General features: G+C 41.8%; 7 protein-coding genes across 11 annotated transcripts; 5 read left to right on the top strand and 2 right to left on the bottom strand.

Annotated features, from left to right (window-relative positions):
- The first annotated feature begins 464 nt into the window (after positions 1-464).
- Positions 465-13,946, top strand: LOC112222639 (protein lin-28 homolog A-like). Its single transcript, XM_024385368.2, has 4 exons — positions 465-495; positions 1,342-1,514; positions 8,475-8,659; positions 12,774-13,946. The coding sequence occupies exons 1-4, from the start codon at positions 465-467 to the stop codon at positions 12,991-12,993; spliced, it is 609 nt and encodes a 202-aa protein (XP_024241136.1). The 3' UTR covers positions 12,994-13,946.
- A 16,863-nt stretch (positions 13,947-30,809) lies between these two features.
- On the top strand, positions 30,810-38,914 carry LOC112223100 (enoyl-[acyl-carrier-protein] reductase, mitochondrial). 4 transcript variants are annotated; one of them, XM_024386058.2, is made up of 10 exons: positions 30,810-31,038; positions 31,265-31,362; positions 31,516-31,647; positions 36,411-36,554; positions 36,886-36,988; positions 37,488-37,590; positions 37,678-37,751; positions 37,867-37,927; positions 38,112-38,184; positions 38,484-38,914. In XM_024386058.2, exons 1-10 carry the CDS (start codon positions 30,866-30,868, stop codon positions 38,648-38,650), a joined length of 1,128 nt encoding a protein of 375 aa, XP_024241826.1. In that variant the 5' UTR covers positions 30,810-30,865; the 3' UTR covers positions 38,651-38,914. The 4 variants fall into 4 exon arrangements, with proteins under 4 accessions (XP_024241826.1, XP_024241825.1, XP_024241827.1 ...); XM_024386057.2 differs by having other exon boundaries at positions 30,810-31,116; XM_024386060.2 differs by having other exon boundaries at positions 30,898-31,034.
- A 6,538-nt stretch (positions 38,915-45,452) lies between these two features.
- On the top strand, positions 45,453-56,914 carry LOC112223102 (replication protein A 32 kDa subunit). The gene is made up of 9 exons (XM_024386063.2): positions 45,453-45,617; positions 46,104-46,201; positions 46,384-46,485; positions 46,657-46,770; positions 46,961-47,035; positions 53,610-53,729; positions 54,851-54,982; positions 55,325-55,419; positions 55,750-56,914. Exons 1-9 carry the CDS (start codon positions 45,605-45,607, stop codon positions 55,835-55,837), a joined length of 837 nt encoding a protein of 278 aa, XP_024241831.1. The 5' UTR covers positions 45,453-45,604; the 3' UTR covers positions 55,838-56,914.
- On the bottom strand, positions 56,615-67,104 carry LOC112223101 (protein THEMIS2). Of its 2 annotated transcripts, none has more exons than XM_024386061.1 (6): positions 66,938-67,104; positions 61,431-61,571; positions 60,764-61,192; positions 59,207-60,471; positions 57,211-57,328; positions 56,615-56,986 (listed from the first exon to the last, which is right to left on the bottom strand). In XM_024386061.1, the coding sequence occupies exons 1-6, from the start codon at positions 67,041-67,043 to the stop codon at positions 56,883-56,885; spliced, it is 2,163 nt and encodes a 720-aa protein (XP_024241829.1). In that variant the 5' UTR covers positions 67,044-67,104; the 3' UTR covers positions 56,615-56,882. The 2 variants fall into 2 exon arrangements, with proteins under 2 accessions (XP_024241829.1, XP_024241830.1); XM_024386062.1 differs by having other exon boundaries at positions 56,615-56,983.
- Positions 67,105-67,910: 806 nt separating this feature from the next.
- LOC112246111 (nuclear inhibitor of protein phosphatase 1) lies at positions 67,911-75,516 on the top strand. Its single transcript, XM_024414382.2, has 7 exons — positions 67,911-68,068; positions 68,273-68,333; positions 69,095-69,248; positions 69,453-69,679; positions 69,939-70,083; positions 73,777-73,841; positions 74,020-75,516. The coding sequence occupies exons 1-7, from the start codon at positions 68,016-68,018 to the stop codon at positions 74,371-74,373; spliced, it is 1,059 nt and encodes a 352-aa protein (XP_024270150.1). The 5' UTR covers positions 67,911-68,015; the 3' UTR covers positions 74,374-75,516.
- A 2,718-nt stretch (positions 75,517-78,234) lies between these two features.
- Positions 78,235-85,622, bottom strand: LOC112223105 (cytochrome P450 4B1). Its single transcript, XM_042304493.1, has 12 exons — positions 85,344-85,622; positions 85,056-85,200; positions 84,882-84,926; positions 84,049-84,176; positions 83,637-83,773; positions 82,824-82,978; positions 82,444-82,550; positions 81,801-81,991; positions 80,778-80,911; positions 79,893-79,957; positions 79,333-79,415; positions 78,235-78,831 (listed from the first exon to the last, which is right to left on the bottom strand). The coding sequence occupies exons 1-12, from the start codon at positions 85,533-85,535 to the stop codon at positions 78,654-78,656; spliced, it is 1,560 nt and encodes a 519-aa protein (XP_042160427.1). The 5' UTR covers positions 85,536-85,622; the 3' UTR covers positions 78,235-78,653.
- Positions 85,623-90,308: 4,686 nt separating this feature from the next.
- Positions 90,309-93,843, top strand: LOC112223106 (mediator of RNA polymerase II transcription subunit 18). The gene is made up of 3 exons (XM_024386067.2): positions 90,309-90,690; positions 90,982-91,078; positions 92,859-93,843. Exons 2-3 carry the CDS (start codon positions 91,006-91,008, stop codon positions 93,410-93,412), a joined length of 627 nt encoding a protein of 208 aa, XP_024241835.1. The 5' UTR covers positions 90,309-90,690; positions 90,982-91,005; the 3' UTR covers positions 93,413-93,843.
- Positions 93,844-102,881: the final 9,038 nt, after the last annotated feature.

The following is a 102,881-nucleotide window of genomic DNA, read 5'->3' as shown; positions in this document are numbered from 1 at the left end:
ACGCGGAGCGGGGCCCGAGACGTCCAGGCAAAAACACAGGGGGGACAGGGACTGATATAGGCTAAAGACAAGCGGGACCGAACATGGCAGAAGGTAGGCCAATAATTTGGACTAAAACGCTTTGATTGGTTATTTGGATTGAGCTATAAAGCTAAGGAGTCTCTCTGATGGTCATAGATGTAGAGGTTTGGGGGGCTGGGTTACCTTGCATTGTCTTTTAGATCTCGGGTAATTCTTCTACAAATTCTTCCCTATGACCCCCACCCCTCATTGTTTGGGGCAATACGTTGCCAGACCCTTTTGTTTATTTCGCCCTCCCACTTTCCCCCCGAAGTTGAGCTTTTGCTTTACAGCGCATTTGGCATGAATGTGAGAAACCGTGGGCATTACGCTGCTCGGAAGGGGAAAAGGATATCCTACATTAACTTGGGTGCTTCCTTTGACTCAAGGCGTGAATTGGCAAGATGGGTTCTGTCTCTAACCAGGAATTCCCAGGTTGAGTACAAATCTAACGATATATTGTGTTTAGTGTAGTCTCTGTCTCTAAAGAGATATAGAATGAATTTCAGCTTACGAATGTACAATTGTGTACATTATGGAACTATTTTCCTTTTTAAATTGCCTAGTCAATACCAAAACATGCTTTATTTTGTTCGTCATGGACTAACCCGACTCAAGTCATCGTGTTGTTGATAAAGTAGGCACTTGATAAATGTAAATGTTTCTTTTTGTAGACGAATTTACAAATGTAGTCTTGTAAATTAAAATGAATTTGTTTTATTTTTACAAGTAACTTTTTTTCTGTCGCACAAACGCAGCTAACAAGAGGTCCATGAGATTCAGTTCAACATAGACTAGCCATTTAAGTGATATATTAGGTTTCGTAATTCGTTTCGTGTTGGCCTGTGTTGTTTCTTCACATACGAGTACACTTAATATATACTCACTATGAGTGTGAAATATATAGATCCTAAGTGTGAAAGATTGAAATATAAGATGGGGAGAATAACAAATCATTCTAGACAGAGTTAGACCTATAGATAATTGTCATTATGGCCCAATATTATAATATTATTATAATATACAATATTGTTGTTTATGTATTGAAACTATTTGTAGATAGGTCTATATTTAGGCCTATGGATATGATTGGTTACTGATCAAATGAAATCGTAACATAATCGATCGGTTTTGCAACGATTTCTCTCCGTTTTCTACCTAAGGGTTATGGATGCGCAAGGAAAGAACCAAGCTGAATGGCAATTTTACGCGCACACTCCTTTCTTGTGTTCTGGTAAATAGTCAAACGACATTTTTTAAACATATTGTTCGAAATTACAGGAGTCTGCAAGACCGAAGAGGATGAAGGACCAAGCACCGAGGAGGACTCGGAATCTTTCCACGGTGTCGGCGTATGTAAATGGTTCAACGTGCGCATGGGCTTTGGGTTTTTGTCCATGACCAACCGAGAGGGGGTCCCGCTCGAGTCTCCGGTCGATGTGTTCGTCCATCAGGTAAGAGGGGCGCCTTGGTTTTCAAATGAACTGATTTACCGTCTACTTCTCACACCCAATATGTGGTGAATGGTGGTCCACTATACCTTGACACAGAATAACATATTCAGGCAGTTTTCCTTCTCAAACGAGCATCCGTTGCTGGCTTACCATGTGACCTCGTGGTCATGTACAGTGGCGTCCAAAATCACGGACACCCTTGATAAAGATGAAGATGAGCGATAATGACTGCATAAAATAAATAATTGTATGCTAAAAAGTAAAACGGAAAGTATGTTATTTTATTCTAATACAATTGTTCAGAGAAATATATATTATTGGTTATTGACCAAATTGGTTTGGGTGATGGCAGGTAGCACAGTGGTTAGCTCATTGGGCCAGTAACCAAATGGTTGCTAGATCGAATCCCCGAGTTGCCAAGAACTTGTTCTTAACTGACTTGCCTAATAAAATATTGAAGGTTTTGCAACCATTTCTCCTGTTTTCTACCCAAGGGTTATTAATGTGTGAGGAAAAACAAGGAAAGAGCTAAGCTGAGTGGCACAGCAGTCTAAGACACTACAGACACCCTGGTACAAATCCAGGCTGTATTACAACTGGCTGTGATTGGGAGTCCATAGGCAGCACACAATTGGCCCAGCATCGTCTGGGTTTGGCAGGTTTAGGGCATCATTGTAAATAAGCATTTGGTCTTAACTGACTTGCCTAGTTAAATAAAGGTTTTTTAAAAGTTTACTTCAACAAGTCAAAATAATTGACACCCCTAAAGATTCTTATAAATAATGAAATAAATAAATAATAAAAGATTAGTATTTGGCCCCATATCCCTAGCACTCAATGACTACATCAAGCGTGTGACTCTACAAACTTGTTGGATGCATTTGCAGTTCGTTTTTGTTGTGTTTCAGAGGGTCAAAGATCATACCCCCAAGACATTCTAACCTCCCCTGTTATTGGTAATAGTGAGAGGTTATCATGTCTTGGGGTTTATGATCTTTGACCCTCTGTAACTTTCTCACTCATCATTATTCACAATTCATCATTTTGACCCCTACCTTTCTGAGATGCAGTGCCTTAGAACGCTGCGTCACTCGGGAGCCTATTGACTGATAAAGGCACTGTATTATGGGCTGTCTTGTTTGCTAAATGAACAAATGAAGAAGGCAGTAGCATAGTGCATATAGCCATAGAAGTACAGTGACATATGCCTCAATGCATTCATACTTGTGGCTTTCAGTTAGTTAATTTTGGCGACCAATCCCATGAGAGTGAATGTCATTCCAGTTCATCTGAATATCATTCTAGTGCACTGCTTGCTATGAATTATATCTGATGGTGTTTGCATGTTTAGGTAAAAAGACAAATAATGTCGGTTTGGCACACTGCCAAGTAGAGATATTTGCTCGATCTGATTGGGTGAGCCTGGCTCCCCATTGGGTCGGCCTGGACACACCTTTGCCTTACATGGCTGGGTTTAACATTTAACCTGACCAAATTCACGTAGAAGTGTGAGATAAAGATCTGTCATTCTCATTAAAAGCAAGTCTAAGAAGCAGTAGATCAGTTCTATGTGCACTATTTCTATTCTTCCCATGTTTTTGCGTCATTTACTTTCAGTTTTGTACACCAGCTTCAAACAGCTGAAAATACAATATTTTGGGTTATGGAAAATATATTTCACTGCGGTTTAGATGGTACAATGATTCTCTACACTATACAGTGCATTCGGAAAGTATTCACACCCCTTGACTTTTTCCACATTTTGTTATTTACAGCCTTATTCTAATATTGATTTAATAAAACATTTTCCTCATCAATCTACACACAATACCCAATAATGACAAAGCAAAGACAGGTTTTTAGAAATGTTTGCTAATTTATATTTATTAAAAATGTTTTTAAATACAAATGTATTAATGTTTTTAGATTTTTTTGTGTGCAAATATACTAAAATATATATATATTTAAACAGAAATACTATATTTACATAAGTATTCAGACCCTTTGCTATGAGACTCGAAATTGAGCTCAGGTGCATCCTGTTTCCGTTGATCATCCTTGAGATGTTTCCACAACTTGATTGGAGTCCACCTGTGGTAAATTCAATTGATTGGACATGATTTTAATAAGAACACACCTGTCTATATAAGGTCCCACAGTTGACAGTGCACGTTAGAGCAAAAACCAAGCCCTGAGGTTAAAGAAATTGTACATAGAGCTCTGAGACAGGATTGTGTTGAGACACAGATCTGGGGAAGGGTAACAAAAAAATTCATTATTCTTAAATGGAAGAAGTTTGGAACCACCAAGACTCTTCCTAGAGCTGGCTGCCCGGCCAAACTGAGCAATCAGTGGAGAAGGGCCTTGGTCAGGGAGATGACCAAGAACCTGATGGTCACTCTGACAGGGCTCCAGAGTTCCTCTGTGGAGATGGGAGAACCTTCCAGAAGGACAACCATCTCTGCAGCATTCCACCAATCAGGCCTTTATAGTATAGTGGCCAGACAGAAGCCACTCCTCAGTAAAAGGCACATGACAGCCCGCTTGGAATTTGCCAAAAGGCACCTAAAGACTCTCAGACCAGGAGAAACAAGATTCTGTGGTCTGATGAAACCAAGATTGTAATCTTTGGCCGGAATGCCAAGTGTCACGTCTCGAGGAAACCTGGCACCATCCCAAAAATATGAAAACCTGCTCCTGAGTGCTCAGGCCCTCAGGCTGGGCCGAAGGTTCACCTTCCAACAGGACAACGTCCCTAAGCACACAGCCATGACAATGCAGGAGTGGCTTCGGGACAAGTTTCTGAATGTCCTTGATTGGCCCATCCAGGGCCTGGACTTGAACCCGATCAAAAATCTCTGGAGAGACCTGAAAATAGCTGTGCAGCGACACTCCCCATCCAACCTGACAGAGCTTGAGAGGATCTGCAGAGAAGAATGGGAGAAACTCCCCAAATACAGGTGTGCCAAGCTTGTAGCGTCGTACCCAAGAATGCTTAAGGCTGTAATCACTGCCAAATGTGCTTCAACAAGGTACTGAGTAACATTTACAAACATTTCTAAAAACCTGTTTTCACTTTGTCATTATGGGGTACTGTGTGTAGATTAATGAGAGAAAAAAAGTATTACATCTGTTTTAGAATAAGGTTGTAATGTAACAAATGTCGTAAAAGTCAAGGGTTCTGAATACTTTCTGAATGCACTGTATATTCATTTGTGCGGACACATTTTTAGAAGGTGATGCAAACGGTTCTCCGCCAGTTCTGTTTGTTTAGACTGTCTAGAGCCCTTAAGGCTCGCACACATTGCGTCGAAGGTGGATCTAGCTTTTGTCTGCCGACAGCACGCAGTGTTTTAGGAACCGCCAGCTGTAGACTTCTGACTGACAATGTTTCTCCTCCGATTCTACATGTAAAATCCGTGCACGCTCGCTTCCCAAATTACATTCAGAAGTGCTAAGTACTCTTGGCCAGCAAACGCTATTTGTGTATCTGAGCCATTACATGTAATTATAACTCTTTCCTCCTTTTCAGAACCGCTGCTTTTTAGACCATTTATTTCAGCTTTTGAACTTTTGATCTGTTGAAATGGCCAGGACTACAATCACACTCCAAATGAATGATTTCTTCCTGAAAACCCTTCTTTAATATTAATCTATTTCTCAAAAAGTAATTTGTATGACTAAATACTTATTTCATTCTTCCCAGAATGCAGACATCCCTCTTCTAGTGCCGCCACTCTAGAGTCCAAGCCTTTTAAAGCATATGTTTGAACAAGTGAACAATATCTATTAACAATGTAACTGGGACAGTGTCCTCCTGAACCCTGTCCTTTGACATCTTACATAGTGACTTCTCCACTGATCTCCTCCCCTAGCCATCAGGGTTTGGGTCAATTCCATTTCATTTGAATTCAGGAAGCAAACTGAAATTCCAAATCCAATTTTCCTCGATGCTTTGAAAAATTCATAATTAGAATTACAGTTTACTTTTTGAATTGAAATGGAAGTGACCCCAACCCTGCTAGCCATTGTTAGGAAGGCGAGATCATGTGTGTTCAATGTTCATCCATGATGGACGGATGGACGTTATGGCTACGGTGCATTATTGCATTGGGGCTTTGGCCCCGAAATAAGTTGCTGCATGTCAGGAAGAGAACATGAACTCCCGGGGCCTTCTGGCCATTGTGTGCAGGTGAACAATAGGACCACGCATCCCAATGAAGCATGCTCCTCTCGGCCGTGACCGAGCCCCTCAGCCCCACTTTGTCCTAGCAGCAATCCCTTCCCATTGTCCTCTTTCTCTCTCCTCTTCGTATGTCTTCATTCATCTACCCCACTCTGTTTTCTTCAAGCTAGTATGGAAATAGCCTACAGTAGAGCTTCATATCGCCCTCCAATGCACTTCACCAGGTTGGTAGGGTTTAAGGCCATACTAGGAGTCTCCTTTCTCTTTCCACATGGTATGTTCTCTGTGTTGGGGGTGGGTATGGATGGACCTGGAGCGGGGGAGGTCACACGTGTGAGGGGAAGTGAGTTAACAGTCACTGGGGCCAATGTTCAATGGAGCAGCTTTTCAACTCTGCACTTTTGTCACCCAAATGGAGTTATGGATGACCCATCGTGTGTCCCAAATCTGCTTCACAGCCGATGCTCATCAGTGACCATTAGAGTATTAAGGAACGGTTCACTTTAATGTAATGCTAGATGCTATTGCATTGCTAGTTTTCATTACACAATATATGCAGTTCTTTGTAGGCCATGTGGCTTGTATCTGAATTAGTGTCCTGGTTAAAATACAATCTATGGCACATCATTTTTTATGCTTTTATTTTCAAGATAGCCTAATTGTAACTGTTTAAAGCTTCCCATCAATGCAACTGCACAGTTACACACACACAGTGTTGTTGATATTTGAAGCAATATGCAGAGAAGGCTGTCAAAGAAGGATAAATCAGATAGTGGCAGTTTCCCATTCACAGATGAATCCTAGTTCCTGGACTAAAAAGCATCTTCAATGATTGAGCTTGCTTTTTTTTAGTCCAGGACTAGGCTCATTCTGGGTCTGGGAATCCCACCCCCTGGTCTTTAAATATATCCTTAAGATTTCCTCAAATAATATAAGATCGTCCCAGTCTGACAATGGCAGTCATTGACATTTCAGGAGAGGAAACCCTCTGTGGTGAGCATGGCTGATGTCTTTCCGCTCCTAAATTGGGTCCAGGAACCGAGACAAATGGCACTTGGTGCCTAGGAAATACCAAAATGAGGAGGCATAGCCGTCAGTCCGGTCCTGACGCCGACCTGAGCACGAGAGAAATAATTGGGTTTTTGGCTCTACAATTGTGGAATTCTGTTTGCAGCACAATATTGATCACCCTATAATGGTGAAGTTCTCAAAGGTTAGTTGAAACTTCATTGCTAATCATATCAAAATCAACGATGTCTGCTGCCCGGTTGCAGATATACCATACCACCAATCCAAAAGCTATTTTGGAGAGTTCTTGTTTTACCCAGGCTGCCTCTGGAATGACCCCTTAATGCACAGCACGTTCCCCTTTTTTCATAGCCTCCCCTTTCCTCCCTCCATTTCTTCATCACTTCCTCCCTCATTTTCCCCTTCTCCAAGGCAGTTTTTATCTCATGGCTGAACGTCTCTCTGCGGAACAGAGCTGCCTGGGTCAACTGAGGTGAAGGCAGCAGAATGGGATCTGGAAAAAAATTGTAGGATACTGTAGCTAAAGTACTGGGTCGTATTAATTTGTCACCAATGAAACAGAATGGGACTTTTTCAGTTTTCCACTTCATAACGTTTAAAACATTCTCTGTTGTCTGCCCTTAGGTACACGAAACCTGGCTTGATGTTAGCATAGTCTTTAGCGTTAATCTTAGGATCATGGTGCTGATTGTGTCCCTACTCTTGAGCCGTGGAATGCTTTCAGGCTTTGAGTGTATTGATTCCATTCTAAATGTATCACATTTTAGTGAAACAATCGATCAATTATTGACTCAAAGCATGCAGGTACCTATCATTTGGAGTGAGAATGTGTTAATTCTCAACTTATCTGTGTATCTCTCTGCCAAACAACCATTCAAGGAATGTCTCCCTGACCCACCCCACCCCCAACCCTATCCCTCCCAGCAAGAATCCTGCAGTGGTGGTTAGTGTGTTAGTGGTCCTTTGTGATGTAGTTGGGAAGAGAGGTTGGGGGTAGGGGACGTAGTTGTGCGGAATGCAGGTCCTTTGGCAGAGGGGGATGGGTGAAGGTTATCACATCAGGTTTACCACTCGAACACAGGAGACTCACAGGCCACTGTGGCCAGTGTTGGGCAACAGACCAATGCAGACTAGTGTGGGGGGGGGACGACGACAAATAGTCTGTCTGACAATAAGAGGCTTTGTAGTTTATTTATGAGGTGAGACAGAATGATCAACAGTCAGGAGACGTGGGACAGATGCCAGATAGCTCCTATCTCTGTCCGAAAAGGTTGAAGATAGCATAGTGTTCACAGGGGGTCACTCCTCAGCATCTCCCTTGGCTGACTATTAGTTGATTTGTTAGCTGATGCTGTAAGGTTGTTGTGATTGCGTCACCGTTGATTTGGAACATATCACGCAGCAAGACTTCAGTTCTTAAGATCTGTTCGTAAGAAGGTGTAACGACTAAACAAATCCTTCAAGATATGTTTGAAATGCCCCTTGGAAAGTGTTCAAAATGTGATATTTGATATGGCCTCTAAAAGGTTACAGGGCCGTGTTCACAAGAGTCTCAAAGTAGGACTGCTAATAAAGGATAGTTTTTTCCTTTTAAATCATAATGAATAGAATTATATGGGCAGGGGGAGCTGATCCTAGATCAGCACTCCTACTCTGAGATTCATTTGGAAAGGGACACAGGAATGAAGGTGAAACTGCTAACACTATTCTGGCGGTTCTTTCTCCTGTCTTTCTCTCCCATCCAGAGTAAGCTGCACATGGAGGGCTTCCGCAGCCTGAAGGAGGGCGAGGCGGTCGAGTTCACTTTCAAGAAGTCAGCCAAAGGCCTGGAGTCCCAGAGAGTCACTGGGCCGGAGGGCACACACTGTGTGGGCAGCGAGAGGAGACCCAAAGGCAAGAGCATCCAGAAACGCCGCTCCAAAGGAGATAGGTGAGTGCCTGCCTTGTATGCACACTCTTTCTGTACATCGAATGGGGATAAGGTATACACTAAACTGTACACACTGAAACAGAAAAATATGATCAGATAAGCAACAATGTATATATTAATCTTACACACATACCACATCTATGTGTACCATAGTAGGGTTCTAACATACTCAAAAGATGGTGGCCCAAAGTATTTTCTTTATTGTGGTTGGATCTCACATCTGCAATGGTCCATCCATTTTGGATATGATTCAAAATGGTGTTTCAGTTTCATCCCGTTCTGGCCTCTTCTTCTTTTCCTTGACCCCTGGCTGTGGTTAGGGTCACACAGGCAGGCTTGACGTGTGACCTGGATCAATAGCTGTTTAATTCTGGACGTCCCTTGTGGAGTTAGACGCAGTGGTTCTCTCTTGGAAAACCTTTTCCCAACCTCTTCCACAGAATGTGTGTTTGTGGTGGTAACCTGAACTGGTAACATGAATGTTTCTGAATCACTGTAGATGTGGATTATAATTATCCTGTCATTACAGTTTAGAACTAGTAAAATATTGCACATTTAATTCAAGGTGTTTTTATTTATTTAAAAAAAGCTTTATTTAAGTTGGCAAGTGTTTGATGTTGAAATATTACTAATGTTATAAGACCAATTTACAAAAATACGAGTTGTTTGGGCTTGTCCCTGTAAAATAACCCTTAATGGTTCTAGGTAGAACAATCTCCATTCTCACCCTGACTATACTCTGGGCCTAATCACAACTGACAGGAGGCCACATTGATACCCCTCTCTAACCCATCACAATATCCAAATCGGACAAAGGATACACAATGTTGGCCCGCCTCTCACTTTTACTTTACGGTGAGAAAAAGTGAAGGGATTTGTGCAATTTAAATGGATGCATTATGAAAGTAGTGGGGAATGGGAGCTTTTGCATAAAAAAGTTTCCATACCCCACTACTTGCATAATGCATCCATTTAAAATGCACAAATCCCTTCACTTTTTCTCACCGTAAAGTAAAAGTTAGAGGCGGGCCAACATTGTGGATCCTTTGTCCGATGTGGATATTGTGATGGGTTAGAGAGGGGTATCAATGTGGCCTCCTGCCAGTTGTGATTAGGCCCAGAGTATAGTCCAGGGTGAGAATGGAGATTGTTACGGCCTCAAAGAGTCCTGGGAGGCCTGTGGCGCACGATTCACTCTCCCAAGACTATGCTTAGTCCTTATAAGAGGAATCATAATGGGGCCAACTCCAACATTTTCAATGGAGAATAAGAAAAACTGCTTTATGTCTTGAAGAGTAGTCAGTACATAGGTCTAAGATTCTAAATGATTTTCGTCAATTGCATATTTAATATTCTTTATTAGGTGGCGGTGTTTGCATGAGATTAGAAACAGAGGACCCTGGCACTCGTTTCACCAGTGTTATCTGGACTCTCCATATTTCTTAAAATATGGCCAAAATCAGCCACAATTTATTTTCTGATTCCATCTTAAGGCTTCCGAGTCGAAACAGTTCGGAAGAGTTCGTGCATTTATTATGACGACATTTCGTGACGTTTTTGTTCATTTTGGACTTCGGTAAGGGTTTTTTCGGGTTGTACGAAATGTTTTCTTGAGACAAGCTGAAGTCAGTAGCCGAAGTCTACGCCCCTTCATCGGTGATTGGTCAACAGTAAGGATTCCTCAGTAAAGCCTTTGTTGTCATTCAACAAGAGACGACTCGTTTTCATGCACATTTTTTTTATTATTGAGAAATACTATACCAAACATCTTAGTTGGATGTAAAATTGCACGACTAAGATCTCCTCTGCAAAAATGTCAAAATCAATGACAGATTTCTTGCGTTATCTTAGATTAATATGGACTATTTTGAAGAAGTGTACTGGCTACAGTGACTCAAAATGGACAAACAGTACTATTGCCATTACATTTTTTTTCAAGCGAAGGTATTTCAAGGTAGTATGCGAGCACACGTGTTCGGTTCGCCAAGCCGACTTCGGCTAGTTGCCAGCCGAACTGAAGCATGCTGACGCATTTAGTAGGTATATATGATGCAGGGAGGGAAGAAAAACCCTGTCCATTTAATTGATAACAGATGTAGGCCCCCGAGAGGGGGTTAGAGGTCACGGTAACCATGGCAGCCGCGTATGGCTAAAATATAGGGGGTTAGGGTTGCGGGAGTTAGAGAGGACTGCGGGGGTCAGAGTTGGGAGATCATTGCTGTGGCTTTTTAGACAAAGGACCACTTCCCCTTTCCGGCACGCGCTCCATAATCGATGTTGAGACAGTTGGGCCTTGACACCAACCCAACGGCCAGTGGTACAAAGAAGCAACTGACCTCCTTGAGCCTCCCCTGACCAAGCCTCATCTACATCATTGGAGGAAGGGGGTCCTTAATAGCTCCTCAGTGTCACAAGCAGCGGTGACAGCTCCAATGCCACTGCCCATCTGTCAGCCACCCCTGGACGCGTGGCTATTCTACAGGTCCTGTTTAAACCAGCTATCAAAGGACGGCTACTCTTTAGGCTACCATTGACCCTAACCCTTCTGCGTGGACTGTGATACTCTGTGTATGTTCTATGGCGAAGGAATATAATTGATGTAGCTAAAAAGACCTCATTGCCGCAAAGTACTGTGGACAAAGAATGAAAAGGGTGATTCGTTTTGTTCATTTGTAGATGAGACCATTCAAAGTAACAAATAGCCTACTGAAACATACAGACAGAACATGCTTTTATAAATAGCGTACGTCCTGTAGAAAAAAAGTTGCATGCTGTTATGATCATTTGCACTTTTTAACCCACTTTTAACCCTGTTCACATGAAAAGGATGGCCATAGGCAGTGCTAGAGGCGTCACTACAGACCCTGGTCCGATTCCAGGCTGTATCGTGATTGGGTGTCCCATAGAGTGGTGCACAATTGGCCCAGCGTCGTTAGGGTTTGGCCGGGGTAGGCCGTCATTGTAAATAAGAATTTGTTCTTAACTGACTTGCGTAGTTAAATAAAGGTTAAATAAATACAATAAATAAGCCACTGCATGGAACTGGCCAGAGTTCTTATTTGGCCGCTGCAGCACTAGTCTAACTGGCATATGCTGCCCTCTTGTGGATTGCAGGTGACAGCGCATTCCACTCAATACAAGATCAGGGGGCATATGTAGGGAAAGGAGGGATGCCTAGTCAGGTACAACTGAATGCATTCAACTGAAATGTGTCTTAACGCATTTAACTCAACCCCTCTGACTCAGAGAGGTGCGGGGGGGGCTGCCTTAATCGATATCCACGTCATTGGTGCCCGGGGAGCAATTGTTGTTGGGGGTTAACGTCCATGCTCAGGGGCAGAACGACAGATTTTTACCTTGATCCACTAACCCTTCGGTTACTGGCCCAACGCTCCTATCAAATGTAGGATCTTAATTTGAACCAGTGTGCTTATGCAGGAAGAGCAAGAGCTCCCGAGTGGCGCAGCGGTCAAAGGTGCTGCATCTCAGTACATGTGGTGTCGCTACAGTCCCTGGTTCAAATCCAGTCGGTATCACATTTGGCCATGATTGGGAGTGCCAAAGGGTGGCGCACAATTGTCCCAGTGTTGTCTGTGGTAGGCTGTCATTGTAAATAAGAATTTGTTCTCAACTGACTTGCCTAGTTAAAGTTTGATTACAATTACTGGACATTTTTGAAGGTGTTGATATACATTTTTCTTAAGGGAAAATCAAAGTCTGAAATTTCAAACTGGAAATGACAAACTTCAGAAGCCTTTTTAAACCTCAAATACACAATACAGTTTTTTACATTGCAGGAAAGTTCTCCTGTAACAGGGTGATCAAATGAAGATCCTACATCTGTAGGATCAGGTCCTCACTGTCCATACAATCCTATTCATTGTGATATAAATGCTAAACTGATCCTAAATCAGCACCCCTAATCTGCAACGCTTGATACATATGGCCCAGTCCTACATTTATCAGCTTGGTTGAGGGGATCAGTTTGAGCAAGGCGAGGTTCAGAATTGCTGACCATCACATAATGAGTAGTTATTTGAGATGCAAGGTGATTTGCAGATCAGTGATTCTGTGCAGTGTCTTCAATGTCAAACACGCCGTCTTTGTTTTTTAGGTGCTACAACTGTGGAGGCCTGGACCACCATGCCAAGGAGTGCAAGTTGCCACCCCAGCCTAAGAAGTGCCATTTCTGCCAGAGCATTGCCCACATGGTCGCCAACTGCCCAATCAAAGCACAGCAGTCCTCGCCACGTTCTCAGGGAAAGCCCTCCTCCTTGAAAGGAGACGAGGAGGAACACGGCCACTCGCCCCCGTCCCCCGTGAGCTCTGATTGAACGAGGAGACGCAGGATGGAAGCTGGGTGAAGCACAGAAGCCAATCAAACTGCTTTACTGGAAAGATGGCCGCTAAGTTTCCTTTCAACTATATAAGATGCTTTTGGAACTACCTCAGGTTTTTGTAAACAAAACGATCATGAAGAATGTACTGAAGTTAATCTTTTTTGGTGTAACACTCACAAATACAGCTGTATTATTATCGCACTCAGGAAATATTTGTAAAAATGTATGGAACCACTAATGAGGGGTTTAAACTTGAAATGGCACATCACATATTACTTTGATGTCTTTATAGAATAGAAAGTTGTTTCATTTTTACAGAGCAGATAATGAGAAACCATGCCAATCACACTGGCATGCTACTATACCAAACTCACCAGGAAGCTTAAAATCAGTGTCAAGTAGATAGCTAAACACTTTTGCTGCCTTACAACTTCTTGACTTTCCTGATTGTTACACCCCACTATATCCGACAAAGAAAGAGTTGTGACACTACACCTCTGCAAATGAATGTTAGTCTCATGGGTGGTAGTGGGTGGGTACATATGAACCGACAGGGTATTGGGTAATAGCTAGAGGCAATGTATTGTTGGCTGCCAATATTGTAAGTGACCATCCAGATGTCCTGGGGACAAATGAATGTCAAACCAAATAGTATGACTTCTATGGCCAGCTTCTGGTTGTTGTTGTTGCGTAATTTCTTTATGTTGGGCCGGCACAATGCTGTCTCTTAGGTACTCAGTCTCCCTCGTGGCACATGTCTGATCTGCTGTTGCTACATTACAACCAGAGACTTAGACCCTACAGATGTAGGATCTTAATTTGATCACTCTTTTGTTGCTGAGAATTTTCCAGCACAGCAGGAAATGCAGCTTGTAGTACATTCAAGGATTCTAAAGTTTGTAATTTCCACTTGAAAATGTCAGACTTCATTTGCTCTAAAGAAAAATGTATCAACCCTTATAAAAACATGTCCATTCATTTTTAATCCACATAATAAATCACATTTCCTGTTGCTGCAGGATTATTTTCCTGCAGTAGCAAACTACCTTAAATTAAGATCTTACATCTGTATAATCAACTTGATCATCCTCTGCTTACACTACATGCATCAGCATTTGGAATTGAGTCACTGACTCCAGTAATCACACCAATACCTATGAAATGTTTCTAACATAAGTAATTTACCATGTAGAAATCAGATGCAAGATTTGAATGGATTCTTGAGGTTGATTCAGGAATCTACATAATCATACTTGTCTCGTTTATACTTGACAGTCAAAGCAGCAGCATCCGGCGTTAAAGTAGGAGCAACACATTTTTTATTCGGTGTCGTCAATTACTAGGTACCTACCTATTTAAGACATTGTCTCCAAGCAGCTTGTGGGGACTATACAGGAACACCACAGTTGTAGTCACAAGGCACCAAAAAGGAAGAGAACGGACTGGATAAGGGAGGGACTACCAGAATTTGCCCAATAAGAAATGCTTGTTTTCGTTTGTTGCAAATCATTTCTGCTACCGTGCACTAATGAATGTCGACCCAGCCCTGCATGGAGGTGCATTTAGAGCTAGCTAAGCCATTCAGCCGTACTCCCGTTTTACAGGAGAAGCTGAAAGACAGACCTCCAACATCCAATTAATATATATTTAGAATTATTATGGAGCCTTTTTAAAATAGTCCTTGTTATTTATTTGTATCTAAATTGCGCTGCAGCTTCTCCTCATATTCAGGTTTAGGTCACTCTGTGATAGCCTGGTCCCAGCTCTGTTTGTGATGTCTTTCCAACTCCTATTGTCATTGTTACGCCAAACAAATACAGATCTAGGACCCGGTTAACTGTGATGGGTTTTCCATTACATACCAGACATCAGATATCTTAGCCACTCATGTCTGCCTTTATCTTGTTCAATGCTGTTTGAGTTTAAAGGGATGTAACACCCAAAATCTAAGTTTGTCAGATACCTCAAAGGGGTCTTCTGTTGAGGTAAGTCCATGTCCCAGGCAAGTTTTGTATCCAGCTATGCCATAATCCAAAATGGAATTGCAGTGCTTATCTTTTCCGTTAATTTGGGGTTGAGGCATATAGCTGGATCTATACCACCAATGGCAAAGGATGTGCATTCATCTTGATATAAGACAACTTTTGTGGTCTAAAAATATCGGGACAAATTTTATGACCTTTTTAATAATTATTTTGTTCTCTTTACTTTGCCCTGTATGATTTACCGCTACGCACAATTAGCTTTCCAGCGATGGGGGCGTGTTGTGAATCTTCTCTTTTTTATCTATGTCAAAACCAATGTCACTCTGCACTAATCATGTAGGAGATGCATTATTCTATTCTATTCAGTTTAATCTTATGAATATGTGTTCCATATTTTTACATTTTGATTTACACGATACTTTTGTGTGTAGGTGGTGAACGAAACGTGTATATATAACCTCCACTCAGGCTTGTCTCTCAGGAATCACAAATCTGAAAACTCAGGGAATACTTCAGATTTTTTTCAAAGGCTTGGAAGGGGCTATGGATGGGATTGGGGTGCAATGTTTCTCTATATTAGTTGTATGTGTGCAGTGAAAGACAAGGGAGTGTTCTGGTGCCAAATCAAAGTGCATGACAAGAAAACGGTAGAGGACCCCTGGGTCCAGTTTTGAATGTCTCGGCATAACAGTAAAACTCTCTTTTCTCTAATCCGCACAAAATGCTTTAAAATGCCAGTTAATCATGAAGAATAAAACAAAATCTTAGTGTCCTTAAAAGTAGTCTTAAAATGCTTTGACATGTGAGACTATATGAGTTGTTATTACACACAATATTATATACTCATACCGTGTCAACATATCTAATACCACACCTGCTGATGTTCTCTATTATTTTGCCCTACATAATAATACGCCATGATAGGCCTGTAATATTCCTCTACTATTGTATTTTTCCCTCTATACTTGTTGTTGATGGGGGAATTTAGGAGAATATTGTTACCATGTTAAGGGATTGAGTTAGTAGCATTATACACATTGGGGTTGTCGCGTCTCAGTACGTGGCTCAAGCATGGTATTTCAGACTATCAATGACTAATGTGACGATCCCAGATGGTTGTTATTCGGTGATGGGATATATTATTTTCAGAGTCACACTGTTTAAGTTAAGTGGTACATGTTTTAACTCAGGATTTTGTGGTGAAAGCACACGTCCATTGATTCAGTCATGTGGGACTATAGCGCACAGAACATCTGTGTATAATAAGAGTTGAGTTTTTTTAAATGAACATTTGTACTTGCCAGGTTTAGAAAATGTTGCAGTGCGAATGTCAATGAATGTTGATTGCCACGGATGAGCTACACGTATACCCTTCCCATTAAAAAAGAGGCACACACCCACGTGTATTTTTGCTCATCTCTGGTTAGTGAGCCCTTGGATGATTCAATTACATCAGAGTTGTTTCACAATGTATCACTCTCTACGACCTCTCAAATTCTCCACTGTGGACTGATGAAAAGTAATATTACTCATTTCTGCAGAGGACATTGCTTAGATCATAACACTGTTTCACTGTTCTGGACTAGTAGAAATAAGCAATGCGAGTGCCAAACTGAATGGATATAATGTAAACAAAACTATGTTGTACCTCAATAACTACATCAGCTAAATTGGTATCTTGTATGGCACAGCTAAAGTTTTTTTTAACCATGTGTGTTTGAGCAAAACGGTTTTACCTCAACCTATTTTGACTCCCCATTGATGTTTTGTCACATTGTGATTTGATTGTTGGTTGTTAGATGGGTTAGGTGTATCTTAAAAGGCAAAGTACTGAGTATATTATTATGTCCTCAGGGTTACATGGAAACCACAGAAAAACATATAGGCTACTGCATACACAAGTGACCCTTGTGTCATGTTTATGCTTTTTTTATTTTTTTAATGCTTTTTGTGCCATTACATAATTTGTGATCATAGGCCATTTGATGCAGTGGTGTGGTATCTATGGGGGATGTTGCCTGTCATTTCCAAAGAATGTACATTTATTATACTGAGGAATGTATCAAAGTTTACTGCCATAAACCTTTGGCTCTTGGACCATATAATCTTATGCTCAGGTATTTCAAGCACCTCAGGAAACTGGGGTGATTGGTTGGATTTGTTATTCACTTCCTCAATTCGTTAAATGGCGTGAAGCATGCATTCCAAAACAAACTGACTAACAGTTTACTGATTTGTGAAGATACAATTTCCTACTAGTTAATAATAAACATCTGCCACTATTCAGTGTGTATCCTATTGTAGTTTTTTCTCCCAATGTATATGTTGTTTACACATTCTTTAGAATAAAAGGTTTGTCTAGCCTCTGATTATTTGCATTAAATGGTCGAAAACTGTTCTGCATTCATCCGCCAGGGGCAGTCTACTCTTGTTTATACTCTGACCAGAGTATGTCAGCGGAGCGGAGCTGGAGCCATGCGACGAGCGGAGCGTGCCTAATTTTACGGTTTCCACCGCTTACAGCCAGACGACGTTCCGCTCCCATTCATTTTCAACGGGAGCACGCAGAGCAATGCGCATGGGATTGTGGGAAGGTGAGCAGTGCCAACCCTGCAAGCGGAGCGATAGAAAAAGGTCAGCTCTGCTCTACTTTATGCAAATTGTACTCAGCCACAGCCGCGGTTAACCAATTAGGTGAGGAGCAGATGTTTGCTTGACAATCGTACTTTCACAAAATATAGTTCAGCCTGTCATTAGTTCCGGGCAAACACAACCAAAAGAAGATGGAGGAAGCCAGTCATCTCTGTGTCTGGTTTTCCAATTATATATGATTTTGCTTTGCTAGAATACAGAGACAAAATCATAAGGAATGGAGGCATGGAGGAGGAGGATTGCAGAGATTGTTGGTGTTGATGGTGGGTGAAGAGAGATTTGCACAACAATGTTTGCTTGTGCTGCTATCTAGCTATGAACATCAAGCAACCTAAACCTCAAAACTGTGATCAAAGTCACCATTTGTGAATGTGATGAGCAAAGGAAATTGTGAAATGTGCCCACCAAAGGATAGAAATCAGCAGTAACATGCATTATAACATTGTAAATGATACACTAAGCATTCATTTCCCATGTAATATGCTACTAATTGGATTATGGTCTTAACATTATGATTGTCATATAAACTCAGCAGAAAAAGAAATGTCCCTTTTTCATGACCCTGTCTTTCAAATATAATTTGTAAAAATCCAAATAACTTCAAATTTTCATTGTAAAGGGTTTAAACACTGTTTCCCATGCTTGTTCAATGAACCATCAACAATTAATGAACATGCACCTGTGGAACGGTCGTTAAGACACTAACAGCTTACTGACGGTAGTTCAATTAAGGTCACAGTTATGAAAACTTAGGACACTAAAGAGGCCTTTCTACTGACTCTGAAAAACACCAGAGGAAAGGGGCCCAGGGTCCTTGCTCATCTGCGTGAATGTGTCTTAGGCATGCTACAAGGAGGCATGAGGACTGCAGATGTGGCCAGGGCAATAAATTGCAATGTCTGTACTGTGAGACGCCTAAGACAGCGCTACAGGGAGACAGGACGGACAGCTGATCGTCCTCGCAGTGGCAGACCACATGTAACAACACCTGCACAGGATCGGTACAGCTGAACATCACACCTACGGAACAGGTACAGAATGGCAACAACAACTGCCCGAGTTACACCAGGAACGCACAATCCCTCCATCAGTGCTCAGACTGTCCGCAATAGGCTGAGAGAGGCTGGACTGAGGGCTTGTAGTCCTGTTGTAAGGCAGGTCCTCACCAGACATCATTGGCAACAACGTCGCCTATGGGCACAAACCCACCATCGCTGGACCAGACGACTGGTAAAAAGTGCTCTTCACTGATCAGTCACAGTTTTGTCTCACCAGGGGTGATGGTCGGATTCGCGATTATCGTCGAAGAAATGAGCGTTACACTGAGGCCTGTACTCTGGAGCGGGATCAATTTGGAGGTGGAGGTCCGTCATGGTCTGCGGCGGTGTGTCACAGCATCATCGGACTGAGCTTGTTGTCATTGCAGGCAATCTCAACGCAGTGCGTTACAGGGAAGACATCCTCCTCCCTCATGTGGTACCCTTCCTGCAGGCTCATCCTGACATGACCCTCCAGCATGACAATGCCATCAGCCATACTGCTCGTTCTGTGAGTGATTTCCTGCAAGACAGGAATGTCAGTGTTCTGCCATGGCCAGCGAAGAGCCCGGATCTCAATCCCATTGAGGGCGTCTGGGACCTGTAGAATCGGAGGTTGAGGGCTAGGGCCATTCCCCCCAGAAATGTCCAGGAACCTGCAGGTGCCTTTGGTGGAAGAGTGGGGTAACATCTCACAGTAAGAACTGGCAAATCTGGTGCAGTCCATGAGGAGATGCACTGCAGTACTTAATGCAGCTGCTGGCCACACCAGATACTGACTGTTAACACCCCCCCCCCCGTTCAGGGACATATTATTCCATTTCTGTTAGTCACATGAACTTGTTCAGTTTATGTTCCATTTCTTTTAGTCACATGAACTTGTTCAGTTTATGTCTCAGTTGTTGACTCTTGTTATGTTCATACAAATATTTACACATGTTAAATTTGCTGACAATAAAGCAGTTGACAGTGAGATGACATTTCTCTTTTTTGCTGAGTTTATTGTAGCTTATTGCTCTTTCATTATGCTTGTGTCATCACTTATGGTTATAGCTCACTTCCTGTAAAATACACAGGCCTACTTGCACACGAATGGGTACTCTGGTTAAAGGAAATTGCAAATATATTTTTACCCACAATCAACATCTCTGCAATCCTCCTCCATGTCACTGACCTTCTGATTTTGTCTCTGTATTCTAAAATCATTCTCAGATAATAAACAAGGTAGAATTACAATGCTCCCCACGCCACATTATTTCGCTTTTTGATATTTTTAAGTAGCCTACAAATTGTCAGCTCCTTATTTGCAGGTACAGTGCTGTACCTAGAATTCAAGTGTTGGATTTGCACTAAACAATTTTATGTCAGAAAAATCATGTAAAATCAGGTTCATGGTTGACCACATATACATTATCTACTGGTATCATTTTAAATTGAGAACATACAGCTAGCTCATCAATATACAAATGATGTGTAAGTTTAGCTATTCTCTGCTTCAGATGTACAATGACAAGAGGCACATTGAATGCACAGTTATACATCATAATGTAGGCCTCTTGGCTTCATTGGTGATGCATGCCATTATGAAAAGCTGCAGAATGGTTTCACATGGCTGATATCCTGAGACAGAGTGACAATCAAATAAAACCGATTGGAAAGCTCACAACTGGATTAAAAGGTCATGTTCATTTGAGAAAGCAACACAGAAACACAGACAAATTAGAGACAGATCCCATTCACACCTTTTTATTGCAGAATTGTGATCTGTGATGAATTAACATTGACACATGTTCATTTTGAATAATGTTTTTAAGTTCACAATTAAAACGAGTTCAAACACTTCCCTTCAATGAATCAACACTGAATGAATCAAAATATAATAAAAAAATGTACAAATAATCTAACTCATTTGTAAATGTTACACATCTTCATAAGTAGCTATTATAATTAAAGCATGATTTTGGGTGAGAAAAAAGTCCATACCAGACATGGCCAACAGAGCTCCACTCCCTGATCTGAGCAGACTTCTATTCCAGCCTAGCAATAATACACATTATAGTCAACTCATTAGGTTTGATAAATTGAATCAGGTGTGTTAGTGCTGGGCTGGAAGAGAAGCCTGCACACCCAGCATACCTCCAGGAGAAGGACTGGCCTGCTACAGTTGTAATACGTTTGTAGCCTAAATTGTGTGTGACTTTTAACTCTGTTGTTGTATACAACATTTGCTAATTCATGTACACATACAACCCACGGCATACAAGGATGTGCCAACAGTCTCTTGGAACATTCACTGGGACCGCTACATCTGCAGACAGGCTTTCCATAACTGAGGACAGACATCAAATAAAACTGGCTTCCTTTTATTACAATTAGACAGCCCTGACGATTATCTCTCTGTCTGTCTTCTTAGTTTTCCTCTCTAGAGAGTAAAATTGGAGAATATTTTAAAGCCATCCCACAACCTACCCCATCAAACTACTACACCTACTCTGTTCTCTGACAGCTGGAGCAGAAAATACTTTCAGCCTCTTCCGTTGCTGTTATCTACCAATGCATTTGGAGCATGACTTTTTATTTTACAATGATCATATATGTTCTACTATATATTCTGTACAATAGGCCATGATTTATTTTTTTTTTTTACCTAAACAACTTGAGGTCTATCTATAGAAGAAAAAAAAATCTGCATCCCTGCCCAGCATGCCAAGCGTGACCAAAATGGTGTTTAGCATCCCCAGTGGCTCTGCAAGCGCGAGGGGATATCCTCCGCTGCTGGCCTGCTCTCCAGGCACCATCACCATAAGCGTGAAGCCACAGACTATGGCCAAACTGGTGTTTCTAAAAATGAATTCAAAGGCACTGTAGACTGAGCCTAATAAGGCATTTTCGCAAAATGTATATTTAATTCTAAGTAAGTCACAGCCTGTATGCGCAATTTAAATACTATTGTGATTTAATACAATGAAATGTTGTTTAAATGCTGAGCTCTCAATGTCCCTGACTCCCTACCAGCCTTGTGTCCCACTTGCAAATTCTTCACAATGTATTTCTTTGTACGCTATAGCCTTGAAAAATATGAAATAATATAGCCTAAATAATTAGGCTCCCTGTCTGGCTCTTGACCTATTTAGAGTGTTTATATGCAGTTTAATATGACATGAAGCCTATTTGAAATTATGACCTCTTCTTACATTCCCCTTTTCATGTTTATTCAAATACTTTTCATTCAACCCATATAGTTTGGTTTCAATACTTCAAAACCAAATGGTTGGTCCAGGTAGTCACAAAAATAGATGGCTGTTGATTAAATTGGGATTTTAATTATTATTTTTTGTCCTGTGAGTGGAGCTGTTTATAGCAGAGCGGTTGGAAAAGAATGTTGCGAGTCGTGCACAGGCACCACTCCATGTATGATAAGTGGAATTTCCGACCATTCAACTCTGCTCACATATACTGCTGTAGACTGAGCCTAATAATGCACTTTTAGTTTAATTTGTATTTCATTCTAAGTCACAGCCTATATGCCAATTTATAGACTACAGGCCTAATGATTTAAAACAATGAAATGTTGTTTAAATCGTTCAGCCGCGACTCAGTGAAACATAGGATATTACAGTTTTTAATGTTCCGTTGGTAGGATAGTCTTGATCGTATATCATCCATCTTGTTTTCCAATAATTGCACGTTGGCCAATAGAATGGATCGTAGTGGAGGTTTACTCACTCGCCTACAAATTCTCAGAAGGCAGCCTGACCTCTGCACCCTTTTTCTCCACACAAATGACAGGTTTGGGCCGTCGCTAAATGACGTCATCGCAATGGACCAAAAAGAGACAATAGAAACAACTGTCAATGGCAATGTGAGAAAATTATGATAACTAGTCTGGCCCTAATTCAGGTTAGTTGTTTTTTTTACAGACCCCCCTCCACACACACACAGGCTGTGCTGGCTCACAGAAAGAGTGGGTCATCGTCATTTTGGTCAAGGCTCTCTATGGCAGGTTCAGCAACTGAGGGAGCTGACTTAAATGAGTAAGCAGCTGATGTGCCGAAAAGCTGCAAAACATTATCAGGCAGCTGGTGCTCATAGCAAGACTCACCAGACAGCTTCAGTCCATATCGAATGTATAGGATGGAGTTAAGGGTCTGCAAGTACATCCGATTTCTAAGTTTGCTTTTTACCACACTCATCTGGCTGAATAATCTCTCGACTTCAGTATTCGAGTGTGGCAAGGACAACACAGACACAGCAGCCATGGCAAGTTATTGAAATGGGTTGATATCAGCTGCATCCCTGAACTTCCAAATCTCACTCCAGAAGCCCAGTGTGTTTTTTATCTCATTCCATTTACTAAGATGGGTGGCATGCTATTGCTGGACAATCTTGGCTATCTCTGCATGGGATTAGCCAAGGAGCTTGGCTATTTTTTCTATTTCCCCAGGGCTCTTATTGTGCTTTAGAGTTTCCTCCACATTGAAAACTGACATGTACTGCAATGCTTCGATGTTGTCCGGAGGTCTCACCCTCAACTCATTAGTGAGGGAGATGGTGAAGGCTACACACCGCTTTCGGACATTGTTTTCATCGTCAGGCGCAAGGTGGAGCTCAGCTGCCTTTGACTCAAAAAGGTAACCAAGGTTCAGTTTGGGACTGATGTATCCATCTATTGGCCCTTTGAGTACATCAACATTTGCCAGTGGATTCAGCACCCTGCTGCTTACAGACTTGATCAGGCTAACCAAGCTGTCAAGTAGCTTAAGAAGATCTTCTTGCTCTCCCTCAAAAGCCTTGATGGCTTTTGTACCTCACCCAGCACTGACTGTCACGCCCTGACCTTAGAGATCCTTTTTATGTCTCTATTTTGGTTTGGTCAGGGCATGAGTTGGGGTGGGCATTCTATGTTTTGTGTTCTATGTTTTCTATTTCTTTGTGTTTGGCCGGGTATGGTTCTCAATCAGGGACAGCTGTCTATCGTTGTCTCTGATTGGGAACCATACTTAGGTACCCTTTTTCCCACCTGTGTTTGTGGGAAGTTGTATTTGTTTGTGGGCACTATAGCCTTTAGCTTCACAGTCATTTTTGTATGGTTTATTGTTTTTGTTGGCGTCATTCTTTAATAAAGGAAAAATGTACGCTCACCAGGCTGCACCTTGGTCCTTTCATCAGTCGTGACAGAGACTTCAAAAACGTCAGATACAATATGTTTTGAGGATCACTGTACGTGGAGTATAAAACCTCAGCCATGTAGCAGTGTTCACTGGACTTGGTGACTGTGAAATGCAGCCTAAGCTCCTCCCACTGGTCAAAAATGTGTGAAACCGCGGGTTCAATGGAGAGCCAACGTATGGCACACACCTTGGTTATCTGTAAAGGTTTCTCCCCACAGTTGATGGTCTCATATATGGCCTTGTAGGCCTCCCTGCGCTTTGGAGACACTGAAAACCAGTTATAAGTCTCTCGTACCAAGTACTCCACACTATGGGGGATGGTGTCATTGGAAGCATGACTTACAACAAGCTGCAGAGAGTGGCACACAGCGAATAAGAACCAGATATTTGAAGCCATACTCCTCCTTCAGCACTTTATGGACCCCATTGTTAATCCCCATAATAACAGAGGCATTGTCAGTCCCTATCCCCAGGAGTTTCTCTTTTTTAAGACAACACTTGTCGAGGAAAGCCACAACAGCACGGGCTATACATTTGGCATCTCCTCCCTCCAACTCAACAAGCCCCAGAAATGTTTATACAATTGTCTGCTTGGTGTCACTAACATACCTTATCACAACTGCCAGGTACTTAGAAACACTTACATCCCATGGACTCATCGAGGAGGAGGCTGAAACGCTGGTCACCCACATCTGCAACCAACTTTTACAGAAAGTATGGTGCTAGAACACCATCAATCATTACTGTGCACTTTGAAGTGGGTAGCAGCTGTGGAGTCTGAGAACGCATATCTTTCTGCTTCTCCAATGTGATCACATGCCAGAATGAAACAGTGCTCAGGATAGCTAATGCCACGGTGGCCTCAGCCGTTTTTGCAGAGTACATTTTTTTAACCATAAATGGCAGCTTGTTTTGGGTGGAACTGTTATAAGGCTTTGCCTTTTGAGTATGTTTTTGAGTTATGTGTTTTTTTTACATCACTAAGTTTGGTGTAGAAATCAGCCTTACAATACAGGCAATATGTCCGTGTATCATCTCCAATAAACGGCTTCAACCAGTCTTTGAATTCAGGGTTTGATTCCCACTCCTTTCTGTATTTTTGAGTGTACAGTTTAGACTGACACATGAGCTAGCCAGCTAGATGTTTAGCTTATGTTACAGAGAGGCACACACACAGTGGACAAGGTGAGTAAGTGACTGAGGCTGTGTGTGATTCACTGTGCAGTGATTTATTTTTGTGCAGTGATTTATTTTACACAAAGAACATTTTACATTTATATCCCGCCCTGAATGTAAGCCAGTGCGGGATCAGCCAGCGGCGGCTTCCCGCATGCGCGATTCATTTGCAGTCTGGACGGGATGGGTGAACATCTCCTGCTCTGACTGCAGCTGGGAGGGACTGCTGTGCAAGGACTGGGCCACCGGTAAGTGCTTTGGGATGGTGGTGGGGCCCACGGCAGCACCCGCTGCTCGTTGAGAAGAGTAAGAACGGCACGCGCTTTCACGTCAGTCTCCAAAAGTCTCCATTAACACCAGAAAAAGTTGATAGATTAGTCGCTAGTCGATTTTTTTGAAAATGTGTCGCTAGAGGGTTCTTACTCGCTAAATATAGCGACAAAGTTGCTTAATTGGCAACACCTCAAACATGAAACTGAAACAATAACGCCTGGGGAAGGAACCAAAGGGAGTGACGTATACAGGGAAGGTAATCAGGCAGATGATGGAGTCCAGATGAGTGATGAGGCGCGCGTAACGATGGTTGAAGGTGTGCGTAATAATGAGTAAACTGGCGACAACAAGCGCCAGAGAGGGGGAGCGGGTGTAGATGTGACAGTAGCCCCTCCCTGACACACAGCTCCAGCCGCAGGACGCTGACCAGAGGAACTGTCCTGAGGACCAGGCCGGTCGCTTCTGCTGAGGCGCGGGAACCTGTAGAGCCGGCTGATGCGCGTGAACCAGTCGAACCGGCTGAGGCGCGTGAACCAGTCGAACCCGTCGAACTTCCCTTTGGCGAGACGTTATTCTGTAACGTGCGCTGGGAGTCAGGAAGCAAGTTCAGGGAGTGAATAATTTAATAAATGAACAAAACATATTACAGACCAAGAAACACGAACAACGCACAGACATGAAACTGAAACAATAACGCTTGGGGAAGGAACCAAAGGTTGACATATAAAGGTTGACATATATAGGGAAGGTTATCAGGCAGGTGATGGAGTCCAGGTGAGTCTGATGAGGCGCAGGTGCGCGTAACGATGGTGGAAGGTGTGAGTAATAATGAGTAAACTGCTGACAACGAGCGCCAGAGAGGGGGAGCGGGTGTCGACGTGACAATTGTAAATTAAAAACTCATGCTCCAAATGCATTTGTAGACAATAGTAATGGAAGAGGATTATTGGATTTTCTGCTACAGCTGTCAAAAAAGGGAGTAGGTGGAGTGGAGATTTTAGCATGTAAATCTTGGTGGGGCAAAAAAATTAAATGTTTTATTTGCATGTCAGCAAAGCCATTACACAGCACAACACTAAACAATACATTCACTGCATTATAACGGTGTCAAACGGTGCCCTCAAACTGATAGGTACTACATAAAGCTGTCTCAACAGCAGAACTTTCTTTTCAGTACCATGGAGTGAAGCCTTAACGCTGTTAAACCTGGCTATGAGCGCAGTTTTGTCTGGCAGTGAAACAATTAATTCAGCCCCATTTACTGCCTTCTAAAAAATATAGCTGATATGGCTGACTTGCTTAAATAAAAATGGTTTCTCCTGACAATTGAGACGTATTGAGACTATGGCATAAGGGGACAATGAGCGGATAAGAGGCAATCCGTAATTCCGATAAAGACATTAATGAACGAGCTAGGAAGGACGTAGTCATATTACTATTTGTTCAGCACTTTTGAAATATACAGTAGCAGAATTCAGAACATGGGCCGTTCTTACAGTATTCTTCCCGTAGGCCATAAGCAGACGATGAAAGTTGTTACAATATTTGATGATTACATTTCTCTAAAACAGGCTACATGTGCACCACCAAGTCAGAACAGTAGCCTATGAGGAGGAAAGGGTCCAAATTATTAGGATGAGGCACATGGGCTACAAACAGCTTACTACACAACATACACACAGTATTAATTTCTAAGCTACAGTATACATATCTCCCTGGCATATTACATAATTTATGCAGCAGCATACAATACATCACCTTGTTGTGCTGTGCTCATTGTAACAGGAAGGTGGCGCTGCGGTCGTTGTGGGAAAATTTTCTCATCAAAGTCTGGCATTCTCTGGGTTTATGGTGCTTTCAAGACAACTGGGAACTCGGAGAAAAAAACAAAGTCGAATCATGACATCAGTGATATTCAGGTCAGAGCTCTAGAAAGAGGCCCGAGTTCCTGACTTGGAATTCCGAGTTGGATGACCGTTCAAAACCTATTTTCACAGTCAGAGCTAGTTTTTTCAGAGTTCCCAGTTGTCTTGAATTCACTGAAGTCTGAGATTTCCCAGTTCCGAGTTTTCAGTTGTTTTGTCAAACTTTTCTGGCACATAGCATATGAATGTTTATCCTTTTAAGCTTGGAAAATAAACCCTAAAACTCAGACATGAACCACACACTCCCTCCACTGAATAGCAGGCTAGTGATTGCTTTGCAACGCTTGCAGTTAGCCACTGATTCCCTCCAAACCACTCATTGTTGAATTTGTGATTTCCAACTTGTTGTGTAATGTTTATGTCCAATGGCGTATGAACACCGATACTTTTTCTCTATAATTTCTGTTCATGTGTCAAGGATTGAAAAGGATTTGCCAGTAGATTGTTGATGTGATTCATGATGAAGTCTGCTTGTCTAGCTTGCTAGGTAAGATTTTGAAAGTATGATGTTGACATGATCAGTCCAATCAAAGCTACGGTAGATAAAACGTGATTTGACGTCATTTTATCTGTGGCCAATGACCTTGAGCCTTCTTGGATGGGTACTTCTAATGTAACTCTATGGAAAAAAGCCAAGGGGCTTGAATTTTTACCCCATTTGTTTTTGACGTGTAGTAGTGTCCCCATGACTGACAGAATGCTGAGCCTATCACGACGCAACTAGAGAACATTACCAACCCCTACGCTCCGCATTTTCCGCTAGCTGCCCCACCACCACAGAAAGCACTGAGCTAGGCTGAAACACCTGCATTTTGGACCTGCCTTACTCAAGAAAGCAAAAAAGAAACCATGTTTGTATGCGGCTTTATCAACTCAATGGTTTTCTATTTTTACATTGTTTGCAAACTGATATGTGACACGTATTAAGGGCAAAATAACATGCAAAACAGGCAACAAAAAAAACTAAAAACATTTTGGTCTCAAAACAGGTGGGTATTTGCCTCACCTGCCCTGAAGGATGGTTCGCCACTGAGTAGGTGTAGTGGTTAGATGGGCAGGTTGTGGGATGACATGAAAATATTCTCCAGTTTTAGTCTCTAGAGAGGAAAACTATGAAGACAGACAGAGAGATAATAGCCAGGGCTGTCTAATTGTAATAAACTGAAGCCTGTTTCTTTGATGTCTGTCCTCTAATATGGAGAGTTGCGAAAGCCTGTCTGAAGATGAAGAGGTCTCAGTGAAGGTCCCAAGAGACTGCTCGTACATCCTTGTATTGGGTTGTATGTGTATTTATGTATTGTATGTGTATTTATGGTAGCAAATGTTGTGTACTACAATACAGTTAAAAGTCAGAAACAATGTAGGCTACAAACTGATTATAACTGTAGCATGCCAATCCTTGTGTGCTGGCTTCTGAGTGTGCTGGCTTCTGTTCCAGCCCAGCACTAACAGACCTTATTCAACTTATCAAACCTAATGAGTTGATAATAATGTGTATTATTGCTGGGCTGGAATAGAAGTCTGCTCACCCAGGTAGACTATAGAGTGGAGCAAGTTTGGCCACCTCTGGTATGGCTGTTTCTGTCCCCAAAAAATTATGCTTTAGCAATAATAGCCCACTTACTACGATGTCTGACATTTACAAAGAAGTTCGATTATTTGTACATTTTGAAATTCTATTCTGGTTAATTCAATGTTGATTCATTGAAGTGTTTAAACTTCAATTGTTCACTTTTCAAGATTAACTAGTGTCAATGTTCATTCATCACAGATCACAATTTTGCAATTAAAAGGGGTGAAGGGTATCGGTCTCTAATTTGCCTGTGTTTCTGTGTTCCTTTATCAAATGAACATGACCTTTTTGTCCAGGTGAGAGATCTCCAATCAGTTGTATTTGATTGTCACTCTGTCTCAGTATATCAGTTATGTGAACCCATTTAGCAGCTTATCATAATGATAGAGGAAAGTCCATACATGTCAGAGACTCCAGTCACCCAAGTCATAGACTGTTCTCACTGCTACCGCATGGCAAGCGTTACCGGAGTGCTAAGTCTAGGACCAAAAGGCTCCTTAACAGCTTCTACCCCCAAGCCATAAGACTGCTGAACAATTAATCAAATACATTGACCCCCCCCTCCATGTGTTTTGTACACTGCCACTTCTCGTTGTTTATTATCTATGCATAGTCACTTCACCCCTACCTACATATACAAATTCCCTCAACTAATTTGTACCCACACACACTGACTCGGTACAGGTACCTCCTGTATATAGCATCGTTATTGTTATGTTATTATGTTACTTTTTATTTTTTTAAACTTTAGTTTATTTGGTAGATATTTTCTTAACTCTTCTTGAACTCCACTGTTGGTTAAGGGCTTGTAAGTAAGCATTTCAATGTAAGGTCAATACTTGTTGGCATTCGGCGCATGTGACAAATAAAGTTTGATTTGATATGCATCACCAATGCAGCCATAGGCCTACAGTATGATGGCATAACTGGCCTAATGGGCATGTGCAATCAATGTGCCCTTTGTCATTGTACATCTGAAGCAGAGAATAGCTAAACGCACACATAATTTGCATATTGATGAGCTAGCTATATGTTCTCCATTTAAAATGAAAGAAGTAAACATAAACCAGATTTTCTCCATGATTTTTCTGACATTAAATTGTTTATGCAAATCCAACTCTTATATTCTAGGTACGGTACTGTACCTGAAAATAAGGAGCTGGCAATTTATAGGTTAAGAAGGAAGAATATCAAAAAGGGAAATAATGTGGCGTGGGGAGTGTTGTAATTCTACCTTGTTTATTATCTGAGAATTATTTTAGAATACAGAGACAAAATCAGAAGGTCAGTAGCAATAGAGGAGATATTGGTGTTGATGGCCACAATTTCCTTTACCCAGAGTACCCATTCATGTGCATGTGATGTAGGCCTATGTATTTTACAGGAAGTGAGCTATAACCATCAGTCATGACACAAGTATAATGAAATAGCAATAAACTATAATATATGAGAATCATAATGTTAAGATACCATAATACAATTGATAGCATATTACATGGGAAATGGATGCTTACTGTATCATTTACAATGTGTGTTTTCTGATTTCTGTCCATTGGTGGGCACATTTCACAATTTAATTTACGCAACACACTCACAAATGGTAGCATTGATCACAGTTTTGAGGTTTAGGTTGCTTGATGTTCATAGCTAGCGAGCAGCACAAGCAAACATTGTGCAAATCTCTCTTCACCCAGCATCAACACCAACAATCTCTGCAATCCTCCTCCATGCCATTGACCTTCTAATATTGTGTCTGTATTCCAGCAAAGCAAAATCATATAGAATTGGAAAACCAGACATAGCGATGATTTGCTTTCATCCATCTTTCCTGGTTACGCTTGCCCATAACCAACGACAGGCGGAACTGTGTTTCCTGAGCAATCTTCTGCTACTCACCTGCTTGGTTAACCGCAGCCGTAGCAGCGTGACATTTGCATAACGTAGAGCAGAGCGCCGCTCCTGCGCATCGCGCTTCTTGCTCCTGTTGAAAATAAATGGGGGCGGTACTTTGTCTGGCGAATTCGGAAGTGGTGGGACCCCTGCTTGACTCTGGCATGCCAAGGGTTAATCCAAGATGGCCGGATTTACGGGTTCATGCTTTGTATCTTTTAAAATGAAGGTGTCACGTATCGCATGGTTATTATGTAAAAGAACCGAGGTGAGGAGGCATACGGTATGTAGAACATTCATCAGTGGATCCACCACCCGACAACAACAGCTATCAAGCGCGAGGGGTAGTATTTGTAGGTATTCAACTGAATCTTCAATCAATGGTTGTACGGCCCTGTTGTACAGAAACCACGGCGACCCGTCTCAAGTTGTTCAGTAAGAATGTTAGCTCAGGAAAATATTGAGTACTGTGTACCATTGAGTCTGGATGTAAGTGCAATGCTGCCGTGACGTGCTGTCATAGTTGCAGATTTATCTGAAGAGAGAATCCAGAGGCTTCAAATGTGTCTTGTGTGTTTTACAGGTTGGAGAGCATGGAGCTTCCCTCTGTTGGTGCTAAGAGTGTCCTTGTAAAATTGTTGGCAGCCCCCATCAACCCTTCTGACATAAACATGATCCAAGGTAAAAAGGAAAGAAAAACAACACTGGTGACATCCACACACACAATTACATTTATTGTTGAGTTCCTATCATGAATTAACTGGATCGAGATCAAATTGATCCTAACCATAGTTGTTTTATATCTAAAGCCAATGTCCCTATTTGGTCCTGCAGGTTCCTATGCCATCCTACCTGACCTTCCAGCAGTAGGAGGAAACGAGGGGGTGGGCCAGATCCTGGAAGTGGGCAGCCAGGTGAAAGCACTCAGACCAGGGGACTGGGTGATCCCAAGAGATGCTGGATTAGGTAAGTTAATACTTTATTGCTCACGAGATATCTATCTAGGTTTACATTCAAGCCCTTTCAATGGCCCTTCATGTTTTAGAATCCAGGGGCCTCATTTCTAAACCATGTGAATCTACTAAATAGACCAAAAAGCATGCATGTGCCAGCTTTCATGCTAAAGTTGCCATTTATAAAACCTGAACTAGATGTGAAAATGTGCTCACCTTCCTGCAAACTTTAGACCGTACCTACGCGCAGTTTCTAGTGGTTGAAGAATTGTTGCAAGTAGATTTGAATTTTGTGCACATGGGGGATATGAGGGACAGGCTTATTTATAGCAATCAACAGGTTAAGAAGAGAGAATCTATATTTTGTTTCTTTGCATTTTAAAATAATTAGAAATGGGTATCTATTTCCTAGGCCATTATTTAATTTCCATGATCATTGCATAATAAATTCTTCACCTTTTCTGTGATGGTTTTATACTTATGAGGTAACATAGGCCTACAACAAGGATACCATTCGTCCCATCTCATTTAATTGGACCCACTTCACAGTGGTAAAACAGAAAAGGTAATTTAAAATATTTTGCTGTATGTTATCCAATCCGCAGCACAGTTTATTAATGGTGGAACAGACAGTTGTAGGTTACTTCTGTAGCTTACGTCTGAATACTGAAATTTCGCATTTCTTAAGTAGACAATATCATGTGCATCTCTCATTTAATTGGGCCCACGAGATAGGCTATTTTTTTCAAGTATTTTGCTCAATGTATCAGAAAGGAAGCTGGTTTATAACATACAGTAGAATTGAATAGGTGAACAGAGCGTTGAGCTTTTGCATTGACGTATGCATGGCTACCGCTGTGAATAGACAATGTTTCAGATTTCGGGCAATGCAGCATAGGTTAGAGGAAAAAGTAAATCCCAAAACATTAGTCCATATTAAATTTAGACGGTCTGTTTACAGGTCCACAGCAATTTGTAATGGTTGTCTTTCATGAACCTTTTGTCTGTCAGATAGCCTAGGACAACAGTAAATGTCACTGCAAAAGATTAACGTTCTGCCATCACTTACAAAGACATTTAATCAAGTTTGCTATTGCTATTTCCTTTAGAGAAATGATTCGGCCTAATTCGAATACTTCCAAAGTAGACAGCAAATAAGGGAGTTGTTGTCTCCATAAAAGGTGAATGATGGGTGGTTTTCAGGCAGAGTTTTAATGGTTCATGCGCGCACAGTTTCAGGACGGGTCTGATATGTAACGGAAACATGCGTATGTAGGGAGTGCGGCAAGTTTATGAATCTCAATATTTTTGTATGTGTGCAGTCTTTTCAGAAATGGCGCACGCAGATATTTCTTGTGAAATATATGCAACGATTATAAATGACGCCATACATACGCATGTTTCTTGTTATGAATCAGACCTGTCGTAAAACTATGCACGTGTGAACGAGCATTATAACTTCTCCTGAAGAATTCCCATCGTTCACCTTTTATGGTCACAATTAATGCCCTTATTTGCTGTTTGGAAGTATTGGAATTAGGTCAAGACAGTATCTAACGGAAATAGTAATGGTGAAATTGATGAAATGTCTTTGGGGGTGTTGGCAGAATGTTTTCTTTTGCAGTGACATTTGCGGTATCTGACTGTTTCTGAAAGACAAAAACAATTGTAATTTGATCTAGACCTGCATTCACTTTTTCCCAAACCTAAATATGCTGCACTGCCTGTGAATTCTGAAACATTGTTTACTTTGGAAAAAAATGAAACTACAGTAGGCCTACTTAGTGGTAGCCTACACACTTCAATGCAAAATATCAACTGTCTGTTCACCTGTTAAATTCTACTGTACAGTTGAAGTCAAAAGTTTACATACACTTAGGTTGGAGTCATTAACTCTGTTTTCAACCACTCCACAAATTTCTTGTTAACATACTATAGTTTTGGCAAGTCGGTTAGGACATCTACTTTGTGCATGACACAAGTAATTTTTCCAACAATTGTTTACAGACAGATTATTTCACTTAATCACAATTCCAATGGGTCAGAAGTTTACATACACTAAGTTGACTGTGCCTTTTAAACAGCTTGGAACATTCCAGAAAATGACATGGCTTTAGAAGCTTCTGATAGGCTAATTGACATAATTTGAGTCAATTGGAGGTGTACATGTGGATGTATTTCAAGGCCTGCCTTCAAACTCAGTGCCTCTTTGCTTGACATCATGGGAAAATCAAAAGAAATCAGACAAGACCTCAGGAAAAAATTGTAGACCTCCACAAGTCTGGTTCATCCTTGGGGGCAATTTCCAAATGCCTGAAGGTACCACGTTCATCTGTAGAAGCAATAGTACGCAAGTATAGACATGGGCCCACGCAGCCGCCACACCGCTCAGGAAGACACGTTCTGTCTCCTAGAGATTAATGTACTTTGGTGCAAAAAGTGCAAATCAATCCCAGAACAACAGGTACAGGTACAAAAGTATCTATATCCAAGTGCGAAAAAAGTGCTAATCAATCCCAGAACAGCAAAGGACCTTGTGAAGATGCTGAAGGAAACCGGTACAAAAGTATCTATATCCACAGTAAAACAGGTCCTATATCGACAACCTGAAAGGTCGCTCAGCAAGGAAGAAGCTACTGCTCCAAAACCGGCATAAAAAAAGCCAGACTACGGTTTGCAACTGCACATGGGGACAAAGATCATACTTTTTAGAGAAATGTCCTCTGATGAAACAAAAATATAACTGTTTTCCCATAATGACCATCATTATGTTTGGAGGAAAAAGGGGGATGCTTGCAAGCCCAAGAACACCATCCCAACCGTGAAGCACGGGGGTGGCAGCATCATGTTGAGGGGGTGCTTTGCTGCAGGAGGGACTGGTGCACTTCCCAAAATAGATGGCATCATGAGGAGGAAAATTGTGGATATATTGAAGCAACGATATATTGAAACAACCCCAAGCATACTTCCAAAGTTGTGGCAAAATGGCTTTAAGGACAACAAAGTCAAGGTATTGGAGTGGCCATCACAAAGCCCTGACCTCAATCCTCTAGAACATTTGTGGGCAGATCTGAAAAAGTGTGTGCAAGCAAGGAGGCATACAAACCTGATTTGGTTACACCAGCTTTGTCAGGAGGAATACAACTTATTGTGGGAAGCTTGTGAAAGGCTAGCCAAACCGTTTGACCCAAGTTAAACAATTAAAAGGCAATGCTACCAAATACTAATTGAGTGTATGTAAACTTTTGACCCACTGGGAATGTGATGAAAGAAATTAAGCTGAAATAAATCATTCTCTCCTATCATTCTGACATTTCACATTCTTAAAATAAAGTGGTGATCCTAACTGACCTAAGACAGGGAATGTTTACTAGGATTAAATGTCAGGAATTGTGACACTCAGTTTAAATGCATTTGGCTTAGGTATATGTAAACTTCTGACTTCAACTGTATGTTATCAACCGTGCACCCTGTCGGATGCATAGAGCAAAAACATGAAATTATAATAGCCTAACTAATGGTCCCAATTAAATGAGAGATATGCATGGTCATTTGGTATATGGATACTATGGGAATGTGGACTCATCAAGGTGAGGAATTTATTCTGCGATGGTTATGATATGCATAACATGACCAAAAGTATGTGCCACCAGAGACTCTGGGTTCGTGCCCAGGCTCTATCGTAACCGACCGGGAGGTCCGTGGGGCGACGCACAATTGGCCTAGCGTCGGCCGGGTTTGGCCGGTGGGGATATCCTTGTCTCATCGCGCACCAGCGACTCCTGTGGCGGGCCGGGCGCAGTGCACGCTAACCAAGGTTGCCAGGTGCACGGTGTTTCCTCCGACACATTGGTGCGGCTGGCTTCCGGGTTGGATGCGCGCTGTGTTAAGAAGCAGTGCGGCTTGGTTGGGTTGTGTATCGGAGGATGCATGACTTACAACCTTCGTCTCTCCCGAGCCCGTACGGGAGTTGTAGCAATGAGACAAGATAGTGGCTATTAACAATTGGATACCACGTAATTGGGGAGAAAAAGGTGTAAAATTAATATTTAAAAAAATAAAACAAAAATAAAACGTGAGCCGTCTGTTCTACTGTTAAACTGCACTTCAGATTGTATCGCACACTATTTACTACTGTGAAGTGGGTCCAATTTAAATGATGGGGCAAATGGTTGCCTATCCTAACTTGTTCGCAAAATAGCCTACAGGCCTACAACAGTCTATGAAACCATCAGTCAGAAAAGGTGAGGAATTTATCTGTATTGATCATGGAAATGAAAAAAAAAATAGAATATGCAGTGTGCCTACTTGTAATTAGTTTAGCATGCAAAGATAAATTGGTTTACACTCTTCTCACTAACCGCAAATGATTGCATCATGTTACTATATTTCACTAGGCCTACCTGTTTTATTTTGTTGTGATGAATAAGAGTGTTTTCATATTACGCATTTGCACAAGGCTACTCATGCCTTCTTGCAATGCAATACTTTAATCACTAGAAACTGTGCATATGCATGGTCTAAGGTTTGCTGGAGGATAAGTACATTTTCATGTGACGTTCAGTTTTTATAAATGCCAACTTTTGCGTGAATTGGCGCACTTATGTTTTGGGACAGATTTTGTGCCCACGCAAATGTTTATAAATTAGGCCCCGGTGCCTTATTCATTAGGGTGGGGCACACATTATTAAAACGTCCCTCCCTGTTTCAGTCTGTTTTCGTCTATTTGGTTCCTAATGAATATACGACCCCGTTCTTTTCTCTCTCTCTGAGCAGGGACGTGGAGGACAGCAGCGGTTTTAGCTGAAAACGATGTGATCTCTCTGCCCAATGACATCCCCCTGTTCTCTGCAGCCACACTGGGCGTTAACCCCTGCACTGCCTTTAGGATGCTCTCTGACTTTGAGGAGCTGAAACCAGGTGTGCTAAGTTCACCATTTTAACAAGTTGATGTTAAGCTAGCTGTTACACCCCCCTTACCCTTATCCAATACCTTTTTCACGCTACTGCGCTAAGCCGAACAGTGCTATATGATTCTGGCCTTGTTATGCATCCACATAAGTCTCTGGAAAGGAACATGTGAAACTAAATTGTCAGAGCCAGCAAAGTAGGTTCGGGTTGGCCCAATAGTGTTAAAAGGATACAAGTGAGCTTCAGTCTTTTTTTTTTATACAGAACCTAACTTTCCTTCATCACACTACACTGTATAATATGTTTATTGCACTGCCCTTTGCATGTGAGTTCATTCCAGGTGACACAGTGATCCAGAATGCAGCCAACAGTGGTGTGGGTCAGGCTGTCATACAGATCGCTGCTGCAAGGGGGATCCAAACCATCAACGTGGTCAGAGACCGGTAAATCCAAACGGCCAGTTTCGTATTCATCAGCGCACATAACTCAATCTTTTGCAACAGAAAATGTGTTTCTTATGGGGTCCAGGTAGTCGCTCGACTCCCTCCCTGTTTCAGTCTGATTTCTTCGATTTGGTGCCATATGATTAGAACCAATGCATACTGCACTAAGCTACATTTCAAAAAGGGAACATCTGTGAATTAGTGACTGATTAAGAATTTGACCTTTCAGCAGCTGAAGTAAAACCATTTGAGGGGGTTCCAGTTCTAATGATAACACTGGGTTATCAGCTGGAAATAATGAAAAGAGTACTTGTACTAGACCAGGGTTGTTGTAAGTAGTTCACTGTCATAATATAGCCTACTGCCCTAATAAAGTGATGTATTTTGTGCGAGGGACTGATATAGAAAATTCCTTAGCAGTGATTATATTAAGCAAGGTTGCGTATTCAAGAAGGCCCGTGTTGAAGAACTGCATGTACTTGTGTGCCCCTTTTCACAGGCCAGACCTCACACAGCTTATTGACAGGCTGAAGGCTATGGGCGCCAGTCATGTGATCAAAGAGGAGACCCTGAGGCGGCATGAAATGAAGGAACTTTTCAAGGTCTGTGGATATCAACACTGCTCTGAGGACCAAATTCTGATAATGATCTTTCCTTGGATGTAAATTCACTATTTAACTTCCTTATAGACCTGTCCAAGGCCTAAGCTGGCACTGAACGGAGTTGGGGGAAAGAGTGCAACAGAACTTCTCCGTCACTTACAGTAAGTATTCAGGTGACTGAATTGAACCTTCTTTGTTGCCACAGCTTGATGTTCTGAGATTCAAGTGGATTTGATATCTGATCAAGTAAATGGTCTCCCCCACAAACTTTTTCAGAGTTGGAGGGTCGATGGTGACGTATGGAGGGATGGCCAAGCAGCCAGTCACTGTTCCTGTGGTAAGACTGCTACTTCCTATAATACTACCCTTTTTCTACCATGTTCCTCTAGGAACTATTTCAACAGACCGTTTTCTCTCTCCATCTCACAAACATGGCGATAGCTTTTAAATGCTAATACCTATGAAAACCACTTGTGTGTTGTACATACTTACAAACAAATCATTGTCTGTCCTCTCCCCAGAGTGCCCTGATTTTCAAAAATGTGAAAGTCAAAGGGTTCTGGGTCACCCAGTGGAAGAGAACCCACTCTCAGGGTGAGCCAGATACAATATACACACACACACACACACACAAAATATGTAGGAGTCTGGAGAGACAGATCTATGCTCTGCATTTCTCACATGCCATTATAGTGGGTCCAAGCTATGAGTGAGACACATGGTACCTTTTATTTTGTCCCTCTGAATGTCCAGGGTCAAAAGTTACTTTCAATAGCCTGCCGATATGATGCTTTATAACCTGTTATATGGATGCGTTTGCATGCATGAGCTTCTATAATGCCTTTATAATAAGGCTTATAATATGTTATGTCTGTATATTTCTGTCTCCCCAGATGATGAGGGGGCCTTACGGGGAATGCTGGATGAGCTCTGCTCTCTGATCCGCCAGGGAAAGCTGACCGCACCTGCCTGTTCTGAGGTAGGCCTCCAAGACTTCCGGAAAGCACTGGACACTGCCATGCAGCCGTTCACCTCAGCCAAACAGGTCCTGGTCTTGTGACCCCTCTTTTGACCAGCCCCAGCCTTTCTCAGGGTCATGTTCATTAGGTACCAAATGGAAGAAAACGGACAGAAACAGGAAGGAACTACCTGGACTTGTCCAATAAGAAACATTGTTTTGCACTGGGTGCCCAATTTGAATACGACCCTGCATACAAAACGAAGTCCCGGGCACGTTCAACGGGTGCAGCCCCAAGACTGCTGCTTCATCATTGTCGGAAATGCGTTGCTCAAGCACACGTTCAATAAATGTGTATTTTCCGTAGTGGCTCAAAGTCCACTATATATATTATCAGCACCACTTTAAGTCATATTTCCTGACAACAGTTAATGGAAATGATTTCAGAATGGTCATGGGTTCCTTGACAACTTATGTATTGTCGACATGTTTATTTCTCCTGAATGGTAACATTGTTATATCCTGGTCCCAGATCGGTTTGTGCTGTCTTGGCGACTCCTATGGTTATTACTATGCAAGACGGCACAAACAGATCTGGGACCAGGCTAACGTGATTATGCAACACATGGTGTTCTGGTAAAACACTAAACATTTGTCAAAGATGAAGCTATTTTTAAAGAGTTCAAATGACTTGTTGTATGGACACGAGCAAATACCATCATGATGCGTGTTAGACAGGTTTATTGCTTTAAAAACAATAGCGCAGGGTCCAACTAGAGCTGTTACACTAACCATGTTAAATTCCTTGTGAACATTAAGTTGTAGTAACTACTAGGCTTCTCTAAGCTCTGATGTTGCTGATGGTCATTAGTAGTCTACCAAACTTGCTAACTGCCTGGTACTCAGCATTCCATTGTCTCTTTAATCACTCTGACATCAATAACATTTATCGAATCAAACACTTCATAAGAGCTCATTTTGAGCAACATTTCTATAGGCTATGAAATGGTGTGAGAAAAGGGTTTTGATGGCCTCTAATAAAAAGAGGATCCCATCAGCTTTCTATAGGCTAGGCCTACTATATTTATCAACTTTCCTAATATTAAGCACATTGCTTCGGTTTACAACAGGAGTATAGCCTACCTGGCTGGCATGGAAAATGAACCTCAGGCAAAGCATCCTCCATTCGCTATTTAAATGCATAGATGACGTGTATTTTTTTCCCCCCATGCCGCCGTTGCGAGACAGGTGCATGGTAATGGTCCATTCTATACTGAACAAAATTATAAATGCAACAATTTCAATGAATTACGGCGTGACAGTTCATATAAGAAAGTCAGTCAATTTAAATAAATTAGGCCCCAGCTATGGATTTCACATGACTGGGCAGGGGTGCAGCCATGGGTGGGCATAGGCCCAACCAATCCGAATGAGTTTTTCCCCACAAAAGGGCTTTATTACAGACAGGGTGGCTGGTCTCCGATTATCCCGCAAGTGAAGAAGCCAGAAGTGGAGGTCCTGGGCTGGTGTTTTTACACGTGGTCTGCGGTTGTGAGGCCGGTTGGACGTACTGCCAAATTCTCTTAAATGACATTGGAGGTGGCTTATTGTAGAGAAATTAACATTACATTTTCAGGCAACAGCTCCGGTGGACATTCCTGCAGTCAGCATGCCAATTGCACGCTCAACTTAAGACCTCTTTGGCATTGTGTTGTGCAACATTTGAGAAATAAGCTTTTTGTGTGTGTGGAACATTGCTGGGAGCTTTCATTTCAGGTCATGATACATGTGTTTTATATTTTTGTTCAGTGTAAATCAAAACTAATTTAACACATTATTTAGTATATGTAAAGACAACATTAAGAATAGTCTGATGGGTGACAACATTAGCTTATCAATTGTGAATGATGCCCAGCATGTGCAGTAAAGCAAGAAACAGCACACGCCTTTTTTTGCAACTTTTTCAAATCATAGTCGCACACCTCATGTAGCCTAGCCCATAGGCCTATGTGTTTTGATCAGATTTGTATCACAACGAAAGTGGCCAAATAACATTAGTTTGCTTTACAACCAATGTAGAGCCTACCTGGCATACATGCTGTAAGTAGGTGGCGCGTGAGTTTCAAGTTTGGGGAAGATAATTTTCCCCATTAAAAATGCACCTATATAATAAAACATTACACATCGTATTTGCTTTCATTTTTGAGAACAGTGTTTTCCCGCTGATTGATTGCATTTAGGAACATTTGCACTTATAGCCTACTGCCGTTGCTGCACTTACAATGTGAAGAAATGGCCTAATAGTTTAGAACTTGTAGCTTAAAATGTTGGTAGTCTGTTGCATCAGCCTCATTGCTTTTAAAAGTTTTTTTGATGTGAGGGGTTGTATTAATTTGGGATCTATCGCATCCCACAACGGTCCCAGAGTAGGCTATGTTTGGAATATTTAATGCGGTGAAAGACAAGTGTACCAATAGAATAGGTCAACTTTTGTAGTATGGGGTATAGTAGATACCGTGCATTCGGAAAGTATTCAGAACCCTTTATTTTTTCTACATTTTGTTACATTAGACTTTTTTTCTCATCAATCTACACACCACCCCATAATGACTAAGCAAAATCAGGTTTTTAGAAAATGGAAATATGACATTTACATACACTTAGGTTTGAGTCATTAAAACTAATCACCACCATACTTCACCGTAGGGATGGTGCAAGGTTTCCTCCAGACGAGACGCTTGGCATTCAGCCCAAATAATTCAATCTTGGTTTCATCAGACTAGAGTATCTTGTTGCTCATGGTCTGAGAGTCCTTTAGGTGCCTTTTGGCAAACTCCAAGCGGGCTGTCGTGCCTTTTACTGAGGAGTGGCTTCCGTCTGGCCACTAGCATAAAGGTCTGATTGGTGGAGTGCTGTAGAGATGGTTGTCCTTCTGGAAGGTTGTCCCATCTCCACAGAGGAACTCTTTAGTTACCATCGGGTTCTATGTCACCTCCCCGACCAAGGTCCTTCTGCCCTGATTGCTCAGTTTGCCCCGGCAGCCAGCTCTAGGAATAGTCGTGGTGGTTCCAAACTTCTTCCATTTAAGAGTGATGGAGGCCGCTGTATTTTTGGGGACTTTCAATTGCTGCAGACATTTTTTGGTAACCTTCCCCAGATCTGTGCCTCGACACAATCCTGTCTCAGAGCTCTATGGACAATTCCTTCGACCTCATGGCTTGGTTTTAGCTCTGACATACACTGTCAACTGTGGGACCTTTATATAGACAGGTGTGTATCATATCAGAACAACAGTTCAATTCATTTTTGGCAAGTATTAACTATATGATAAATTATTACTTTTACCAATTCTTAATACCAATGTCTAAACATATGTCAAAGAGAATAACACTTTCTATTTTAACTATTTTTTTCAAATTGGCATATACTCTCCATCACACTGTCAACTTCATCGAAGAGCCACAGGAACAGGAAGTTAGACCTATAACCCATCGGGAAAAATCCTAACAATCCAGCAGACCTAATCGGGTGAGATTTGTATCAGAACAAACACCACAACAATACACTCCTTCACATATCAAGGCATGTAAACTTCAATCCAAAACTTCAACAAAATCCAAAACTTTTACCTCCCCCATTTTGACACAACTCCCCATGTGAGTAATGTGTAAAAAAAAAAACATTAAAAAAACACTACTACTGGTCAAAATAAAATAATTTAAAACAACAAAATCGAATTAGAATCACTACCCTTAACTTCATAAAGAAAAATAATTGTACCCATACGGTTATAGGAAAAAGGCAACTCCCTCTCCTTCACATTGTCCAAATCACAAATATGGCTAAGAACTATAAACGTCATCATAATTGTCAATATTACAAATGACCTTCAAATCAGTATTACAAATTACCTTAAATTCATTATCCAAATGGATTTCCAGTGAGGGTGATCAAACCACACTGGAAGGTCAGGACCGAGGTCAGACAAACCCGTAAAAGTGTTTCTTACTATATTATTGGGGCGGCAGGGTAGCCTAGTGGTTAGTGTGTTGGACTAGTAACCGAAAGGTTCAAATCCCCGAGCTGACCATCTGTCAGTTACTTCTACAGAGATTACCCACACAGGATTTCAAACCCTGTCAATATGAACAGGGAAACCTATACCATTATCAAAATATTGCCTAATTAGTGGTCCCAGAACTGGGTGTTGTATCCACACTGGGATATCACCTGTTGCGATTACTATGGTATAGATTATTTTACATCTAACCAGGTGTGCAAAACTACCTACAGAGTACCCTTGTTGCCTGTTTAACTTTAACACGGTCCCAAAATCCTATTTTACCTTGTATTTTCTAAGTACCAGGAATATCAAAAACAGGCACAATTACACCTAACAATAGTAACCCAGGGCATACCTGTTTATCTCAACAAAACATTTGATCAGTTACATACACTTTAAAATTTGAACTTCAAGTCAGATGCCCTCGCAAGCTGTCACCTGCACTATAGTCCCTCATTCAATGAGCTTTGCCAAGCCGAGTTTTCTCGCAAGATTACCAGCACTCTAGTCCTTCACTCTACATTAACCTCACCAATTCCTACTGTGATCAAGTCAGTACTACGGATTGGACTTTTGGTTGCCCCCAACTGGCTAATTAACCATTAATGCCCAAGGATACCTCACTTAAGAACACTCATCAACTCAACTCAGTCCTGCTAGTTACCCCAGCTGTGGCCCTCTTAAGGAAGACCTAACTCTGAGTACACCCTCAACAGGCGCATTTGTTATTAAAAAATATATATTATATTTTCATCACTTAAATGTTCAGTTAATGTCTAATATGTACTATTCATTCTGTGCACTTCAAGTTCAATTATTGAAAGAAACCAGTCTCACCCTTAATCCAATTCTGTTCAAAATGATGTATCCATTCAGCTGACGCTACCAGCCAGGTGGGGATCCGATCTGCTCCAAATAGGAGAGTAGCTTTCCTCTGGTTGCATCTAATGCAACTCCGTGTGCACGGTTAACCTGAGTTTCACTGGGAAAAAATCCGAAAAATTAAGTTTATCATCCCATCCTTGTCACCAAAATGGTGGTACAACTATTGTAATCAAAAGGAGAGACTTAGATTTCTTCAACAATTACTTTATTATTTAATTACTGCAGTAATGGAGCTGGTTGGTAATTACCCCTAGAGGTGATCACTGAGAACTCAAGCTGGTTTGAGCCACAGCATTTTATAACAAAGTCCATCCTCCTTCAGTCTACATGACAAACTACAGATGCATGGAATGGGTCACAAGGTTAAGATTTATATGAAAGACCGTATCTGCTGTAAAAACAGTTTTCATTGTGTAGAGACCAGTGTCTGGCACCCCAACTCTATACTGCAGCCATCTCCGCCTGGTACCCCAGTACAGAAACATTAACTCGTGCTCTGGAATGCGGTATCCCTGAAGACATCGTAAATCTCCTGTCAGTGTTATCTCCCAGAGGCATGTCCTCTGCAACAGGGGACACACCCTTTTCACGCCAATTCGATAAAAAGTGACTTTCGTAGCAGGTTAGGACAGCATAACCCGAAGATGCGTGTTGGCTTCAAGGAAGTGGAACATGTCATGTGACAGACAAGGGATAAGGAAGGCGGAGAGCACGCTTGTTTGAAATTGAAAAGTGTTGCGGTAGCTTTTGATAAATATTACCATCAAGACGAAGCAGCTGCGTTATAAGTGGGATGTACTGTTGAGCGCCACATCCCGACGGGTTCGTGCTGATTGTACGGAGATTGTGACAGCCAGTTAAATGGGTTCCCTTGAGGAAGCAAGAACAAGATATGTCAGGAGAATTGCAGCATTAGCATAAGGATAATACTTGAAATACGGAGGAGGAATGGAGGGGGAAAGAGAGGCAGATGAGGTCTAAGAGAGCCAGAGGGAGGAAGATGGTGAGCTTGAGTCAGTGAAAAATGGCTGGAAAAAGGGAGATGGTTTGCTACAGAAGAATGGTAGAATATGTAAGCAGAGTGAGCTGAAGACAGGAGGAGAAATGGAAGTGAATGAGGGCGAAGGATCGGAGGTAGTAGGTGTGGTGAAGTTCTTGGTGCCCTTGAGGCCTGCACTGAGGGTGAGGATAAATATGAGTCTGACAGTAGGAGTGAACTTTTTGGAAAAAGTGGACACTTGCCTTTTGGCTGATCCATTTGTGGTTTCGGGGTGAGTGAAAACAGAATTGGGTACTGTGGAATCGGTGAGGGTAACCAGAAGTGGTCTTGTGATAATTGTTTGTGTTTCTGCTGGTCAGAGGGAGAAGGCACTCGGTGTTAAATGAATGGGGGCAAGAAATGTGAATTTTTTTGCTCTCAATTAAAGGGTGGTTACTGGGGTAGCTGTAAATGTGATAGTTGACCAATTAAAAGGGAAAGATTTCCCCCCTCATTTTTCCTAACCTAAAACTCAGTATCCTAACCTGCTGCATAAGTTCTATCCTGCTTAAGGTGACATTTATTAAAATAGGTTTGATTTTGTGGAAATCGCCCCACCCAACACACACAGACAATGAAAGCGCTTACCATATTCGAAACTGACAGAACACTAAGCCAATCACAGCGCAACTAAAGAAGATTGCCTACGCTCTGTATATTCCTCGCTGCCCCTCCACCACAGAAAGCACTGAGCTAGGCTGAAACACCTGCATTTTGGAGCTGCCTTACTCAAGAGGCAGAATGACGGGTCGCCACTGTTAATGCCCATGATTTTGGAATGAGATGTCATGCGAGCAGGTGTCTACATACTCATGTAGTGTATCTCTGGGTAAACTAGTGCGTCTAGCAATCTCGCATGTTCATTGGTTTAGCTACCAAATCTAGTCAGAATCTCATTGGACAATGGATTTCGCGGCATTTCTGTAGGGCGCATGCGTTCTATACTGTCAACTTTCCAGCGCGCGGAATTGTTCAGGAAGGGGAATAGTTGTGAATACTTTTTACACGTTTTATTGTCTTGCTACCTGTTTAAACATTATTTTATCATATAACGTAAGGTAACGGCACCATGTGGAACCAAGGTGAGTTGTCTTTGTAGCAGTGGTTTATATGGCTGTCAAGAATAGCTCAAAAGTTGCCTAGTTGTAAATAACGTTAGCTTGCTATTGTAGCCAGCTCTCTTGAGGTCTGTTTTGTTGTGCAAAGTTTGTGCGCTGACTTTGTGCAAAGATAGCTAGTAGCTGACTTGACCTTATTTCTTCTGTAAACTAAAAGGCACCGAGCTTTTTGTCGTACAGTAACAGGAAACAACATTAGCAAACGTTAGCTAGGTAACTCCTTAGTTACTGTAGTTAACTTGTTACTATAATGCTTTTGTCAGCTAACGTTAGCTATTTGGCTCACTAGTGTGTAGTCTCCAATCAGCTACCTAACGTTAGCTAGTAATGCAAGCTTGTTTCCATGGTTTTAGTCAGACAGTGAATTATTGCTGCAGTTGTCTCATTGACACAACCGTCGGTGATTGGCCTAGTTAAATATATATTTTTAAAGACTGTCATTTCATGTAGGTGGATCATACGGTGAATCAAACATGGGTGGTGGATACACTCAGTCCCCGGGAGGATTCGCATCACCTGCTGCCTCCCAGGGAGGAGAGAAGAAAGGGGTCTGTATTTGTCATTCACCAACTCCATATATTACAAAGTTAGAGAACAGCAAGTGGAAAAGGTCTGTCATCGTAATATTAGTAGCATAACGCACTATTGTGTCTGCCATTGTGTAATTTTTTTTGTAGGTTAAAGTTGGCTCTATGAATTACTCAGGCTTTCTGTGTATGTATGTTTACAGAGACAACGTGCCCAACATATTGTCCCCTGCACAGTGTCCCAGCTCATGTCTGCTGCCCAAGCAGAGGATGTCTTCAGAGTGGGAGAGGTAGAGGTTGCCCAGGTAACCCAAAATACATCTTAAATATGAGGATGGTGGCCATTTTGTTGGGGTCTGTGGTGTGTTGCGATACGGTGACTCAAAGACTGATTAGGATTTTAATCTTCCATGTACAAATGGAAATGTGAGGTGTGCCTTGGTATACTATGACAGTATTCTCTTTTTGTGTGCTAGGTTACCATTGTGGGCATCATCAGAACAACTGACAAATCCATGACCAACATCCAGTACAAAGTTGATGACATGACAGGGGCCCCTATGGACGTGAAGCAGTGGGTAGATACGGAGGTGAGTCTCATCAGGGCTGCTAAGTACTAGGATCAGGAAGGATATACACTACAGTCAACACTTGCGGTATAATTTCCAAATAATGTTCAATAAACATATATTTTGTGACATCAGGCTACACTCAAATGAGAGTTCAACTGCTAACTCAACTCACCTATGGTTCTGTCCTGCTCTCTCTCCTCACTCATAGGATCCCAGTGTGGACAGCACTGTCATCCCCCCAGGCACTTACGTCAAGGTCTCTGGCAATTTGCGCTCCTTCCAGGTGAGGTCATCATCCCCACACAACATACCTTTATCTGTAGGTCATATCACAGCCATGACCACATCATTCTACACGTTTATTTTTGTTGTTGTTTTCAAACAATGTGTAACCTGCAAATGTTTATTTTGCATTTGAAGTCGGAAGTGTACATACACTTAGGTTGGAGTCATTAACTTCTCTAGGGTAGTGGGCAGCATTTGGAATTTTGGATGAAGAGCATGCCCAAATTAAACTGCCTTCTGCTCAGGCCCAGAAGATAGGATATGCATATAATTGGTAGATTTGGATAGAAAACACTCAAGTTTCCAAAACTGTTAAAATGGTGTCTGTGAGTATAACTGAACTGATTTGGCAGGTGAAAACCTGAGAAAAATCCATTCAAAAATCATTTTTTTTGTTGTAGTTTTCTTTTCAATGCCATTACAGAATCCATTGACTTAGGACTCAAATTGCAGTTCCTATGCCTTCCACTAGATGTCAACAGTATTTAGAAATTGTTTCAGGCTTGTATTCTGAAAAATTAGGGAGTAAGCTCATTTCATGTGCACGACCGAAAGAGTGCCTTTCTTGTTTACCTTTTATATTGACGACGTTATTGTCCGGTTGAAATATTATCGATTATTTAGGCTAAAAACAACCTGAGGATTGATTATGAACATCGTTTGAAATGTTTCTACGAACTTTACGGATACTATTTGGATTTCTTTCTGCCTGTTGTGACTGCATTTGAGGATGTGGATTGATGAAGAAAACGCACAAACAAAGAGGTTTTTGGATATAGAGAGACTGTCGAACAAAAGGAACATTTATTAAATAAATGAATGTCTTCTGAGTGCAACCATATGAAGATCATCAAAGGTAAGTGATTCACTTTATCTCCATTTCTGACTTGTGTAACTCTTCTTCTTGGCTGGTTACTGTTTGTAATGATTTGTCTGCTGGGCTATGTTCTCAAATAACGTACGGTATGCTTTCGCCGTAAAGCATTTTTTAAATCTTACACAGTGGTTGGATTCACAAGAAGTTCATCTTTAAACCTATGTTAAATAGTTGTATATTTTCTGAATTATTGTGAGTATTTCTGTATTTGAATTTGGCGCTCTGCAATCTCACTGGAAGTTGGCCAGGTGGGACACTAGCGTCCCACATACCATAGAGGTTAAAACTATTTTTTTTAAACACTCCACAAATTTGTTGTTAAAAACCTCTTGAGCTTACTTGAGACGCAGACGTCCCACCTAGAGCTCTGGAAATGCACATGCGCTACGCTACACGCTAATAGTATTAGTTAAAACGCAAACGTTCATTAAAATACACATGCTTGGTATTGAAATAAAGCTACAGTCATTGTGAATCTAGCCACCGAGTCAGATTTTTAAAATGCTTTTCGGCGAAAGCATGAGAAGCTATTATCTGATAGCATGCAACACCCCAAAAGACCCGTAGGGGATGTAAACAAAAGAATTAGCATAGTCGGCGCTACACAAACCGCACAATAAAATATAAAACATTAATTACCTTTGACCATCTTCTTTCTTTGCACACCTTGATGTCCCATAATCAATACTGGGTCTTTTTTGGATTAAATCGGTCCATATATAGCCTAGATATCGATCTATGAAGACTGTGTGATAAACGGAAAAAAATAGCGTTTCATAACGTAACGTCATTTTTTAAAAGTTAAAAATTCGACGATAAACTTTCACAAAACACTTCGAAATACCTTTCTAATGCAACTTTAGGTATAACTACACGTTAATAAGCTATAAAAATCATCAGGAGGCGATGTAAATTCGATAGCCTGCCGTGTGGAAAAATGTCCGGAAAAAAAGAAAGACAATGCCTCGGGTTGGTGGTCGGAGAGAATCGGTTCCCTTTGGTCGGATCTACCAAGAATCAAATCAGAATCAAATGAGGAGACTCTATACATCCTGTGGAAGCTGTAGGTACTGCAAGCTTGGCCTCATTTAATACGGTTCACCTTCAACAATTCATGGGAGTGGCGCATGGATATTTTTTCCCATCTCCAGTGATCAGATTTTCCTGCGCTTTTCGATGAAACAGACGTTCTGTTATAGTCACAGCCGTGATTTAAACAGTTTTGGAAACGTCTGAGTGTTTTCTATCCACACATACTAATCATATGCATATACTATATTCCTGGCCTGAGTAGCAGGACGCCAAAATGTTGCGCGATTTTTAACAGAATTTCCGAAAAGTAGGGGGAAGCTTAACAGGTTAACAAACTATAGTTTTGGAATGTCGGTTAGGACATCTACTTTGTGCATGACACAAGTAATTTTTCCAACAACTGTTTAGATGGATTATTTCACTTATAATTCACTGTATCACAATTACAGTGGGTCAGAAGTTTACATACACTAAGTTGACTGTGCTTTAACCTCTAGCGATGAGCAATCCTGTATCCGGGAGCGTAATCATAGCCTCAAGCGCATTACCATAACGCAACGTTTCCTATTCATTAAAATCGCAAATGAAATAAATATATTCAAACACAAGCTTAGCCTTTTGTAAACAACACTGTCATCTCAGATTTTCAAAATATGCTTTTCAACCAAAGCTACACAAGCATTTGTGTAAGAGTATTGATAGCCTAGCATAGCATTAAGCCTAGCATTCAGCAGGCAACATTTTCACAAAAACAAGAAAAGCATTCAAATAAAATCATTTACCTTTGAAGAACTTCGGATGAATTCAATGACGGGAATCTCAGATAGCAAATGTTAATTTTTTCCAAAAAGATTATTTCTGTTGGCGAAATAGCTCCGTTTTGTTCATCACATTTGGCTAAGAAAAAGACCAGAAAATTCAGTCACTACAACGCCAAATTTTTTTCCAAATTAGCTCCATAATATCGACAGAAACATGGCAAACGTTGTTTAGAATCAATCCTCAAGGTGTTTTTCACACATCTATTCGATAATATCAGTCGTGGCAGTTGGTTTCTCATCAGAAGGAAACTGAAAAATACTGCAGCTGGAGATTACGCAATAATTGCAACGGAGGACACCAAGCGACCACCTGGTATATGTAGTCTCTTATGGTCAATCTTCTAATGATATGCCTACAAATACGTCACAATGCTGTCGACACCTTGGGGAAGCGACAGAAAGCCTAAGCTCATTCGTGGCCCATTCACAGCCATATAAGGAGTCATTGGCATGAGGCGGTTTCAAAAAATGCGGCACTTCCTGATTGGATTTTTATCTGGGTTTCAGTTCTGTGGCACTCACAGACAATATCTTTGCAGTTTTGGAAACGTCAGTGTTTTCTTTCCAAAGCTGTCAATTATATGCATAGTCGAGCATCTTTTTGTGACAAAATATCTTGTTTAAAATGGGAACATTTTTCATCCAAAAATTAAAATAGCGCCCCCTATATCCAAGAAGCTAAACAGCTTGGAAAATTCCAGAAAATTATGTCATGGCTTTAGGAGCTTCTGATAGGCTATTGACATCATTTGAGTCAATTAGAGGTCTACCTTGTGGATGTATTTCAAGGCTTACCTTCAAACTCAGTGCCTTTTTGCTTGGCATCATGGGAAAATCAAAAGAAATCAGCCAAGACCTCAGAAAACAAATTGTAGACCTCCAAGTTTGGTTTGTCCTTAGGAGCAATTTCCAAACGCCTGAAGGTACCACGTTCATCTGTACAAACAATAGTACGTGAGTATAAACACTATGGGACCTCGCAGCCGTCATACCGCTCAGGAAGGAGACGCGTTCTGTCTCCTAGAGATGAAAGTACTTTGGTGTGAAAAGTGCATATCAATCTCAGAACAACCGTGTGAAGATTCTGGAGGAAATGGGTACAAAAGTATCTATATCCACAGTAAAACAAGTCCTTTATCGACATAAACTGAAAGGCCGCTCAGCAAGGAGGAAGCCACTGCTCCAAAACCGGCATAAAAAAGACTACGGTTTGCAACTGCACATGGGGACAAAGATCGTACTTTTTGGAGAAATGTCCTTTGGTCTGATGAAATAATAATAATAATATAAATGTTTGGCCATAATGACCATTGTTATGTTTGGAAGAAAAGGGGGAGGCTTGCAAGCCGAAGAACACCATCCCAACCGTGAAGCAGGCGGGTGGCAGCATCATGTTGTGGGGGTGCTTTGCTGCAGGAGGGACTGGTGCACTTCACAAAATAGATGGCTTCATGAGGCAGGAAAATTATGTGGATATATTGAAGCAACATCTCAAGACATCAGTCAGGAGGTTTAAGCTTGGTCGCAAATGGGTTTTCCAAATGGACATTGACCCCAAGCATACTTCCAAAGATGTGGCAAAATGGCTTAAGGACAACAAAGTCAAGGTATTCGAGTGGCCATCACAAAGCCCTGACCTCAATCCTATAGAAAAATATGTGGGCAGAACTGAAAGCGTGTGCAAGCAAGGAGGCCTGCAAACCTGACTCAGTTACACCAGCTGTGTCAGGATGCCAAAATTCACCCAACTTCAGCTTGTGGAAGGCTAATTTTTACTAGGATTAAATGTCAGGAATTGTGAAAAACTGAGTTTAATTGTATTTGGCTAAGGTATATGTTTACTTCCGACTTCAACTGTATATGCGTCTAGGGCAGGGAGTTGCCGCTGGCATTTTGATTCACAAATTTAAACTTCACCATGCCAGTGGCGGTCGGTGCTGTTTAACATTAGGGAGGACAATTCATTTTTTTATGAGCATGGCCTTATTTCTATTACAGAATATTGTTAACATTAGGGAGGACAATTCATTTTTTTATGAGCATGGCCTTATTTCTATTACAGAATATTGGATGAATGTAATTTGTATTCTATTCACCCAGCTCAATGTATCATCGATAGGTTTAGGCTATTACATGATACGCAAATTTGCCATATACCTATCATGAGATAGCTACAACAGCCTACAATTGAATGTTTATAGCCTTGGTACACAGGTCGAGAGACAAATTGGAGAAATCAAGGTGAGACCTTGACACTTTAAATATTGCCTTGCACACTCTTGCCTGCATCTAGCTGATCTGGTGTGTAATCATTTGTCCAAACAGTTACAAAACGTTCTGTTTTGCAACTTAAACAAGAGTTTCTATTGGACAAATTTGGGTAGGTCCATTCCCGTTTTAGTTCCGTTTGCTTCCATTTAAGAAACGTTTTGCAACAGAATTGGTGAAGTGAATACACCGTTGATCACAAGCACACATGGTTCACTTTCATAGCAGCCACATACAGCATCATCACTTTGATGACCAGGTGCAAAAATCTCCCCAAACCAAAACTGCGACAATGCCTAGATTGTTGTCACCATATGAGCTAACGTCATAATCAACCAAGTAGAACTAGTAAACCCACAATCAATCCCTGTGTACAATCACGCAGTACAGCAGTCAGTTTAGCAGTTACTCCGGCGAGCCCCTGTGGCAATAAATTTATAAAACAGAAAGCTCCCCTTGACTTGGAAGAGTTGCAGTGTTGAATGGCCTTAGCCAACAAATCGCATTCCTCTCTGTCAGGTTCTTGTGTCGGTTAAATCGGCTACATTAGCTAAGTATGTGAAAGCTAAACCAATAATTAAAAAATACACTGAGTGTATAAAACATTATGAACACCTGCTCTTTCTACGACAGACTGACAAGCTATGATCCCATATTGATGTCACTTGTTAAATCCACTTCGATCAGTGTAGATTAAGGGTAGGCGACAGGTTAAATAAGTATTTTTGAGACAGTTGACATGGATTGTGTATGTGTGCCATTCAAAGGGTGAATGTGCAAGATAATATTTAAGTACCTTTGAACGGGGTATGGTAGTAGGTGCCAGGAGCACCGGTTTGTGTCAAGAACTGAATTGGGGCTGTTCTGAAGGCAGAAGTGGTGGTGCAACTCAATATTAGGAAGGTGTTCTTAATGTTTTGTACACTCATCGTATAGCTAGCTCTCTCTCTTCTGCTGCTTAATTTAAGAATTTAATTTGTGCAAACTGATCAACTATTTTCTTTCTCGATCTTTGAGTCAACTATTCACCACAATTTATGCACTGCAGTGCTATCTAGTTCAGTACTAGATTCATTCTCTGCTCCTTTGATTGGTTGGACAGCATGTCAGTTTGTTGATAGCGCTTATAGGTTGGAGGATGTCCTCCGGGAAGTCTTCATAATTATTTTGTTAGTCTATGGAAGGGTGTGAGAACCATGACCCTCCTAGGTTTTGTATTGAAGTCAATGTACCCAGAGGAGGAGGGAAAATACCTTACCTCTGGCTACACCATGGTGCTACCCTAGAGGGTGCTGTTGCGTCTACTATAGCCCCTCATTGCAAAAGTTTTTTTTTTTAATCAGTTATTTGTTGACATTAATATATTTAGTATAGTTTTATCTAAAATGTTTCACTTAATTTTTTTAATGCAATTCACTGAGTGGGATGGTTCTTCATTCTCTGAGGATCCTTCACTGACCTGTGCAAATGCATTCATGTTAACTGAAAGTGTGCGTTGCACATTCAGTCCTGTGTGTCTCTCTGTGTCTGATGCACTGACTGGGTGTTTGTGTCTAACTTCCTGTCTTCGATAGAACCACAGGTCCATCGTAGCATTCAGCGTCCGGCCCCTTGACGACATGAACGAGATCACCTCTCACATGCTGGAGGTGGTGCAGGCACACATGCTGCTCAGCAAACCACAGACGATTATGGTGAGAACTTCCTTCACACATGACAAAGAGCACCAGGGCCTAAAATTAACACCCACCTCCTGCGGGTAGATTTTGGCATTGGTGGGTAAGATGCCTTCTTCACCAGCCATGTTGGCGGGTGGTCAGGGCTTCACACTTCACTCACGTTTGTTAATAAGAAGTCAAGTATGATCATATTTATAGCAAAATAAATGCTGCAGTAGCTGTTTTCATAGTATTTCTGCCATTTTGTTTCATAGTTGGTAAATTAATTGCACAAAGTCAAAACTACGTATCCTATAGCCTATCCCACCTCGAGCTGCCACACTGCCTGTCTAGGGGCTGTGCGTCCATGAAGAGCTGAGTGAAAGATTATTTTTTAGAAGAGCTGTGCACAGGCATAATGTTGGTCTAATTTACTTGACTCTGAAGTCTACTGATACTTTGTCCTTGTGTTTCTTGGCAATTTACATTTTGTTCGCAATCTAGGTATTTTTTTCTATATTTGAGTTTCAACTGCTAGGGAAGAGAAGACAATGCAGTTATTAGTCAGACTCTGAATCTCAGACACATGACTCTTGAGTAGTGTTACCACGGTAACCTCCTGCCCTTAACGGGGCATGTGAACATCTGATTATTTTCATTAACACTGGTCACAAAAATGGATATGAAATTAAACAATATACCACATTACTTCTTACTAGTAATACATTATTGTTTTAGAAACATTACAAAGCATGCTCATCTGTTTTTGTTTTGTTGATATAATTTTAGGGGTGAAGAAATATTTTGACTGGTAAAAAATGTAGTGGCTGGTAGATTTTTAAATCTACCTGACTGACACAGTGGCTGGTGGACCAAAAAGTAAATTTTAGGCCCTGAAGAGCACCAATATGCCAGATTTTTATTTATTTTTTACTTTCCCACCTGTAAAACAGTAGTCACAGAGCCGACGAGTTGGCCTTGGCCCATCTGCCACGTATTTAAATGGAGATAAATGAATCATTAAACTTAGCTTTGAATAAGGCCATTCAACCTCAGTAATGCCACAATCAGCTGCTTGTGCTTTTTATGAATAAAGTTTTGTTTTGATTCTCTTCCTGCTTGGCACCACTCACACACAGTTCTGGTTACCTTTTTAGATGGGCGGAGGAGGGGGAATGAACACTAGCATGGTGCCCTTGTCGCAGCCGGGAATGGGTGGCAACATGGGAGGTGGATACTCGGGTGCCAACGACATGTCTGCTAACGGCCTGAGCCCAAGCCAGAACCAGGTGAGTCTGCAATGGACTAAAGAAAATGGCTAGGCACATTAAACAGTTGGTAGAATAAACAATAGGTAGCCTAAACGCACCGACCATACCAATTGGAAAGTAAACCCGCACCTGTTACCAGGTGAAAGGAGAAAAAAGTGTACTTTATTTTAAAAATCTAGCACATTGGTCTAATGATTACAAAATGAATTGGGCCTCATCAGTTTTTATTAAAAATGCCTCACCATACTGCCATCTATAGGACTGGCATAACAATTGGGAAGTTTTCAAGAGTTGTTCTACATGTGATTGGCACAATATTCTATATGAATGGTTTTTGTTATGCTCTTGTCCTCTCATAAGGTGCTGAGCTTGATAAGGAGCTGTCCAGACGCGCAGGGTATCAGCACACAGGACTTGAAGCAGAGACTCAGCGGCATGAGCTTGGCTGTCATCAAGTAAGACATTCCCTTCCCTCCATCCTCAAATCAGTTTCTGAAGTTATTGATATGCTTGAATGTGTCCTGTTGGACCACAACAGTGGTCGTGTTCTGCAGGGCACAACTTTGGCTGGCTTTCAGATAAAAATATTTTATAGAAAAAAACATGTATTTCTGGGATGTAGAATAAGTCATATTGGCTTTATTCATTGTATTTCTATCTGCAACGTTCAACATTTGCCTACAGAACGTGGCCCAGTGCACTCTCATGTGCAAGGCACAAGAGTAGACTGCATAATTAAGCATGCTGCATTGGCACCTATCTTACTGTCCTTTGTCTAATCATAGGCATGCAGTGGAGTTCCTCAGCAACGAAGGACACATCTTCTCCACCATCGACGAGGATCACTTCAAGTCTACAGACAATGACGACTAAAGCATCTCTCCATTCCCTGTTAGCACCAAGAACATGATCATAGTCTTGGGTCCATTCTCAACACACTGTGCGCTATGAGCGGACGATTGTATTTAAGAATAACACCCAAAGTCCTCTTAGAATTTTAAGATCTCAACACTGAAAATAGAACCTGGAAGCATGGAAGCATGATTCATACTGAGGGTTTCTGAGGGTTTCTGCGAAATTAGGCCTTGGTTTGACTGACATGGTGGCCAGTGTTCACATATCCTGTTTCAACTTCCGTTAATGATATTACAGTAAGAGTGGGCGCATCATAGGCCAATGGTTTTTCTCACAATGAATGCAATCTGTGACTACCAGTTCCTCAATCATTGGTCTTGATAGTTGTTTAAAAATAGTGAACAGAATGCAAAACTTTGCCATTCAGATTCTTATGTCTCCATGTTTTGTTTTTGTCTCTAGTAAACATATATTTTCAGAAAAATGTGTAATTTGTTCTCAATATATTACTATTTTATATAGTCAATTGGAAAGTATCTCTTACAATGTAACCTTAGAATGCAGAAGTATAATATCATGCAGTATCGATACCCAAAGCAGTGATGCATATGCACCAGTAAAGCTTTGTGTTGCGCAAGAAGATCCCCACTGTTATCACTCCGGCTTTCTTATATTTACCTCCACTCTTAACAGTAAGGTCACTGACGCTGCCAGAATAGCATCATTGAGTTTTAAAATAAGGGGACATTTTAAGTTACAAAATACATGGCTAAATTATTAAATGTAACAACCATAAACACCAATAGGCTTTTATTATAAGCATTTGGGATAATCGGTTGGCAAGTGTGTCTTGTGACTGTAGCAATGTAGAAAATGAAAACCAAGAAACAAAATATGGGTACAATAAGACATGTATCCTGTTTTGCACAGTCCCATCTCAAATTATTCACGGTTACAGTGGCTGGCTATCAGTGCGTAGTTCTGACATTGTTTTGCACCCTATAGTCTAGTCTATTTTATGCAATGAGACTTTAGCCTTTTAATAGTTATTCCTCTGGCTGGTTCAGTAAAATAAAAAATTGTCCTGTGCTCTTCTCAAGTTGTCGTCCACTTGCTCATAATCATGGTCACTGTCCACATCTGCTTGAACTTCATATTTCGCCGCTGCTGAAAGACAAGTTAATTTTAGGCTTACCGAACAATTGAGGTTTTGTGTGAAGTGGTCACCCAGTGCAAAAACATTTACCTAACAGAGAACTACAGATAACAGTAAAATGTTGTATAAAAATATGCACCAAATTCAGAAACGATGAATGGGGTAATTTTTGCTGTTGACTTTTACTTCCCTGATGAAATAGCTCAAGTCATTTCCAATGTAAGACATACTGTACCTTTATTGTTGGGCTTGTGACTTATAGACTTGATGTAAGTGTTTGGCCGAGCCTTGCCTGACTTGACATCGGCCATAGGTTTTCTTGGATTCAGCGGAGGGGCATCATCCTTGAAATCCTTCACAACAGGAAAATGAAACTACCGTTATTCTAGGAAGTGTACATACTATGTTGAAAAAACAGGAACCACATATTTGCATGGTGCGAGGAGTCTGCATCAGCAAACATTTTCACATAACTGATGAGACTACTGTAACAAACACATGGGTGTTATGTGTGAATGTTCTAATATTTTTTCTTTAACTAGGCAAGTCAGTTAACAAATTCTTATTTACAATGACGGCCTGCCAAAAGGCAAAGGCCTCTTGCGGGGATGGGGGCCTGGGATTAAATCAAATATAAATATAGGACAAAACACACATCACAAGAGAGACTACATAAAGAGAAACCTAAGACAACATAGCAAGGCAGCAACACATAACACAGCATGGTAGCAACATAACATGGTATAAACATTATTGTGCAGAGTCAACAGCAACAAAGTGAAGAAGGTAGAGACAACAAAACATCACACAAAGCAGACACAACTATCAGTAAAAGTGCATGATTGAGTCTTTGAATGAAGAGATTCCAGTCGCAAGCTGCAGCGAACTGAAAAGAGGAGCGACCCAGGAATGTGTGTGATTTTGGGACCTTTAACAGAATGTGACTGGCAGAACTGGTGTTGTGTCTGGAGGATGAGGACTGCAGTAGATATCTCAGATAGGGGGGAGTAAGGCCTAAGAAGGTTTTATAAATAAGCATCAACCAGTGGGTCTTGCGACGGCTATACAGAGATGACCAGTTTACAGAGGGGTATAGAGTGCAGTGATGTGTCCTATAAGGAGCATTGGTGGAAAATCTGATGGCTGAATGGTAAAGAACATCTAGCCACTCGAGTGCACCCTTAACTGCCGATCAATAAATGATGTTTCCGTAATCTAGCATGGGTAGGATGGTCATCTGAATCAGGGTTTGTTTGGCAGCTGGGGTGAAAGAGGAGCGATTACGATAGAGGAAACTAAGTCAAGATTTAACTTTAGCCTGCAGCTTTGATATGTGCTGAGAGAAGGACAGTGCACCATCTAGCCATACTCCCAAGTACTTGTATGAGGTGGCTACCTCAAGCTCTAAACCCTCAGTGGTAGTAATCACACCTGTGGGGAGAGGGACATTCTTCTTAACAAACCACATGACCTTTGTTTTGGAGGTGTTCAGAACAAGGTTAAGGGTAAAGAAAGCTTGTTGGATAATAAGAAAGCTTTGTTGTAGAGCATTTAACACAAAATCCGGGGAGGGGCCAGCTGAGTATAAGACTATCATTTGCATATAAATGGATGAGAGAACTTCCTACTGCCTGAGCTATGTTGTTGATGTAAATTGAGAAGAGTGTGGGGCCTAGAATTGAGCCTTGGGGTACTCCCTTGGTGACAGGCAGTGGCTGAGACAGCATATTGTCTGACTTTATACACTGCGCTCTTTGAGAGAAGTAGTTAGCAAACCAGGCCAAAGACCCCTCAGAGACACCAATACTCCTTAGCCGGCCCACAAGAATGGAATGGTCTACCGTAATACAATACATTGATTGAGCAACCCAAGACCCTATTATATGAGACAGCATTTTAGTCCTAGTCAAATCAAGTCACAATTTATTCAAATTATTAAAAGTGTATTTCACAATATCTCAAAATCCTTTACAGAGAACATTTTTAAGTTAAAATAGAGAAACATCAGACATAGAAACAGTACAGTGCCACATTTTTGTTTGACAATTTCACAGCTAAGACAAGGGATGTGGGGCTGCAAGGCAGAGTACAAGGGCAATACATGGGATGCAAGACAATAGGCAGGACATGTAGGACAGTAAACAAGTCCAGCAAGACAGGAGCGACAACAGGAGATGAGCAGTGCTATATCCTGCCTAGAAAGTACATGAGGTCTGAAAGGAAGAGCTTACCGGAGGCAGAGGAGCAGGGGGCCTTTGAATCTTTTTGCTATCAAGACTTAGATCACTCAACAGGGTAAGGGTGCCGCTTTTGGGTGGAAGACAGGGGGCATCTGGGTGTGAGGGTGAAGGGGTTGCCTTGGAAGACTTTGAGCCTGACAATGGCTTTGAGCCTGACAATGGCTTTGAGCCTGACAATGGTTTTGAGCCTGACGGTGGATTTGATCTTGATGATGGCTTCGGCTTTGGTGGACGTGGTGGTGGGGGCTCATCTGATGCGGTGAGCTTTCGAAATTCGTAATAGAATGAGTCTGTCACCTCTGTAACTGTCTCCAGGTGATATTCTTGGGTCAAAGGCAAGGGGTCATTAGTAAAAGACAAAGACATGTTAAGCCAGTCTGTGGGTATCTCAAAGCACCTCTCTGGCTTTCCTGGAAGGCTGGCCTGGACCATGGGCTGTATAGTAGCCTCCTGCAGCCTCAGGGATGAGAACCCCACCAGAGGATCTTTCTCCAGCTCTGCGTCACCGCTCACCACCTTAACGTCCAGTGGCAGAGCAAAGGCCTTGCACAAGTCCTTCAGGCTGTACTTCTTATTGTCTGTGAGCTTCTCCACAAAGTGGCTCTGCATGTACAGGGGCAAATGGACCACCTCACTCTCCTCCTTCTCCTCTTCATCCTCCTCCTCGTCATCGTCCACTTCTTGGAGACGTCTACATACAAGGACCTCCACGGTCTGGTTATTATTCTCCTCCTGGCTGGTTCCTCCTCCGGGCAGCTTCACCTTCTCGCAGCGCAGCACCTCCAGCTGCTCGCCCACACTGAGTGCCAGAAGCCCCTCCTCCTCCATCTCCTCACTGTGCCGCGTCACCCTGACTGTGAGAAACGGCGCTTGGGTCGAGGCGGCGTACAGCTCGTACACCGACTCGAACTCCCGCGGCCTCCGTCGCAGCCGTCCCCCGTAGCTCTGCGACATTAGGAAGTACTGGCGGGCCTTGCGCCCCTTGAGACCCGAAGCCAGAACCATGGCTGAGGAACCACGCTTGTGAAGGACTAGAGGATGGCCCTTGTGTAGCTCAGCCAGCCAGGTACAACGGAACAGTGGCTGGCCCTCATGGTGCTCCAGTATTTCAGCCATTGTGGGGAAGGCCTCATCTGGCTGTGCAAAGACCTCGAGCAGAGTGAGCGGGGTCACAAATGTCAAGTCTTGGGATTCCATCGTCACGTCGACCACATCCACCTCCAGGCTGGAGGGGAACTTGACTATGTTCTTCCTCACTGTGAGAAAATTGGAGAAATTATGTTGAAAGGGTGAAGACCCATACAGTAAAGTACTAAACTTGATGTTGAGCAGAATTTTTTTTAAACTAAGCTGTATGTTCAAATTGCACAATCTTGTAGTGTAATGATTTGTGAAAAAGAAATGCAGGCTACAGTTTGCCAATAGCTTTGATGATGTGCTCCTCAGGCAACACTTCTCTCAGTTCTAGATTCTAACATGATATCTCAATGTTTTTTCATTGGCTAAGGAAGTATGCCGTTGGTTGACTCAGAACCAGGTTCTACTCACAGTGCATGATGGCCTGGACCTGGTATATGGGGCTGAAGACTAGCGATGCCCCGTGCTTGGTCTTCTTGCTGAAGCAAAAGTGCCGGCTGCAGAGGTGGGGCGAGGACATGATCTCCTGGAGGGTGTAGGTCTGGTCACTCTCACACTCATAGAACTCCCCACGGCAGGAGAAGGGGATTAGCACGTCAGCCGAAGCCCCCTGCTGGCCTCTGAGTTGACAGCGGACGCAGCTCTCCTCATCCCCGTCCTGCTGCTCGATGTGTAGCATGGTCACGGCCATCCCAGTGCCGAGGGTGAAATTCTGTAAGGTCAGCTCACATCGGCTGGTGAAGGTGAAGGGAAAGCAGGTGTCCAGGCCTACAGGCCTCAGACTCACCATCTCCTCCACTGTGCTGTATGGCATCTTCTCTGGAACCAGCTTGAACAGATCTGAGCGGGAGAGTCCACAATGAGGCCATTAATAACACAGCATTGATCAAGTGATTTTATTCAAATTAATTAAACATATTACCATGGTTAATAAAGAATAAGGGGGGCTCACATACATAGAATTACTAGAACTGCCATTCTTGGTCAAGTCAATCATCTGTGCTAGGTGGACCGGAGGCATTTCTTTTATTCTTTCTAGGCCTGGCTAAGCGCATTTGTTGAAAACCGTAAGCCTCACCTGCATGGTTGATGGGCAGCTCAAACTTATCATTGTTGCTGGTGTCCTCACAGCTGACAGACAGGAGCTCGATGTCGATGACCTTCACCAGGTCCCCCGTGGACAGGCACACCTCGCTTCCCGACAGCTCATAAACAGAGCCTATAAAGCATCACCACACCACAATTTCAGCTCTGATGACAGTGCAATATTTGCAGCAACATGCACATACTGTACTGGGTTGATTTTTTAAATGTTTTTATCGCAGTTTTTTACTCAATAATACTCTACCGTTACAAAGCATGCCTGAACTGATGGAAATAGATATACAGTACACAGTACTAACTTATCTGTTCCAGGAACATCACTCATGAGGCTTTGCTACTTTCATTTTCCCTCCATTTCCTTATTTGGAATTAAATAGTTTTTTCTTGTGGGTTGCAGGTCATTTATTTGATACATTGTCTCAATATCAACCTGGTTGTAGGTTGTCTACTGACTGACCACCCATCCATATAACCAAGCATATTATTATCTATAAACCTTTAAACATGTGATATTACATATAGTTCTCTACGTATTTATTTAGAAAGTGAAGCAAAAACATTTAATTTCGCTCTATACTCCAGCATTTTGGATTTGAGATCAAATGTTTCATGAGGCGACAGTACAGAATGTCACCTATTATTTGAGGGTATATATACACATCTGTTTACTGTTTCACTATTTAGAAATGAAAGCACTTTATATATCTTCTCCCATTTGAAGGTGTCATCCGTATTTGGACAAATTCACTTATGTGAGTATTAAAGTAGTCAAAAATGTGTATTTTGCTCCTATATTCCTAGCATGCAATGACTACATCAAGCTTGTGACTCTACAAACTTGTTGGATGCATTTACGTTTGTTTTGGTTGTGTTTCAGATTATGTTGTGCCCAATTAGAAATCAAATCCAAGTTTAAATTGCTCCCTACAGTTTTGCAGATGTTATTGCAGTGTCACGGATTCCCCCGGTACTGCTGCTCATTCAGTTCACCAGCTCCGTCTCATTGAACTGGATCATTACCACCAACCCCGGACTGTCTTGTCTCATTATGCACACCTGCTTCCCATTCCCTCTGATTAGTATGTGTATATGTGCCCTGTTCCTCATTGTCCTTGTTGATTATTGTTCCATGTCCGTTGGTCTTGTGAGTACATGTGCGCCGTTGTCTCGGCTTGCGCGTTACGGTGCATTTGTTAATACCGGTCTCGTCCCGTGTATTTGTATTACGGGTCTCGTCCAGTGTATTTATTAGAGGTTTACACCTCGCTCTTTGTGTATAGCCCTGTGTTGTGTGTGTTTGTTTTGGGCTTCGTCCGCGTCATGTTCATGAGGTACCCATTTTTGTGTAGAGAAAAAAAAAACTATTTCGGATTCCTGCGCCTGTCTCCTATCATTGTACAACGTGCCATTATGTTTCTAGCTCCAACAGTGCAGCAATATCTAGCAATACAATGACAATACGCACAATACCCAAAAGTCTTAATTCGTTTTTTTAAAAATACGTCAGAGTCCGGAATAGAAATATGTGAATGGGGGGATATAGACAGTATGGATATGAATAGAAAAGGTGTGAATGGAGGGATATAGACAGTATGGATATGAATAGAAAAGGTGTGACTGGTAAATAATGTATTGTCACTTTTTGTAATTAAGAACGTTTCTGAACACGTCTACATTCATGTGGATGCCAACATGATTACGGATAATCGTGAATGAGTGAGAAAGTTAGCGGCACAAAGATCATACGCTCAAGACATGGGTATCCTAACTGGTCTTGCCATACTGGGAGACTTCAATAGATGGGCTTACCCAAGTTGTGCAGGATAATATGATTAGATTTGTAGAGTGAATTTCATTTACAGATGTAAATCACAAAGTTCTTTACATTGAGAGCAACCATTAAAATAAAGCAGGCAACAAGGACAAAACCACAGAACTCAAACTAACGTATATGACCAAGACACCAACCAGACAGATCATATTTAGCGAAAGACCGTTTGAAGAAGTGATTCTTGAGCTCCGACTTAAAGGCAGTTGTGGTCTGGGGCATGCAGAGGTGGGGGCTTGTTCCAGAGCTGGGGGACAACAGAATGCTTAGTCAGCCATTGTTTTTGAGCGTGTCTTTGGGACTGCAATAATTCTTTGATCATTTGATCAACTGACTTGCCTAGTTAAATTAAGGTTAGATTTAAAATAATACAAAAATGTTTTGACCATGAAGAATGTTTCAGGCTGAGGAGTTCACTGAGGTATTGGGGACCAGAGGCATTGAAGGTACCAGAGGTGATGCAATACTGGACCTAAGCATTAGACATGAACCAGCTTGACTATAAACCATCCATCCTACCAGCCATTGGCCTCAGTGATCATCAGGCAGTCCTATGGTCTTGAAAAGCCCAACAAACCAGAAGTGAGAGCATCGCCCTATCCGACAATCTAACCTGGACAGTTTTGGAAAGTGGATCACAAACCACTCCTGGCAAGAAGTATACAATGCCCCTGATGCTACATCCAAGACTGCTGCCTTCTATAACATGGACTGCTGTGTGTAATGACCACTTCCTTGTCCAAACTGTGAAAATGCACCCTACTGACAGACCCTGGATGACAGCAGATGAGACTGGTAGGAGGAGGTATAGGAGGATAGGCTCAATGTAAAGGCTGAAACAGAATATATGGAGTCAAACACATATGGAAACCTTAGTCAAACACGTATAGAAACCATGTTTGACTCCGTTACGTTTATTCCAAACCATTACAATGAGCCCGTCCTCCTATAGCTCCTCCCACCAGCCTCATCTGGCTGAAATCAAGGCCCCTCTGAAAATGTATATTCCTGCCCATGATCAAAACAACAAAGTAGGAATAACAAATGAAACTAACAACTGGTTCTCTCAGGTCAGCCAATCACTAACTTCCCTGGACACAACAGCCATCCCAGCCTTCTTACGTTCCCTGCAGCCTCTCCCTGAAATCCAACCCTGGGAGGTGTATGGCAAGCTGCGTGTGATCAAAAACAACAAAGCCCCTGGCCCCTACGGTGTGCCACAGCAGATCCTATGAGAATTTGCCTGCGAGTTGAGTCAACTCATCATTTCAGTGAGGTGAATTCCCTTCCCAGTGGAAAGAAGCCACAGTTGTGCTCATCCCTAAGACCCCCCCCGACAACCAACCAGCTATGGCCTATATCCCTGACACCACAACTATCAAACAATTCCTGTGAGCTTCACTGCCAGCTGGATGTAGGAAGACCTAAAACCCAACATAGACCCCAGACAGTTTGGAAGCAGACCCGAAAGATCATCGACTTACGCTCTCGTTAGCCTTTTGGACTATACAAACAGTCATACATCCCATCCACCATAACCACCCTCATCACCACTTCTCCAAGGCCTTTGACAAAATCAGCTACACCATCGCCATTGAACGCCTGATCCAACTGGATGTCAGACCTGCCCTCACAGCATGGCTCTGCAGTTTTGTGACCAGATGTAAAACAACACTCAGACTGGCAGGAGCTGAAGGGAGGTGAGGCTCAAAGAACTCCTCTGGGTCCTCTCATCTCATGCAGTCATTGACGGTGCAGCCCGGGATGTTGACAGTAGGTGGAAGTACATTGATGATTTCAGTCTGGCCCACACAAGCACAATGGGACAAATCTGCACACCACAGCAGGCCCTTGACAGGTTAAAGAAGGATTTTTAAGCCTTGAGACAATTGAGACATGGATTGTGTATGTGTGCCATTCAGAGGTTGAATGGGCAAGACAAAATATTTAAATGCCTTTAAACGGGGTATGGTAGTAGGTGCCAGGCACACTGGTTTGTGTCAAGAACTGCAATGCTGCTGGGTTTTTCACGCTCAACAGTTTCCCATGTGTATCAAGAATGGTCTGAGGACAGACGCTACGCGCTTCAACACTGGGCGGTCCCGTTCTGTGAGCATGTATGGCCTTCCACTTCGCAGCTGAGGCAAAGTTGCTCCTACACGTTTCCACTTCACAATGGCAGCACTTACAGTTGACCGGGGAAGCTCTAGCAGAGCAGAAATTTGAGGAACTGACTTGTTAGAAAGGTGCCATCCTATGATGGTGCCACATTGAATGTCACGGAGCTCTTCAGTAAGGCCATTCTACTGCCAATGTTTGTCTATGGCGATTACATGGCTGTGTGCTCAATTTTATACACCTGAAAGCAACGGTGTGGTTGAAATAGCCGAATCCACTAATTTGAAGGTAACTAATTTGAAGATATAGTGTATCTTGCATTTTTTGCCATTGGATCAACTGGTTGTTAAAACAACTAAATTGAGAATATTTCATTATGTTGTATTTTGGTGATTAAACCAATATTTTCAGTCAACTTATATTTTAGATTAATGGTTGTGTGGTGAAAGATGTTTCCAAACTAAATGAATGCACAATGAAAGGTTTTGAATGTAAGACTGACTGTGTTAGAACTGTTAACACTTCTAAGAGTTTTGAAAATTCACCACAAAATACACCACATTTCCCAAGAGGAAAATAGCAAAACAAAGCGATTGAAAATAACTGTTAAACTCAATGTTTTATTTTAGCAAAGTTGGAAGATAACATTTTGGCCTACAATGGCCTTCTTACAAACATTATCTTTTAACTTAAATAAACATTGCATTTTTAATGGTTAGCTTTTCCTATCTAAGATTATCACATTTTTTGGTTGCACCTCAACAAGCGCTCTCCACTTCTTTTCACATCAGTCTAGACGTATGTCAGGCTTGGATTCACAATACCAAAAGGTGTTTCCACATGTACATGAACAACGAAGGCATTTACTGCAATGTAGATGAGAACCAATGGCCAAATGCTCAAGACAGGCTTGATGCAAATTAGTGCCTGCTAAACGTTATTTTTCTTTCATTCATTTAACTGATTTAATTTTAATAGAGTACACCTATGTGGTAATGATATCTGAACAATACATTTACTTTTTGCGCCAATGATTATTACTGTAAAATATGTCTTAAATTATCAACCTTTGATCACGCATGGTATAGAAATGATGAAAATAATGAAACCGGCGAGTCTCCATAATCATGGTAGCATCCGCATGAATATAGAAGTGTTCAGAAACGTATGGTACTCTTATTTACAATAAAAGTGACTCCAAAATGACACAAATGAGTTACCATTAATTTCTATTGGGCGCAATATAATCTGAAACACAACCAAAGCAAACTGCAAATGCATCCAACAAGTTTGTAGAGTCATGGGTGCTAGGACTATGTGACCGAACACTACACTTTGACTACTTTAATACACGTATAATTACATTTGTCCAAATAGATGACACCTTCAAATGTGGGGACTAGATTCTGTCATTTCTAAACTGCCACTGACTGTTAATCAGTAAGTTCTACTCTGCCTCTGTCTCATTTCTGGCTATGTAAAAACTGGTTTGCCCACACATGGAGTTTATGAAAGAAAGTATGAAAATGTCTTACCTTGAAAGTATACCCCAGAGCAAACCTGCAGAATCCGTGGCAGACATGTTTTATCCAAGGATGCAATTAATTCTTGCAGGGACATAACTGTTTCAGTGCCTGCCATCACTGCAGTGCTGCCTCGATGTTGTGCTGTCAAGGCTCAACTGTGGTTCCAAGAGAGGTGCCACTGATCTAACAATCAAAAGCAACAATTGTATGAGGAAGTAGGCAACCAGATATTTTCAAGTAAAGTTAACCCCTACCCAGTGACACTAGCTTGTGTTGCCAATAAAGATATGTGAACTGGACTTTTACTTATTTATTGTTTGCTTATTTTATGCAGCAATTCAAATGTTATTATTGGCCTACAATCAAAAAAGGAAGCGTACAACTCACCATGTTTCCTATTAAAAAATGATGGATCCTAGCAGTACAGTATTGCATTGTGGATTTTTAAAATTATATTCATGTTTGCTGTATTGTGAATATATATTTTATAGATGTCTCACTATCAGATGTAAAGCAGCCCCTCAGGAATAATAAACATTCTATACTCTACTCCATAACAGTTCAAAGGTATAATTAAAATACATTCTGCAAAATTGTATGTATGGTCTGTGATAAATGGGAAGCTACATCAACATGCACCAAAATTAAATGTGACACTGCAACTTCCTACAATTTGCAGTCTATAGATGTAATATGAAACAAGGAGTATGTTGCTATAGTAGTATGTTATTCTACCCAGTGGCTTTTCAATAAAAAAACCGTCTATACTATTGACTATTCTTGAAGCTATTCAATCTGATTCAAGTGAATGAGCGATAATGAAAGCTAAGCATAATAACTGTTAGCGTTAGTGCATGTGTGTTCACAGTTCATAGTTATGAACCATTGCCATTACATTTCAGTAGGCAACCTTTTTTTCTAGAGTCGAATCAAATCATTGTAGATAATGGAATGTATTACTTTCTTTTCATCCATTTGTGCAGAGACAGAGAGATTTGGCTGTCAAGGGTTTAACCCCACAAAACTACAATTCCCAAAGCAAGGGAGCATTTTACCCAGCGGGTTTGTGAATGGAGAATCCTGCAAGATGGCGACTAATGCAACTGCTACAAACTTACCATCTTTTGATTGTCCAACATGGTGAGAAAATGCATTTACCGGTATATTTACGTTGTACAAAGACATCAAGTGCATGCAAAATCACAAAACAGCATTACTTTTTAAAAATTTGTAGCTAGAAACGTATGTATTCCTTTTAGCCACGTCTTATTAGCTAACATATGCTAACTAGCTGATTCATTTCAATGAATGGTGTGCTTAGCTTTTGGTCATTGTTGTTTTCAGGGCAGGCAAGCCCCCTCCAGGACTCCATTTGGACGTGATGAAAGGTGACAAAATGGTCGAGGTAAGAGCTTAGGGCTTCTGTGGCGAACATTTGAACCGCCTATCTGTATTATCTGCACAAGGCTAGATATTCTGTATGGTTCCTTAGAATGTGGCTATTATCTTGCATAATACATCAGTCATTACGGAGCTGATGGGTTTACTTACTTTCTATACTAACCAACTGTACCAGCTCTATCAAAAGCTGTGATAGAGAACCATAGGATGTAGTCCTACGTGATGTAGTTTACCTATAAATGTCTATTAGTATAGACTGTCTACTTCAATATACAATATAGGCTACTTCAGTCTGTATACTTCAATATAGGTAGCTAGGTGTCATGGTGTACTTAACTAAATAAACAAATTGATCATACATGCATGCACCAGATACGGACACTACTGTCCTCAGCCCAGTGCATCCTGGTGCCTGAGTTCCGTGACTGTTGGGTTTTAAAAAAGGTGCCACAGAAACATCAGTCCTGATATTTAAGCTCAGGAGTGCACTCTTGATTTATGGCTCAGAGGCACAGGGCTTTAAACTGTCTTACAGCTGGCAAGGATTTCATTCAATGTTATCAGTGTTGTTAGCCTGAGTGTCTGTTTAGGGTCTTTTGCCAACTCCTTATGGAATTGTCATGCTAAAACAGCTTGGTGTGAGAATGAGTGACGAGGAGTTGTCAAGAAAGCAGAACTATATCTGGGACCACCAGGCTATGATGTTGTGACGTAAGAAAATACATGTATTGCCCAATCTGTTGTTATGATGATGAATCCTTGAAGAAACTGATCATTGACGAGAAGAAGTACTACTTATTCGGGAGGAACCCGGACATGTGTGATTTCACCATCGACCACCAGTCATGTTCACGCGTGCATGCTGCCCTGGTCTACCACAAGCACCTGAAGAGGGTGTTCCTTATCGATAACAACAGCAGTAAGTGAACTGTCGTGTACATCAGTCTGTAAAATAGTTTATCTTACCTCAGCTAGTAAAAAGTACTCAAAATGTAACAGTTGCATTGCCTTAGAGGAGTGCACTGTCGAATAAAGGCTGTGCAACTATTACTCTTCACTTACTTTTTCAAAATTACATCCGTACATGACATGTGGACTTGAAGTTTGTAAATTACGTTCTCAGCACATGGTACCTTTCTGGGACACATCCGCCTGGAGCCCAATAAGCCTCAGCAGGTCCCCATAGACTCCACCATGTCGTTTGGGGCGTCCACACGAGCCTACACCATCCGGGAGAAACCTCAGAGCCAGCAAGGAACCAACTCCGCCACGGGGGACAGCAAGGCCGGAGAGGACGAGGAGGGGTCTAAGGGTCTCTTAGGGTTACCAGAGGAGGAGACCGAGCTAGAGGTGTGTCTGTGTGTCTTCTGTAGTTGTCTACTTGGGCATTTGTCTGGACATGCTGGTAAGGAGGGAGTGTACTATTACCACAGTAGTTAAAGATAACTCAGGATGTCCTGCTTTACATAGTTTATCTTTTGTTCTGTCAGTGTCTTTAGTGTTTGTTTTTTTTAGCTCTCTCTGTTTCCAATTCTGTGTGTTTAGTGTTAACTTTGTTTCACTTCTCCTTTCCCAAACATTTATCCATCCCCTGTCTGGGCTGTGACAGAACCTGACGGAGTTCAACACGGCCCACAACAAGCGCATTTCCACCCTGACCATCGAGGAGGGCAACCTAGATATCCAGAGACCCAAGAGGAAGAGGCGGAACTCAAGAGTCACCTTCAACGAGGACGATGAGGTCATCAACCCGGGTAAGCTCTCTCTTCAACTCCATTGGCCTAGCACCAGTACCCCAGTGCTGTTGAAGTATTGGTTCTTTATTTGTAGTTGAGGAAAAGTGTTTCTGTGCCTGTCTTCAAATTTTACAGTGTCTAAGACTTTTTAAAATGTTATGATTTAAAAGAAAATACTGGTCCTAGATTAACACTCTTACTCTGAGAGTCTTTGTGAACATGGGCCCTGATTTACAGTACCAGTCAAAAGTTTGGACACCTACTCATTCAAGGGCATTCTCTCAACCAGCTTCACCTGGAATGCTTTTCCAACAGTCTTGAAGTAGTTCCCACATATGCTGAAAACTTGTTGGCTGCTTTTCCTTCACTCTGCGGTTCAACTCATCCCAATCCATCTCAATTAGGTTGAGGTTGGGTGATTGTGGAGGCCAGGTCATCTGATGCAGCACTCTATCACTCTCCTTCTTCGTCAAATATCCCTTACACAGCCTGGAGGTGTATTGGGTCATTGTCCCGTTGAATAACAAATGATAGTCCCACTAAGCGCAAACCAGATGAGAGGGGGTATCGCTGCAGAATTCTAAATAAATCACTGACAGTGTCACCAGGAAAGCACCCCCACGCCATCACACTACCACCTCCATGCTTCACGGTGGGAACCACACATGTGGAGATCGTCCGTTCACCTACTCTGCATCTCACAAAGACAGCGGTTGGAACCAAACATCTCCAATTTGGACTACAGACAAAAGGACAGATTTCCACCGGTCTAATGTCCATTGTTCGTGTTTCTTGGCCCAAGCAAGTCTCTTCTTATTATTATTGGTGTCCTTTAGTAGTGCGTTCTTAGCAGAAATTGGACCATGAAGGCCTGATTAATGCAGTCTCCTCTGAACAGTTGATGTTGAGATGTGTCGGTTACTTGAAAGCATTTATTTGGTCTGCAATTTCTGAGGCTGGTAACTCTGAAGAATTTATAATCTGCAGAAGAGGTAATTCTGGGTCTTCCTTTCCTGTGGCGGTCCTCATGAGAGCCAGTTGCATCATAGCGCTTGATGGTTTTTGTGTACTGCACTTGAAGACACTTTTAAAGTTCTTGACATTTTCTGAATTGACTGGCCCTCATGTCTTAGTAATGGACTGTCGTTTCTCTTTGCATATTGGAGCTGTTCTTGCCATAATATGGACTTGGTCTTTTACCAAATAGGGCTACCTTCTGTATACCACCCCTATCTTGCCATAACACAACTGATTGGCTCAAATGCATTAAGAATGAAAGAAATTCCACAAATGATCTTTTAACACCTGTTAATTGAAATGCATTCTAGGTGACTACCTCATGAAACTGGTTGAGAGGATGCCAAGAGTGTGCAAAACTGTCATCAAGGCAAAGGGTGGCAACTTTGAAGAATCTCAAATATAAAATATATTTTGATTTGTTTAACACTTTTTTGGTTACTACATAATTCCATTTGTTATTTCATAGTTTTGATTTATTCACTATTATTCTACAATACAGTATAAATAAAGAAAAACCCTTGAATGAGTAGGTGTGTCAACTTTTGACTGGTACTGTAAGTATTTACATAAACTGAGGCCATCAGACTGTTAAACAGCCATCACTAACTTAGAGAGGCTGCTACCAACATACAGACTTAAATCACTGGCCACTTAAATAAATGGATTTAATAAAGGTATCACTAGTCACTTTAAATAATGCCACTTTAATGTTTACATATCCTACATTACTCATCTCATATGTATATACTGTATTTTAAACCATCTATTGTATCTTGCCTATCCTGCACTGCCATCGCGCATCCATGTATTTATATGTACAGTTGAAGTCGGAGGTTTACATACACCTTAGCCAAATACATTTAATCTCAGTTTTTCACAATTCCTGACATTTAATCCTAGTAAAAATTCCCTGTTTTCGGTCAGTTAGGATCACCACTTTATTTTTAGAATGTGAAATGTAATAGAGAATAATAATAATAATAATAATAATAATAATAATAATAATAGAGTGATTTATTTCAGCTTTTATTTCTTTCATCACATTCCCAGTGGGTCAGAAGTTTACATACACTCAATTAGTATTTGGTAGCATAGCCTTTAAATTGTTTAAAGGCTAACGTTTCGGGTAGCCTTCCACAAGCCTTCCACAATAAGTTTGGTGAATTTTGGCCCATTCCTCCTGACAGAGCCGGTGTAACTGAGTCAGGTTTGTAGGCCTCCTTACTCGCACACGCTTTTTCAGTTCTGCCCACAAATTTTCTGTAGGATTGAGGTCAAGGCTTTGTGATGGCCACTCGAATACCTTGACTTTGTTGTCCTTAAGCCATTTTGCCACATCTTTGGAAGTATGCTTGGGGTCCATGCTTGTCCATTTGGAAAACCCATTTGCGACCAAGCTTAAACCTCCTGACTGATGTCTTGAGATGTTGCTTCAATATATCCACATAATTTTCCTGCCTCATGAAGCCATCTATTTTGTGAAGTGCACCAGTCCCTCCTGCCGCAAAGCACCCCCACAACATGATGCTGCCATCTCCGTGCTTCATGGTTGGGATGGTGTTCTTTGGCTTGGAAGCCTCCCCCCTTTTCTTCCAAACAGAACGATAGTCATTATGGCCAAACAGTTATTTTTGTTTCATCAGACCAGAGGACATTTCTCCAAAAAGTACAATCTTTGTCCCCATGTCTAGTTGCAAACCATAGTCTGGCATTTTTATGGCGGTTTTGGAGCAGTAGCTTCTTCCTTGCTGAGCGGCCTTTCAGGTTATGTCGATATAGGACTCGTTTTACTGTGGTCCTTTGCTGCTGTTCTGGGATTGATTTGCACTTTTCAAACCAAAGTACAATAATCACTAGGAGACAGAACGTGTCTTCTTCCTGAGCGGTATGAAGGCCGCGTGGTCCCATGATTTTTATACATGCATACTATTGTTTGTACAGATGAACGTGGTACCTTCAGGCATTTGGAAATTGCTCCCAAGGATGAACCAGACTTGTGGAGGACTGCAATTTTCTTTCTGAGGTCTTGGATGATTTCTTTAGATTTTTCCCATGTCAGAAAAGAGGCACTGAGTTTGAAGGTAGGCCTTGAAGTACATTCACAGGTACACCTTCAATTGACTCAAATGATGTCAATTAGCCTATAAGAAGCTTCTAAAGCCATGACATTTTCTGGAATATTCCAAGCTGTTTAAAGGAACAGTCAACTTAGTGTATGTAGACTTCTGACCCATTGGAATTGTGATTAAGTGATATAATATGTCTGTAAACAATTGTTGGAAAAAAGACTTGTGTCATGCACAAAGATGTCCTAACCGACTTGCCAAAACTATAGTTTGTTATCAAGACATTTGTGGAGTGTTTGGAAAACAAGTTTTAATAACTCCAACCTAAGTGTATGTAAACTTCCAACTTCAACTGTACATATTCTTATTCCATCCCCTTACATTGTGTGTGTGTGTGTAACGTAGTCGTTGTGAATTTGTTAGATTACTTGTTCAATATTACTGCACTGTCAGATCTAGAAGCACAAGCATTTCACTACCCTCGCATTACATCTGCTAAACATGTGTATGTGACCAATAAAATTTGATTTGGTTGGGTGAAAATAATGAAGTGTGTGTACCAATCTAAACCTGTTGCTTCACTCGTAATGCATGCGGTAACTCGGTGCTTCTTGAAACATTACAGAGGACATTGACCCCTCAGTGGGGCGCTTCAGGAACATGGTGCAGACTGCTGTCGTCCCTATAAAGGTAAGCCTGGGTTATATCCATAGTAAGCCGCTAAAGTGCATTGATTGCCTGAGGTGTCTATCTTTTTGTACAATCACGTTGCGATTTAAGGAAGCCTATGATTAAGAAAATTGCAATGTAATCCCAGAAACAGCCTACAGATGAGATGCTACTCAATATTTTGTCATTTCCACTCTAGAAACAGAAAATGGAGAGGCACGGCTCACTTAGTATGGATGACGTTGTGACGAGGCGCATCCACAACTACACCTTCGGCGGCGGCCTTTACGGGGACCTGCCACCCACTAGCCACGAGGGCCACCCTACCGGGCCCCCGAGCGGAGCCACTATTCTGGGCGGTCTCCCTCTGCCCTTCCCCAACCCGGCCCCAGAGGTGAACCTGGCCCCGGACGCCCCCCAGCCACCTGTCACCCTCAACCCTGTCCCCGTCACAGGCCCCTATCCCTCCGAGGTCCTCAACGAGCCCCGCAAGAAAAAGTATGCCAAAGAGGCATGGCCAGGCAAGAAGCCCACCCCCTCCCTACTAATCTAACCCTCTCCCTACACTACGGCTCTTTCTCAATTAGTCTTTCCTCTATTCCTTGTGTCCTCTCTCATGCATTGGAGAAGATCCAAGGTGTTTCCTCTTGGATCTTTTCCAATGTATTTTGAGTCTGAGGCGAGAGGACACGAAGAATCCAGGAAAGACAAATTGGGAAAGAGCCTATGTGGTGGAGACAGGGCTGACTCTCAGGGTATGGGCGGAGACATCAGGGACCATGACCCGTTGGAGGCGGATCGATTTTACTTATAAAACTGTTTTCTGGATTTTATAGTTTTGTCAATGTTTTCTACGTTACTTCCTCGTTCTCCTAAAGATTATCCCAAAGACTTGAGTAGTACATTCCATGAAGACAGAAACACCACTCCTTTGGGAGCTGAATGTTTGATGCGTTTTACAAATTAAGTCCTATATATATAAAAAAATAAAAGGCAGTTCTTGGCAGACCAAGTCAGTTGGTCAAGTAAGAGTAACTTGTGGCATAAATCGGTGGCCCATGGCCGTGGTATATTATCTCTAATTGATAGCCGGGCATCGTGCAGGGAAACAAACACGAAGCGGATGTAACTTAGGAAAACAGCCCTTATGTTGGAAACAAACATTATGTTCTCATCCAGATTCACATGTATTTATTTTCCAAGCTACAGCGCAAGTATTTACAGGAGGTTTTTAAAGGACCTGCTCCATGTTATCATTTTTGCCATGGAAAGAAACGTTGCGATACTGGTATCATCACAGCCTAATCGTTATATGGTTGGTCACTGTGAGTTCCATATTACTATCTCCACTTCCTTCTATACGGTCTCAGTATTGGTTTGAAGTTGTGCGTAGTATTTTTGCTCACTGTAAACATGAGCATTCGGAAAGTATTCAGGCCCCTTGACTTTCCACATTTTGATATGTTAGTCTTATTCTAAAATGGGTGATTTTTTTTTTTCTTATCAATCTAAACAAAAAACCCATGACAAAGCAAAAACGGGTTTTTAGAAATTTTAGCAGAGTTAAAAATAAAAGGCTGAAATCACATTTTCATAAGTATTCAGACCCTTTGAAGCACATTTGGCAGTGATTACAGCCTCAACTTCTTGGGTATGACGCTACAAGCTTGGCAGACCTGTATTTGGGGAGTTTCTCCCATTCTTTTCGGCAGATCCTCTCAAGGTCTGTCAGGTTAGATGGGGAGCTTCGACGCACAGCTATTTTCAGGTCTCCAGAGACGTTAGATCGGGTTCAAGTCTGGGCTCTTGCTGGGCTCTTGTCCCGAAGCCTCTCCTGCGTTGTCTTGGCTGTTTGCTTAGGGTCATTGTCCTGTTGGAAGGTGAACCTTTGCCCCAGTCAGAGGTCCTGGGTGCTTTGGAGCAGGTTTTCATCAAGGATCTCTCTGTACTTTGCTGCGTTCATCTTTCCCTCAATCCTGACTAGTCTTCCAGTCCCTGCTGCTGAATAACATCCCCACAGCATGATGCTGCCACAACTATTCTTCGCCGTAGGGATGGTGCCAGGTTTCTTCCAGACGTGACGCTTGACATTCAGGCCAAAGAGTTCAATCTTGGCTTCATCAGACAAGAGAATCTTATTTCTCATGGTCTGAGAGTCGTGCCTTTTACTGAGGAGTGGCTTCCGCCTGCTGAGATGGTTTTCCTTCTGGGAGATTCTCCCATCTCTAAAGAGGAACTCCCATTGGGTTCTTGGCCAGCTCTAGGAAAAGTCTTGGCGGTTCCTAACTTCACTGTGTTCTTGGGGACCTTCAGTCCTGCAGACATTTTTTGGTGTTCCTCAACACAATCCTGTCTCGGTACTCTACGGACAATTTCTTCGACCTCATGGCTTGGTTTTTACTCTGAAATGCAATGTCAACTGTGGGACCTTTTTATATAGACATGTGTTTTTGTGCCTTTCCAAGTCATGTCCAATCAGTTGAATTTACCACAGGTGGACTCCAATCAAGTTGTAGAAACATCTCAAAGATGATCAATGGAAACAGGCTGCACTTGTGCTCAATTTAGAGTCTCATAGCAAAGGGTCTGAATACTTACGTAAATAAGGTCAAACTGTTTTTGCCTTGTCATTATGGGGTATTGTGTGTAGATTTTAAGGAATGTTTTAAATTGAATCCTTTCTAGAATATTGCTTTAACATAACACTGGAAAAAGTCGAGGAGTCTGAATACTTTCCAAATGCACTGTACATTAATTTTTTAAATATCTATTTGTAAAATAGATACAAGATGGATTATTATTTTTAAATGCTGTCAGCCCGTTATCAAAAAGATACCGTTGTGACCTGTGAGTTGCAACTCTGCCTGAATGTTAGTCGGTCCTCTAGATGGCGATATGTACATTGTTAATTTGCCTGATCTGAGCCACCGGTCACATGAAATAAAAGGTGGTAAGGTTCTAAGTTGGTGCTATTTGTTGTTGATTATTGTTTTGCAGGCCTTTGAAAGGATTCATTTTTAAATATGGTACACATGGTCATAAAAGGGCTCTCAAAATTGAGCTTCTTGATGTTCAAAGAACTGCGTTAGTTTTCACACCAGCCAAATAAATTCTTAGATTGCCCCCTTTACTGGTTAAGTAAACATTGTTATATTTGAACTATCTTGCAAAAGCCATGCTATTTGTATCAACTTTGTACAGATGGACAGACACGTGTGCCCAGACCTTTTGTCCCTCTTTCGGCTGATGATGGCTTTTTTATTCACATAATACACTGTAAATAAAAACTGAATTTTGTCACAAACATGTCTTTATGTAGTGTCATTTGTACGCGGTAGTAGGCCTATATCTTCAAACGCCACGATTTAAATGGGGATTTTGTCTTATTTTTTTGCATTCCAAGGATAGTAGCCATCTCAGTATCTACCAGCAGATTGCAGCAGACTTCTTTACATACTCATGGCGACACCATAGCAGGGTTGGGGTCAATTCCATTTCAAATCCAGTCAATTCAGAAAGTAAACCAAATTCCTCATTGAAGAGAATTGGAATTTCAGTGCACATCCTGAATTGACTGGAATTGACCCCAACCCATAGCATTTTGGGTGTATTTAGGGATTGGAAAACACTTTATTATTGCAGAATGAATAGGAGCTGACACGATTCCCTATCAGACAAATGTGTTGTGTGGAACAGAAATTGTCTATCTGAACGTTCGGCAACATTACATCCTCCTGCACAGGCCCCTGATGTGGCACCATGCATTGTTCATGTTCAGGATGGCTGCTTTCTCTAGTCATTATGAATACCAGTCCAACAAGCCAAGCTTAGAATCATTTAACAACAATATAGTTAAGGTCAGTGACCTGTCCAACACAAACTCACTAGTATTAAAGCCCTGGTTTTGTGGATGTGTGTGGACATTGAATCATTTTCCATTTCTTCTGCTTTCTCAGTGGGTTTCTGACCATCTATTTTTCCGTTTAGTTCACCAAATCACCACAACGAGGAAGGAACACATTCACGTCACCACATGGTAGGATTTACCATCCAAAATTATAAGCATTGTAAAAGAGCGAGTTTACTCAATTTAAAAAATGACACATTGGTTTTCTTACCCTGTAAGCAGTCTATGGACAAGGTATGACAGCAATTCATGCTTTGGTTGAATTTCCCTGGCACCGTTTTAGCATTTGTGGCACAAATCCCATTCAAGTCATTGGACTGATATTAGCATTTTTCGTGTGTCATGTCTAAAGTCGTCCAACAGTACTTAAATTGATTGTTTTATGTATTTAAATAAAGGTCAAATAAAACACAAATAATTTCAAGTGCTATGTAGAGTCAAGTGGCAGTGAGGGAAGAAGTGTTAAGTTACGTGAGGTAGCGTGCTGGAAACACCATGCAAAATACAAACTTTTCCTGAGTGGTTTGCACCACACGTTTATTTGAAATAGTGAGAATAACATTAACTCAATCCTATGTCTATTCCTTTTCAAACTGTCACATCACTGACAAGGGACATTGACTTACCATAGGCTATATGTCAAAAGGAAAAACAAACAACATTTAGGCAGTTAGTTACTAGCAAAATATTAGTAACATAAATCAGTGTTAAATTCATCTTTGTATATAAGACAATATTCTCCTTACATGGATATTTCAATTTAAATTCTGAATATAGCTTTGAGAAGTTAATATTTAAAAAATATTCCTTATATGTAAGTTTTATTTCCCATTTCCTGGTGAATTAGCATGTTAAAAACAAATTCATATGAACATTCCACAAACAGTAGCCTATGCCTGATAACAAAAGTGCAACTATAACATTCCTTATGGTTCAAGATCGACAGGTTTGATTTTCACATGGATCCCATTGAGTGAGCGGAGCACCAGTCTTGGAATCATTTTTGGTTTCTTCATTGGGTCCTCGGTCAGCTGATATCGCTTGAGTGTCTGTGCCACCACCACCTTCATCTCATTCATGGCAAAGTTCTGCCCAATGCAGTTTCTACAGACAGAGACAATGAAATAATTATGTTGTAGAACTCCTGTACATTCACCCTGTGTAATAAAGAAGTTATGCAGTAAGATTACCAATGGTTTATAGCTCTTTTATATAATAAAACATTACCATATCATCAGACAGACCCTACAGCTCTATGAAGTGAGTTCAGCCTGTGCCAACTCTACAGACCTATAATAACTACTGTTGTGTCAGAGGGATCCCAGATCCGTTTGTGCTATTTTGACAACTCCTACTTTCATTGTCATGCCAAACAAGACAGATCTGGGACCGTGCTAGGTCCCATCCCCTTTTATAGTTAGGTTGGAGGTTGGATCTAGGTCACAGGCATCAAGGGACCGAAGGGCTCCAAAATCCAGTCAGGTAAATGAGTAGGTCTATGGTTCCATCCTAGTCCCAGCCTACTAATGTGAGAACCAAACCCTGCTGCCAATGCTGCTCTCTTAAATAGGGACTGAGTCACATGGCACTAGTGTGGTAACGAACCTCGGGCCGGCAGAGAAAGGGACAAAGGCATGGGGTGACCTTTTTGCAGAGTTCTTGGGCAGAAATCGTAGTGGGTCGAATGCCTACGAGAATACAAAATAGAAGAGAGACAAATAGTAAATAGAAACAGTGGAAAAGACTATATAAGTAGACAGCTGGTCGCAAATATGTTTGTGTTGTCTTGTTCATTGTCACTGCAAACATGACCATATGAGTTGGCAAGACAGCACAAACAAACCAGGCTGGTGAGACAAACTGCCACCAGGCTTGTATAAACAGGTTTCAGTTCCCTATTGTGTATACCCTGAATCTTATAGCGATAGATTAGTCAAAATCAAACCCATGGGGTTACTGCTAGGTCATATGGATTTCATTACAAACTAACTCAGCAACAGCCCCTTCCTCTGTCAATACTCTAAACCTTGTCCTCTGTGACCAGAAACGCATGATTTTATGAAGCGTGTTCAGCTGTTCAAACTAGCATTTCTTCTACTACTAATCACAAATGATTTTAACCCTGTTAAATGAGAAAATTGTGTTCAGCAAGATGGTGTGCTCACGTTAGGGTTCTCCCAAACGGTGGCGTTCCTATGAATGCCAAAAATGCTGGTTCCAACAAGACAACCTAGAGGGAGAAAAGAGAGACGAATTATACTTCCACAGTGTTAACGCTTGACATCTGTTTAGTTTCCTATGGACACAGTGATAATATTGTCCATGCTGCAAAAGGATCCATCTGCTGAGGCAGAAAGAGAGACTATCTGGGACAGATTTTTGTTGGTCATTGGCAGTAATAAACACGATGAGAAGGACATGGTGAGAATGCTCCAACAGCACCAATTCATTTGATATAAAAAAAAAAATGGACACAGTTTAAGCCTAGTCCTGGACTAAAATCACTTTAAACGGAGGACCTCCAATTAATATTTGACTTAGTCCATCACTAGGCTTAATGTGTGTCCAAGAAACTGGCACTAGAAAATATATCACTGCTTATGAAAAAGATGAATAAACACACTGATTGTAGAGACACAGTCTCTACATACAAACTAGTTGGTGACAATCCCAATGCAATAAGGAGAACTAGCCCTGGAGACAAACAAACATGAGTTAATATTTAATTTGTTATAGCCGATGACTGAGGCAAAGGTTAGGGAGGACTCCATTGCAACCCCTTATGGCCTCATGTTAAGGCACAGAGCCATTATGCCTTTAAAACTATAATTTTAAAAAGTCCCTTGCATGGCCTGGAGTGGTCGGTGTAGTGGTTAGTTCCACTGCCTACAGTAAAATATACCCACCAGTGTCGGCGTGGATTTGATTACAACCCACTGCCTGTGTGACCCACTCTCCTACCACTGTCTCGTCTCAGTCCAGTAAAATGTACAAAAAAGTCCCCTTCAGTACATCACAATGCAACATGTTTTTTAAATGTACACATTTACCTTCAGGCACAGTCCTCCCATCGAAGAACGTCATAGGTTTGGTTATCTTCCTGGACATCCCAGGTACAGGAGGGTAGAGGCGGAGGGATTCCTTTATACACATGGTTGTGTATGGTATTTTACTGAGATCTTCCCTTAAGAATGCAGAACATTATCTTTATATCAATTCTCTTTTAGTAAACATGTTGCCATGTATTGTGTGGCTCCAATCTAAGAGCAAATACAGGCTGATTTCCCTTCCTTTACTCTATATCTAAAATAAAGGAACGGCTTTGGTAACTAGTTCCAAACATGGAGCCTATTGGTGATTGTGTAGCCCTGGTGATTGTGAAGCCCTCAATGACCAAAAGCGCCCTCTTTGGCCTCATGGGTGGAATGTTATTAATATTTTGCATAATTTCATAATGAATCAATATTTTTTGTAAATATAGGAAGAAAATCTGGTGTTTCTATGTCAAACTATTGTGTTATATTTCAGTCTTCTGTGATGTAAGGAAAGTGTAATATTGGGATGCAAACTCAAAATGTAATACATTTTAACTCTATATCTGACATGGTACAGGTGACATGGTACAGCCCATAACCATTTGTGTGAGGTCTAGACTTTTGTTTCAAAGTAGATTTGTTTAAGACTACCAAGAATCACTCTGAGTGACCCTGATTTAGCCCACTGCAGTAAAAGGTTAAATGATCCCCAAAGTAACAAAAGAGTAATTTATATATACTGTAGCTGCGGACTGTAAAATAACCAAATAAAACCTTGAAACTGAAATACACCCCACAGCATGATCTCTGAAAAATAAATCTGGACAGTAAAGCCTTCCACTTCATGTCACTCTCCTCCAGCCAAATGAATGCATATCTAACATGCAACAGGATCAGGACAGTAAATCAGGGCCCGTATTCATAAAGCATCTCAGAGTAGGAGTGCTGATCTAGGATCAGTTTTGTCTTTTAAATCATCATGATCAGCATTCCTACTGAGGCGCTTTATGAATACGGGCCCTGGACAGTGGAACCTACCATTCCATGGTGTCCCTCCCCTCCAGGGCGCTGATGACCTCGTCCCTGCAGATCTGCTGGTGCTCCGGGTTGCAGGCCAGGCTGTACAGGGTCCAGGAGATCCCACTGGCTGTGGTGTCGTGCCCCTCAAACATGAAGGTGTCCACCTCCGCTCGTATAGCCTCATCTGACAGACCCTGCTGGTCCTCGTCCTGGATTGAAAACCATTAAGGAACAATGAGATCCTTGCATGTTATTCCTTGTTTGGCTTCATTTTATGGAAAAGGTATAACTCGCAGAACTATAATGGTGCTAGCCTGGTCTCCGATCTGTTTGTTCTCTTGCCAACGCCATTGCTCATTTTCAAGCCACGCCATGTGTTTGGCATGACAATGACTGACAAGGAGTTGGATAGCAAAAACAAACTGGCACTCAGGCTATCGTGTTACCAGTTGCACGGAGAGAGAATATAACGAATAGAAAAGAAACTCTAGCACACTGGCGATCTTGAGGCTACGATGAGTTTCTATTCGAATTGACTTCATTCAGTGACATACTATGTCATCGCCGATGTAGCCGTTTTAACTAATGACCCGGTTAGATGAGTGCATAAATGGCATAATGGTGGATAATAGTGTAGTAGAGTAATAGAGGTGTGACGTACTCGCGCGCAGAGCAGGATATCCAGAAAGTCCAGGTTTCTCTTAGACTGTATCCTGCCCAGTTCCTTTTCGTCCTTTAAGGCCTCTTTTCGCTTTCGTATTATTTCCTCTACAAGCAGAGGGAATCAATAAAATGTTCGATTAAATGTACTTATAAAGCCCTATTTACATCATAGATGTCACAAAGTTGTATACAGAAACCTAGCCTAAAACCCCAAACAGCAAGCAATGCAGATGTAGAAGCACAGAGGCTAGGGGAAAATGCTGCTTTTTCAGCATATATTTGCTTTGTCAAATTCATAAATATAAATGTTTTCAGGGCTGAGACCTGCTGGTGCAGGGGATTAAAATAATAATTTCAACCTTCAGTCACAGAACGCACCTGTATGACTGTGTGCAACATTGCATGCCTTCCTGTATTTGTACCCATGTGGGCTAAGTTGGAAGATCCACTCGCTGTGGTAGGGAAAGGTCCGGAAACGGACATTCACCAGATCACTGAGCTCGTACACAGCCTTGATGTACGAGTTGGTTCCACTGAAATGAGAGTAAAACAACAGAAAAGTACAAGTTACTTCCTCTCAATCATTGCTTATAGACAGGGCCCTGAGTTTCCTGATCATGTGATCTGGCCTGAAAACCTCTGGGCCCGTACTTACAAAGAGTCTCTGAGTAGGAGTGCTGATCTAGGATCAGGTCCCCTCTGTCTATATAATCATATGAATTATGATCTAAGAAAAAATCTGATCCTATATCAGCTTTCAATTCTTATAACATTAACACTGACAAGACAAGATTTTCAACATGGGCAGATTGTCACGACTTCCACTGAAGTCGGTCCCTCTCCTTGTTCGGGTGGCGTTCGGCAGTCGACGTCACCGGCCTTCTAGCCATCGCCGATCCACTTTTCATTTTCCATTTGTTTTGTCTTTGTTTTAACACACCTGGTTTCAAATCCCCAATTACATGTTCATTATTTAACCCTCTGTTTTTCCCCATGGTTTTTGTGAGTGTTTGTTTATTGTAACTTCTGTCCGATGTTTGTGGGCTTGGTATTACTTCATGTATTTTGACATTTTGAGTAAAGTAATCTCTGCTGTCCTGCACCTGAATCCTCTGCACCAGCTACACCCAGACCATTACACAGATGTAAATGGCAGATAATGCAGTGGTTAAAAACAGTTAACTGACTGACCTCTCTCCCCCTCGCACTGTCTGGCAGTTAGTGTTGGAGCTGAAGGCACACTTCATAATGCTGTCCAGTGTCATGAGGCTCACATGCTCAAATAACTCAAATGACTCGTTGGATTTTGAGTGAGTCTCCCATTTGTCCTGGAACAGAAAGAGGACAGACATAGTCAACTTGCACAAGATGGATAGTTACATACTCATAGTACATCACTCCCTTATTAAATTACCCCTTTAGCGTGTTCATGCAGAATTTCCCTCCAAATACAGTTGTCAAACTATACAGCATTCTAATACAGCTGGGAGAATATGTAACGTTAACTGTTATGCAATTAGCTTTTTTGTATCCAGAAATTTCCCCCATATAGGCTATGGTTGTCAACCTATACAGTAATTAGGGTAGAGATAGCAAAACGCACCAGCATAGTTTTGGCAGAATCAGCCATCATTTTGACATAAGGCTTTAAAACATCGTAATGGAAGCCAGGGGTCAGGAGTCTTCTGTGGCGGAACCATTTCTGACCTTCAGACACCAGTAAACCATCCCCTAGAGAGAGAGAGAGAGAGAGAGAGAGAGAGAGAGAGAGCGAGAGAGCGAGAGAGCGAGAGAGAGGTAGAGAGAGAGAGGTAGAGAGAGAGAGGTAAGAGAGAACATCCTGAGAAACACATATGTTGTACGTTCATGCAAAAGAATAGAAGTAAAGAATATACACTACTGTTCAAAAGTTTGGGGTCACTTAGAAATGTCCTTGTTTTTTAAAAGAAAAGCACATTTTTGCCCTTCAAATAACATCAAATTGATCAGAAATACAGTGTAGTTATTTGTTTCCGACCATTTTGAGCTTGTAATCGAACCCACAAATGCTGATGCTCCAGATACTGAACTACTCTAAAGAAGGCCCGTTTTATTGCTTCTTTAATCAGGACAACAATCTGCCGTTTCCAGCTACAATAGTCATTTACAACATTAACAATGTCTAAACTGTATTGTTGATCAATTTGATGTTATTTTAATGGACCAAATATGTGCTTTTCTTTCAAAAACAAGTGCGGTAGTGGACATTATAACCATAACTGTATAATTGCCGAAGTGGCATGAGTCACAACGTTATTTAATAACCAGAACTGCACCCAAAAGGAAGAATATTTGAAAATGCCTATTCTTAAAATATCTGCAGTTAAATCTATATAATCTAATGTTGGTTCAATATTTGTAACATATGTGATTATGGCAAAGACAGTGCAACCTTACCTATCCATGGAATAAGAAATCTATATGAAAGGTCATCTTTGGGCTCTATTTAGAAAGAGAGTGAAACAGGTATTCTATCACATGTACTGAGATTCCATAGATAGACATACTGTACATATATGCAACTTGTTTAATAAATAATGATGAGAGTATTGTCGTTCCAAAGAGACCAACCTGTTGATGCCAGGATGGTTTTGACATAATCTGGGTGGTGAATATTGAGGATGGAAACAAATGGACCAAACCACATTTGAAATGCAAGGGGGTACGATTCTCCCCATTTGACAACCTTATACATGTCGTTCCCATCTTGTTTAAACTGCAAGACAACAGAGAAAACATGCACTTATATTATAAAGAAGGAAACGCACGAGCGTGACACCGAAACTTGCCTCTGAAGCTGATGCTACAATGTTGAAGTCACTCAATGTGCACGTTCAAGAAATTCTTATTTTAACTTACCTCTCGTACATGCCCGAAAAGCCAGTGTTTTGGTGGTCCTGGGAATGTCTCGAGCGCCCGAATCCATTCATTCCTTTTGACAATAAGTTTAGAGATTTTAAGAATGACATAGACCAAGCTAAATATTGCAACCAAGTGATGAATGCGATAGGAATCTAGCGTCACTTTTTTCAACGTATCAAATAACTCCATTGCAATGGACGTCTAACTGCCGAAAGCTACCATTGACAACTTTTACAACAAAAGGCAACGGTCTGGTGAATGACATAACTGCGAGAAGCAGAAGAGAGTAGGGTGGGTGGTTTGAGGTCATTGGGGGACAAATGTTGAGGGGCGGAGTCCAGCCTGCCTGAGCAGACAAGGCACTGCATACCAATTATTTGCCTTGATGTATCTAATTCTTGTTAATTCTTAAATCCTTGATATCTTCAAATATTCAGCTCTGCAAATATCAGAATCATGTTTTCCCATCTGACAGTCATCATGACTGATTAGCTCTATATTATCAGGAGATCACACAAACTTGGGGAACCCCAAGAGGAGGACACTGCTGGACAAAATACAAACAAATGTTGGACATTGGCCATCAACCTCCACTATATTATATAGTAGATGATACAGTGCCTTGCGAAAGTATTCGGCCCCCTTGAACTTTGCAACCTTTTGCCACATTTCAGGCTTCAAACATAAAGATATAAAACTGTATTTTTTTGTGAAGAATCAACAACAAGTGGGACACAATCATGAAGTGGAACGACATTTATTGGATATTTCAAACTTTTTTAACAAATGAAAAACTGAAAGATTGGGCGTGCAAAATTATTCAGCCCCTTTACTTTCAGTGCAGCAAACTCTCTCCAGAAGTTCAGTGAGGATCTCTGAATGATCCAATGTTGACCTAAATGACTAATGATGATAAATACAATCCACCTGTGTGTAATCAAGTCTCCGTATAAATGCACCTGCACTTTGATAGTCTCAGAGGTCCGTTAAAAGTGCAGAGAGCATCATGAAGAACAAGGAACACACCAGGCAGGTCCGAGATACTGTTGTGAAGAAGTTTAAAGCCGGATTTGGATACAAAAAGATTTCCCAAACTTTAAACATCCCAAGGAGCACTGTGCAAGCGATAATATTGAAATGGAAGGAGTATCAGACCACTGCAAATCTACCAAGACCTGGCCGTCCCTCTAAACTTTCAGCTCATACAAGGAGAAGACTGATCAGAGATGCAGCCAAGAGGCCCATGATCACTCTGGATGAACTGCAGAGATCTACAGCTGAGGTGGGAGACTCTGTCCATAGGACAACAATCAGTCGTATATTGCACAAATCTGGCCTTTATGGAAGAGTGGCAAGAAGAAAGCCATTTCTTAAAGATATCCATAAAAAGTGTAGTTTAAAGTTTGCCACAAGCAACCGGGGAGACACACCAAACACGTGGAAGAAGGTGCACTGGTCAGATGAAACCAAAATTGAACTTTTTGGCAACAATGCAAAACGTTATGTTTGGCGTAAAAGCAACACAGCTCATCACCCTGAACACACTATCCCCACTGTCAAACATGGTGGTGGCAGCATCATGGTTTGAGCCTGCTTTTCTTCAGCAGGGACAGGGAAGATGGTTAAAATTGATGGGAAGATGGATGGAGCCAAATACAGGACCATTCTGGAAGAAAACCTGATGGAGTCTGCAAAAGACCTGAGACTGGGACAGAGATTTGTCTTCCAACAAGACAATGATCCAAAACATAAAGCAAAATCTACAATGGAATGGTTCAAAAATAAACATATCCAGGTGTTAGAATGGCCAAGTCAAAGTCCAGACCTGAATCCAATTGAGAATCTGTGGAAAGAACTGAAAACTGCTGTTCACAAATGCTCTCCATCCAACCTCACTGAGCTCGAGCTGTTTTGCAAGGAGGAATGGGAAAAAATTTCAGTCTCTCGATGTGCAAAACTGATAGAGACATACGCCAAGCGACTTACAGCTGTAATCGCAGCAAAAGGTGGCGCTACAAAGTATTAACTTAAGGGGGCTGAATAATTTTGCACGCCCAATTTTTCAGTTTTTGATTTGTTAAAAAAGTTAAAAATGTCGTTCCACTTCACTTTGTGTCCCACTTGTTGTTGATTCTTCACAAAAAAATACAGTTTTATATCTTTATGTTTGAAGCCTGAAATGTGGCAAAAGGTCGCAAAGTTCAAGGGGGCCGAATACTTTCGCAAGGCACTGTATACTGTAATCAGGTAGCACATGTTGACTTCCTGTTAACCCTTTGATTGGCTATCCCTCTCTGAATAACAACATAAAGGCCACGGTCTAGGTCGAAACATACTGTATCTAACAGCAATTGCAAAGCAAGGGAACCAACATTTCCGATGAAGGCTTATAAGCCTAGTGACTAATGGCATGCTCTCAATTAACACATCAGATGTCACATTTGGTGTTAACGCCTTGCAAGAAGCTGCATGCAAACCCGCTGATGGAAAATGGAGCTCCTGACCACATTAGTCAAGGACCCCATTTTGTGCCACTGACACTTACACCACAGCCTATGCCATTGGTTCAGAGGAAACATCTGTGTGGGAGGTGTTGATAAATGTTTATGTAAAGTCTTTTTTCTTATCTCTGTTTCCTACTGAGTCAACTGTTCGATTTGTGATTTGTAACTTCTGCTTAATTTCCTATAGCTTTAAATTATATTCATTAAGTGTCAGTTTTGGCGTAGGCCTGTAGCCTGCACATTTTAAAGCAGATGACTTGTGGCTGTTTTAAATACAATGCTTAAGTAGGGACTAATCTCTGCCTCAACAGTGTTTATTGTAATCATGATCGCTACCTCTGCCATAATTATTGTATTTATGGTTTGGGCCTCATTTCCAACATCAGGTAAGTGTCTGAAATTTACAAAAACATTAATATCACTCAATACTTAGCTGAGTGAAACTACCTGGGGGTTAGAATTCTCACATATGTATGGGCCTTTATTGAAAATTCTAAAGGCTATACAGTGTTTAACCTTATTGTACACTGTTATACAGCCAAACAATTAGTATACAGATGTACCACAGAAACTTAAAAATAGATGTTTTTGAATACTCATTTGAAATTTCAATATTCAAATGTCTCTCTGAACGTTGAAAACCTGCTAATCAGTTTAATCAAATAGGACATGCATTGAGTGATTTTTTTTGCGATTGATGAAGCTGAATTAACATGATGTTGTTATTGTTTTCTATAGGCATAAGAGAAATTGCTAACTATTTCAATTATCAATCCATCATTTATTCATCCATTCCTTACATATAAACCTTTTATAAACACTTTATTAACAGTACTTTCATGTAACGCTATTGTACTTTCTTATTGTTTTTATCAATGTGTTGTAGAATCTTCAAGTCCTCTTCGCATACCGCTTGGGAGAAAATTGTTGATACCCTGCATAAGTAATGAAAGTCATCCAGAATCTTTTAGCTGGTTTTACAGTACAAACAATGTTGGTCGGCGCCGCACCCAGATTTTTCATGAGGATAAAAGTGGCCTACATCTCCTTTCCAAATTTTTTTGGCATAGAAAGAGTGTTTTAAGGAATCGTTCACTTGTAATCAGCCCTTTTACAGAGGAGGATCAAGGAATATACTTATGTGGATTGTATAAAAATGACAAGATCACATATGGATTGTCCACTTCAGTTGTTCTTGAAAAAGGTTAGTCAGCCTATTATAATTGGAGATAATTTGCAAGCAGATTGATCGTCTACACTAAATTAGTTTACAGCTCACCCTAACCATCTATCTCTTTATTTAGGATCTCACATGCCAATAATAACCACTGTGTCAAGCAGTGGTTTTATGCATGAAGTAACTAAGAATGTGATTACCAGCACATATTACGCACTTGACTCCGCTCTGAACAACACCACCAACAAAAGCATCGGTGAGACCCAAAAGGAGTAGTTCTTAAACCCCAATCTCACTGACTTTCCACATGTTCTCTAACATCAACAGGATTGCCAGATACTTTACTCACAGCATTTTCTGTAGTAACACTACGCAACACTGTTGCCGCTTTTACAGACAATGGGCCTACTCCTCCAGATAACCGAGAACCTCAATGGCTGGCATCAACAGTAGCTGGAGTCTCTGCAGCTGTGTGCCTTTTCCTTGTTGCACTGGCACTGTCTAAATTATGCCATTTCAAATGGAGAATACTCGCAGGTAGGATAAATATACTGTATTGTTATCTTTGAAGATGGGGAGATCACAAGATTAATACAATTGTTTGGAGATGGTAATGCAGTTTGAGGCCCTATCTGTTTTAATGGAAATGTTTGTCTGTTTGTTCAAATGTTTAAGCTTCTGCCAATCAACTTCTCTGTGGTGGCCAGGGGACCAGCTTTGTAAGTTATCTTATCTAGCCGACATTACTACTATTATTCTTGATAAAACGATATTGATGATGTTTAGTTGCACATCAGTATAGTATTATGCACATACATCTATGCATCTCCTTTCAACAGGAGGAAGAAACTACACTTGTTTATTCATCCTTGGTTATCAGGAGAGTCCAACAGAGAGATGACATCAGAAATGACAATGAGTGTGTGTACAGTCATATCAGGGTCTAGGAACTAAGAATGACACTACTTTGATGAGAGGCGTAATAAATAGTTTAAATCAAGTGTTTCCATTGTGCTCAGGCACACAAAATGCCAAAAAGGCATACTGATTTTTATGCTTTGAATTGGTTTGTTTTATATTCTATGTCAAAAAGTAATATAATCACATTTTGGCATGACCTTTTGTTTGTATTAAATTGGTATTGCACTGTGTCACGCACTTCTGTACTTTTAACCTTTAAACCAATATTTAAAAAAATAAAAGGAAGAAAGCCTGCTTTATATATCAAAAAGCATAACGCCTGTGTATTCAGATGTCTATACATTTTATTTGTGACATACTTGTAAACAAGTTGCTGAAATGTAACATTTTGAACTCATCGATCCGCTGAGTTGCTTTCAGAACGTTTTCAGATGCTTTCGGAACGTTTCCGTTCTTGAATGCCCCTTGCTGCATATCGTTGCACAATGCGCAAACGCGGATCTGGGTGAGAAGTATGATAGCGAGCTAGCTATTCCTCCCCCATCACAGGGGCTCAACTCTAGCCAATCTGTCACTGTGAACGTTGAAAACGTTTATTTGTACCTGCCTAGCAACCTAGCTAGCTTGTTTCAATGTAACTATGAGCTAACGTTAGCTAGGTTACAAGTTAGCTTGAATTGCTGCAGTAGCAGTTTGCGAAGGAAGAAGCAGGTACTCGGCAGTCCAAGCCGCTAAACATAAGGTGAGTTAAGTGCATTTTGCCTTATTTCTCAGTGACTTTTTCTTATCGGTGACTTGTTTCATTTTTTCTGGAGCTTATTTGGCTAGCTAACTAACTGGCTAGCTAACTATTTGTTTGAATGAAATGAGATACTGTCTGTCTAAACTAGCTCTAACTAGCCTGATAGCTTAGCGAGTCAGGAAATATGGCTAGGTTGGAGATGCAATCATTAAGAAATTATGTTTATAGTCATAACGTTAGTCTATATAATACGAATTGATTGAGGTGTTTTAATTTTTCCCCTTGCTCTAGTTACCTGTCTGACACTGACGAGTGATGGAGGCTCCACCAGTCTCAGTGCTGCCCATCACGGGGGGCACAATTAACATGATGGAGTACTTGCTGCAAGGTGAGTTTACCTCGTTCGAGATTCTTGAGTCTCCAGTAGGGCAGGCGTACCTATTTGGTATTCTGTGGTTGGCTATCTTGTAGGCGTCTTGAAAAATATATCCAGATCATAATCAATGTCAATACAGTGCATTCGGAAAGTATTCAGACCCCTTCACTTTTTCCACATTTTGTTATGTTATAGCCTTATTATAAAATGTATTAAATCGTTTTTTCCCCTCATCAATCTACACACAATACTACATAATGACCAAAAAAATAGGTATTGCGAATGTAAAAATAAATAAAATATTACATTTTCATAAGCATTCAGAACCTTTACTCAGTACTTTGTTGAAGCACCTTTGGCCGTGTGATTACAGCTCAAGCACCTTGTCTTCCTGGGTATGACTTTACAAGCTTGCCACACTGGTATTTGGGGAGTTTCTCTCATTCTTCTCTGCAAATCCTCTGTCAGGTTGGATGGGGAGCATCGCTGCACAGCTATTTTCAGGTCTCTCCAGAAATGTTCGATAGGGTTCAAGTCCGGGCTCTGGCTGGGGCACTCAAGAACATTCAGAGACTTGTCCCAATTCACTCCTGCGTTGTCTTGGCTGTGTGCTTAGGGTCGTTGTCCTGTTGAAAGGTGAACCTTTGCCCCAGTCTGAGGTTCTGAGTGCTCTGGAGCAGGTTTTCATCAAGGATCTCTCTGTACTTTGCTCCGTTCATCTTTCCCTCAACCCTGACAAGTCTCCCAGCCCCTGCTGCTGAAAAACATCCCCACAGCATGATGCTGCCACCACCATGCTTTCCCGTAGGGATGGTGCCAGGTTTCTTCCAGATGTGACGCTTTGGCATTCAGGCCAAAGAGTTCAATCTTGGTTTCATCAGACCAGAGAATCTTGTTTCTCATCGTCTGAGTCCTTTAGGTGCCTTTTGGCAAATGTCAAGCGGGTTCTCCCATCTCCACAGAGGAACTCTGGAGCTCTGTTAGTGACCATCTGGTTTTTGGTCACGTCTCTGACCAAGGCCCTTCTTCCTCGAATGCCCAGCTCTAGGAAGTCTTGGTGGTTCCAAACTTCTTCCAGTTTTAAGAAAGATGGAGGCCACTGTGTTCTTGGGGACCTTCAATGGTGCGGATTTGTTTTTGTACCCTTCCCCAGATCTGTGCCTCAACACAATCCTGTCTCAGAGAGGTTTTTGCTCTGCCATGCACTGTCAACTGTGGGACCTTATATAGACAGGTGTCTGCCTTTCCAAATCATGTCCAATCAATTTAATTTATCACAAGTGGACTCCAATCAAGTTGTAGAAACATCTCAAAGATGATCAATGGAAACAGGATGCACCAGAGCTCAATTTTGAGTCTCATAGCAAAGGCTCTGAACTTATGTAAATAAGGTATTTCTGTTTTTTTATTTGTATAAACCTGTTTTTGCTTTGTCATTATTTTTTGTATTGTGTGTAGATTGAGGAAAGAAATGTATTGTATTAATTTTAGAATAAGGCTGTAACGTAACAAAGTCTGCATAAAGTCAAGGGGTCTGAATACTTTCCGAATGCACTGCATGTTCAGCTGAAGAACCCATACCAGCCCCTGTGCTGTGGCTTGGTCACCTCTGTATCAGTTAGTTGCGATTCAATAATTGAAAATTGCTGTCTATTTTCATTGAGGCCTTTTACATTTTTGAATTTGAATTTCAATTCACTCTTAAAAAGTCCAAATGGCAAGTTGCACTGATTCAAGCTACACTTGATAATATAACATTGCTTACACCATTCTGTCATGTCACCACACTCAGGCAGCGTCTTGGACCAGGCCCTCGAAAGCCTATTGCACCGCCTCCGGGGCCTTTGTGACAACATGGAACCCGAGACATTTGCCGACCATGAGCTGGTCTACCTCCTGAAGGGCCAGCAGGGCAACCCGTTCCTGTTGCGAGCCCGCCGCTCCCTCTCCCACCCCACAGTGCCCTGGCACCTGCGCTACCTGGGCCAGCCGGAGGTGGGTGATAAGTCCCGCCACGCTCTGGTTCGGAACTGTGTGGATGTGGCCGCCTCGCACAGCCTGCCCGACTTCCTCAATGAAATGGGCTTCCGCATGGACCACGAGTTCATAGCCAAGGGCCACATTTTCCGCAAAGGTGTGCTCAAAGTGGTAGTGAGTAAACTGTCTCGCATCCTGGTCCCCGGGAATACAGAGAACACTGAGCCGCTGTCACTCTCCTACCTGGTGGAGCTCAGTGTATTGGCCCCTGCGGGCCAGGATACCATGTCAGAGGACATGCGCAGCTTCGCTGAGCAGCTCAAGCCCCTGGTTCACCTGGAGAAGATTGACCCCAAAAGACACATGTAAGAAGGAGTGTTTTATGATGAGCCTCTGTTGGCTGTCATGGACAAAGTGTAGTTTTTATTAAAACATTATTTTTTTTACATGGGACTTATTTTTTTATGATTCCTATGAGAAAGCGCTTTCCCACAGTCCTTTGTCTCTGTAAATGAACTCTAAATCTCACAATCTTGATGCGTGTCTCGTACATTTGGAGAAGGACCATCTGTCATTTGGATGTTAGTGGTGTTTGACAAGGACTTCACAGGAGGTTTATGACATAGCCAACATGGCTGATGTGACAAATGAGGCTTTGAATGAGTCAATAAATAACAATGTTTCTATTCACAGTGCCGAACTCTTAGAACATACGTTTTGTGTAAGTGCTTTGTTCTAACTTTGAGATGTTTTAAGAAATGCACAGCGCTATAGTGTTTATAAAAAAATATTTTTCTCAACTCAACAGTGTCCTCTTGGTTTGCAGCACTCAACAAGTGCGTGTGCAGCAGGACACAACATCGTGTAATGTTCAGACAGGCCAGTTTGTTCTAATCTACATATTCACAACATATCCTGACATGTAGAATAATGTGTCATAACATTTAAGTCGTTTAGCAGACACTCTTATCCAGAGCGACTTACAGGTGCAATTGGGCATGCCTAGCTTAAGGACACATCGACAGATTTTCCACTGGCTCGGGGAATCAAACCAGCGACCTTTAGGTTACTGGCCGAATGCCCATCCTGCCGCCTCATCATTCCAGCTCTATTAATAACATTTCTATCTGCAACATTCCCCAATGTTTGTATTCTAAATGTTGACAGGTGCCATTTCCATTGACTACCACTAGGGAGCTCTCCTACTCTATTTGTAAAAACAGCCTTTCTGGTTAGAGCCAGTTATATTTGCACCTCGGATCATCTACACATGAGCTGTGGTTGCCATGGTAATAGTTAGCCACGAGATCTGCACATCTCATCCCACAACTCTAATTAGCTTTTTCAATTGCTTAATGATATATTATATACCTGTGAAAGCTTTCCCTTTCTTCCTCTCACATAAGCATTGATTTCCCTTCCCCTCTCATTTCTCTTAACCCATTACTACATCAATGGCAACCTGTGTGGAGGGAGGCTCTTGTGAGTACAAGACTTGAGGCCTCAGGTTGTTTCATCTACAGTCATAATTTCAAAATGGTCTTGTCTCCATTGTGTCATCATATCCATTCTTGGCCAGAGATCAGTTTTCCTCTGATGCCCTCCCATATACAGTGCATTCGGAAAGTATTCAGACCCCTTCACTATTTCCACATTTTGTTCCAGCCTTATTCTAAAATGGATTAAATACAGTTTTTCCTAAATCTACACACAATACCCCAGAATGACAAAGCGAAAAAGGTTTTGAGAAATGTTTTCACATTTATTAAAAAATAAAAATAATATTGTTTACATAAGTTTTCAGACCCTTTTGCTATGAGACTCGAAATTGAGCTCAGGTGCATCCTGTTTCCATTGATCATCCTTGAGACATTTCTACAACTTGATTAGAGCACCGGTGGTAAATTCAATTGATTGGACATGATTTGGAAAGGCACACACCTGTCTATATAAGGTCCCACAGTTGACGGTGCATGTCAGAGCAAAAATCAGAGCTTCTCTGTGTAGATGGTTGTCCTTCTGGAAGGTACTCCCATCTCTGCAGCACTCCACCAATCAAGCCTTTATGGTAGAGTGGTCAGACGGAAGCCACTCCTCAGTAAAAGGCACATGACTGACCGCTTGGAGTTTGCCAAAAGGCACCTAAATGACTCTCAGACCATGAAAAAACAGATTCTCTTGTCTGATGAAGCCAAGATTGAACTCTTTGGCCTGAATGCCAAGCGTCACGTCTGGAGGAAACCTGGCACCATCGCTTTAGTGAAGCATGGTGGTGGCAGCATCTTGCTGTGGGGATGTTTTTCAGCGGCAGGTACTGGGAGACTTGTCAGGATCGAGGGAAAGATGAACGGAGCAAAGTGCAGAGAGATCCTTGATGAAAACCTGCTACAGAGCACTCAGGACCTAAGACTGGGGCAAAAGTTCACCTCCCAACAGGACAACGTCCCTAAGCATACAGCCAAGACAATGCAGGAGTGGCTTCGGGACAAGTCTCCCTAATGTCCTTGAGTGGCCCAGCCAGAGCCCAGACTTGAAACCGATCGAACATCTGGAGAGACCTGAAAAAGCTGTGCAGCGACACTCCCTATCCAACCTGACAGAGCTTGAGAGGATCTACAGAGAAGAATGGGAGAAACTCCCCGGTGTGCCAAGCTTGTAGCGTCATACACAAGAAGGCTCGAGGCTGTAATCGCTGCCAAAGGTGCTTAAACAAAGTACAGAGTAAGGGGATACTGAATACTTACAGTACCAGTCAAAAGTTTGTACACACAGTGTCACCAGCAAAGCATCATTAAACCACCACCTCCATGCTTCACGGTGGGAACTACACATGCAGAGATCATCCGTTCACATACTCTGCGTCTCACAAAGACATGGCAGTTGGAACCAAAAATATCACATTTGGACTCATCAGACCAAAGGAAAGATTTCCACCGGTCCAATGTCCATTGCTCATGTTTCTTGGTCCAAGCAAGTCTCTTCTTCTTGTTGGTGTCCTTTAGTAATGGTTTTTTGCATAAATTCAACCATGAAGGCCTGATTCAACAGTTGATGTTGAGATGTGTCTGTTACTTGAACTCTGAAGCATTTATTTGGGCTGCAAGTTCTGAAGCTGGTAGAGGTAACTCTGGGTCTTCCTTTCCTGTGGCGGTCCTCATGAAAGCCAGTTTCTTCATAGCGCTTGATGTTTTTTGTGACTGCACTTGGAGAAACTATCAAAGTTTTTGAAATTTTTCGCATTCACTGACCTTCATGTCTTAAAGTAAAGATGGACTGTCGTTTCTCTTTGCTTGTTTGAGCTGTTCTTGCAATAATATGGACTTGGTATTTTTCCAAATAAGGCTTTCTTCTGTATACCACCCACAACACAACTGATTGGCTCAAATGCATTAAGAAGGAAAGAAATTCCACAAATTAACCTTTAAACAAGGCACACCTGTTAATTGAAATGCATTCCAGGTGACTACCTAATGAAGCTGGTTGAGAGAATGCCAAGGATGTGGAAAGCTGTCATCAAGGCAAAGGGTGGCTACTTTGAGGAATATCAAATATAAAATAAACTGCTCAAAAAAATAAAGGGAACACTAAAATAACACATCCTAGATCTGAATGAATGAAATATTTGTATTAAATACTTTTTTCTTTACATAGTTAAATGTGCTGACAACAAAATCACACAAAAATGATCAATGGAAATCAAATTTATCAACCCATGGAGGTCTGGATTTGGAATCACACTCAAAATGAAAGTGGAAAACCACCCTACAGGCTGATCCAACTTTGATGTAATGTCCTTAAAACAAGTCAAAATGAGGCTCAATAGTGTGTGTGGCCTCCACGTGCCTGTATGACCTTCCTACAACGCCTGGGCATGCTCCTGATGAGGTGGCGGATGGTCTCCCAGACCTGGATCATCCTCCAACTCCTGGACAGTCTGGGTGCAACATCCGTTGGTGGATGGAGCGAGACATGATGTCCCAGATGTGCTCAATTGGATTCAGGTCTAGGGAACGGGCGGGCCAGTCCATAGCTTCAATGCCTTCCTCTTGCAGGATCTGCTGACACACTCCAGCTACATGAGGTCTAGCATTGTCTTGCATTAGGAGGAACCCAGGGCCAACCGCACCAGCATATGGTCTCACAAGGGGTCTGAGGATCTCATCTTGGTACCTAATGGCAGTCAGGCTACCTCTGGCGAGCACATGGAGGGCTGTGCGGCCCCCCAAAGAAATGCTACCCCACACCATGACTGACCCACGCCAAATCGGTCATGCTGGAGGATATTTCAGGCAGCAGAACGTTCTCCACAGCGTCTCCAGACTGTCGCGTCTGTCACATGTGCTCAGTGTGAACCTGCTTTCATCTGTGAAGAGCACAGGGCGCCAGTAGCGAATTTGCCAATCTTGGTGTTCTCTGGCAAATGCCAAACGTCCTGCACGGTGTTGGGCTGTAAGCGCAGCCCCCACCTGTGGATGTCGGGCCCTCATACCACCCTCATGAAGTCTGTTTCTGACCGTTTGAGCAGACACATGCACATTTGTGGCCTGCTGGAGGTCATTTTGCAGGTCATTTTGCACTGCTCTGGCAGTGCTCCTCCTGCTCCTCCTTGCACAAAGGCGGAGGTAGCGGTCCTGCTGCTGGGTTGTTGCCCTCCTACGGCCTCCTCCACGTCTCCTGATGTACTGGCCTGTCTCCTGGTAGCGCCTCCATGCTCTGGACTACGCTGACAGACACAGCAAACCTTCTTGCCACAGCTCGCATTGATGTGCCATCCTGGAGGAGCTGCACTACCTGAGCCACTTGTGTGGGTTGTAAATTCCGTCTTATACTACCTCTAGAGTGAAAGCACCGCCAGCATTCAAAAGTGACCAAAACATGTGTCTTGCTATTTGACTATAATTTCCACCTGTTGTCTATTCCATTTGCACAACAGCATGTGAAATGTATTGTCAATCAGTGTTGTTTCCTAAGTGGACAGTTACATTGTGTTGTTTAAGTGTTCCCTTTATTTTTTTGAGCAGTGTATATTTTCATTTGTTTAACACTTTTTTTGGTTACTACATGATTCCATAAGTGTTTTTTCATAGTGTTGATGTCTTCATTATTATTCTATAATGTAGAAACAAGTAAAAATAAAGAAAAACCCTTGAATGAGTAGGTGTATCCAAGCTTTTGACTGGTACTGTATGTAAATGTGATATTTCATGCTGCATTTTTTTGCTTTGTCATTATGGGGTATTGTGTGTGTACATTGATGTGTGTGTGTGTGTACGTTGATGGGGGTGGGGGGGCAATTTAATCCATTTTAAAATGAGGCTATAACATAACAAATTGTAGAAAACGTCAATGGGGTCGAAATACTTCCCGAATGCACTGTAGCTGCAAGTGCACATCATGCCAATGCTCAAAGGGATACTGCGAGATTTTGTTTTCATACTTACCCATAGTCAGACGAACGAGTCAGACGAACGAATGGATACCATTTTTAGTCTCTGCATGCAGTTTGCATATCATTAGCTTAGGATAATTGCTGTAAGTCTCCCGGTACAGTAGCGCGCTTTAGGGAACTACTCCAAAGCTGGGTGGTTGGTCATGTATAATCTTACAAAGCTAAACATACTGTCGTCATCGATATTTTATAAATGTGTTACTTTTACTGAACATAAGAAATACGATTCTATCCACTTCCTTATTCATTCTCCGATGTCGTATAGAGATTGCAAAGTTGTATTTGTCCCACCAGGGTGTCTGTGAGCGCACGGCCAGTGCCATTGAGACAGGTAATGGAAAAGTAGGTAAGTAGAATAATGACCTAAATTGTGAAATCTCGCAGTATCCCTGCATTGACTGAGCTGGCAGTTCAATGTCAAGTGACCCTGGTGTGTTAAGAGGCGACTGTGTCTGAAAGGAGGGGCTGGGAAGCATGTGGCTATCTCTCCTTGACTTATTAGCATGTCAGGGTTGGTGAACAGTTTGACGTTTATTGTCATAAATCAGAACTGAGCGATTTTGGCTAGATGGGCCAGCTGCAAAGTCTAAATATTCTCGTAAAAATTAATTTAAGGTCAGGCATTAGGGTTACTAGCAGTGTGGTTAAGGTTAGGTTTCAAATCTGATTTTATAACTTTGTGGTTGTGCCAGCTAGTCACCACTCTGCAATGCTTTGGTTGGCGAGGTCTTGCTCATTGGTAGAGAGGACTACTTTATTTCAACATGTGCTCACCTGCCCTCACTTCCGGCCTGCCTTACAACATGTCTGTCCCATTGCCATTAAGTCTGCTTGTAATTATTCAAATACAGCCCTTTTCTGTGCACAGAATTCCATAGTGGCTGATTTATCAATGAAAGTACAAGATAGAGACACAGCCCTTCTTACCACTTTGACCAACAACCAAAACCAGACTCACGGCCCGAAGGACAAGGACTGAGTCTGATGTTTCTTGCTGCCTGTAAAGTGAATTATATATTAAAGAAGCAGATGCCTCTTGCCCAGGGCTGTTTATGTCCAGCCCATCATACACAACATTCTGCTGGCTGGCTTTATTCCACTTAAACTTGTGTTTAGTAGCCTGATCTCTGGTCATGAGCCCCCCCCGCCCTGTGTACCTCTCCTCCGTGCTGCCTGAGGAACCCAGCCAGGCTAATCAGCTGCTTGGCATCGGGCCCTCTCAGCCATTGTGGATCCAGCCAACCAATGGTTTCTTCTTGTGCGAGTGAGTGATTTAACTCACTGCCGGAGGCAGAGGCCAAGCGATGGTGCCTCAGTTTCTTAGAAAATAGAGCTCAGAGTTCCTCCTAAAAACCAGATTAAACAATGAGGTAAATGCAGTAACATGACCTCTTGGGTTGCACACAGTCAATAGTAATGTTCATCATGTGCAGTCAGTAGTAAAGCATATAGCGATCTTTGGCTCAGCAGAAGGTTATGGACATCTCATAGACTACCCCTATTAAGAAATATGAATCGTATTAATCGAGGATTGTCAGGATAATGTACTTGCAGATAATGTACTTATATGTCCATTGTAGAGGGGCATGGACATAACCCTGACCTTTCCACTCCTCATCTCACCCGCCATGGCTCTAATAAGTGGGAAATCAATGTGTATTCCCCAATGTCATGTTCATGTATTTGACAACCAGAACACACATCTATGCCACCTTACCATCTTCTGCCACCCAAAGAAACAGCCTAGTACAGGAGAATTGTCAAGGAGATTTTTATCATCCAGACATTGTTTAACTTGTAAATAGGATTAAGCGGGCCAGTATCGTATTAGTTAAACCTCTCACTGTCAGAGCCCTCGAAACAACAGAGGAAAGAAACTGTTACCTGCGCACCACTTTTATCCCACTCTGCTGCATTCCGTCGTAATTATAGCCTCTTGGATCCACTCATCTTTGTGCCTCTGAACATTGTGTTCATACCAGGTAGGGCCCGTGCCAAGATCTGTGCCACGATAAGCCTGACTCTTTGCCCAGGGCAGGAAGTATTTAAGTCAGCCCAAGTTGGGCTGGTGCCACGGAGGAGGTGAAATCCAGACTTGCCTACTCAGGAACATTCTTGATAATTGGAAAGGAGCCTCTCCTTCCTGTGTCATTGGGAGCCCATATGCTTGGTGAGGGAGGCGTTTTCCCAGGACGGACATCGGTCTCCCCAGGGCCTCCTTGTGGCTCCTCCAACTTCCAGTCTTCCACTCATCCCAGTACCACCAGAGCGACACGGGTACATGGCCTACTTAAGTAAAGATGTGAGGTTACTGGAGGTGGGAGGGGAATGATGGGTGGGTCTTGGCTGTGGGGAAGTGGGAGGGAACCCTTTATTTTTTGTAGGTGAATGAAATTCCACTGAGTGCTTTTTCGGTGTGCCAATTTACAGGCGCAACTTGTGCTGTTGTGGAGCAGCTCTTAGCCCAGCCTGCGGCTTGCCCCGCTTGTGGCTGAAGTGGTTCACTGTGGTGAAGGGCTTTTCGAAGATCAGCCACAGAGAGCGCCTTAAGCCAGCCCTCCTGCCTCGGAATGTCTGGTATGGGGACCAGTGTAAAGCAGCCTGCCTGCCTGGACACACACTCTCGGCGCTAGGCTACGTCTCCTGACAGTGACAGGGCCTCCCTCTGTCTCTCCACCTATTCCTCGCCTCCCCTCTTCTCCCTCCTGAGGTGTGGTCCTCTTCCAAGCCTCTGGATTGGGTCCACTGTCTCTCATCACATCTGATTAGTTATTTTTTTATATGTTCTCTGTCTCAGTAGAAGTTCTTGTTCCGAGACATGTTATGCAATGCTGGCCGAAACTCCATAGCTTGGAAATTGTAACTTTTCAGTGTCTCTGAAGTGTGTGAAGAGCGCCCTGCAAAAATCTAACTAGCATAGTAATAAAAAACTGTCTGTTAAGCTAGAGATACAGTATATTTTTTGTTGTTGCATGGGCTGCATCTCAATCAACCACATCCGTTGATGTCGGCCTTCATCATCTGCTGTGAAAGGTGGCAGAGCTAGTGTGGTATTTGTCAGACCAGGAGACATCCTGAAAATCGGTCTTCTCACAAAAACATCTGTAGTGTCTGAACGGTTTGGCCTAAACACTAATATGACCCCTCTATTGAAAGGTGAGACTCTCACAAACGCGTTGGTTGATTTCCTCTAGGATGCCCACAAGACTCATCTGAAGGTAGACCAGTACCATCTCAAAATATTTATGGAAGTATACAACCGTTCAAAAGTTTGGGGTCGCTTAGAAATGTCCTTGTTTTTGAAAGAAAAGCACATTTTATGTCCATGAAAATAACATAAAATTGATCAGAATTACAGTGTAGACATTGTTAATGTAGTAAATGACTATTGTAGCTGGAAACGGCTGATTGTTTTTGGAATAATTAGGAGTACAGAGGTCCATTATCAGCAACCATCACTCCTGTGTTCCAATGGCACGTTGTGTTAGCTAATCCAAGTTTCTCATTTTAAAAGGCTATTTGATTATTAGAAAACCCTTTTGCAATTATGTTAGCACAGCTGAAAACTGTTGTTCTGATTAAAGAAGCAATAAAACTGGCCTTCTTTAGACTAGATGAGTATCTGGCTCAAAATAGCCAGAAACAAAGGACTTTCTTCTGAAACTCGTCAGTCTATTCTTGTTCTGAGAAATGAAGGCTATTCCATGCGAGAAATTGCCAAGAAACTGAAGATCTCATACAACGCTGTGTACTACTCCCTTCACAGAACAGCACAAACTGGCTCTAACCAGAATAGAAAGAGGAGTGGGAGGCCCCAGTGCACACTTGAGCAAGAGGACAAGTACATTAGAGAGTCTAGTTTGAGAAACAGATGCCTCACAAGTTCTCAACAATCAGCTTCACTAAATAGTACCCTCAAAACACCAGTCTCAACTTCAACATTGGGTTGCTGGCCTTCTATGTAGAGTTTCTCTGTCCAGTGTCTGTGTTCTTTAGCCCATCTTAATATTTTCTTTTTATTGGCCAGTCTGAGATATGGCTTTTTCTTTGGAACTCTGTCTAGAAGGCCAGCATCCCGGAGTCGCCTCTTCACTGTTGACGTTGAGACAGGTGTTTTGCAGGTACTATTTAATGAAGCTGCCAGTTAAGGACTTGTGAGGTGTCTGTTTCTCAAACTAGACCCTCTAATGTACTTGTCCTCTTGCTCAGTTGTGCACCGGGACCTCCCACTCATCTTTCTATTCTGGTTAGAGCCAGTTTGCGTTGTTCTGTGAAGGGTTTCTCAAGCAATATATTTATTGGTCATACCATGACACACTATGACACATTCTTCCACCTCACGCATGTGCTATATTTGACATGTACAATTTCACAACTGAGACTTTACTG

The sequence above is a fragment of the Oncorhynchus tshawytscha genome, linkage group LG23, assembly GCF_018296145.1.
Source record: "Oncorhynchus tshawytscha isolate Ot180627B linkage group LG23, Otsh_v2.0, whole genome shotgun sequence".
Classification (NCBI taxonomy): Eukaryota; Metazoa; Chordata; class Actinopteri; order Salmoniformes; family Salmonidae; genus Oncorhynchus; species Oncorhynchus tshawytscha.
The sequence above is the reverse complement of the archived record's forward strand: the minus strand, read 5'-3'. Positions and strand labels throughout refer to the sequence as shown.

Bases quoted from the DNA above. Each gene is read 5' to 3' on its own strand.
- LOC112222639 (XM_024385368.2), top strand. From the start codon at position 465: ATGGGTTCTGTCTCTAACCAGGAATTCCCAG. The intron at 496-1,341 runs GTTGAGTACAAA...TCGAAATTACAG, and splicing joins CTCTAACCAGGAATTCCCAG to GAGTCTGCAAGACCGAAGAG. The intron at 8,660-12,773 runs GTGAGTGCCTGC...TTTGTTTTTTAG, and splicing joins CGCCGCTCCAAAGGAGATAG to GTGCTACAACTGTGGAGGCC.
- LOC112223100 (XM_024386057.2), top strand. From the start codon at position 30,866: ATGGCCGGATTTACGGGTTCATGCTTTGTATCTTTTAAAATGAAGGTG. The intron at 37,752-37,866 runs GTAAGTATTCAG...AAACTTTTTCAG, and splicing joins GAACTTCTCCGTCACTTACA to AGTTGGAGGGTCGATGGTGA. The intron at 38,185-38,483 runs GTGAGCCAGATA...CTGTCTCCCCAG, and splicing joins GAAGAGAACCCACTCTCAGG to ATGATGAGGGGGCCTTACGG.
- LOC112223102 (XM_024386063.2), top strand. The intron at 53,730-54,850 runs GTGAGAACTTCC...TTACCTTTTTAG, and splicing joins GCAAACCACAGACGATTATG to ATGGGCGGAGGAGGGGGAAT. The intron at 55,420-55,749 runs GTAAGACATTCC...GTCTAATCATAG, and splicing joins ATGAGCTTGGCTGTCATCAA to GCATGCAGTGGAGTTCCTCA.
- LOC112223101 (XM_024386061.1), bottom strand. From the start codon at position 67,043: ATGGCAGGCACTGAAACAGTTATGTCCCTGCAAGAATTAATTGCATCC. The intron at 61,193-61,430 runs GTGAGGCTTACG...TCTCCCGCTCAG, and splicing joins GCTGCCCATCAACCATGCAG to ATCTGTTCAAGCTGGTTCCA. The intron at 56,987-57,210 runs GTACAGTATGTC...CTTGTCTTTCAG, and splicing joins TCACAAGCCCAACAATAAAG to CAGCGGCGAAATATGAAGTT.
- LOC112246111 (XM_024414382.2), top strand. From the start codon at position 68,016: ATGGCGACTAATGCAACTGCTACAAACTTACCATCTTTTGATTGTCCA. The intron at 70,084-73,776 runs GTAAGCTCTCTC...GAAACATTACAG, and splicing joins CGATGAGGTCATCAACCCGG to AGGACATTGACCCCTCAGTG. The intron at 73,842-74,019 runs GTAAGCCTGGGT...TTTCCACTCTAG, and splicing joins CTGCTGTCGTCCCTATAAAG to AAACAGAAAATGGAGAGGCA.
- LOC112223105 (XM_042304493.1), bottom strand. From the start codon at position 85,535: ATGGAGTTATTTGATACGTTGAAAAAAGTGACGCTAGATTCCTATCGC. The intron at 82,979-83,636 runs GTCAGTCAGTTA...CTCTCATTTCAG, and splicing joins ACAGTGCGAGGGGGAGAGAG to TGGAACCAACTCGTACATCA. The intron at 79,958-80,777 runs GTAAATGTGTAC...TTCTCCCTCTAG, and splicing joins TGGGAGGACTGTGCCTGAAG to GTTGTCTTGTTGGAACCAGC.
- LOC112223106 (XM_024386067.2), top strand. From the start codon at position 91,006: ATGGAGGCTCCACCAGTCTCAGTGCTGCCCATCACGGGGGGCACAATT. The intron at 91,079-92,858 runs GTGAGTTTACCT...CACCACACTCAG, and splicing joins GATGGAGTACTTGCTGCAAG to GCAGCGTCTTGGACCAGGCC.